This window comes from Passer montanus, unplaced genomic scaffold, assembly GCF_014805655.1.
Source record: "Passer montanus isolate IOZ18808 unplaced genomic scaffold, ASM1480565v1 scaffold20, whole genome shotgun sequence".
Lineage (NCBI taxonomy): Eukaryota > Metazoa > Chordata > Aves > Passeriformes > Passeridae > Passer > Passer montanus.
In genome coordinates this window covers 12,332,582-12,476,760 of record NW_024366592.1, presented here as the reverse complement: position 1 = coordinate 12,476,760, position 144,179 = coordinate 12,332,582, and the positions used below count along the sequence as shown (strand labels likewise).

At 42.0% G+C, this 144,179-nt stretch overlaps 1 protein-coding gene across 1 annotated transcript; it reads right to left on the bottom strand.

Moving 5' to 3' along the window:
• Window positions 1–78,263: 78,263 nt before the first annotated feature.
• TRIM24 (tripartite motif containing 24) lies at window positions 78,264–134,785 on the bottom strand. Its single transcript, XM_039708164.1, has 19 exons — window positions 134,289–134,785; window positions 113,551–113,669; window positions 104,678–104,825; window positions 102,536–102,668; window positions 101,135–101,251; window positions 100,007–100,121; window positions 99,226–99,372; window positions 95,016–95,133; window positions 93,493–93,758; window positions 92,697–92,861; window positions 91,035–91,214; window positions 89,198–89,333; window positions 88,062–88,134; window positions 86,579–86,744; window positions 85,748–86,046; window positions 82,623–82,755; window positions 81,175–81,249; window positions 80,081–80,230; window positions 78,264–79,007 (listed from the first exon to the last, which is right to left on the bottom strand). Exons 1-19 carry the CDS (start codon window positions 134,680–134,682, stop codon window positions 78,798–78,800), a joined length of 3,144 nt encoding a protein of 1,047 aa, XP_039564098.1. The 5' UTR covers window positions 134,683–134,785; the 3' UTR covers window positions 78,264–78,797.
• Between the last annotated feature and the right edge of the window lie 9,394 nt (window positions 134,786–144,179).

Genomic DNA, 144,179 nt, shown 5'->3' with positions numbered 1-144,179 from the left:
ATTCTTAAACTAATTGCTTGTCATTTATTCCAGGGGAAATACTTTTATAAGGATAAGGGGCTAAAGGCCAACTTTTCAAAGGCAGGTAGGTACCTTAAGATGAAGACAGGCACTAGGAAAGCACTGAGGCAGCTGAGGTGCTCCTGAGAAATTCTGTGGGTGTTTGGCTGTGCCTCTAGGTGCCCACATATCTTTAATCTGTTCCTAAGACTTTTTTCCTTTCCTTGGCCAGAAGAGAGGTTTCCAGAGCAGCTGTGAGCTGGAACACAGAGGATCCCTCAGAGAGGCACAGAGAGCACAGAAGATGCTTACCTTTCTCTTATCCCAGGATGTGATTAAACTGTGTTGGGTGGGAAATGTGAGGGAGCCTCAGAAATGTCATTTGTAGGAAATACAGCTTGAGTCCTGGGCTTTAAATGATGTCACAGCACAGCCACAGTGCTAGGAATTACTCTCTGAGGGGCTGGATGGTATCACATCCACCTGGAACACACAGCACTGCAATAAGAGGTGCAGTGAACATCCAAGGCTTGCAGGCTGACCCTGCCCCATCTGGGCACACTTTTTCTTGGGGGTTCCATGATGGTGCCAGAGGGTTCCTTACTGCCCCTGAGCTGGTGAATAGCTGTTTCTACCCCCACCAGTGGGATGCGACAGTCGTGGCTCCCCACCAAGCCATGCAATAAGAGGTGCAGTGAACATCCAAGGCTTGCAGGCTGACCCTGCCCCATCTGGGCACACTTTTTCTTGGGGGTTCCATGATGGTGCCAGAGGGTTTCCTTACTGCCCCTGAGCTGGTGAATGGCTGTTTCTACCCCCACCAGTGGGATGTGACAGTCGTGGCTCCCCACCAAGTGCAAAGCCATTGCTTACAGTGAAATTCAAATGCTTGCTGGAGGGAACAATAGGAAAATGTGTCCCACATCCTGTACACACATCCTGTCTCACTTGTTCCCTGCCTTCCTGCTCAGTCACACAGCACTGCTCTAAGAAGGGTTTCTCATCCTGGTCACATTCCTCTTTGCTTTCTCTCTTGTTTCTGTGTGGATTCCCATCTTTTCTTGTAAGGACTTCTTTTGTTGTACCATCATACGTCCTCTTCTGGTCCTCCTTTCCTTCTTCTCCCTCAGTAATTAGCTTCAATCTGTGTGCTGCTGCTGCACAATGCCTTAACTTTCCTCACTTCATCCTTCATCCCATTTCTCATTTCTATAGTTCTCTTGTGCTCCTTCCCCTCTCCCCTCCCCAACTTTCCTCAGGTTCCTCCAGATTTTTAGCTCCTTTTCTTTTTTCTTCCTACCCTCTGTCTCTCTTTAAAAATTTAATTGGCATGCTTTCTTCAAGCTGTCTTAGAAAACCTTATTTTCTTTCTTCTCTCTTTTCAGCTTCTTTCCTGAATTGCAGTCACACCAGCTCTGCTTTCCTGACTGCAGAGTCACAGCAGCTGTGGTGCAGCAGAGCATCTGAAAAGAAAATGCTAATGGGGGTTTTTATACAGTACAGTAAAGGGCTCTGATTTATCTAAAAAAAATAATAATAATGCTACTCCTCAATGCTACCTCTCTCCCAGACTATTGCTTCTTGAGAGTTTCCTTCTAGAGTCTGCAGTAGCAAAGCAGAATCCATAACTTCATGTGCCATCTCCCTGCCTGTCATAACCACAGGCAAAGGTGGGTTAGTAATTTTCTTTTGAGGGAAGGAAAGAAAGATGTACCCATGTAATGGCATCTCCCCTGTGCCTGATAACAAGATCATAAAGAGTGTGCAAGGCAGTTTTATGGATGTCCTGACAATATGTCAAGTACTGATTGTACGTGGAAGTATCTCATCAGACACTTTCAGATCAAAATGGTTCTGCAAACCTTTCTCCATGAGAGTTCATTAAAATCCACACAGGAATTTGCTCCAGCTGTACTAATGCATGACCCTCAGGTCAGCTTTCTGTGAGCATTCACAGTTTATTTATCACCAACAACTGGTCTATACACATTTCAGCCTTGGATGGGTCAGTATTTCCACATACAGATACTGGAGTTCATGGTCATCCAGCTCAGGACAATGAATACGTCATAGACTCAGCTACAACAAAGCAAATTATTTCCTCTAGAAAAGAAAGAAATCTGTTTAAAATAATGCAATATTATGTAAACTATGAAAAAATCTCCTCAGTGCTGGATACTTTTGTAGAGTAGCGAGAATCTGATCATTTCCTGGCAGAAACTCTGTAAGAAGTAAAATGCATTAAAGTAAATGGTTTCTCTCAAATTACTTATTCATAGAGCTACTTAAAAAGAAATCTTTGTAACCTAAGACAACCCTCAAGGCTTAGCCCATAATTTCCTCTGGTTTGATCCCTGTTAAAGAAGAGTCCTAGTGGGGTCTTCTAGGAGACCACTGAGCTTCCATCTGCTGCCAGCCCTATCCCACTGCAATGTGTCTCGTCCACAGAGATTTTAACCTGCTCTTCTCTCGTGCCCGGAGCTTCCTGAGTTGAGGAGGATTTGCTGGGCTGTGACAATTGGAAAACGGGAGCCAAGCCACAGAAATATAGGCTCAGTGACTGCACTGGCAGGACACAAGGATGGGAAGGGATCTGTGCTGGCCTGCTCCATCCCATGGACTGAATGCAGGAACACCACCTCCCTTTGTGCAGGGCTCTGGGAGGCCAAGGTGGAAAAGGCTCTAATGGAATTCCTGCAGGGACAGTTTTCCCTGGCTCAGTGGGAGCTGTTTGCACACAGACGCCACGGAGCAAGCTGCTAGGTGTTTATTAACTAAGCTTGCAAGCGGAGGGGAAGGGCAGAGGAAAACTGCTGAGGGGAAAATGCCGGTTAAAAAGACAGACGACCACCCCCTGCTGTCCACCGGAGCTGAGGGAGCCTCAGCTGAGCGAGGTCCTTGTAACCTGTCTGGTAAGTTTTAAAGGATGTTTTCCCTCTCTCTAACTGGCTGGTGCGTATGTGTGTTACGAAACAGCAATTAAAACATTCAGCCAAGGGCTTAACCCTCGACTGTTTCTGTGTTTCACCCCTCATTTAGTGACAGGCCCTGCGCCGGGGGCTCAGGGGGCACCGTGGGGGGCAGCGTGGAGCCTGCCGGACACCTTGCCCGCCCTGAGGTGCGGCCTTCCCTCTGTGGGATTCGGTGGCACGAAAGGCGAGAGATCCTTTGGGATGAATAGAGCCCTTGGCCTGTCGTTTAGGCCATCCAGCCGCTCTGTCTTCTTTGTCAGGGCCAAACAAGCTCCATATCATTACGCTGGCATTCACTTGCCTGGTCTCATTATTAGGTGCATTAGCTGTGGGAACTAAATCCATTATTTAAAAAAAAAAAAAAAAAAAAAAAAAAAAAAAAAAAAAAAAAAAAGAGGGGGGTGGAATTGGCTCACACACACAAAAAAAGGCTTTCCCAGCTCAGGCTAACAACTTGTGCCTATTAACTAAAAACGATCATTAGAAAATTCCCTGCAGACTTAAAGCTTCAGGAGAAGCTCGTTTCACGTATGCACTTGCCTTGTTACATGAACACATAACCAGCCTTAAAGAAACATACCCTCCCACACTTGGATCAGGATTGGGAAAGGGGCTTCCAGGCAGGCACTGCACAGCCTCTAAAATAAACCTTCTTTCTCTCTGCTTCTTCCAGTAATACTGCTTAAAAATACTGTGCCAGTAGGAGGTAATAAATCTATAGACTTAAAAGGGGAAGGATATTAGGGGACAAGCATGTCATGTTGGGATGGTCACTGAAAAAAGAAAACAAGTGGTTGCATGTGAAAGGAGAGGTGTGCTAACGTCTTTACAAACAATTCCATGGGTGAAGGAATGAGTGTTAACGTCTTTGAAGGGAGTCTTAATGCCTCTACCAACTTCAAGCCCAGGTTTGTTACAGAACCTGGACAGTTTTACTCCTGAAGTAGACAAATGGGGCCACATAAGCCTGAGTTCCTGAACTTTGGGGTAAAATGACAGGTTCAAGGGGGCACATGTTGCAGGAGGTTTGGGAAGACTGGACCTTCCTAGTACCTCAGCCAGTGGGGAAAGGAAAATGGCAACATGTGGCTGGGAGTTCAAGACAAAAGGAGGCTGCGCCCTCCAAAACCGCGAGAGAGAAAACCCGCAGGTGTGCCCTGGTGGACTCTCTCCCTTTATTCCAATAAAGTTGCAGGACTCTTCTGTCTTCTTTATGGATATGGGCTTTTCATAACGTGATTTTCCATACACTTAGAACTTTATTTTTTATATTATAATGACCTTTTGTACACGTCAAACCACAGAAAAAAATCATTGGAGATTGGGTCTTGGTGAATTACACAAAGATAGTTCTCTATAAACAGCAAACTGTCTTTGTAGACATCATGGAATCTTCCCTGGCAGCTTGACTGTAATTGCAACAAACCATGAGGCAACAGGTAGATCCATGGGGATCCCCAGAATGCTCAGGAGCCATGGGGAGTTTTCCATTGGATGAGAATGTACAGACATGTCATCTCAGATGTCCTGGTTACTCTGGCTTTTAGTGGTCTTTGTGCTTTTGACACTGGGGAATCTGGTCCCTGGAACGTTGGTTCGTTGGTTGGTTTCTCTGGGGTTTTTGTGGGTCCCACTTGCAGTGGTCCATGGCTTTCAAAGGCAAAAAATATTTCCCAGCTAAGCATAGAATCTGTTACTTGGTCATCAGCTCAATTCACAGGCTTCTGATTAAAAGTTTTTCCTCCCAGAAAATATTTTCTTTCTTAGATATTTTCTTTCCTAATGCTAAGAATTTTTTAGGTTGTATGATAGTCTTTCTAGGAAATTGTGAATTTTCTGGTTTCTAAGTCATGTGAAGATAAGCAGGACACATCTCTGGAGATTACAGGGAGCAGCATTTTCCTGAGAGCAAAAACAAATGCACAAGCTCTTCCCACCCGTAATGAATGCACAGTGGTTCTCTTCTGGTTACCAAGCATCAGAAACAGGTCCCTAAATTCAGTTGATTTAAGGCAGTGATAAATAACCATGGATTAGCTATTCCCTCTCCTGAGTGCCCACCATTGATTGGTGTGATGGAGCAGGAAGCTGCGGCTGGGAATTGAATGATGCTCCCTGTGGGGCGGTAATCTGGGAACCAACGTGGTGGGCAGGGTTGTGTCTCACCAACCAGGGTGCAGCCCTGCAGCACCTGAATGCAAAAGTGTCACAGGACCTGAGTGCCAGTGAGCAGGAGCAGCCATCTGGTCAGTGATGGCCAGGAACGTTTGGAGGAATGAGGCAGGACCCTGATGTGCATCAGTGAGGTGCATGGCCAGGCAGAGGCACAGCTCAGCTGCTTTGTAGCTCAGGCAAACACCAAAGGTGAGGGTCTTAAGAGTAGCTCCGAAAGGAGAAGGAGAGTCTCCCAGTGAGGCTTTTTCCAGCTCTTTCCCAGCAGCCAGATCCAAGGTTCCATAGCTGCAGCACAGCTGGGCTGGGCTGGGCACAGGCAGCTGAACCCCAGGGGTGTGCGTTTGCCTCTGGCGAGCACCTGGATGGGTGCAGAGGTGACGTTCTGCTGCTCCCACAACCCTTCACTGGAAATTGTGGAATGGACACAATGAACACATTCTGTCTCCCAGGCAGCTTCAGCCATGCTTTGCTTGCCCAGTGTTTGTCCTCTTGGGCCAAGGATGAAAGCAGCCACCCCTGAAGACACTGGCTTCCTGCGCTGGCATTCTTTCCTGGTGCTCCATTTGCCCACTCAGGCAAATCTAAGAAAAATCTGCCTCACAAGGTTGCCCCATCCATATGGCAGCCTAAGGTCATGCTCGTGTGCAGCTGTGCAACCAAAATGCAGGGATGCCAAAAGCAGACTCTGTGATCTACTTCCCTTTGGCTCGTCCCTACCCCCTGTGGAGACCAATCATGGCATGCACCTGGAATAGATGCAGATTTAGGGAACTACTTGACCAACAGTTTTGCATAGGTCTCATTCAAACACGTCAGCAGTTTTTCCTCTAATCCCAGTTCTCTTCAGTACTCCTGAATGATGGCCATGATTCCAGCAAGCACAGTCTTAGCAGGTTTATCTCCTACCATTTCCCCCTTGAGGGCACTTTTCTCCCAGATGGGTCTGTCAGGCTGAAAGAACTCCACAGCTCTGAATCCTCACTCAACAGATGGCAGGGAATGAGCAGCTTTGGTGCCCATTCAACACATTAGAGGCTGGGATATTTAAGCAACTCCTCTGCTACTTCTTTATGAGATATCAGATCACAAACTACATATTCTTGTCTCTCCCAGCAAAGCAGCAGGGCCAAACTCCTGCTCAGAGCAGTGCTCAGCTTTGAGAGAAGTTAATGAGCAAGTTTTTGAGCATTTTGGGTTTCTCACTGTCCCTGGACTCCTGCACAGGAGTATTTGGTCGGTTAAGGACCACACAGGTTACTTTCAATCAAACGAATAAACGGAGATGTCTGGCACTGACAAAACAAGGTAACAAAAACTGACCAGAACTTAAAAGACCAAACTGAGCATAACTTAAGAGACCACGTGACATGGACAGAACCCAATCAGACCTGCTCACCTTCCTCCTCCTTCTCACACCAGCAGCTCATGCTTCCTACAAAAGAAATGTAATATTTTGAAAAAAAACTAGCAGGAGCTATGTTATGTGTGCCATAAGGCCTTTCTCAGATGCCAAAGCAAGAAACTTGTGGAAATTTAAAAAAGTAAAAAAGTCTGCTGTAAACCTTCATTGCACTGTTCTTTCATCCTGATTGTTGGAAGCATCTTTTGGGTCTGCTGACATAAAAAATTAAAAAATTACAGTCTCTCAAAACGTGTTGATTTCAGATGCTTACAGCTTTTCAAAGCACCTTTTTTTTTTTTTTTTTTCCCTTAGAAGGATATTTTTCCCACATTAGTCTGGGAAAAAGTGAATTTCTAGAAGTTTCAAATCTCAACATGTAATTTTGTAAAAGCTTTTGCATTAAAAAAAAATTTCCTTCTTTAATGAAAAAGACAGGATGAGCTGTTTCTGCTGTGAGAATAACAAAAACTAGCCAAGATGCAAGGTATTTCATAATACAGACATTTTCAGTGTATTGCCTTCTTTTTACTGACTAGCATAGTGTAATCCACACAGATCTTCCTGCAGGACTTGTTTTGATGGATCACAGGATGATCTGAAATGTCCTGCTGTCTGTTCTTAGTGAAAAGTTTTGCCTTCTCAGCATCAGTGCCTGAGGTAAATTAAAGGTGTTCTTATTTTTGTCAAGTCCCACCAGTTCTAACAGGTCCCAGACAGTAATTTGGGAGTTCCTCAGAATTTTACTGCATCAAGTTCTTTATATGATGACCCAATGTATCAGTGAATGAAATCAGATCCAGAGAGTGAGTTTATATGGGTTTATTGCAGATGTTATAAAAAGCTTTAGGCATTCCTCCCTCTGAGCACTTGCTTATACATCAGGTACTCACAAACCATGGGATGTCCTTGATGCCAAATCCACATGCTTTGATCCCAGGGTACAAAAGGTTTGTGGAGATTCTAGATCTAGCTGTTTTGACCATTTCTTTGGGTTTTTGGTTGTTTGGGGTTTTTCTGTATGAGCGAACTAGAAAATTAAATAACTGTTTGCTTTTTTATTTTCTTTTGAAAGAACAACAATGTTTTCTGTATTATTCTGCATTATTACAGAAAATAGTCTGTGGGAATAATTTCTTGAGCTACCACTCTTCTCTTCATGTTCAGAGCTCAAGAGAGACCCACTGAGAGAGGCAGCTGTTTCAGATGGAGAAAACTTCTTCCAGAATGTGATTAAAAAATGTAATTTGAGTGTTATATCCAGTAAGATTAACTGAGATAAAATAAATAATTTAATTGATGAACCTTCATTCAATTGACTTGCAAATGGTGATCATGGAACTTTGTGAAATTTCAGCTTTTGCTGAGTAATACTTTTCTCAGTGGTGTCAGTTTTTTCTTAGGTGTGGAAGGGAATCCTTGTTTCCTGACTAGCCCTGGAATTTATCTCATTGACCTATTTAAATTTTATTTTTGTCGCTGTTATGATCCATACACATATCTCAGTGGTCAACAGAAATATTTTGCTGCAAATATTTGAACTTCCAGCCAGTTTACTGGAAAAAATGTCATCAGAGCTAATGTCCCTGTTCCCTGAGGAATGTAAATCCTGCAGTTAGGTTTCTAAAGCAAAACACAAATGTTCATTCCAGCCACTTCATGGAACTGTTCTGCAGGATTTGGGTATAATTTACCCTGAAGCAAAAAAGCTTTTCCATAAAAAGTTCACTGAGCTGTTTGCTGTGAAGACCAAGCATGAGCAAGATGGAGAAGTGGGACTGATGTGCTGGAAATAGTGAATGAGAATTTGCTGAAAAATTACCACAATTTTCTTGAAACCACAGATGTCATGGAATCATGGAATGGTTTTGGTTGGAAGGGACCTTAAAGATCATCCAGTTCCAACTCCCTACCATGGGCAGGGACACCTGCCACTATCCCAGGCTGTTCAGAGCCGCATTCAGCCTGGCCTTGGACAATTCCAGGGATAGAGCAGCCACAGCTTCTTGAGAATTGATTCCCAAATGGCAATTGCAGTAGGCATTGATCAATAAATAACAGTGACATTAATTGCTGTTAATATTAGTCTAACTAAGGTAATTACACAGGTTTTGATATTGGGGTTGTTTTTCTATTCAGTTCTTTTTTATTTTTTTATTCATTGTTTTTCATGATGTGAGCCACTGATTTTGTCCCCAGTTCAAAACTTGATCTAATTCCAGGAATGCCTGAAAACATTCACTATATCTTTTCTGCTGGGAAAAAAAAATCTCTCAACGTACTCTTAGCTTTCTGCTCCAAAAATAAAATATACATTATGTAACAAATTTTGTCTGACAGCATTTTCCCAGCTGTAAGAATGAAACTTCTTAATTGGTGTATAAATAAATAGTGGTTTGATCCTGCTCTTAAATATATATTAAAAAAAGAATTTTGGCCTTGCCTCTAGTATGCATAGGAACAGATCATCCTTTCTAACAGAAACAGTAGTAGAAAAGGACTCTTCACTGAGCCCAATTTAAAAGCTAAATCTAAAGTCTAAACACACTGAAATAAATTTAAGTCCTGCTGCTGCTGTTGAGGAAGGCCCATGATGCTCCCTGTGTCTCTTGACATATGGTTTCCATACCACTTTAGTTCATAAATCGTCATTTTTAATTGCTTTAAAGTTTGACATGAGAACCTCAAGTGTTGTTGAATCATCAAATAAATAGCTGCTTAGCAAGAAGATGCTCCTATGAATTGAGGTTTACCTTGTGTTTTCAGAGTAAAGGAAGTGATAATTTAGATGGGGAGTTCACTCAGAAGAATTGTGTGGTTTTCACTTTTGCTACCTGGCAATAAATTGAAATGCGGACACCAATCTGCAAATCCAGAAACTAGAAGAGGGATGAGCACATTGGTCTAAACCCATAAAATGTGTTTATTTGGTCCTCAAGTGCAACACAAAGCACCATGAGGCTCTGAAATACTCATTCCTAGTGCACCTGAACATTTCAGGTGCATTGCTTGATTGAAGTTCCCTTGGCACTGGAGTTTTTAGAGTATGAGACATGCAGCAAACACCCACATCCTGAAGCTTCTCACCCCAACTCGTGTCACTTCTGAGTCCAAACCAGAAGGATCATCAGAAGCCCAAGAGCCTGACCCTTCTGGGATGTGTCTTCTTCTTCCTCATAGCCCAATAATTAATGATTCATCTTGAGAAAGGAGAAGGTCTGTTTGGGGAAAAGTGGGAGAAATCCAAAACACATCTCCTGGGTCCTGAAAAAGGACAGCCCCACCAAAACCAGCCAGTAAACATTTTGTTTCCTGGCCCCATCTGTATGCAGCACACAGACCAGAGGCTTTGAAAAGCTCTTCCTGCCAGAATATGAGATAAACATGTAATTAGGGAACTCCTTTTTCTGTTTCTGGGATGCTGGCACACCTTTGATTAAAATACTTCAGTTTAATGCACAATGCACCAGTCTGGGCGTGTAATATTTGTATGGAGCTTAAGATGGTCCTGCCATAACAATTCTGTCTCCCCCATTGTGCAAAGTTGGACCAGAAATCTCATGAGAATGAGCTTACTCATGAGATATCTGCTAATTCTGGCTTCAAGTTATGCTGTAAATAGTATGAGAACAGTCTTTCTAGCAGTTTTAGGGAATTTGGCTCCCAGCCATTGCTAGAAAAGCCCAAGCTGTGACCTAAGTGAAAAGCAAGGGGGAAAGAAAAATACTCCAGATTTCCAGAAACCTCCTTATTAGTGCCAGAAGCTTGTCTTCTCCTCTGTGTTCTTCTGCTCAGGTGGAATGGCCTCTGTTTTCAAGGACCCGCTTTTGTGAGATCAGGGACCTTGCAGAAGACACAGTGTCCTGTATTCAGGTACTTTGATGGCTGGATACAGCTGTTCTGTGGAGATTTTTAGGAATAGAAAACTATGTCAAAAGCTGCATGGCAAGCTCAGGACTCTGTCTACAGCTCTTCAGCAACTGACAATCCTGATGCCATTGCTGCTTTCTCCCCTGCCTCCTTCAGAGGTGCTGGGATGGTGCCATTTTCCCTACCCTGTGTTTCCCTGTCCTGTCAGCTACTTGCCTGACTCCCAGGTCTCATTTTCACTACTGTGTCCAGGAACCCAAGGCTCTGCCTCGTAGCAAAGCCCTTGGGCAGTTCTGTGTGCAGTGTCTCAAAAAGAAGCTGGGCCTTGGCAGACATGTGGCTTTTTTAGTTTTCCCTCTGTGCAAATAATCCTGGTACCCCAGAAAGCAATCTCTGCTTTCAAAATTAAAGGCAAAAGTCATGTGCTCTACAGGCCTAAACTTGAGTACTGGATTCTATCTCATATGCAAATTATTCTTAGCCAGGGTATCAAAAGTACTACTAAGCATGTGCCTACAAACACTCATTAGCTTTAATTACACTGAGAACACCTGTGAGGGGTCTTGAGTTACCTGACTTAGTGCACTACTCAGTTTCTAAGGCTGACAATGTCACACATTATTACATATATCAGAGATGAAATGTGGCATCATAGAATCATAGAATATTCTGAGTTGGCAAGGACACACCAGAATCATCCAGTCCAGCCCCTGGTCCTGCACAGGACACCCCAACAATCCCACCCTGTGCATCCCTGAGAGTGTTGTCCAAACAATCCTGGAGCTTTGGCAGCCTCGGGTACATGACCATTCCCTGGGGAGCCTGTTCAGTACCCCAGCACCCTCTGGGGGAAGAACCTTTTCCTGATATCCACCCTAACCCTCCCCTGACACAGCTCCAGCCATGCCCTCAGGTCCTGTTCCTGGTCACAGATCAGGGCCTGCCCCTCCTCTTCCTCTTGTGAGCAAGCTGCAGATCTGCTGTGAGCTTGTTGTGGATTGACCTCAGTCTGCTCTTCCTCTGATGAACAGTACATGTAACACAGCCTTGTTTGCAGTATTAGTAGCCAAGTTATTGTGTTTTCTTAATGACACTATGGACACTTCCAAGTATTTTTTAACAGATATTGAAAACACAACAGGTGATTTAAAATTGCCAGGAAGAGATGGGTCCCTTCAGTAATTAATTAAGTAAGCAGTGATTATCACAGAAAACATTTTGTCTAAAGCCTGCATCACATTTAAAAGATGGTTGCTTTTCTGGGCAACCTGTGCCAGGGCCTCACCACCCTTACAGGGAACAATTTCTTCCTCATTTCCAATCTTAACCTACCTTCTGTCACTTTGGAGTCATTCTCCCTTGTCCTGTCACTCCAAGCCCTTGTCAAGCATCTCTCTCCATCTTTCCTGTGGGTTCCCTTCAGGCACTGAAAGGCCACAATGAGGTCACCCCAAAGCCTTCTCTTCTCCAGGCTGATCAGTCCCAATTCCCTCAGCCTTTCCTCCCAGCAGAGCTGCTCCATCCCTCTGATCCCCTTGGTGTCCCTGCTCTGGCCTGGCTCCAGCAGCTCTCTGTCCTTCCTGTGCTGCGCCCAGGGCTGGATGCAGCCCTGCAGGGGGGTCTCAGCAGAATGGGGCAGAGGGGCAGAATCCCTTCCCTCTCCCTTGTTCTATAACTGTATCTGATTAAAACATCATTTATTAGTGTGGGGGTTTTGCCTCTGCTGGTTTGCAAATTAATTTATTCCCAATTCTAGAGTAAAACCATGTCAGCTGTCATTTGTAATTTACTGTTTGTGAATGTGAATATTGTGCCTCCTTCCACCTGATACAATATCCAAATCCTCAACTCTTTAAACGGTTTATGTGTCTATTTGTCAGCATTTTCAATGGGGTTTAGATGTCTGTGCACTTTAGGACTGATTCAGTCATCTTCTAAAATTTGGTACTGAAATAAATATCCTGATTGGCCTCATGCAACTGTGAGGCTCTGAGCACATGGGAATTGAGACTGATTGTACAGGAGCCTTTGTAAAACAAGGACTTTCAATCGAGTTTATAGGGAACACCTGTGGAAACTGCTGTGTACTGACACACAACCTCCAAACAATTTTCCAGTGACTTGTGTTGAGGAATGTTATGTACTGATATTTACTTTTCAAGTTCTTCATGTTGTGGCAAGTAACACACACACATACTCTCCCAAGGTCTTTGCAAACATTTGTGGGGACACCAATTATGCAAATTGTAGCCAGAAAAAAGTTCTTCATAAACAGCCAAGAAGCTGAAACAGGTTTTCATAAAACTTTTGTTAAATGGTGAGAATATCAGCAGTCACTGAAGCCCTTTTAGTCAGAATATATCTCCAGAAGGGCTGCATCATATGGAGAGTTTCAGTGCCTACCAGGATGTCCTCTACAGGACCAGAGGCTCCTCCTCCTTCTTTGTAAGACTCTTGTGAGCAAAAAGTGTGGCAGAATTGAGTAATGTGTAGTTATTTGCATGGGCAGCCATCAGACATTGGGCACATTCAGGAATGTTTATGAATTCCATTGCTGCAGTGTCCAAGCATCTCCCAGCTGTTTATGCATTGCTTCTTCCTTAAGCTCCATGTAAGAGGAATCTGTCCATCCCATTTTCCAGATCCAGCACCTGAATACAGCTGGGACAGTTCATAATGCAAACATTCTGCATGAGCATAAAGGGGCAGAGGGACATCTAGTGGGATCTCTACTGTCTCTGCACTTGCAGGCCACCAGAAATTTCCTCACAGGGTTGATCTCACCTGTGACACATCTTCAAAGCAGCATCCAGATCCTTCACTTCATAAGGATGCTGGGGCTGGACTGTGATTCAGGCTATGGATTTTGTGTTTATACTTTCTGAAGATTCACAGCCTGTTGTGAGTAAAGGTAAGAGCAGTGACTAATATGATTTCTGACACAGAGCTCACCTTGACAGACTTTCAGCAGCAGTGAGTTTGAAGGCATTTTGAAGGTTATCTTCACAAAAAAAGGACTGGCAACTTGCACTGGAAAAAAACAAAAGTGTGATTAGAAACTTCTTTCTTGACACTACTGATGCCTGAGTGATTACAGTGCAATGTATTGCCCTACTCAGCTGGTATAGAACAACAGTTTCATCCACTGAAGGCAAAAGGCTACAAGAATTTACATTAGCCAGGGGTCTGTGACTAAATTACTGCGTCCAGTTTGCAAGCTCTTCATTCCCTGCAACTGTCCTCAAGTTCTTTGTGCCAGAAGAGCAGGATTTCTCACTGGCCAACATATGAACCCTTTCTGGTCATTGAACTTGTCCTTGAGGCATCATGGAAACTGGCTTTTTTAGGGAAGCAATACCTGAACCAGAGGAGAATGCAGCCAGGTTGCAGGTACAGTGCAGCATGGCTCTGAAAGCCCAGGACGTGTTCACCATCCTACAGGGGCCATCATTTGTTTACATGGCAGTAGGACACCAAGGATGGGCAAGGTGTGTGTATGTGTGTTATGGAATTGCAGAATCATGGATTGTGTTGGAAATTATCTTAAAGATCACCCGGTTGCAACCCCCTACCATGAGCAGGGACACCTCCCACTATCCCAGGTTGCTCAGAGTCCTATCCAGCCTGGCCTTGGACACTTCCAGGGATGGGGAAGCTGCAGCTTCTCTGGGCAACCTGTGCCAAGGCCTCAGCACTCTCACAGGGAGCAATTTCCTCCTGATATCCAATCTAAACCCACGCCCTGTCAGTTTAAATCTATTCCACCTTGTTCTGTAACTCCATGTTCATGCAAAAAGTCTCTTCACACCTTTCTTGCAGAATCCCTTCAGGTACAGGAAGGCTTTGAAAGGAGGCAGACCTGCATTCTGCCATGCATTCTGCCATCTCATTAATGCTGCACATTATTGGCAGTGGGTTCAACTGACAGAGGCCTGATTGTCACAGCCATGTGCCAATGAAATGACACAAAGATTTCCAGTGCCCCTGCTCAGTTCTGAATGAACAGCTTTTCCACAGCAGTGGGGCAGTGGAGGTTTCTGGATGCTCCTCACGCAGAGATGCAGAAGGGGACTGGAAGATGCTCTGCCCTGCTTTTGCCCTGACCTGCTGCCCCTTCTTGAGTGTCTGAATAACCTCACAAGACAGAGGGTAACCAAACAAATAAATGTTTGCAGGATTAGTTCTTTACTTTCTCCAGGCATCACAACTGGAACTTACACTTTTTACCTGAATCTATTTCATCAGTATTTGCACATAGGACATTTGGTGTGGTTAAAGATGATGTAGAACCCAGAGATAGGATGGAATATTTCTGCATGTTCCTTATAAAGGGCTTTCCTCATTAAAAGTCTGCAAAAAAAAAAAAAAAAAACCACAAAAAAACTGAGCATCCTTTGCTTTGCACTGTGTTTATCAAAGACCTGACCAAAATACACTAAAATTTAGATGTGTTTTCCTTTCAGTCGGATTAGCCTTTGAAACTGTGAGCAAACCCTGCCTGACAACACAAAGGAATTTTCCCATGGATCAGCTAAAGCTGACTCACATGAAAGACTTGCCCAAAGTGGTCATGCCCTCTGAGCAAATACCACAGGCATGAGGATCTCTGCTCTTGGCCTAACAGCACTGTTAGGATTCCAGGGACCCAGCCTCGGAAGGCAGCTTTTATTGGAGGAGGGGAGGTCTCCTACCTGTGACCCAGCCAATCTATTCTGCTATTTATCTGTGTTGCTAACTTGCAGTGGAGTGAATGTTTTGCTCTGTCACTGCACCATTGTGAGAAATTTCCTGCCTGGCCCTCGAAGTTCACCAAACAGCACTGGCTGTTTGCTTAAGCAGGTACAGCACACAGCAAAAGGCACTGCTGTGACTCAAAGGAAAAAAGAAATAAAATCATCTGATCAAGAAAGCTTTCAGCACCATGTTTTAGTGCTGGAGTGAAAACCTAACGGAAGCTGTGCACCCTTCTAAGATAAATATTTCCTCTGCTGAAGTTGCTGAATCTATCACAGATCAACAACCAGGAAGGCTTTGCTTACTCATCCCTGCCACGTGTTTCTGGAGTGGTTTTCTGCTCTTTTAATATTACCAAGGAGTACATCCTCTGGCTGCCCTGGCTTGTTAGAAAGGCAAGCATGTGCTGAGCAAAGTTCCAAAGCAACCCACAAAGCACTGGTAGAAATAGAGACAGAATTTTGCACCACTCAGAGAGACACAGAGAGAGTTAAAGCTTCAGGCCAATGTGTTGCTGAAATTTTAAAGCTAAAGGGATTTTGAACTAACCTTTGCATTTTCTCCCTGAACTTTTTGTTTACTCTCTGCTATTTTGCTCAGTGAAAGTAAAGCGGGCAAGACAATGTCACTTGCTGTTTCCAACTGGCTTCTGCTTTGTTTCTATACTCCTCTGAAAGAGTTCTATTGTAAGACATTTTATTATTTGGGTATCTGTCCCTCACTTTCCATTTTCTTATCACTGATTGCCCTCAAATAATATATAGGTTTAATTTATTTGTAATTTTCCCTTTGTATTTAATCTGGTCTATTTCTGTGTTTGAATTTGGGATTTCAGTAAGCTCACATGTGATCTATGCCAAAGTCTCTTCTCACATTTCTAAAATATGTGGCACTGGGATTACAATCTCAAAATTATGTGGCAGCTTCTTTTAAACAGGGAAACTTCAGTAGGTTTCACTCAGCTTTATATAAAAGCCAGTAATACACTTGGTGGTAGTCCACCTGTGTTATTTATTTTAATTTTATTTTAAATTATGTTCCATTTCATACTGTCTCCACATTCTCTGTTTCCAATATCCAGCAGATTTTTGTATTGACAAATGTGTGACTTTTACAGGAAGCTGTTGTGGAGAAAAACTGTGGTTCTTCTGTATGGGGTGAACATAGTTGTGGCTTCTGACCCTTGGGAGAGCTCCTTGAGTTTGGGATTATCCTATTAGATGGATGCTTCTAAGAAAATTCCCAGCAGCCAGATAGCTTATTTGTGTTACTACCACCCAGTTCCAGAGCCAACTTTACCCTCAGCATGAAGGGGGTGAATCCTGAGTGTCATTATTTGTTTTGAGTGTGCTGTGGGCTCAGGTGGTAGCTGAGCTTCCACAGTGACTGCAGCTGATCTGAACTAGGGCTGCCCTTCTCACTCTTCCTGTAATCCACAAGGTAAATCCATCCAGCTAAACCTGCAGCAAACCCTTCTAAAAAGCAATCAAAGAATGTTCTGTCATCTTAGCAAGATGTTTTATGTGGCTTCTTATGGTTCCAGGAGAAACTACTGATAAGAGTGGCCAGATAACAGAAACTATTCCAGAGAACTGTGACAGTTTGAATAAGGGAGCACTGTTTCTTGGAAACTGCTGGAAACGCTCATCTCTCCTTCCTTTGGGCTGAAACTGTGAGTGTCCTGCTGCCTTCGCTCTGCATCTCCTCTTTGTAGTCCCGTTGTTGTGATTTATTGGGTTGGGTTCTGTAGCTGCTTCTTGGCTGAGTGCAGCTAAGGTATGTAAATTGCTTTTTAAGAGCTAATATGCACCCACACTCCTGGAAAAAAAAAAAGGCAAAATAATATTGTCAGCAGTGAGTTATAGGAGATCAGGAAAGCATCCAGAGGTGAAAGTCAGTCCTGAATACTGTCACAACTGTGTTCAGAATAATCCAAGTGGAGAGCAGATTTGGTAGCTTCAAATTAGGATTTTAAAGGAAAGGACTGCCTCTGTGGCTGCAATACAAACTGTGTGAACTGGACTTCTCTGAACCAAGCATATTTTATTTTTATAGAAATTTCAAACCCTAAATACAGTGTTTCATCCTCCAGTGACATCTCACTACTTGTCCTGACTTGGTCTACATAAATAAAGGACAATGACCACAGCTCTGCTGAGACTCCCCTGCAGGGCTGCATCCAGCCCTGGGGCCAGCACAGGAAGGACTGGGAGCTGCTGGAGCCAAGCCAGAGCAGGGACACCAAGGGGATCAGAGGGATGGAGCAGCTCTGCTGGGAGGAAAGGCTGAGGGAATTGGGAGTGTTCAGCCTCGAGAAGAGAAGGCTTTGGGGTAACCTCATTGTGGCCTTTCAGTGCCTGAAGGGAACCCACAGAAGATGGAGAGAGACTCTTGACAAGGGCTTGGAGTGACAGGACAAGGGGGAATGGCTTCCCTCTGACAGAGAGGAGGTTTCGGTTGGATATGAGGAAGAAATTGCTCCTGTGAGGGCTGGTGAGAGGCGCTGGCACAGGTTGCCCAGAAGAGCTGTGGCTGCCCCATCCCTGGCAGTGTTCAAGGCCAGGTTGGACAGTATTTGGAGCAACCTGGAGTAGTGGAAGGTGTTCCTACCCATGGCAGGTGGGTTGGAATGAGATGGTGTGTAAGGTCCCTTCCAACCCACACTATTCCATGATTCTGTGGTATCTGCAACCTTCTGGAAAAAAACACAGCTAATGGGGTCATTTTTATTCTTGTTCTCAGAGCTTTTCTTATGGCTTTTCTACACCATGTGGCTCTTGATAGAGAGTGAAAGCTGCCCAGGGCTAGGACTGCATCCTCCAGCATGTCTGTGAAGGCCTCAGGGTGTTTTTACAGTTGCTAAGACATTACAAATACACACAGTGAGTGAGCCCCATCTTGCCATTCAGACTGTGAGCTGCAGAAGGCCACCAACCTCCCCAAAGCTCTTCTGGTAAAGGAATTCAAGTCAAAAGCAAACAAATATGGATAATTGTTCTGCTGGCTAAGATGTGTTACAAGAATACCAACAAATGACAAACCACAAACTGGAGTGATTCATCCAGGCACCCAAAAAACACTTACAAGAAACCACCTGACTAATCATGCTGGAGCTCAGGGACAGTCCTGTCCTCTATCAACACATGTAATTATATATTTCACAAAAACCAGCCCTTGTCCTCTCAAGATAAATAATATCTGCTGTGCTAAAGGTATTATTGAGCTAATGGTATGAATTGCTTGGAATAACATTCTCCTTCTTGGGCTCTTTCAGGAGAAACAATACTCATGTATTCTTTGCCCAACACCTGGCAAGACAGTTACACAAACAACAACAACAAGAGCAACAACAACATCAACAAACCAAACAAAAAAAACCAAACAGCACAAACCAAAATTTAAAGGCCCAAATTGCCACCTGCCCATGGGGATTTTTGTGTTGTGACATTTCATGTGGGGGGCTTCAGCCATGCTACACACACAAAGGCAAAAGCAGGCCCTATCTTTTAAGCTGAAATTTAGTTATACAACCTAGATTAGTGGTTTGGGTATCTGAGTAGAGGAGGCTGATGAGCCTCCATGGAGTGGTAAGGGATGTCCCTGGAAGGGAGGTGAAAGGCTGTGGTGTGACCCCATCCCTCATAGTGAGGAAGTGCTTCTCCTGTCAGCTGAAATATGGCTTTTAGGACACCAAGATGCTTCCACTTTGGCAGGGAGAAAATCATGTCCAAATCTGAATGTGTTTGATGATACTCTAAGACACATAAAGCTACAAGGTACTTATTACAGGAAACTCCTACTTTAGATATTTCAGAAAAATTTCAGCACCTCTGTACATTTGAAGGCCTGGAACAAAGCAACTGGGTTTCGACTTTCACAGTTTACCTAACGTGGCATTCATGGTGAACTCTATGGTGATGTAAAGGACAGAGCTATATTTGTTTAAGGAACCTTCAGGCCTAATTTCCAGCTTTGTGAGTGCTGAGAGAGAGGAAGGAGGGAAGTTCAGAGGAAAACAAATGCTTCCTGAACTTTGAGTTTCTTTGCTTTTATATATCACCAGATTTTTCTGTGATGTGACCAGCCGTCCTTTATAAACTTTGCTTTATCTCTGTGACATTTTGTGTCTAGGAAATGATTAAGCTGTCATATTTGGGGACTGAAAAGAGCAAAGGGCTGCAAGAGTTTGTTCTAGCTGTCAAGTTACCCAGTTACAGCTGAGTCCTTTTGCAGACATGCATTTCCACTAGCCTACACACGCACACCATGAGCTGGCCCTCGCCTGCTCCTCACACTGTGGGAGCTGTAGATGTCCAAAAAATGTATACACATCTATATGGATAAAAAATGTACCACCTGATGAGGAGGCTCATGGGACTCAGCAAAGCTCCCTATTACTTATTAGCTAGCTAGTGGTCTGGCCTGTGTGTCCCTGTCCTTGGCAATAAAATGAAGATGAAAGGTAGCCGCTGACTTGGAGCCTCGCCTGAAAGTACAGTAGCTATCTCAGCCCTCGCCTTATCAAAGGCTGGGACAGCAATAACCGTGCTGAGGGAGCAGCAAGGACATGGTAGGCTGGGCTGACAAACAGTTACACCTCGTGGGCAAACAGCAGTTTCACATCCCCACAGGCACCCAAACAGCACTGGCAGCTGAAGAGAGGCTGCAGCAGATGGTGCCCAACCGTGGTGCCAGCCATTTCTCCAGGACAGGCTGGGCAGGGCAGTGCCTCTCCAGCCAGGGGACCTGCCCAGGAGCTACCTGGTGAAGGCTCCTAGGCAGAATGTGTGCCTCAGGCCACCAGAAGCTCAGCTGTCACCAACCCAGCTCTGCCAGACTGGGAAGATAATTTTGAGACCAAGTCTCACAGATCAACCTCCACTCAGGCCAAAACTAAATGGCAGTAAGGACAGTCCTCTTTATGGGTGTTAAAACAGTCATCAACAGTCACAGAAAAGTGAGACTTGGTGGGACTTGACAAATAGTTACGTTTGTGTTTTAGCAGAGGTGACCTTTTCAAACTTCAAGCTTTTGTTGGCTGCATGAAATGGGTTTTTTTCCAAATCACCAAATTTGTCCATACATGTCTCCAAAGCACTAGGGCTGCACATACCTGACGAATTGTCTTACATAACATAGCAAATGTGGTTTCAGATCAGGTTCTGCCATGGAATTACTCAGTGAAGGCCAGAAAGACAATATTATTTTGGGTAGGTAAGTCAACCAAATCCTTGGAGCTGGGAGTGCAGTTTAGTGCTGGAGTTCCTCTCCACAGATCAGGTTTTCAGATAGAGGAAGGGAGATCCACAAAGAAGATACTGAAGACACAACATACACAACAGAAGATATTGAACTGGCAATAGTGGCATAAAAATATATTTGCCCTGGGTCACAAGGACTTCATCAGGAGAGGATGCAAGATCCCACACGGTCTTAAATACCAAGTTCTGTGGCAAACTTACTTTTCCCCTACAAAGTAATGATGATGTGCTGGATAAATGTACATAGGAAGGACATGGAAATGCTGGTGAAAGTTCAGAGGAGGCCACAAAATTGATAAAGGGACTGGAGCACCCTCCCTGTGGAGAAGGGCTTGAAGACTTGGGGCTGTTCACCTTGGAGAGGAGAAGGTTTTATGGAGACCTCAGAGCACCTTCTCTAGGGTCTATAGGGAAGTTGGAGAGGGACTTTTCATCAGGAAATGTAGTGACAGGACAAGGGGGAATGGATTTTAACTGACAGAGAGGAGGTTTAGATTGGATATCAGGAAGAAATTCTTCCCTGTGAGGGTGGTGAGGCCCTGGAACAGGTTGCCCAGAGAAGCTCTGGCTGCCCCATCCCTGGAAGTGTCCAAGGTCAGGTTGGACAGGGCTCTGAGCAACCTGGGATAGTGGGAGATGTCCCTGCCCATGGCAGGGGGTTGCAACAAGATGATCTTTAAAATCCCTTCCAACACAGACCATTCTGTAATACTATGCAAAAAGTAGCTTGACAATTTTAAGGAACTTTTAATACAGTAACTGAACATAAAATTCCTGGTGAACAATTTTCCAAGCCTGTGAGTGAAGCCTGAGGTAGCAAAAACTGGGGGTAGCAGGTTGCAAGAGGTCTCAGAAAAAAACAAAAACCAAAAAACAAAACCCAACCAAACAAACAACAAAACAAAACAAAAAAAACCCCAACCAATCAAAAACACCCAATGTTTAATTCATTTTCTAAATGTGTTTCAGTCTCACCTAATACAGCCCATCTGTATTACACAGCTGATATTTCTGGCAGCCTTAAGAGTTGCTGGATCCAGGCTCCACAGCATTATGTAATTTGCTTCATTTTAATCCTGATAAGAAATTTCTTGGAAGTCACTTTAAAAACAGTAACTATGGTGCTGATCTGTTTCATTTTGCTGTAATGAAGCAGAATCCGGGAGGCAGCCAATATGATGGTAGAGATGATGCCCAGTGAGACATCCTTCCTGTGTGTTTTTCCATTCCTTAGGGTAAACTAAGTTTGGAAAACTTAAGCTTGGAGCATTCTTTTTATTGATATTTGTCATGCTAGTGGTCAGCATTAATATTAAAGACCAAAGTTTCAAATCACATGTTTAACTTGAAAAAGTCATATACCTGCTGAGATTTTTTTCCCCCTAAGTTTAAAAAAAAAGCTAAATAAGCCACTTTCTGTTGTGCTTTTAGTATGAGATCACTTGTTCCATTTGTCTTAATTTTCTTTGATAGAGTTAATTCATTTCAGCTTTTGAAAATGATCACCTTGTGCTAATTGTACTTTTAAGACCTACTTCTTTTTGACAATTTTGAACATTTTGCTAATTTTTCTCCCATCCTTTGCTGCCACTCCTTGTACACCTTTATTGAAATCCTTTTTGCACCTCCTCTAGTCTGGGTGAGCTATTGGACTTGAGTGACCTGAGCTGCATGCAGCATGCAAGAGTGCCTGCTATGGAAAATATCCCTTATTTACAACGAGTAACCTATCAGTTTAATATAAATAATCTCTAAAGGCATGGCCACAGACTCCACACTGAATTAGTGCATCATTTAGTGCAGCAAATGGAGAAAGGATAGGAGCAATACAAGCTGGGCCTATGTTAGCATAATCTTCTGTGGGTAAAATTAAAACAGAGATGCTTGACTGTGTTTCACATGGATCAATGGCAAGTGTATTTCTATTTCTGAGAACAGTTTTGCCCCTAGTGAACACCCTAAAACAAACAAAATCAAAATCTCCTCCAAGATTTTCTCTCTCTTCAGCAGCAGAAAGAATAAGAGCCCTCTTGCCAGAGTGGCAGGAGCTGCTGGTTAAAATGGAGAGTGGAGCCCAGACACCAGTCCCTCATTGTGACTTAGACGGATAATTAGTCAGGTAACAATTCCACTGTTGAAAAGCCTGTGAGGCTGGGATCAAACCAACTCAGCACTGCAGGCAACTGTCATGAGATAAAAAGATAAGATGAATGAGTTTGTATTGCACTTGGAATGCACAGAGCCCAATATAGATGTAAAATATTATTACTAAATGCGCCGAGGGTTCTATCGTATGGAGACTTCCTGCAAAAGCAATTGAATGGATAAACTCCAGAGACCTGGACGGGTCACAGAGATAAATCATGTCAGTAAAGCAGTACTGGTTCCTGGGCTGCACCCTGCTCTCCTGTAACAATGTCCCCTGGGCAAGGTTTATACCTGTGTGCTGTGGCCATAGCAACACTGGTAATGACAAATACAAGAGCTCCCTTGTGCCAGGTTGGTGAAGCTCAGAGAAGCAGTTTCTGGGTTTCCATCACAGCAAGGTACTGGGTTATGATCTTCTGGCAGTGCCAGAGAGCTTGGGAGCTGCCTGTTGGAGAGGTTCTGGGTAGTCAGTGGGGTCAGAGAGATGTTGGACCCATCATGACTCTGAACACTCAACCACATAGCAGAAGGAAATACATGTGTCCACCAAAACATTACAGAGCCCTTTGGTGGCTCATTTCTTGCATGGTGCCCTCCTGCCTCTCAGAAGGCTGCTCTGCTCTGGTCACCAAGGTGAAGCAGGTGCTGGAGCAGATCCATGGATCCAGGATCCAAACTGCTCCAAGGCTGAACACCCACTCATGGGCAGCATGCTACGCCCAGCACTTTGCTGGCTGAGTTGCTGTGTGTACAAACTTTCCCAGGATCATCTGGACAGCTTTTCTCATCCCCTCAAGTGCAAAGCTTTTAAGTGGGAACAGTGCCACTAGGACAAATTTCTGCTTGGGTGACTTATTCACATTTAGCACTGCAGTTGTCTGTTCTGACAGAGCCACTACAGGTTCTCTCCCAGAGCAAGTTTAGCTCATGATTCAGACATGTAAAGGCAGAAGCAAAAGGATTACTTACAGATGATGCTGGGATCAATCACATATCCAAAGTACAATTCAGAATTCAGCTTTGTTAAGGAATGAGTCCAGAGCAGAGACACCAAGGTGATCAAAGGGATGGAGCAGTTCTGCTGTGAGGAAAGACTGAGGGAATTGGGATTGTTCAGCCTCAGGGTGACCCTGCTGTGGCTTTCCAGTACCTGAAGTGAACCTACTGGAAAGATGGAGAGACATTCTTTATAAGGGCTTGGAGTGACAGAATCAGGAGGAATGGCTTCATACTGACAAAGAGAAGGTTTAGATTGGATATGAGGAAGAAATTGTTCCCTGTCAAGGTGGGGAGGCCCTGCCACAGGTTGCTGAGGAAAGCTGTGGGTGCCCCGTTCCTGGAAGTGTTCAAGGCTGGGCTGGATGGGGTTTGGAGAAGCTTGGGACAGTGGAAGGTGTCCCTGCCCCTGGCAGGGGGCTGGAACTGATTGATCTTTTAAGGTCCCTTCCAACACAACCCACTACATGATGCTATAATTCTTTTACATTGTGCTTTTAGAGTTCACTTTCTTTCACATCATGATCCTCTGCCAGGAGAAGTTCTCACCGGCATATCTGACACCTCATACTGCTCTTCTGAGATGCAGAGACAAAAAGAAAGGCTGGCTGGCAGCTACCATAAAGTCACTGGGGTTGGTTTTTAATGCCAGGCAGGCTCCTTTGTAACCCTTTGACATACCCTGTTGCTTTGGTGCTGCAAATCAGTACCAGACTAATTGAGAACACAGGCCTAAAAATAGATGTGTCTGGGAAGTGATGATTTTCCCACAGAAACATCAGGTTTTCATAAAAAACTCTAAAAACATGGAAGTTTTAAGCATAATGCAGAAAGGTTTTGGGTTACCAAGCTAAGATTTTATGTATTTCTTTCTGATCAACACTGAAGATTTTTGTTGGGATTTCTTTTTAATGAAATATATTGGTTCCCTAAAGAAAACAACAGCTACTGACAAAATAATTTTTAAAAATCATTAAGATGTTAGACTGAGCTTACATTTTTTTTCTCTGTTAATCTGCTTTCCTGCTTCTTTTATTTTTATGTTTTCTGCCCTCTCCTTGTCATGTGCAGCCCACTGGGTGGTACTTACATGGTAACCAGTCCTGCTTAGGGAAACCAGTGCTTTCATCTTCATCAGTTCTTCCCTCATTGTTTTTTTTTTTATTTTGTCCTTGTTTGTTACTTTATTTTTCTGTCCATTTATCTTTATGAGAAGTTATCTTTTCTTTATATTTTCCATATCATCTTCATCCCCTCCCTTTTGTCCAGCTTAGATGTCTCTGATAATCTTTGTTCCTTCCTGCATCCATCTTTAATTCTTTCTGGGACCTTTAATATCTGTGCTTTCATTACTTTGTCTTCTCTCTGGATATTAATGTATGTTGGCAATCTTTCCCACCTGTATCTCTGAATAGCACGCACTCCATAGGGCTTTAAAAGGAATGAGCAATTTTTAATCACAATACTACAAGAGATCAAAAAGTAAATATTATTTTAATAATTTTATATGTGGGAAAAACTAAAGGCAGAAATATTGATTAATTCTTCGATAAATCTGATGTGTCTTTCATCCTATCCTGTGGTCAGGACTTCTGGAGGCTTCAACCCTACTTTATTCTTCATCTTCCATCACTTGAAACTTGTCCAACAAACTTTTTCATGTGGAGATCACCAGGCAGCAGCAGCAGCAGAAGCATTGGGCCTGAGGGAAGTTGGGTAAGAAAGCACCACTTGCTGCATCTGAGGTCACTGCTCTTGGCCATACAGTGAGAAATACAGAAAAAATGGTTGTGAAAATCAAGGAAACTTCATTCCACAGAACCACGGATTTACAGGATGGGTCAGGTTGGAAGGGACCGCAGAGAGTCATCTGGTCCCACCTCCCTTGCTCCATCAGGGCTATCCCAGAGCACAGGGCACAGGATTCTGTCCTGATGGCTCTGGAATATCCTCAGTGAGGAGACTCCACACCCTCTCTGGACAATCTGTTCCAGGCTCGGTCACTGCCCAGGACAGAAGTTCTCCCTCCTGCCCAGGGATCAGTCCCTGCCCATGGCTCTGGTGCCATTGCTGGGCCCCTGGAGCAGAGCCTGGGCCTGCTCAGAGCCCTCCCTGCAGACAGGAACACCCAGGGCTGAGGGCCCCTCTCAGCTGGGGCTCCTCTGGAGGCTGGACAGCCCCAGCTCTCTCAGCCTTTCCCTGCCAGAGATGCTCCAGGCCCTAAATCATCTCTGCAGCCTCCACTGGCCCCAGTCCAGAAGATCCCTGTCCCTCCTGTGCTAGGAGCCCAGGACTGGAAACAGCACTGCAGATGTGCCTTGCAGGGCTGGGCAGAGGGGCAGGATCATTCCCTGACCTGCTGGGAATGCTCTTCCCAGTGCACCCCAGGACACCATTTGCCTTCTTGTCCCCCAGGGCACTGCTGGCTCATGGACAGCCTGTTGTCCACCACGACCCCCAAGTCCTTCTCAGCAGAGCTGCTGGCCAGCAGGTAACCCCCAACCTGTGCAGGTGCATGGGGCTATTTCTCTTCAGGTGCAGAATCCTGCATTTGCTCTTGTTGAACTTCAGATACATGCCTCCTGGGAGACATGGAAAGATACAGGTTATAAAGGTTCAAGTGTGCAGGTCATTGTACCTGCAGAAAACTTCATGAAAGGCAGGATGAGCTGGGCTGCTGGGAGAATAAGCAACCTGCCCTTGAGAGGAGAAAACAAGAATGGGTTAACAGACACATAACATTTTCATTTGGGTTGCTGAATGGCTGGAGGCTGAGTTTCAGATTCACTAACCTGGCTGTTTTTCACATGAGTTTGGGTTTCAGAATGAAAGCTGGCATAATGGCAGCAGGCCTGTGAGAAGAGAGGAGGAATTTGCCCCTGCTTCAGGGTGGGAAGGCTTTCAAGGCTTGAAGACTTGAAATTACTTACATGTGCATGATGTGTGTCAGTGGAGGATTGTTTTAATCATAAAACTAAAGTATGTATTTGGGTCCAGTCTGTTTGGCTTGCAAGTATAACAGATCTAGGAAGTTCTGTTTCTGCAGATGAGAGAAATCTGATAAAACTTGGAATGCACTTCCAAGCAAAATTTAGAGAGGCCTCTGTGGTTCTATTTTGTGTTCGGACTATGTGTTAATTATAGATCTTCTATTTCTAGTGCAAGCTCCCTTCTCACCACCCCAAAATAAGTTCAGTATAGTTTCAAGGGAAAGAGATAGGCTAAGCACAGTCCAGATCAAGCATAGTGTGGGTTTTGTGCTTTTTCTCATCTTTCCTGGGAAGCTTAGACATTTCCAGGGGAGGTGGGTGGGAGACAATAACATTCCTCTGGCTGTTCAGTCCTGCCCTTGCAGGGCACGAGCTTGGGCTCAGCAATCTGTCCAAAGCACCCAGGCCATGTTTATGGAGGCCCCAGACAGCAGAGTGAACATCCACAGTGAGCTCTCCTTGATGTGATCATGGTGCCCATCCCATAAATCCCACAGCAGACCCCCTAAACACGGTTGTCCTGTGGGTCATCTGGATGTGTTGGCAGTGCCAAGGCTTTGTTCTGTGCCACCCACCCTGCTCAGGGCTCAGCCTTGTCAGTTCCCATCTGCTGTGCAAGTTTGGGCTTGAGTGGATCACCATGAGAAGGAGGCAGAGCTGGAGGAGGCTGGTGACTCAATTCTTCCCTCTGAGTCAGGGCTGAGTCAAGGGGTGTTAAGGGGGACTGTGCTGCTCCAGCTGCTGGCTTTGGGACACAACTGAGAAACGAAACTCCCAGCCACTGATCTCTTCATTTCTTCATCCGTGGTCCTTCCTCAGCAGCAGTGGCATTTACCCACTATCTTGGCCACATTCCAGTGTGGAAAATGTATTTCACTCACCTCCAGCTCCCTTAGTTACCCCAGGAAAACACTTCATTCTTTACTACTGCAGCACAATGTATCAGTAAGGATATGCAGTATTTCATGTGACCTTTTGGCTTTAACATTGGCCAAAATGGCTTGCATACACATTGCAAAACTTTTTTTCCATATGTCTCTTCTATGCATATCAAGGAATATCCTGCCACAAATGCACAGTACTTCCACACCTGTTTATTAGGGATCTGCACAGGTAAAGAGAGCATCATGTCTCACAGTCCAGTTTATCTCAGAGCAAATAATACAAGGGGTTAGCTATTGTTTTAATAATGTAAAGTCCTTTTACACTATCAGTTGACAGTGAAGTGCAACTATTAGTGTTACGGAGGCAACAGCCTTCAGGACAGCTGGCTTCTCTTGGTCTCAGAAGGTCTAAACTCTTCACCATGTCCTCTTGCTATTCCATCCACAGCAACAGTGATTTTTGAATGCAACCAACTCTGCAAAGTTTGTGCTTGAGCTCACTTTGGAATCACAGAATACCCATAACTGGAAGAGACTCCCAAAGATCATTCAATCCAACCCCTGGCCCTGCACAGGATACCCCAACAATCTCACCCTGTGCATCCCTGAGAGCACTGTCCAAACACCCCTGGAGCTCTGGCAGCCTTGGGGACATGACCATTCCCTGGGGAGCCTGTTCAGTGCCCCAGCACCCTCTGGGGGAAGAACCTTTTCCTGATATCCACCCTAACCCTCCCCTGACACAGCTCCAGCCATGCCCTCGGGTTCTCCCTGGTCACACAGAGCAGAGATCAAGGCCTGCCCCTCCTCTTCCTCTTGTGAGGAAGCTGCAGAACTACTGTGAGCTGTGACCTCAATCTGCTCTTCTCCAGCTGAACAGACCAAGTGCCCTCAGCATCTTCGTAGCCCTCTCTTAGACACTCTCTAATAACTTTATTTTTTTCTTATATTGAAGTGCCCCAAACTGCCCTAGGACTCACTTTGTCCCTACTTTGCTCACTTGCCATGGCTGACATGCCTCAGTTTGTGCTTCCTAGTGATGGAGGCTGTGTGCCAGCATTGAGACACACATGCTGTCCGATACTTGCTTCGTTTGATATGTGATGACAGCTCTTTATAGGTGTCTGAGAAAAATGAAAGAAGAAGCAGTTCCTGGTGGCCTCTGCCAGCTGTTGACAATACCAAATAATTTGCTTTTCCTGAAACAGACCTGATGCCTCTTGTGGATGATGTGGCATGTAGGTGTTGTGTCAATCAATAAAAATTAAAAGTGCTGAAAGGCAGAAACCACAGCTGTGAGATTTCTTACTGCTTTTCATTCACAGGGAAGTGGTATCAGACTCTCCTTAGTGGATTGTGTGATTTACTGTCACATTTATCTCATAGGCTTCAGCAAGGACTTGCACAAGCAGATTGATTTTAGACCCTTGCTTTTAAAGGTGGAAGACAAATGGTTAGGTCATAGAAACTTATTTTTGGAATCTTGTTTAGCATTTAAGCTTTTTCCAGAGCAGCTGGTATGGACCCCTTTACGTTCAGGAAGCCGTGCACACCAACCATGTGATGTCCCAGTTTTCTCTATAGAAATGGGTCTTGGAAAACACCTCTGGTGCTAACTAAGCAAGGAGAGAGTATAGGGACATTGCCCAACTTAGGTGTTCCTGTGTCAGACACATTAGCAAATGCCCTTGTGCCTGAAAACAACCAAATAGATATAATTAGGTATTACCAGAATAAAAAATTAATAAAATAAAATAAAATAAAATAAAATAAAATAAAATAAAATAAAATAAAATAAAATAAAATAAAATAAAATAAAATAAAATAAAATAAAATAAAATAAAAATATATTTTATTTTTTGTTTGAAATCTCTTTACTGTAAGGTCTGATTAAAATGTTTCTATTGAAACATTTCTATTGTTCTTTGGCAGGAAAAGCTGTTTCAGACAGAGCAGATCTCACAGAAGAGTGGATTCACTGAGGAAGATTTTCCTGCTGCAGAATGTTTAGACATTTCCCTGGAAATTAGAAATGCCTCTGACAAAAGGATAGATGGTATGCCACATGTTAACTCAATGCTACACACAAGGAATTCTGCTGGAGAGCCCTGGAGGTGACACCCCAATGTGTCTGGCATTGCCCTGTTGCTTTGTCTTTACAATAAGTTCTCTTAAGCCGCCTAATGAGAACCCACAACTGGCACCCGGTGGAGGATGGGCACATGAGGCACCCAGAATTACACTCTTATAATGTGGCATATCCATTTTGTTCCATATTTCATTTATTAGGCAATGTAGCTGAGGTTTTGGCTTTCAGTCAAAACCAAGGATTTTCCCAAAAAGAAAAATTGGATAAGGAATTAAAGAAACTCCACTAAGTGATCAAAACACCTCCCAAGCACCATTTTCCACTATTCATATTTGGAAGAACTAAATGCGGTTTTAGTGCAAGGAATAACTGTATGCTAGCCCTAGGGTTATGAACTGGATAAGCTATTAGGAATTTTCCATTTCTGACTGACTGATCTCACATCAGTGTAACTCTGCTCACTTTAGTGGAATTACTTCAGAATTGTTCTGATGGGAAAGAAGAATGAGGTCCTGTGATTCTATAACTATTTCTACTAAGCTGTTTGCATATGCCTGAGAGAAGCAGCTTTTAAGAAAATAGAGTGGAATTTAGAGCCTGTTTTTCATCAGTTCAGTTAATCAGTTTACTTTGGTCTACTGATCACTTCTGCTGCTTTGCATGTGATTGTCCTTACAAGTGAGATCAGTTTTATAGGGAAGAAAACCCTTTATAAATCCAGATGGTATTATTAGAAGAAACAGACAAGTTGGGCACCTCTAAAGGTTTTTAATTTTCATCTTTCTGAAGACAAATTTTAACAGTAATTAAGGATTTATTGTTCTATGTTATAGTTTATAAGAAATTACAGGTTTTTGTTGTAAGACCCTAAGATCTTGATTTCTTTTGCTTCTGTCAATAGGAGATTACTACTGACCTGTCTGGCAGGTCCTTGAAGGTTTGCAGAAACTCTGCAAGATCCTCATTTACAACATGACGTATGGTTCCCATCCAATTAGAATCATAGAAATATAGAATATCCTGAATTGGAAGGGACTCACAAGGATCATTGAGTCCAACTCCAGGAGAGTAAGAATAGCAACATACCAGTGTTTTATGAAGGAGCACCTTGAGCTCCCTGTCCTGGAACAGGATCACAAAATGCAGAGCTGTTCAACAGGGAAGTAGATTTCAGTGCTTACTTGGCTACACTGTGAGTCTGAGGAGACTGAGCAGACAGGCTGGGAAGGGCTTAAAGTCCTTCTCACCACCTCCTTCCTGCATGGAATAGTCAGCATATACATGAATAGCAGGATCTCAGCTATAAATTCAGAAGGTGACAGAATAATTGAGGTCCACAGACACCTGTGAAGTCTAAAGCCCCACTTACAGCCAAGCTAATTTCTGTCTTGAAAAAAAGAATTTCAGGATCTTCTCTAGCTAAGTTCTGAATATCCCAATATTGATATGTATTAATATGTCTATTTCAAACTGATAGAGAGTGGGTTTAAATTAGATATTAGGAAGAAATTCTTCCCTGTGAAGGTGGTGAGGCCCTGGAACAGGTTGCCCAGAGAAGCTGTGGCTGCCCCATCCCTGGAAGTGTCCAAGGTCAGGTTGGACAGGGCTCTGAGCAACTTGGACAGTTGAAGGTGTCCCTGTCCATGGCAGTGGGATGTGAACTGGATGAGCTTTAAGGTCCCTTCCAGCCCAGGCTATTCCGGGATTCTGCAATAGCCTGTAGGCACAGGACCAGTCATCTCTAATGTATCAAAGTAGGGATGGGTTTGAGGGCTGGGATCAGATGTATTTCAGGGTTGGAATAAGACTTCAAGTGGATTTAAGCTTCATGGATTTTGAAGAGGAATAGTTGAACCAACCTAATTCCAGAGGGCTGAATCCAGCAATTATCAATATCCCCAGAGGAAAAGAAGTAGCTACTACAGTCTTTTGATTAACTGAGCATAAAATGAGCCTTCCTTCCCTTACTGTTTTAATTAGATATGAATGAACCAGTTCAAACTACATTAAAATTGACTCCTGACTCCTCTGCATGTAAATTAACCACTAGGTCACAGTTTTATTTTTTTTCCCTGAGAAACAAGTTTTCTCAGAAGGGGGGGATGGCATTTTGAGGTACTCCCACTATATCTTCCTTCATGCCAAAGGTTTCTTACACATGGCTGTTCAAGTGACAGGAGGACTAAAGCCAGGTTAGATGGTGCTCTGAGCAACTTAGTCTAGTGGAAGGTGTCCATGCCCATGGCAGGGGGTTGGAATGAGATGATCTTTAAGGTCCCTTCCAAACCAGGCCATTCCAAGTTGTTGTGATTGAACAACCAGGAGCCATGACCCGAGCTGGTTGGTCAGCAAGCACTGGCAGATGTCGATGCTTGGGTGGTCGAGATTACAGCTGCAAAGGGAAGGAGAGCAGGTTTACACGTGTGGGCTCCTTGCCAGCCTAGAAGCAATGCACGGTGGTTTGGGGGGGGTTAGTGTGGGGGAAAGCCGCGGGTCGGGCGGCTGCGGTAGCGCGGGCACCGCTGCCCTCTGCTGGGTACCGTCCCGCCGGGCACTGCCTCCAGCAGCACCCGCACGAACGGCAGGAACCGGCACCGTCCCTGCCCCTTGAGCTCTGCCACAACCTCAGCCAGCCGAACGCTGCTTTGTGTGCCTCCAGTTCAGGGGCAGAGCAGCGGAGGAACACCTCCTGCTGGGATGGGAGCGCTTTATCGAGAGGGTTGAGCGTGAGCTTCCATCACACCCACCTGCAATCAGCTATGTCCTGCTGTTATCCCAGAGCACCCTCTGGGATGGCAACACAATTTTTACTTCTTCCTCATGGAGAGAAGAAGGCGTGGATGGCTGTATTTGCTGGGGAGGTGCAGTTGCACTGCAAGCTTGTCCATCCCATGGCTATCCATCCTAGAACTCTGTCTCGGATGAAAGTGACCTGGGGGTTCTCAACAACAGTGGCTGAACGTGAGCTAGCTGTGCACAGGTGGCCAAGAGGCCAATGGCACCTGGCCTGGATCAGCAGTGATGTGGCCAGCAGAGCCAGGGCAGTGACCGTCCCCCTGTCATGGGCACTGGTGAGGCCACATTTGAAATCCTATCTCCTGTTCTGGGCCACGCATGACAAGGATATTGAGGGGCTGGAGGGTGTCCAGAGAAGGGAATGGAGCTGGGGAAGGGTCTGGAGAGTCAGTCATATGAGGGGTGGCTGAGGGAGCTGGGGAGGCTCAGCCTGGACAAAAGGAGGGTCAGGGGGAACCTTCTGGCTCTCCACAACCCACTGACAGGAGGGTGCAGCTGGGGGGGACTGGGCTCTGCTCCCAGGGAACAAGGGACAGGAGAAGAGGAAATGGTTTCAAGCTGTGTCAGGGGAGGTTCAGGCTGGATATCAGGAAAAATTTATTCACTGAAAGGTTTGTCAAGCATTGGAACAGGCTGCCCAGGGATATGGTGTAGTCACCATCCCTGGAGGTGTTCAAGACTCAGAGCCCTGATCTGGTTGGCACAGTGGTGATTGGTCACAGGTTGTACTCAATGATCTTGGGAGATCTTTTCCAGCCTAAATGATTCAGTGATTCTGTGAACACTCTCTCTGTCTCACTGCCTCTTGCAGTGAGAATATGTACCCATAAAACCAGCCCCTTTGCATTTTGGCTAGCTGTAGAAAACTGTGTGGGCCTATTTCTCCTTTGACAAATCCCAAAGAAAGCCTCACCCATGAGCTTTAAAATCATGTAAAACTCATAATCAAAGGACAATTTTCAAAGCCTCAGCCTTTTAGATAAATCTGTCCAAGCCTGTTCACCTAATTAATGAACAAAGACACAGGAGATGCAGAGTCTTGAAATTATATGAAAACTAAATTCAGCCTAGCTGGGGAGTCAGATATGTAGAGGGAACCAAAAGTTGCTGTGCAAGGAGTAGTTCTGAGAGTGTACAGTAGTCTGATAAGAGGTCAGAGTTGGACTGCTGTTAAAATCGGTTTTATCAGTATCTGTAAAGAGGGCAGGGATTAAAGAGTACTGCAAGGCTCTTATGGTACAGAATGGAAATAGAGGGACAGATTGAGCTGCTGAAACTCCTGCAAGGAATTGCTAGCTTACATGAGTAAAAAAGATCAAAATGTTGGCATTTTATACAACAGCACAGTGGGGATGGACAGACAGTACAGAGGGAACTGGAAATACTGTTCAGCAAAGAAAAGATTCTCAAACATCTGGGAGAAAATACTCAGAAATTGAACTACTCAGCAGGAGGGTGGAATTTGGAAAGCATTCAATGCTGAGAGACTCCAGGGTGATAAGGGCAAAATAGACACAGAGTCATAGAATGGTTTGAGATGGAAGTAACCTTAAAGATTGCCCAGTTCTATCCCCCTGCCATGGGCAGGGACACCTGTCACTATCCCAGGTTGCTCAGAGCCCCATCCAGCCTGTCCTTGGACATTTCCAGGGATGGTGTAGCCACAACTTCTCTGGGCAACCTGTGCCAGGGTCTCACCACTCTCACAGGGAACAATTTCTTCTTTATATCTAAAGTAAACCTAATTTGAATTAAGCCATTCCCCCTTGTCACTCCAGGCTCTTGTCAATAGTCTCTCTCTATCTTTCCTGTAGGCTCCCTTCTGGTACTGAAGGCCACAATAAAGTCACCCCAAAGCCTTCTCCTATCCAGGCTAAACAATCCCAATCCTGTCAGCCTTTCCTCACAGCACAGCTGCTCCATCCCTCATGTGGGTCTTTCATAGCCCATAGGATGGCAGCCAGATTATGTATGGATCAGTTGCAGCCTTCAGAGGCAGCTGAAGGCCTGCCCTGGTATTACACCACAGCACTTCCCAAAAAAATGTGGGATACTATGTCTCAGTTTCTCCAGAGGGAAAATAAGGCATGGAAAGGTTAAGTGACTTGCTTTGTGTTGCGCAACCAGGAATGGAAATAGCTCTCAGATCTTTTATTCTTAGCAGCCAGCTGAGGGAACCTCTGCTTGGATCTCAAGGGATTCCTTCCTCCTGGAAAGACTTTCATTTCCAGTAAAAGCAGGGAGGTTGGGTGGGAACAACCCGAGGTGCCGTGCATTGTTCACATGTTTGCAGCAGTGTGAAATGTGAAGACTGAGGAGCAGGAGGCAGCAGTGCCTGGCCAGGAGAGCAGGAGCAGTTCAGGTGGCCCTGGCAGGGATCCACACAGAAAGCCAAGGGTGACTCAACAATCACGGGGGGCTCAGCCAGGCTGTGCAGGACCTTGCAGCCAACTGGTAGAGAGCAGTGCCATGTCCTAATGTCACCTCAGTGTGGCTGACTAAAGAGCACACACGGCTTCTTAAATCCTAAACCCCCACCAAATTCATGGCAGAAAACCTGAAATCCAGCTCAGCAAACCAGTGACTTTTGTGCATAGGGCAAGCCCTATATCAGCTGCATATCAACTGTCCTGGTTTAGGGCAAATTTGGGAGAAAACCTCCAAAAGGGGACCCCCAAAAAGCAAACCCACACGGCCCCTGCCCCCAACCGGTTCAGGAAGAATTTCCTTGGAGAGGACTGGAAAAAACCTGTTTATTTACCAGGCAAAGCACCCCCCAGCACAAAAAAATGAACAATACCAGATAGCAGAACTCATTCACCGCTCTGAAGAAATGACAAATTCAGAAAGTCTCTCCGGTGGGTGGTCATTCTGTTATCAGTCCCTCTGGTGGGGAAAAGGCTGATGCCCATAGTAGGCCCTGGTGGGCTACAAAGTGCAAGCTCTCAGTGTTTCCCCACATCCCAGTCCACAGCAGGTTTGAACAGCTCCTAAAAAAAGGGGAAGAAAAACAGTCCAGGGAACTTCCCTGCCTCAGCTAGGTAAACTAACTAAAAAACACCAGTGCCGTGTTCTGCCCTGTCTGTGCCCAGACACCACTGTGGAGGAGTGAGAGCAGGCTGATAACAAACTCCGTGCTTCTTCTCCCCACCTTCGCTTTCAGAAGCATGCTTGAAGGCACAGATATCCAGCATTAACAGAACACCCAGCTGGGGATACAAGCATCATACTGTCACCCTAGGACGTTACTACAGTTTGGGGCTCAGCCACACTAAAGGCATGGGGGCAGAAAGGATAATTAAGATGTTTAATTAAGGTGGTGCTTGGTGAGTTTTGGGAATGAATTTTAGGACATGTTTTCTGGGATTTCAATGAGCAAATTTAAGTGTCCAAGAGATCCCTATATGTATTAAGTACTGTGGGTCTACAGCCATCATTTAACCCTACTCAGTGTCACTTTTCTTAACTACAAAATGTGAAAAATGAACCTTTTAGAAACTATTTTGAGTGGTGAAGGGCAAAACTAGGTGTGGGCCAAGGAATTAAGCAGTGGTACTGTTAAGGAAAGGATCAGGAAATTCTTCCTAGCAGTGAGGTCTGAAAGTGTAGCTGGATCTCAAGTGAGACATGAACCCCATGTCACTTGGGTGAGTGAGGAGTGCATGGTCCTTTCCTGCCCTCTTCCCAAGGGAGTGGGGCTTGTCTCCTCAATCTAAAGAAGCCATTCCATCTCTAATTTCCCTTTCCTTTGTTTGAATAGGTTATCTGATATAATTACACAACATTCAAGTGCAGGAGTGCAGGAAGAAGTGATAAAATCAAGAACAGCTTTAATGAGGCTAGAAAAGGAAGAAAAATGGAGTCAACTCAGGGGAACTTCAAGGTCCTTTTGGTGCTATTCAAGCAAAGAAATGGGAATACTGCTAAAACAGAAGAAGCTGGGTGGAGTCAGAAGGTTGATTTGGAACTAGCAGAGCATTCAGTGGTTTCAGCAGGGAGCCTTAAAATTAGATGTTGTCAGAAACACATGGAGGTAAGCAAAAATCCCGTTGATCAGACATGCATCTCTGCCCGCTGTCAGTGATGTGTCTGTTGCAGGGGGAGGGACTGAGGGGAGTGACACAGATAAGGAAGGATGGATGGCCACAGAGGAGCAGCCACATCCACACAGAGGTCTGGCCAAGACTGATGCTGGCCAGGGAGGGGGGCAGTGCTGAGGAACACAGATCTACACTGAAAGCATCCATTTGCTGCATTCACTTGTATTAACTTATCATTTAAAATTAAAGATACAAAGATGGGAAAGAAAAGGAATTTCATCTCCTATGAAGACTGTATGTTAATATCCAGGTATTCCAGTGAAGGAAGCCATTACCTGCTAGACAGAAATTTTGATTTACACAGTAGTTCAAGGGCACTGGACACAGCAATTCAATTTCCAACACAAGGTAATGCAATCAGGCCCACTCAAGATACCCCCAAGCCTAATGGGAAAACAGCACAACCAAACGTTGTCATCACAGCTCTTAAATTAATGGGGAGATCATTCATGTTCTCAGGTGTTCATGTGGGCTGGGCGGGGGGAAAACAGGGTGTCTAACACCAGTGGATGTTCTTGTGTTCTATTTATGACATCATTTACTACGAGTATCTATGTGGTGCATCACAGCTGTATATTCATAGTTGGGTATTATTCTGACACAAATGTCTCCCTGAAACCTAGATGTATTTCTCAGTCAGCTTTTGGGTGATGATAAAGAAGCCTAGACCTTTCCTGCAGAGATAAGTGCTGCAGTTCTATTTTGGATGTTTCCATTGCTCTATTCCTGCCTCACTTTTACATGCCTTTACCAGGATAAGTAACAAGAGCAGCAGGTTAGGAGTCAGTACCAACACCAGGACCTGAATTCTGGCTCCACAACTCACCTTTTGAAGTGAAATTACTTCCTTTTTCCTTTTTATCTCCCTAGCTAAAACAGGAATAATTTTTGCATCAGGCTGCAGAACTCATGGTCCTTCCTGTATTTTTCTCAGCTATTTCTATTAATTTAAATTATTGTTGCAGCTTAGACCTTGCAGGTAAGTTACTGTTATCTCCAGCCAGAATAAACAAAAATAGGGAAAAAAGAAAATAAAGATATATAACTTTTACCTCTATAGAATATCAGGACAAGCATCTGTTTCCAAAACAGGGAGAGTGTTTAATTTAGCGTAAGCATATGGTCATCAGAGTGCTGCCTAACTACTATCAAAATAGATGTTAAACAAAGATTTCCCTCCCCAATATTTTCTCTGTGACTAGAAAATAAGTAAAGGATAATATCTATGGAATAAACTACAGTTATCACAGTTGTACAGTTTTCCTCTGTTCAGCATCTACGATATTTTTGCTCAGGTTTTTTTTTTGTTTGGGTTTTTTTTGTTTTGTTTTGTTTGTGGTTTTTTGTTTTGTTTTGTTTTGTTTCTTTTCCAATTAAAAATATTTAGAGCTGTTCTTCTATAAACCTAAGAAAGGAATAACTAAGCCACTGCCATTCCCTGCTATCCTACACAACAGGCTAGGTGTAAACTTCTTTATTAGTATTTTGGTTCTGGAACTAACTTTGCAAAAAAGCAGCCAAAGTTCTTAGAAATATTATCAAAGCTTGGGAGAAAAGGAAAGCATTTGGCTCACATCGCTGTTAGTGACAATAATCAATGCCCAGACAAGCACAGCTTCAAAAAATGTGTCAAGAACTCACTTTATATTTTAAACAGACCATGAAGACTTCAAATTCTTCATCTGGAAGAGAAAAAAGAGGAGGGGGAGATGGCGGGAGGGAGAGATTTCCTTCCACCAGGCAGTGAGAGATCACTTCACGCTTCCCTTTGGTAGGTTAGAGGGGAATTGTAAAGCCATCGCATGTGAACAGATGGAGGCAAAGGATCTCAGCTTTCACGGGAGCGGGTTAAAGATCCGACGCCTGGGACGGTGGGCGAGACAGGGCCCAGCAGCAGGGGCTTTCTGCCCCCTGACAGTCAGACGTCTCCAGGCCCGCCGGGGTGGCAGCAATCCTTGGGGAGCACTCAGGCAGGTTCTCAGCAGCCCGGCATCAGCTAAGCCCCAGACTTGTATAGGCACTTCACATTTAGGAGCATGTCTAATCCAATCAGGGGCAGATTGGAAGCTATCCGTGTACCTCCCAGATAGCATATTCTTGTTGGCTTGAAAGCAACCCTCTCCTCCTTAGCCTTCCCCCCTGTCTCCCTATCAGTATGTGCAAGTAGCAGCCTCCCCCCTTGGGCACACAGAGCTAATCCTATTTACTCAGCCCATCAATTTAACAGCTTTAATATTTGCATGGGTTCGATGGATGCAGTTGAAAGGTTTGCGGCTGCCAGGGAGGAGGGAGAGGCTGTGGTGAGCAGTGGGAGGTGGCCTTCCCATGCTGGCCAAAGCAGAAAAAAGTCATTCAAAACCATAAAGGCTGAGGCATGTCTCATGCCCACTCACACAAACACACAAAGCAGACAACACATGTGCAGCCCATTACACACACACCCCAGCAGTGTCACTTTGGTACACCACAGTCCCAGGTACTGCTGCCTGATCATTTCCCTGGTCCCTCTCACGGTGTTGGTGCTGGGGTTGCCAGGAATGCTGTGGCCTGGTGGGATTGAGCCTGTGTCAGTGTGAGGTCTCTCTCTTCCTTAAACTGGAAGGTGTGTATGGAAGAACAGACAAAGCAACAAACACAGAGGGTGACAAGCACCCCCTAATGAGAGTGGTGACCCTGAGAGACTCCTGCTCACAAGAAAGTGTTGTGGAGGAGCTCAGTCTGATTCTGCTTGATGCTTAACTGTTTCTCAGCTCTCTGTTTATAAATTCCTAAATTGAAATTCCTCTCTTTATCTGTCCTGAGCATCCTTTAGCATCCTTTAGCATCCTTTAGCTATACCTCTTGTGCTCTGGCTATAGATTAAAGCAATCCTGAGGCAAGCCTTTTTAGGATGATTCAAGAATGTAATCAGGAAACTGTTCAGTGCTCCCAGTCTCTTGTCACTGGTCTGCTCCAAGTGATCGTGGACTTCAGAAAGAACCAGCACCCACCTCTGAAATCCGTGTGGAGTCTGTGTGCCCCTCCTCCAGCACTTGGGTCTTTACTAATCACTTTATTCCAAATGTGGAACAGCTCTTGGTTTGTCAGTTAACTCACCTGCATGAGTCACACCCGAATTCCTCTCCTCACTATTGAGGTTAAATAGAATTGGAGTGGCTGTTGCCTTTCAGGGTATTGCAGTCTTTGATGTGCAAAGGACATAGATCTGTCTGATATTTCAACCTGGCAATTTTTTTTTTACTTTTAATCTGCTCTTTATTTATCCGTTTAGCTCTTGAACTAAATGTGGTTTTGGTTGTGGGGGTTTTTTTTTCAATTTTCTTTTGCTGTTTGTGCTAGAGATCATGTGTACTAAAAAAAAATCTCAAGTTTTCCAATGCCAGCAGGCAGCCAGTTTGAGGATTTTCTGTGAGTATCCAGACTTGGGGTCCGTGCCTAAGTCAGGCAGACACATTGCCATCATTCTGAATTAAGGCTGAAATGGAATAAAAAGAGGAAGAGCAGTGAATTCCTCCTTCAGTCATTCCATGTTTCTCAAGACCCAAAATTACTCCTCTATAAGAAATCCCAGTGTTTTGATCTAGTGGACAACACCCTTTTTCCCCAGTGCCCTTTGGGCACTGACTTGACAATTCAAGAGGGATATCCAATAGCACTGCAGAGTAAGTCAGATGAAGTGAAGGTCCTTTATTTGTCCTATTAGCAATGGGAGGTTATGGCAAAGAAGAGAACTCAAGAGTGTGCACTTTCCAGCTGCTGGCATGCTGTGAGCCTGACACATCCTAAGAAATTCAGAAAAAATTCTTGAAGCATGAGAATAATTTTTCCCGTAGTTCTGCCTCCCCTTTTCCTCCAGGAGGGAGTTCACAAGTGCTTTTTAGGGCTACATCTTGATTTCCCCATTGTCCTTCTCAGCAATATATGTCATCCCTGTATTTTGATGGAAACACAGACACTGTTTTTGTAACAGGTCTGTGTTCAGCCCAATATCCTGGGGTTTGGGTCAGTTTTTTTACTCTTATCCTCCTGTTTTGTTTCTTGGCATTAATTGCTCATACTGTCCTCCTGCTTGGCGCAGTAGGATCAAGTATTCTCTTATTCTGAAAGCATGGGAATGGTTTTGGTAGAAGATTTGGCAGTGCAACTTCAATTAATTGTGTCAGCTGTGGTGGTAATCAACCATTAGGGAGCAATTCACTGGGGAAAGGCTGAGAACTGCACATCAGAAGGTCTGAGGTGGGGAGGCAGAAGATCCAGACCTGGGGGAGAGTGATGTGTCTAGCACAGCTGGATAGGAGAGGACAGATGGGACTGCATGGAAAGTGGGAGCAAGATTCAGGACTCAGAACATTCAGAATTAAGGCAATAACAAGGATGTGTTTTTCTCAGCTGAGATAAAATTACTTTTATCGTGGAAGCCATTAAAAGTGACAGCACTCCTTTCCTTTACTCTGGCTGCTTGTACCCACTGTGCTGTAGTTCTGTGGGATCTCAGGCTGTGACAAGGTCAGGGGAATGGGAGAGCAAACCTGGCTGAAAACAAATCATTTACTATCCTAGGTTTATCTGTCAGTGGATTGGGTTGCAGATCTGACAACCACACAGCTTTTCAAGCAAGGATGCTGGGCACAGGGGAGGGGATGTTGTCAGCCAGAAAGATGGGGAGATCCACATCATTTCCAAAACTCCCTCCCTGGAAACATCAGGCCAAAACAGCTGATGGATCAGCACTGGAGGCTGGCACCCACCCTGCTGTGTGCTTAAATAGGCTGCAAACAAGCAAGACATACTTTAAAGCCTGAGCAGGCCTGGGCAAAACTGAGAAGTGACTTCTCTCCCTCAAGCTGCTGCTCTTCAGAGACTGTGGGTTGCACAAGTCATGGCAGAGCCCACAAGGAGGTCACACAGGCAGTCTGGGCAGGAGGACCTGCAAAAAGTGGTCCACAGGGTCCAACCTCCTCATTTCTGCTCTGAGTATCAACAGTCTGTACCCACCAGCAGCTTCCCAACAGGGAGCAGCACTAGGACAAGCACACATATTCCTGACTGGAAATAACTAAATTGGGCAGGGAATAAAAGCAAAAAGGAATTTAAAAAAATTAATATTACTAGCTTCCAGCTTTAAACGGAGTGATAGAGAGATACATCCTGGCAGGCAAGATTAGTGAGACAGATAGACAAATTACAGTCAGAGAGATTTAATCAAAAAAGGGGAAACTCCTCAGAGTATTCTTTTCCAAATATTGGCTGGGTGGCTTTACTGAATGAGTACCACAGGAGGTCAGCTAAATCTTCACCTGGAGAAATGGGAAAGGTCTTCCACCAGGGGAGGAGGACTCATCCCAGCTGAGACCTGACCTGGTGTGCTGATGGCAAGAGGAAAACTTTACATGAGTGTTCTGCTGCTGCTGCTTCTGTCTAAGCCCATGATCAATCCCTGCACAGGGAGAGGTCAGGGTGCCATGGATCTCTGAGGCCACACAAAGATTTCATCAGAAGTTCAACACCAGGACATCTTCCCTAAGCTGCATTCAGTCTCCCCTGTCCTGATCAGCTGCCTTTCCTTAAAAGTGACGGCTCTCTCTAGGAGAGGCAGTGTCACACTGGTGAATTGCCCTCCCTTTTTCCAGAATGCTGTTTTTTTTTCTCAGGAGCTTTGATGTGGAGAGGTAAGGACCAAATGTCCCACACCCGCCCTGTCGCCTATCAGCTGCCGCTGTGGGTTTTAGCACCCTGTGGGGTTTCACCTCCTCCAGTGGAGTTAATCCCTCTTCACTCCCATTTCCTTCCATCCCTCCTTTGCTCTCCTCCGTGAGTTTAATTGGAGTCAGATCACACACTCCCCCTCCGGGCTCTTCCCTGGAAGCAGGAACTGGAGTGACCGCGGCAAGCCCCCAGAGAACAGAGACAATCAGCGAGCCCCCGGCGGCCGCCTTGGTTCTGCTGTAGCTGTGCGCCAGCACAAGCAGCAAATTCCAAGAAGATGCGATCATCAGCAGCTCTGTGAAGACAGGAAAGTGGTTACAAATGCTCTCTGCCTCAAAGAGAGAAGAAACCACAATCTGGCTGCAGCTGCACCTCGTGCTTTCTGATTAATCTGCTGTTTGGAAACATTCGCTGTGCTACCCGTGCATAGGTGGAGGTGAAAACAAACACACCATGGATGGAATGGGACTGCTTTATCTCTTGCCAACACAAACAGAGCCTACTTCCAGTGTGGATACAAAGTCCTACAAAAGGGAACAGAGATAGAGGTTTCTTCCTCAGAGCTGTCTACATTGCACATTCAGGGAGAGAAAAATTTGCTAGAGCATATGGCATGACCATCCATGTGAGGGATCTAAGTTTTTAAATGTTAAAGTCCTCAGTGCTTCAAATACAGCATCTCTAAACACTGATGCTACTCAGCAGGCAAATATGTTCTCATCATCATCATCATCACCATGATGATCATATTTTCCTCAGTCTTATGGCCTGAATTGTCTGTGTTTTCATAACGTGCTGCATATGCATCTATTTGCACAAAGAGGAGGGAGCAAGTGTTCACAAACTGCCCTATCATGACAGTAAATGGCAGAATGGTCAAAGTTAAAAGTTCTCTGAAATGTTTAATTACCAGTTCAATGACGAGATTTGCCATACAGCCCATTGCCCAGGTATGGTTCAGTTGGAAATTATTAGGTCGGTTGAGGTGCAAAAAGAAAATTTTACTCATAAATCATAGAATGACTTGGGATGGAAGGATCCTTAAAGATCATCTCATTCCAACTCCCTGCCAGGAGGGACACCTTCCATTATTCCAGGTTGCTCAGAGCCCCATCCAACCTGCTTTTGAACACTTACTGATGCCTCTCTAGCCAATTTGACCCAGCCTTCTGTGCTGTTTTACCAGCTGGAGCTATGTCTTCCCAGCACATCTCCATATCTTCCTGGTGAGTCCCTTGTTCCAGATGCTTTAGGGGAGGGCACATCCCTGAGCTTCTCTCCACACTCCAGTGCTACAAAGCTGAATGGATTCTTTTTCTGCCTCAGTTTGAAAAGGCCACCAAAAATCACAGAATCTGGCTTTTTTATTGATATCTGACATTCCTTATTTTCATTATCAAAAGGTTTTATTGAAGCCTTGAATTTGCCACAGTGGGTATCCTTTCAAAATCTGCCAAGTTTGCTGTAGAAAAAACAGATAACATTACCTTGGTATTTGCGGTATTCCTTGTGCTGCTCTTCCCACTTCAGCGGAAGACTGCTGAGGATGTTTAGGGAAAGGCTAAGATAAATGTTCCTCAATATCAAAATAAACAATAGAGGCTAATGTGCAGCTTGTATTTTTCATGCTCATATTGGATTTCAGTTTGATTTTAAAGGGAGCTGCCCCAGAGCTTTCAGGCTGTGGCTCCCAAGTCCAGAAGGATCAAGGGGCAGAAGTGAGGGAATATTCATGTACACGTGCACATGCATAAAAAAGTTTCCCTGCCTAAAGTCTCCTTTTTGGCATGGAAATATGTTGCCAACACTCAGCAAATAATAAATAATAGCAACAGTACAAGAATTCTTCCACAAGATATTTCACCAGCTACAAAAAAATACCATAACTATCCATCAGTCTCTGGTCTGGCAGAGTAAAAGGCAGAAGCCTAACTGCACAAGAGGAAAAGAGAAATTCTCCAGGGCAGTCCTTTAGTGGTTCAAAGGGATCATGGTTTTCCTGCTTTGAATTGTGTGCAAGGAAAGAGTGAAGTCCAGAGCCAACCCACTGAGTATTCAGGCCTAGAATTTGAAAAGGCCAGATACTGAATCCTTGATGTTTAGTCCCTCATGTCAGGTTCCTGCTCCCATGCAAGTGTCCAAGGCAGTGGATGGATGGGGCTCTGAATAACCTGGTGTAGTAGAAGGTGTCCTGGCCCATGCCAGGAGGTTGGAAAGAGATGATTGTTGAGGTCCCCTCCAACCCAAACCACTCTGTGATTCAATTTGTTGCATCAGGAGATGATGAGTATAATATATCATCCTAGCAAAAATCACTTGGGGTGTGGTAGTCTAGGAGAACAAGATTAAGGCAAATGATAGGTACTTCAAAATTCACTATTTCATAGCTAAGTGAACAGACAAAACATGAAATGCTCTTTGTCCTTTCGAACATATAACATGACCTGCTCTATGGCCTAATCCTGGAACTCCCACAGGATGCAATTTGATGCCTCAATTATCCTGCTCCTATTGAAAGGGCTTCTAAGAAGCACCTGATGCGAGACACTCTTGGTACAATCTGGAGCAAAAACAAAGAAAGAGCTGCACAATTCTGGAGGCAGTGGGGCAAAACACAGCCGTGCAAAACAGATTCTCATTTGATCTCTTTCTCAGAAGGCATTATCTCAGAAACATCTCAGTATGTTAAGGCACTGCCTTGATGGCTTGCTACTCCTGCAGTGCTAGAAAGACTGAGTTGCTGGAGCCTTCTTTCAGACATGTTTCATTCTGCTGTCAAATCTAAGTATTTGGGTTCAGTTTCAGATGTTGTCACTGCAATGTCACCTGTGGTCCTGCAGAAAAAGCAGGAGACAACAGTAGTAATGGTGGTGCCTCAGCTCCACAGGTTAAAGCACTGCCTGGTTTCTCCTCTCACTTACATGGAAATAGCTCCACTGCTTTTAACAGAGTAGCCCTGTCAGCTCCAAGTTGGGTCTGTTGACCTTACTGGGTTACAGGATGGAGCAATAATGACCCCTATCTGTAGTCACAACCCTCTGTTATGGTGGACCTTTGAAATGTACTTAAGGCAAGCTTTGACATGGGAAAACCTGTTGTCTCCCAAGAAACTACAGATACATTTAGCTGCTGAAATTGCTTTAAAAATCCTTTTGCTCTTTTCCTGTCATGGTCAGGAAAATCTCCACAATACCACTGGACATGGACACTTGAGGCCCCCCATGAAATGTAACTTCAGACCAATGTTCCTTTGGGAATATCTGGTGGTATATCAGATGCTTCTTACAGAGGCACCTGGACTTTGTTTTTCATCCCCAGCCCACTGATAGTTCATGAGGAAACCACTCCTGAGCTCCCAGGATTTCTGCTAAGACTAAGCACAGGCCTGAAGACAAAGCCTTAGGGATGCATATTGCAGTCCTAGGTATTCTGGTTGAAAAACTCTTCCCTGGCAAGGTTGATGAGTAGGACGATTCTGACATAACAGTTCTTGTAGGATTTTACCTCTAAATAAATCCAAGGCAAACAGGTGCAAAACCAGTCTACTGAACTGGCACAGTCATGTGTCTAGAAGTGAGGAAATGACACTTCCTCATTGTCCAAGGCATGGAAATGGGGATAAAGGGAGGGCAGGGGATTTAACATTTTCCTAGATGATGCAGAGTCTGTCCCCTTTCTTGCCTGGCACACGAGTTCAACCATTTTATTTTTTACTGCTGGACCACAGTGTTACAGATAATCAGAGTGTAAACAACATTCTTTTAGTGCAGCTTTTGTCTCTTTTCTGTAGGATGGAAAGTCTTGTGAAATCAGCCTCTGTCATGCCAGGCACTGAAGAAAACACTGTGAAAAAAGTGCCTGTTCCCAGGCTTTCACGATGGAAAGTCTTGTGAAATCAGCCTCTGTCATGCCAGGCACTGAAGAAAACACTGTGTTGAAAAAAGTGCCTGTTCCCAGGCTTTCAAACTAAATAACACCAGACCAAAGGTGAGGAGGAAGCAGAAGCCTGGACAAGGGATTTGATGGATTTCCTGCAGCAAGTCCCATGCCCAGGGTGGAAATGAGTCCAAACATCTCACACCTTGCTTGTAACAATCAGGGTGAAGCTGCTCCCCAGCCCACCTTGCACTGATCAGGTCATGATTTTCCTGCCTATCGCTGTAACACACAACCAGGTTTGCAAGACGTGAAAATTATGGCTTCATAAATAATATTATCTAATTTCTATTTGCTGGCCACTCTTTTGTATATTCAGGATTACCAGGATTCAGGATAACCTAAGAAGAACTGCACATGTTCATTTTGCCTCACTTCTGAAATCCTGAGTGTGTTTGTCCTTAACCATAATTCTTTCCACAGCCTTGCTCTTACTGACCTTATCTGAGGCTGTCAGAATAGGAGTTTAAAAACAAAGGTGTAGCCAGTTTTCTTTCCTTTTTATACAGCTTGACAGGGTTAAAATGCAGAACACAGACCTAACTTTCACAAAGTGCTGTGATTGCCTTGTCTGCTTTATACTGTTTTATGCTAAAATCCATAGACCATTCTAATTTCAGAGGAAACAAGGGTGCTGCCCACCATTCCACAGCAGGAGGGGTAAAAGCACAGGTAGGCTGATATTTTTTTACCAGATTTATTTGTGCTAAAGACTCTTTTTGAGGATTTTGTGCCATTGGAGTTGTTTTCACCTACAAAGTTGATGCTGGGGTTGATGTGTTGTTATTCTCAAGCATGTAATGAGGACGAGCAAAAGAAGTTTGAAGGTGACTCAGATGCCATTTTCTGTACTGTATCTAGTGTCAGTCACAGACATCATGCTCTGCTGGCTGCCTGAGGACTAGGAAGAAACAGTCTTCACAGCTCCTATGATTTATCACCCACACGGTAAAGTTTAATTTCAGTTTTGAAGTACTGACACTGCCCTGGCTGAAAAAGAAGGAGGCTGGACAAGCATGCTTATGCTTGTAGTGGTATTGGAAAATTTCTCAAGTACCTGTGGGCAGGTGTGGCTCACATACTTGGGTTAAACCAATCGCCAGATCTAGGGTCAGGAAGGAATTTTGCCCTAGGTCACATTGGCAGGGACTACTGTGTTGTTTTTGTTTCCCTTGCTTCACAGTGTGAGTTGTGGTTGGCTTCCTAGATTATCTACTGACATCTTAAGAAGTGCTAATGACCCAGGTTTTAGGTCCATAGGTGGAATTGTAGATCCAGCCCTGCAGGTCTCAGGCCGCCTCAGAGAGTGACTGCAGCCGCTTTGGGCCCCTGTGCAGAGACTCCAGCACAAGGCATCCTCGGGGCTCTCAGCATCCTTCAGACTGTCCTGTGGTGTGGGCATCTCCACCTAACAGAATCCCTGTAAGTGTGCAATTTGGAAATCTGGGCATGTTAGAACTCTCTCAGGTTGCTTCCCTGTGCTGCAGCAGGTTTTCAGATTGTTTTGGGTGATGGAGCACCTTGTGATGAGTACTGGGATATGGATGGTACCTGGAACTTGTCAGCCTGCAGGATGCTTATGATTGCAATGCCCCGGAGTTGCGGATGTGGGTGACCTTTCCTGGGTGGCACAGCACTGTCATTTGGTTTCCTGTGTTGCTGGGATGGGGCAGTATTGGTACTGTTCACTTTTTTTAGTAGCATTGAAAATACTAGAAGGTTTACATTTAACAATTACTGTTCCCCATACCACTTATGTGGGATGACTGAAATCAGATTAGGGGCATGGTTGCACCATCCAAGAAAGCCAGAATGAGAGAGCATCACTTTGGAGAGATGGCAGTCTCATAAGCAGGCACTCCTCCCTTTTAATGAAAGCACTTTGGCCGTAATTGCACTGTTAATTAATTTCAGATATGTTGCTGCATCTGAATTTCCCAACTAACCAGTGATTAAAACAACAAGTCGCCTGGGGAATGGCTTGTGTGATGTTGGTATTAATAGGATGAAAACAACCAGAAAGTTAGGGGCATTCTCCTGAGGTACTGAAAACCCTTAATGAGACCCTTAATTATGCAATAACTTCTATGCAAGCAAACACATGCCTATTATCGTTATTATTGTGCTGATAGTTGATATCCCACTGACATGAACAATTTAGAGAATTCCAAGTATTATGCAGCACTGCTGCCAGCTCGGAATAGGCTGACACAGCTACAGCTACCTATTTAAGAAGATTAGCCTGATTTTATTTGCATAAGAATTTAAGCGACAAAACCACTTGCCACACCCAGGAAACGATCATTAAAAATTAATTAATGCACATTCTTTTATTAGCTGTGTGGTTAACTTCTGAGTTCTACAGTCAATGCCAAATCCAAAGTGAGATGCCCTGGAATATCTTTCCGTAGGTTTTCCAGGTTCTTAGTATCACAGAATATGCTGAGTCGGAAGGAACTCATCAGGACCATCAGTCCAAGAAATGTTTCATTTTCCAGTCGGGGGGGGGCGGGGCGGGGAGCTTCTCGAGTACAATGTACATAATTATTCTTAAGTGGGCATCCCCTCGGAATGATGACAAGCAAATATTTTCCTGTCTTGTGTTACCTATATACAACTCCAGCAGTTCTGCATGTCTGTGTTGGCCATTAGTCTGACACATCAGGCTAAAAGGCTAAAGAAGCCGTAATACATGGGCTTCACTCTCAGTTGAGGTTCTCCTAGTCCAGAGAGAGCCCTCCAGGAAAGGCAAGGTATTTCATTACGGCATCTTCTGCCGAACAGAGGGTGATTGCGGAGGAGAATCCATCCCAGCAGCTTGAGCTTCAACAGGCCAGTGAAGGAAGAGAAGGAGCCAAGCCCGATGGAAATGAGAACATAGAAAACGTGCCTTTTTAAAAGCCTCAGCCACGGGCTGATGCTTTGGGATGCGGGGAAAGGGATCTGCCCCGGCACCGCGGCCCGCGCGCGGCCCCTGCCGGCACCGCCAGCAGCTGCGCCGGGAGCCTGCCGGGAGAGTTTGGAACGTCTTGGAGTCAAGGAACGGCCTGGCTGGGAAGAGAACTCAGACACCTGCCGTGGGCAGGGACACCCTCCACTAGAAAAGGTTGCTCAGAGCCCCATCCAGCCTGGTCTTGAACACTGCCAGGGATGAGGCCTAGTGGTATTTCAAAATATCCAGGACAGAATCATAGTCTTTATTTTCTTTTCTCCTTTCCCCCAAAACTTAATTGCATGGCCGTTGAAATACTGGAAAGAGTTTTATGTTAAGACTTTAAAAATTTTTAAAGTGGCTTCAGCAATTATTTGGCAGACATTTTCCAAAATATAAAAGGATGCCTGAAGGAGGTTCACCCCTCCCCACAAAAGGGGAGCAGCAGCATTCCAGCCCAGATCCCCCAGAGCGGGGAGAATGAGATGCAAAAGGTACTCCAAGAGAATTATAGAATGGTTTGATCTGGAAGGGACCTTAAAGTTCCCCTTATTCCAATCCCCTCCCTGGGGGATGCCACTTATCCCCTGCCACTATCCCAGAGTCGCATCCAGCCTGGCCTTGGACACTTCCAGAGATGGGGCAGCCACAGCTTCTCTGGGCAACCTGTGCCAGGGCCTCACCACCCTCAGGAGGAATTTCTTCCTAATACCCAACCTAAACCTACTCTGTCAGTTTGAAGCCATTCCCCCTTGTCCCGTCACTCCAGGCCTTTCTGGATAAATAGTAGTGGTGACAACCCTTTTCTAAATTGCCTGTGTGGCACTTCCATAAGTATGTTAGAGGAATCAGACTGAAAAGCACCTATAAATGAAACTGCACCCAAAGCAGCCCCTGATCACAGTGATGGCACTGTCTGGCCCTATGTTTGAAGTGCGTCGTTGAGGTGAATCCGTACCTCAGGAGTTTCCAGCCTTTCCCAGCCAGGAACTGCACACCAAAATATGTTTGTGCCAGAAAACATCACAGCAAACCACACCTTGGAGAGGCAGGGAAGAGGTGCCCTGGGGCACAATCAGACACAGAGGTACCAAAGGGATGACTGAGGGTCCCTATTCCATCATGGACTGAGGCAAGTCTGGCTGGGCCTGTGACTTGTTACCAGGGTGACCTGGGAATGGTTGCTCTCACCTATCCTTCCTTGCCTCTTCCTGGAGCAAGGGCTTCAGATTGTTCAGCTGCCCCCATGCAATCACATCCTTGATGCTGGTCATGCTGTGAAGCCACGTACTTGCAGAGCTTGTGAACCAAAGGTTGCTTTTGGTTTGTGGTCCCAGGCAGTGGCAGGGACTGGCTGTGGGACTTACACAAGATACTACCAGGTACATCACCAACCTGCCCATACATTCAGCAGCTCTTCTTGACACTCACATGGCAGTTGGGGGATCTAAAAGTAATCAAGTATCTGACCTGAGCTGATTTCCAGGAGACCAGAGCACCAGCATTTGTGCAAATTCTTCAAAAACGTGTCTGGATGTTCAGCGAAAGTAGAACTGTTATTGTACAGAGACCTTCCTTCCCAAGCCCAGGAATCGTCACGTTCATGCAAGGAACATTTGCATTTCTGTTTCCATGTCTAAGCCTCTTGTGTGTGGCTGAAGGTTTACTTCCAAAGTTGTCAAGTTTGTGATTTATATGGAATGTAAATTCACTTCCTTGTCAGCCTCAATCTCTCAGGGAATGAGAATGGGAAAATGGGAAAACACTCCACAGTGGTAGGAAGAATGATGAAGAAAGACCACGATGTCCTTTTATCACTGAAGCCCTCAGTGCTCTTCTTGTTAGTGGTGTGGAACAGGATTCAACATTCAGGAATTTAGGGCTCCATACTTGTCTTGCCACAACATTGTGCATTAATTTAAGGAAATCACTTAACATGGAATCTTCTTCTCACAGCAGCTCATAGGAATCTTGCCATGGAACTCAGTCCTTTAATAAAGGAAAATGTAAAATGTCTTCTGTTTGACATCAGAAAGGAAGCACTTTGGAGTGAGATTGCTTTGATTGTTGGTGGACCTTTACTCCACCATGGAACAAGAGTAAGAGCTATATAATTGAATGAGAGAGACAATTTAAGTCTCTGATTATGGGAAAAGAAAAAAAAATGTTTACCTTTGCAAAGACAGCTGGCACACACCTCACAAGCTTTCCACAGACCATGAGCCAGAAGAGAGAAACAGGAGTGCAGAGCCCTGCAACCAAGGAGCCAGATTGGTGGCAGATAGGGCAGACTGATTTAATGTTGCACAGAGGTCAAATCAGAAACTTTAGCATCAAAGAAAGGAGGAGTGCTGCGAAAGCCCAGTGCTCAGAAGTAGCACTTACCAGAGGTATCATATAAACTTAACCCTGCTGTCGTTACTCCTGTTGGAAAGAAGGGAGGTGAAGGCCACGACCTGTGAAGCAGAGGTCAGATGTTACAGACCATCAGACAAAGGAAGTGACAATGGGGAAAGGTTCTTCTCTGAAGCACTACCAGATGGTGGCTAATCTCAGTCAGGGGAGAAGGCATGGCCACCAAATCTACACCGGCTCCCTGAACCTGACACTCAGGCATTGTCAAGGGAAAAGACTGTTCTTCCAACTGTTACAAGACAGACTATGCAATGCAACCCATCCAGTTAATCACAGTGCTGTGCTGATCTGAGACAGAATTTTCCAGGATCAGACATACAACATGTATTTGCTTGTTAATTGCTTCTGTACAAAAGCTGGAATATCAAATACTCTGAAAATTTTTACCTTGGTGGAAATTTTTCCTCCTGACTCTCTGATTATTTGTGAAAATATCTAAATATCTTTGTCTCCTCATGTAGAAGAAAGCATAGTTAGATGGTATGAACTGGCAGAGCTCTGGTATCTGTACTGGAGTTTGTCCTGGAGACTTCTTTCACAATAGTAATGGTGAAAATGTTGTCTTTGCATTCAGCTGCAAATCTGCTTACAGATTTACTAAGGAAGTTCTGCTAGCTGAGCTCAAATAGGACTCCAGCATTTCCATGTCTGTCCTGGCAATGATGAAAACACAAATGGAGATAGAGGTGGAGGTGAGCTCTGGAATCCCAGAGAGGCATCTACTCAAGGCAGTAGGGCACAGACCCGAGACTGGAAACCTAAATGCTTCTCGTGGGATTCATCATTACATGGGCTGCATTTAATCTTGTCTGAGCAGCTTATGTTTTCACCATGCTTCTGTTTCCCTGCCTGGGCCAGAAGGAATAGAGGCCCCATTGTTGTGAGCAGCTGCCCCGAGAGCTGCGTGCAGAATGCAGAGCTGGGATGTTGCTGTGCCCAGAGAGAGCCTCGCATGACAATGACAGCCACTGGGTCTGTGTCCCTTCCAGCCATTTCTCTATACACAGGAATAGTGGGACTGTGCACTTGTTGTCTCTGTTTTGGACACCTCAGTGGTGTGGTTTGAGTCCCTTCATTTGGCAGAGCGATCCAGTGGTCTGGAAAAATAATCCAGCCAGCAGAAAACAAATAAGGACCTTCATGAAATTCAGTGCTTAAGCGCTGAGCTGGGTCTTTCATCGCTGCAATGGTCAGATCTCCTCAGCATTATGTAGGTAATCAGTATCACACCCATATTTTTTTCCACAAGAAAAAGCAGTGAGAGCATCATACTTCACATGCCTGTCACTCCTTACCTTAATATCTGGTGTTAACGTGGTATTACACCAGATATAAGCAAGGTCCTCACTTCTTCTGGACTTGGAAACAGGGTGCATAGGAACACATGTTCTCAAATGATACACTGTGCAATGCCTGTGTGTTGGTGTTTACCAGAAACAGCATCCTGTATGCTGCCACACTGGATATGCATTTCTGAACCATGGAAGTGAGAACTGCAACATAGTTCAGGGACATACAGCCAGGAGGAAACAAAACCCTCCTGAGCCAACCGTGGTACACCCCCAAGTGATCTTGCCATGTCTTGGGAGATGTCTTCCCCATTTTCTGGGCATCTCAGCCACCCTGTCATGAAGCAAGAATAGGAATACAGCAGAAAATACAGGTTTAACCCATGGTAGGAGCTATGAAACCATTCTGAACTCATGTTGCTTTTGCTGTTGGTACCTTTTAGAAGTCCAACTTCATCTTTCAAGTTGACATATCAGTGTTTTCTTGTGCTATCTGTGCAAAGATGGCCATGACAGGAAGCAAAATAAACTCTGCTTGTGAAGAGCCTTTTCTCTCTGTTGACAAATTTGAAATGCCCTTCAAAATTTGGGTCTCTTGAAGGTGGGGTATCTTCCTGATTTCTTTTAGGTGTCTTATTATTGTGTGAGATGGACTCCGCAGGGTAAGCAATCCTTTTAATGAGAATAGGCTGCTTTCCCCCCATACTGGAAGCTGTTTATTAGGACATGGCCACAAAGTGACATTATTGTAGAGCTGCAGCAATAGGACAGAGTTGGCTGGAACTCAGAACTTCAGTGAAAACTTTCAGCACTATTTCACATTCTGTTTGACAAAAGAACAGGAGATTTTGACTGAAATGTTTCTGAAAATAGCAAAACCCTCACCCACTCAGAGAGCTGAATGTGAAACCTCAAATTTTGGTGGGGAGGAAAAAAAAAAGCAATGATATTTTCCTTCCAGATTTGGATCAGTCCCAACAATAAACTTCACTTTTTATAGGAACCAAATAGTCATAATAGGAATTAAACTGCATATAGATCAGAAATAGAAAATACAAGAGACTAATAAAAGTATCAGATATATGCAAGGCAGAAAGTTGAAAAGAGCAGAGAAGAAAATGAGATAAAGGGGGAAGGTACAGTTTAAATGTGGAAAAATGAGACCAGAGTAGAGATGGAGGCACAAATGTGAGTGGTCATGGGGCAGGGCAGAAATGCTTCAACCCCAGCCATGGAGAGTGCAGTCATGAGCAAGGCAAGGAGTACAATGCATGGATTCTGGAGCAAGTCCTGGGGAGGGAGACCAAACTGGTCAGAGGGATGGGGCAGCTCTGCTGTAAGGAGAGCTGAGAGAAATTGTTCAGCCTGAAGAAGAGAAGGCTCCAGGGTGACCTCATTGTGGCCTTCCAGTGCCTGAAGGGAGCCCAAAGGAAAGATGGAGAGAGACTCTTGACAAGGGCCTGGAGTGACAGGACAAGGGGGAATGGCTTCATGCTGACAGAGAGGAGGTTTAGATTGGATATTAGGAAGAAATTTTTCCCTGTGAAGGTGGTGAGGCCCTGGCACAGGTTGCCCAGAGAAACTGTGGCTGCCCCAACCCTGGGAGTGTCCAAGGGCAGGCTGGGCGGCAGTCTGAGCAAGCTGGGATAGTGGCAGGTGTCCCTGCCCCTGGCAGGGGGAGTTGGAATGTGGTGATCTTTAAGATCCCTTCCAACCCAAACCATTCTGAGATTCTGTGATTCCATGATTCCATGGTTCTGCTATTCTATGATTCCATGATTTTGTGACTTTGTACTCTTTACCTACCAGGCCTGAGGCCTTGGGAAGTGCTAAGTGGGAGCAGAAGCCATCGATGGAAGAGGCAGGAGATGTTTTGGGAGAAACCAGCAATACCTTTGATCACAAGAGCTGGCTGGGACCTACAAGCCAGTGGTTTTCAGGCTTCCTTTGGTGTCACTGACCCAGCTCTTTCTTCTCTGACTGCAGAATGGAAACAACAAATATCATCCCCCTCTTGTTCATCTACTGAACCCCTTTGGAAGCGGTTCACGGTTTGCCCTGGGTTTTGCTCCCTGTCTCTCCACGCTCCGTGCCGGGGATTCCAGGGTCACCGCCGCAGGACAAAACAGCGGGAACAACAATAACTGCGCAGTCCTGGCACAGGAGGGGGGACAATTGTTTTCAGCCTTCGCAGCCCACAACTGGTGGTACAAATGACAGATACAATCAGGCCTTGGGGTTTTCCTTACATTTATATGTCTGGGGAAGGGTGTCAGCCACTGTTCTCAGCCACTCTGGCAAACTGAAGCTAAAAATTCAGGCAGGTGGGAGAGAGAGAGAGAGAAATGCATTGAATTGCTATCGAAAGAAACATGCATAATTTCTAGAAATGCTTTGTGTCAGTTTCAAAGATCCTACTGGGAATGCAGCTTATTCTCTGGCCAACATGTTTCCTTTGCAAAAGGCACAACTGGTGTACTTTGGGGGATTTTTTAGTCTCCAGCAGCAGTCAGTACCTATGTTTTCTTTGACTGACATGCCTGTAAGTTCAATCAGCTGAAATGGTTTATGTGAAGCAAGGGATGGGGCAAGTTCACATGGCACGCTAAGAGGAACTTGGGGCAAACTGTGGTCTCACTGATATAACTGGAGGTTCTGTTTCAGATCTCTGCTGATCTGAGTATGGAGCAGAAAAAAATGACATACTTAACCCTTCTGGTAGAAAACACCATGGAAGCAGAGAAAATAATGTAACATTCCTCTAAAGCCTCATTGCAGAGTTGTGGTTAAATGTGATTAAAGTCATTATCCTCCCACTGCCTTTACAAGAGCATAAAAGTGGTACGTCTGAAGTTTTGCTGGAGTTGGACTTGACAAAAAACAAAAACATAAACCCCTGCAATAGTTAAACACTGTTACTTAATAGAGCTTTAAATACTCACCAGCTTCTAGTGTAAAAGTATCAACTTTAAACCCACTCTTTTTTTTTCTCACAGTTAAGTCTAAGTTTAACCTCAACCAATGACATTTTTCTTCTGCCTAAGCCTTGATGTGTTTATGGCACACTGCTTGTGGTGACAATCCTACTTTCAGTAGCAATATCTCTGCTTCAAAGCAAGGTATGTCATCTCCTTTCACTGAACTCAGCAGTTTCCTGAGCATAATTCTGTGGATTAAAAAAAAAAAACAACTGTTTTAAAGACAGCCCAAACCCAAACATCTTTCTGAACTTATTTAAATATTTTAAAAGAATGTATCTTTCTTGTTTTACCCTGCCATTATATCCACCAATGTCATCACTGCGTGGCTTCCGCTGAACCAGACAGACCACAAAGCCTAAAGCCTTTATCCACTTTCTCTTTGATGAACACTCAGTGCCTTGTTTTAGAATTTTGTTTAATTTCTTTCACTGAGCGAAGTGCTGGCACCATCTGCTGGGACTTTTGTCACTACAACCACTAAAGACAGAATCACAGAATCACAGAATGGTTTGGGTTGGAAGGGATCTTAAAGATCACCACATTCCAACCCCCCCGGCCCGGGGCAGGGACACCTGCCACTATCCCAGCTTGCTCAGACTGCCGCCCAGCCTGCCCTTGGACACTCCCAGGGTTGGGGCAGCCACAGTTTCTCTGGGCAACCTGTGCCAGGGCCTCACCACCTTCACAGGGAAAAATTTCTTCCTAATATCCAATCTAAACCTCCTCTCTGTCAGCATGAAGCCATTCCCCCTTGTCCTGTCACTCCAGGCCCTTGTCAAGAGTCTCTCTCCATCTTTCCTTTGGGCTCCCTTCAGGCACTGCAAGACTACAACGAGGTCACCCTGGAGCCTTCTCTTCTTCAGGCTGAACAATCCCAATTCTCTTAGCCTTTCCTCCTGTGCGAGGATCTCAGTCCTTGCATGTATAAACACACCAAATATTCCCAGTTTGACTCATATGGGTACAATTTTTTTATTATTTTTATTTTTTCCATACCTTTCCTAGATTGAGATTGCATTCACCAGACTTCAGCAATTCCCTGCAGTCCTGGGTCCTGCCTGGGTTTGGGAAGGCAACTAAAAAGTCTTCTGTACAGGTTGGTGCTGAGACTAAGCAGATTAAAGAAGGTGGTAGGACAAGGTTTTAAACTGAAAGAAGGTAAACTCAGAAGGTAAACTAGATATAAGCAAGACAGTTTTTTATGGTGAGGGTGGTGAAACACTAGAACAGCTTGTTCAAAGAGGTGACTGATGCCCATCCCTGGAAATACTTAAGTGCAGGTTGGAGGAGGCTCTGGACTACCTGATCTGTTGAAGATGTCTTTGTTCACTGCAGGGGGATTGGACTACATGACCTTTGGAGGACCCCTTTCAACACAAACAATCCTGTGGTTCTATGAATCTATGATTCTATCGACTTCAGTCCTATTGCCCAGATCCCGTAGAAATGGATTTTACTTGTGAAGGAGGGCACTGAGTTTAAATGGACAAGACTGAGATGAAAAACAGCCTCAATGAAAGACTGAAGCAGTTCCTTAATTTGTGTAAGATTCAGGAAACAGGGATCAGTCTGTGACAATATAACCAAACTCTTTTTCTGTAGAGCAAGATTTTAATAAGCTGCAAACCACAGGAACAGAGACTCAAATTGGCAAAGATGTTTTTATAACATTTTCAGTCTTGAATATAACCTTGTAACTGGAAATTATTGTAGTCAATAAATCTAGGAATTACTTCAGAAATTAGATTCACAAGATTGTTGGGAATGTAAAACTAGGAGAATGTCTAAAGTACCATTTATGTTTGTGTCATATCCCTCATAATTTTGAAATAGTTATTAAAAATGCATACAAGAATATGCATATAAAATATGCATAAAATATATAGTATGTATAATACTTTTGTGCATTACATATATTTTGTATACTTATACATACTATCTATATATAATATAATCACATGGAATCGTCAAAGCTTTAACTCCCAAACATCACAACATATACATTTCTTAGTAATTTTAAAATTTTACTAGCTGTCTTTACTCTGTATTTTATGTCTTGTCATAAATTAAGAGATATTTAAATCCTTATGATAGGTGATTCACACAATAAAACTTATATTTTGAAGCCAGCTTCCCGTTTGAATCTCCTGCTTCACCAAGGAGAGGGTGATGTCTTTTTTTCTATGGATCCAAAATGAAATTACCCAACTTCAGGGTTCAAAAAGCAGTTTTTAAGATGGAGCACTGGAAACATCAGACCAAAATTAATCAAATGAGCATCACTCTAGGGTGACAAAGTCACTGACCTCTGATTGCACACCAGATGAGCAGAAACTTTCTATTGGAAGTTACAATGTTGCAAGTCTCTCTGATTCCCTGTACTGAGCTGAACACTGGTGATGCCCAATCCCTGCAGAGAATTGCCATTTTGGAGCATTTTCAGGAGCTCCTAAAGGGAGGTATAATAGTGGTATGCTTGAACACGGTATATGAGGTCTTCTTTTGAAGCTGAATTTCATCTGTGGTATAAGCATGCACTCACATTTGGAAAACTTGAAACTGGGCAATTCCCAGACAAGCTTTGCTATCTTGTTGATGTTGTTAGTTTTTCAAATGTTGGTTTGGCAGATTTTAAAGCACCAAAAAAACTTGATAATAGGTGATGTAATTTGGCACTAGTAATTTGAAGCAGGTGCCAGACCTACCTGCACAATGCACTCTGAATAGGGCTGTTGGGGGCAACAGTGGCAGCACCTGCCAGTTCTTAGGAAAACAGTCTGACATTCCATTTTTAGGCCCATTTCTTCAGTTCACTCTGAGACACTGCTCAGTGCTTCATCCAGCCTCATCCCCAATGGACTGTGGAGCACATTGTCCTGAGGAATCTGAGGGCTCTGGGCAGATGGAGTGGTGATGTCATCCAACTTTTCCATTTCTAGTTCCTATGAACATTTGCCTTATTCTTACATGCCAGCTCTTTCTCAGCATGTTTTAGACTAGAAACTTTTTTTTTTTCTGGGTGTAGAGAAGGAATCACTTCTTTTTGATTTCAGACAAGATCTGGCAAGTGAGCTCTTGTTGCTAGTCAAAGAAAAAGCCTTTAAAAATTAACACAGAATCTGTGTTTAGCAAAGTGATTTGCATAAGCTGTACACTTGGTTCTTAGAGTTGGAACAGTTCTAACCTATGACAAATTCCTCTGTCTGGGCTGTCTTCCAAAATCATTTTCATCTACCCTGGCAAAAGAACTGAAGTCTGCATTCTGCACTAATTAAAGGCCTTCAGGAGAAGGGCCCCAGTTGAAATGCTGACACACTTTGTACACGCTTTATTTGTGAAAGGGGATACTGAGCCCATTTGATGGCTCCTCCTGCTCCGTCAGGCCCTGCAAAATTTTAAGCGGGGAAACAAAATGGGCGCAGTTATGTCTTGTTAAGGTTCTGAGTTACTAAAACACTGCAGTTTTCTTAGTTAAAAAGCATGATATGGAGATTTTTTGATCTTTGAATAAGACTAATAAGCAGTAAAAAGGCTAAAAGGCATGGCAGTTCCTTAGTGAATACGAACTGACAATCCCAATTTTTATTAAGTACGATGGCTTAATGGAGCTGAGTCTCTGTCTCCCTAAATATCTTCATTTTGGAAACAGCAGAATATACACCCAACATCCCTTTTACATAGAACTGGGAACTGCTGAAAAGGGAAGACAGGGAGAACAGCTGTCCCAATAACTCTCTGGAGTTCTTCTAGCAGGAATACCACTCCAGTAGGGATGCTTTCCATTCTAGATCCATGACAGGCTTCTCAGCTTTTTAATATTCCCAATGTATTCAATGGAAATCAGAGTCCTTGACTGAGGAAGGCACCCAGAAATTCTTCTTTTCTGAAGCTGGTGTCCTGTGTATTCACCACCTGCTTTGGAACACACGTACTTGGGCTGAAGAGAGATTTTAACTACTCTGGATGTAAACTACTTTATACAAGTGTCCAGCAGGAGGCAAGGAAAGAAACTCCTCCTCTGTGGGGAGTCTCACCTAGTAGGAAGTGTGCTCTGAAAACATGGATTAGACTAAACTCTGCAGCTGAACTACAGGGAGAGCTCCTGCAGAGACTAACAGAGCTTAACCAGGGTTCAGTGCACTCACCCTGGCCAGGGAGAGGAGGGAAGTACATCTATCCAGCAGCAGATGTTCGGATGCTTAGTGACCTGTGGGAAAACACTTGGGAGAGGCAAGGGCACTTAGGCAGCTGCATGGTGTTTGTGGAATTTAAGGAATCCCAGCCCATGTCCTGGGCTTTTCTCCTTGCTCATTTGCAATGAGTGCAGAAAAGAAAAAAAAAAGGAGGAGCAGGAGGATTTCTCCCTCAGATATTCTTTCAGCATTCCTCAGGCTTCACCCTGCATGTCTGCCGCAGCCCTCACTAAAGGATTTTTTATAAAGCAGCAATGCAGTGATTCCATAGCCTCTGAGACATATTTAGGGTTTTTACTAGCAAATAAACTTACAAACATAATCAACATTCTTTATGAATCCTCATCCTTTCCTTAGGAGGATGAATTTCTAGCCTGTTTTCTATGAATTTTAAATGCAAAGTTTCCACAAGTGCAAATGCTTCAGTTTTTTTCTGCCTTCTTGGGCAAAGGGGACAATCCTGTCTTGTTTTTGTCCCTAAAAGTATTGACTGTATTAGACACTGGGCACGTGCTTTTGAAAGAAAAGCACCATGAATGCTTGCATGTCCCTGTATTATCGGCCACGTGCTCCATCCCTGGGAGACAAATGGGCCACTGAAATGCGGCTAGCCTGGACGTCCCACATACCAAGCAGATGCAAGCAGAATGCCATAGGGAAATAAGAAACACATTGTATGTGATTTAAAAGGCTTACAGCTATGGAATATCCCTCTGAAAGGCTAATGAACATCTCCAGCACATAGACAATTAAAGTGCAAAATGCACCCTGCATCAGGATACAAAACCATGGAACTGGAGATAATCTTGGAAGAGACCCACAAAATAAATCTACTAAAAGTAGCACCTATAAATCATGCAACTCCAGCACTTGGCTTGTCAAAATGTTTCCAGGCTCAGAATTTTCTGTGGAGAGGAGGCTGTCCGCACAAATTCTTTCTTAATTTTATGCCTTCTGTTTGCCTCTGGGGTGAGCTTGTGTCCTGGGTTTGGGGTTTGTCTTTGTTTTGCTTTCTTTCTCTCTTAATATGTCCCAGACTGACTTTGACAAAGCTAGTGATTAGAAATTCAGATTTCTTACCACAAGGCTGGGAAAAAAAATCTACAAACACTTGTTCAAGTGACTGAAAATACAGGCTTTTTTTAACCTGGTGACTATTGGAGTGGTTAAATCAATGTTTGAATATAGTGGGGAGAATATCTAGGAAAAAGGAAGGGGGAAATGGGCAAATCTCTCAGGATTAATCTTCTGGGGGTACTTTTTTTGCATGGACCTCCCTACTTATGACACATATGAGCTCTTGGAAGTAAATTTGCAGATTTTCCACCAAAAGCTGAGCTGGCAAAGGAGAAAGCAGTTAACAAGATAATTTCATCCCCATTCTCAAAGGGAAACAGCTCTGAAACAATTCCTTCTAGAAATGTGTCAATTCCCAAGTGGAGGAATAGCTGGTGTTAAACCTGTATTGTGAGGTGAGAAGCAGCATTAAGCAGGGCAGGCTCAGTGGCTTTCTATCCACAAGACTAATTGTAACAAGAGCTTAGATTGTCTACTCTGAAGTTTGAATCCAATGTATGTAAATAGCCTTGGCTGTGTTATTCCTGCTTATCCCTCTGTCCTATGCCTTGCACAGAGGAGCTCTGACACATCTTTGACACACCCTCTGTCCTATGCCTGCACATCAGAGCAGAAACTATTCCAGCTCTCTTCCTCCATACACTGCTGAATGCTTGTAGGACTTTGGAGCATTCACAGCATAATATTTTTGTATGCAAATACTGGAAGGGGTCTCAACTTTGGGGACAAAACTCTAGGAAAACCACCATAAAAACAGCACAAAACCACCAACATTCCCTACATTGCTCCAGCATGGACAGATGATCAAGACTGCCAGGAACAAATTATGCACTTTCACACACAAAAGAGGAAGAGTGGTGACAGATAGACAGGAACTAGGCTGAGACTCAGGAGACCAGGCTTACAGACTTCAGCACTAACTCCTGCTCCACGACTGAACTGCTGCAGGACCTGGGGAACTCAATTTGCTTCTGTTTTCTTGCCCATTCATAGTATAAATTCAGAGGGTGATGATGGCCTCTTGCTGTACATTTGAACTGCACAATTGGAGCTCATTTCAGGCCTGTTGCTGCTACTGCAGTTGAAATAATAACACGTAAATAACTTACACAAACCAACCAAATAAGCTGGTGGAAGAGTGCAGATGGGCATGAAAAGAGATATGGGCGAAAGAATGCGAAGGAGCAGAAAAGACAGGGGGAAAAGAATGGCCTGAAATGAAAAAAAAAGTGAGAAAAGGGAGTTTAAAAACAGCAGAAGAGCACAGACAGAACATGGTCTTTCCAATATCAGCTGCTGCCTGCTGTTCCACACTGTCCAGAGGGAGATTTGAAATGGTTTAAACACAGAAAGAAGTGAGCAGGGAAACCATTCTGCCCCTCACCAGCCCTCTGCTAACCTCAATTCCCCATTCATGAACTCCTAAAAAACCTTCAGTAATCTGAACCTGTAAAACAATTGGTTTAAGGCAGTGGAATCTCTCTTAAGGATCCAGCACCACCATATCCCCAGCACACCACTCTGCCAGCATTTATTAGCCCTCCAGGGGTCATCTTCAACCTGTGCTAACGTAATCCTGCTAAAACCTTCTGGGTGTCTGGGGCCTGGCTGTCTTCAGCAACACACTAGTGTGAAATAATTATGGATTAGAATAAAATTAAAATGCATTTTTCAGGCATTTTGAGAGGAAGTCTTTAGCTGTACTTTTGGCTAAGTGATAGACTCTAGAAGGTTGCAAGTAACAGCTGAGAGGCTCAAAATACTGTGATAGAAGGTGAAGTCCATGGAGAGGCTCAAGCTAATGCATTTTCAAGTCAATGGAAAGATTTCTCTGTTTCTCTGAGTGTTGAATTGGTCTGTGAGGGACTGGATGAGATCCAGTTGAGGCCCATAATTACCAAAAGTTGCTACGAACCAGTGACTACTCAGAGGGTCACATTAAGCAAAAAGATGGTTGCAGTAACATGTTTAGTGACCAATGGCTGCAGACACAAAATATTTTTCATTCTTCACAGTGGTCTGGGGTCAGAAGACCAGGGAAGAAAAGGCATGAAGGCAATAATGATGAATTTATCAGTCCATACTTGCTCCCACTGAGGGATCTGGAGGAACAATGAGATGTAGACCCCATTCTGTTTCCCAAAAGGTCCAGGGAGCTGCAGGCTGGAGTCGCTGTGCTGATTGGGCTGACTCCCTTTACCAGCACTGAACTGCTGCTTTAAAATAAAAATCCAAGAATGGACCTATAACTACTACACTGCCAAACATAACTGAGATTTCTTAGAATCTGCTCTCACTATGAGTTTTGTGTAAAATGTTTCCCAAGAAGTCTTTGTGTGGCTATTACTTATTGCAGTTGATGTGCTGTGAAAGATTTTAAATGGCAAGTCTCAGTGTTTCCTTGAGGACTTTCTGTTATGGACAGCTCTTAAGTTAAACTGGGGAAACAGAACAACAACAACAAAAAGCAATAATGAGGCTATAAAGGAATGGGAAATATTCCTGGTTTCCACCCTCACTGATAATTAGTCAGAAACACAGACTTTAGGTTCAGCCTGAAGGAAGACACTGGAATAAAAACTGCTTAAGACAAGGAATCAAAGTAATTCTTCAGCCATTTTAAATCTTTCAGGAGAAAGCTGAACTAAACACTGCAACACATTTTCAGAATAAATTGTCTAGAGAAATAATGGAATTTTTAATTTTGGAGAATTCTAAGCAAAGACCAGGCTAATGCTTGCTAGGAACAATGTAGGTGGTGCTGATGCTATGGTGGAGCAGGGGAATAGACCAGGAGACCTCTTCAGGTCTCTTGTAAATTTATCTTCTTGGATTCTGTGCCTACAAACAGGAATGTTTGCCAAGAACATGCTAAACTTGGGAAGGTGTGCAGTAATGTTTTAAATCCATTTATATACAAACTAAAGTTTAAGAAAATATACATATGAGATGAAGAACTGTAAATGAAAGATGACAGAGAAATAACACACATTTGAACACGCATTTGAAATGTGGGCCGAAAATAAAACAGGATTCAGCCTGAAAAATGCATGCTAACATACTTGGGGAAATATAATCCTAAATAATATCCTCAGTGGGAAAGCAAAACCTGGAAATAATTTATTTTACAAAAGAATTTTCGGGCTGATTGAGGACATTGAATCAGATAGATGAGTTTTAAGCACCACCATAACAGCTGGAGCTCAGCTGGGACTTCCAAATTCAGGTTTGATGCTGCTGCAACCTGAGGCACACAAATAAATCCCCCAGCACTCAGAGTAAGAGTCTACCAGCTGATTTATACTTTGATTGAAAATGTGAGTCTCTGAAACTTCAGCTGGAGACCATCAGCTGTGCCTGGAAATAGGACCTGATGGCAATCGGGCTGGATGCTGTTTCCAACAGAGCAAGGAAGTAGGCACCCTTCCACCCCTCCCCAGTTTGCATGTAGTAAGGCAGTTTGAGGAAGGTCTTGACTCCCTGACATTAGTAAATTAAAGTTCCTCTTGCTGGCTTCTAGGGACACAGAACTGTACCAATACTGGATATTCAAAATTTTTGAGAGTAGTTGGAAGAAAACACTAGGCAAGTAAATAGAAAAGAATTCAAGTGATGAGATAAATCACAGAAAGCAGCATGAAGAACTGGTGAAAAAACCCATCACATACACAGATATTGACAATAACTCTTGCAAATTATTAGACATAGTCTCTTTTACTTGCCTTGGCTGCTAATTCTGTTCCCTACCTTTCTGTTCACAAAGAAATCCAAATCCATTGAGGAAAATTCCTTCACCACCTGATAAGAGGAACCAATTCCAAGGCCCTTGCAAGGAACCTAAAATCTGGCTAGACAGAGATTACAGAAATCCTACACCCCACCTGCTATATGGGTGGCAGCACTTTTTTACCCAGTTACAGAGAAAAACATCAGTCTAATTTTAGAGATTTACTTCCACAGAATCCAGGAGCAGTAATTTTGGTGTCGATGTTTTCTTTAACACAGTTTTCCATTCTGTCAGTGGCACTCAGCAGCTCCTGCCATAAGTACAAGTCTAAGCAGCTGATGGCAGCGAAGGGAAAGTCTGTGTTTGCTGCGTGGGAGATCTCTGGACTCCCACAGTGAATGTGCAGGAGTTCAATGTCCATTACCAGATATTAAAAGAAGCTTGGTTCCCTCTGCCTCCAATACTCATTTTGTGGCTGTTGTGTTCTTTCCTAACCATTCCAGCTGGATGTTCCTGTGGATTCCTGACTGCTCTTACCGGTCCACCAGTGGCAGGAAACAGAAGGTGATATTTCCAAAGGAACTGACCTACAACCTGGGAAATCTGTCTCCTGCTTCTGTTGAGATGATAGCCATGGAGTAAAGCAATCCTTCCCCTTTTCCCTGCTGGTACTGTTGGTACTGTTTCTCCATCCAAACAGAGCTTTAATTAGATCTCCCTGTTTTAACACATCATGAACTGAAATGAATTCACTTGCTATACTCTGGCAAATGAGGGTGATCTGTGTGAACCTCCAATGCAGAGTGTTCTTCTCCATGAAACTTTTCCTGTTCTTGAGAGGAATTTCATTATCTGATATTTTTTATTGCTACTCCTGTATCTTACAAACCCTTATTTAAAGGGTTTCATGTTGGGCTTTACTAGATAAAGCACAGAGAAGCTGTGTTGGACAAAATCACTGAATTCATTGTGCATGATCTCTCTGAGGACTGTTGGTGGTGGAAAATACAGCACAACTGCTGGCACAAATCATGCCAGCTTCCTGCTCCTGCTGAGAAATACAGGATTAGCAAAATCTGCCCATGCAGGGAGCTGAGCCATCTAGGAGGATACAGCCCAGGTTTCTCAAGTCTCCTGTGCCCCCTCTATGGTCTCAGGTCTGTCATGGAGCCCTTTAGGGTGCAGAGGGTCAGTTTGTCTACTGAACTCAACAGTCATAGGATCATAGAATGGCCTCGGTTGGAAGGGATCTAAAAAATCATCTTGTGCCAGGGGCAGGGACACCTACTACCATCCAGCTTGTTCAGAGCCCCATCCAGCCTGGCCTTGGACACTTCCAGGGATGGGGCAGCCACAGCTTCTCTGGGCAACCTGTGCCAGGGTCTCATCAATATGGTCAGAAGAATGGAGCTCCTCTGCTACAAGGAATGGTTGGGATAATTGGGATTGTTTAGCCTGGAGAGGAGAAGGCTTTGGGGTGACCTCATTGTGGCCTTCCAGTGCCTGAAGAGAGCCCACAGGAAAGATGGAGAGAGACTCTTGACAAGGGCCTGGAGTGACAGGACAAGGAGCAATGGCTTCACACTGACAGAGAGGAGGTTTGGACTGGATATGAGGAAAAGATTCTTCCCTGTGAAGGTGGGGAGTCATTCCAGATTGAATGTGGAAACATGCTCAAACTGGGGCAAATACAGGTTCAATAGGCTGTTAGGAACAGAAAGGTGAGTTCTCAATTCACTGGCCTTCTTTGTAACTTTAATGTTTGTCTCCTGGCTGTGCAAATGTTCATAAAACAACACAGATGACTGGCCAGGATCAGCTACAGAATACACAGATATAAATCTTAATGAAGGGGAACAATTACTTACTGGTATTTACTTTACCTCTGCTATTTTAGTTATGCTTTCTAGTACATTTCTAAATAAATGCCCTTCTCTGTAACTGCTTTAATATTTAAAGATCTCTTTCACAAGCAGACAGCATTTCATATGTTTATTCACATGAAATCTTATAGCCTGTAGGTATGTTTCTTCATTCAAAAAAAATCACATCCTGTAGACCTCTATCATGTCTTCTAAATTCATTGTTTCAGTATTTCTGGTAAAGTAGTTTCTTGCACTAGATTTACTGTTCAAGGAGCAACCTTTGGGATTCTATGAGTCTATGAGTTGGGTACTTGGAACACATATCAAATCAGCAACAAGAAAGTTTATGAACAACTCCTAATATTTATAGTGTAAATATTTCTTTGTTACATGGCACTGCTGTTAGAATGTTTCAGAAAAATTCCTGAATGTAAACATCTTAATTAATGCAATAAATGTTAATAGCAAATATATTAATTACCTTTAAAATTAGACCCAGTGAATTTTTGGGGATACACCGTATAAAATAATTTCCACCACCTTTATGCTGAGCTAAAGTGATGGATTTTTCTTTATTCCTGTAGGGTGGATATAAGCAAAAGGGCACTGGAACAGGCTTCAGAGTGAAATGGTCACAACCACAAGGCTATGAGAGCTCAAGGAGTGTTTGGACAATGCTCTCAGGAACAGGGTGGGGCTGTTGGACTGTCTGTGCAGGGCCAGGAGTTGGACTTGATGGTCCTGACAGGTCTCTTCCAACTGAGGATATTCTGTGATTCTTCATAGGATTACTCAGATAACCCAGAATGTCCCCTAGTGGGTTTTTGTCAGTATTTTCATTTGTTTCATCAGCAACTGGATTTCCAGACCGTCTACTTTTTATAAACTTCCATATTAGCATTAATGCAGCACTGTACATGTCATTTTTGGGCTTCTGCCTTTCAGGATCTGATTTGCATGAATCTGGTTCTTCAGCTTTCTTTTAGTGGATATTGATATCTTTTGGAAAATGTTTGGAAAGTGCTATCATGGGACCCTTGATAAGACAACCTAAAGGCAGTGGGATCTGCTTTGCCAGCATTGCCACTTTCTGTTACTTCCTTGCTGGTACTCTTCTGCTACATTAGTTGACAATCTAAGAGCAGTAATGCAGTCACAATTAAGCCCACTAATCTGGTAACAATATGGCTACATCCCAAATTTCTGAACTCCAGGGCATGTTCTTTGGTGATCTATTTTCAGTTCCCTTCTTGCTTGTGATTTTGTGCACTGTATGCATTGCTTTTGGTGTTCAAACCCTTGATTAATAACGCAGTTACCACTGCATCTGCACGGCTCATTTTTTTCTTTTGGCAACATTTCAGTCCTTATTGCTGCAGACTCAGTTCTCAGCCTTTGTATCACTTCTTGAGCCTGTTTTCACAGAGATATGTTAGGTGCTTTCTCCTTAAGGTTTTTGCTCTATCAAGGTAGAATGAAAATGATGCATCATTGCCTGACAGTTTCGGCAGCCTAACAGTTGCCTGGGGAGAACGGAATTTGCTTTGCTGAAGAAACAAAATCTGAATTATTCAAGACCTTGTCTGCTATGTCACATAAATTTTTTGTACAGGGGTCTGAAACCACAGCTCTAGTAATGAGTTTTCAGCACAATACAAACTTTAATTGAGTCATTCCTGACCTCATGGTCTTCCATGAGACCACTCTGAGTGAAATGTCATTATTTGCATAAATTAGTATATCTTTGCTTAAATTATTTGCAAAATTAGTCTTGGCCAAAATGTATTTGTGACAGCACTTTTCCTTCTCTTGTTGTCCTACCCTTCTCCTGTAGAAAAGCTCATTTCTGTTGACTGGTTTATTGCTTTATAAAAATGTCTTTTTGGAAGGTGGAGTCTCTTTGTATTTAGTCTCTTTCATATTGACACAAGTAACATTTGCTAATGGACTATTTTTGTCTTTATTTGTACCCATTCCAAGAGATTTATGACCAGGCTTTCCAAGAACAGCAAAACATGGGTCAGGGTCATCTGACTTTTCATTAGTCTCTAAGTGCCACTGCAATGACAAGGTTACAGAGTCTGTTGGGATAAAAGGAAACCTCTTCTAACTCCACTCTCTTGCCTTCAAGTAGTGGCCTCATCCACTGTGCCCTTTGGTTCATTTGGATTTGAAGCAGTTTCTGTGTTCCAGTGAAAATCTGGTGGCATCCACACTTAATATGTTCACCACAGACACTGAATCCTCCTGGTGATCTGCTGCATTGTTGGAAACTCTGCCCCTCAGCAGATGCTTGTCCTGAATTTCCATCACCCATATGCTTTTCAATGATGAATACACACCTTCCAGGGTGTTTTTGAAAGCAGCGCGACAGTTGGAGTGGATCAGATTCCTGAATCAGTCCTAGGAAAAAATAAAATGAAAATGCATAATTATTCCTTATCCACATCTCTATCACTTGGCACAAAGGGTCTTTCCATGTTAAGAACCTCTGTGTGAGTACCAGGTGAAATTCTGATTGGTCTTGGATCAGTGAGATATTCATCTCAGAGATATGCTGTCAACGATAGCAATTAGCCCCACCAGCGGCAGAAATTACTTGAATACAAACATGAATGAAGATTAGGTGTGTTCATCATCATGCCAATAAAGCTCACCTTTATTTCCTGTTTAGGACTGATGTTACTTCATAAGTGATGGTTACTGCTACTTGATAGAGCCTATCAAAGAGCAGTAATCCAGGAATCCAGCAGGGAGCAGGAGAGGACCATTTTGCATCCACCAGCTCTTGGTGAAGTCCTAATAATGAAGGTCAAAGGAAATGATTCATTTGTTGTTAGGTTTGGAATGAAAGATGATATTCCAGAGGGGAATATTCACCTGTTAAAATTCTGTTGGATAAAGAAAAGAGGGAGGAAGCAGCTGGGGAATGAACAGGTGGATTTTTAGTGGATACAGGGGAAGATGTGGGAAGGAGCTCTTAAAATAAATACACCTCACAGGTACTATCAGGAAAAGCACAAACTCCCTATTTTTCCAAGCTATGACATGCCAGAGGGGTAACCAGTGGTTGTAACATCCATTTCTATATTCCTTAGATGCCTAGTGCCTTGTTGGGAAGAGATAATATTTGGAGCTGAATAAATCCAGGGATGTAATTCTTGATAGTAGAGCCCTGGGGGCTCAGGTTTTGATATTCTTCCAGCAACCAAACCCAACAGAGCGAATCCTGGAAGAGGTGGAAAACAGTCAGTCCATTGGTGAAATTCCTGGGAAATAGAAAGCAGCAGAAGCAGGAAGAACAGAGTTGGAACCAGACTCCAGCCAGGTAAGGCAGACACCAAATCCTTTGGAATTAGAACTAGGCAGGAGTGAGAAGAACTAATTGCTAAATTTGTACCACATGGATTTCTGAGCGTGATCCCAGCAGGGAAACGCCATGAGAAGATCCAGACTGAGGACTGTTCCCAGATGGGAAGAGTGAGCCTTGGAATTGTCTGAAGGACAGTAAAAAGATCAGCTGTCAAATGTGGAGATGTTATCAGACAATTACTCAGGAGTGTTTCGTTTCCAAGACAATCAATCTCCTGTCTTTTGAAGCTCAGAAATCTGGGAAGACCCCAAGTAATGCAGAGAATTGACTGGCAGATGAAACTGCTGGGGAATGGTAGGGAAAATCATCCAATTAGGGTGACTAGTTTTGTACAGGAATTGTGCAAAAATTGTCCAAAAGAACAGGAATCAAGTTGGATTGACATATTCCTTGGAGACCACAATCCAGTGGGAAAGCTGAGAGAAGGAAACAAAGCTAAAAAGACAAATGAGCCAAATCTGCCAAAACCCTCAAATGGCCACATTCCCTGGCATTGCTGAGGAATTCAGGCAAGCTCCAAGAAAAAGGTGAGCCCATATGGAATCCTTTATGGGAGACCATATCTCCCTGTGACCCCTCCTGGGGAAAGCCATGGGATAGGTTATCCCAGTTTCAGAGAATATGTCATTTCCTTGGGAAAAACACTTTGCATAACCTAGCCTAACCAGTAACCTGGGATATGCAAGTCCATCCTTCCCAGGGGGGAGACCGGGAGTACGTCCGGACATGGTGAATTTCTGGGAGAGCCCTGAAGAAGAAAGAACATTCCAGCTTTGCAGGTCCATGTCATAACCCATTGTGTCAGCCACTCCTGTTTGATCCCAGTGGGTTTGTCCTCTTGTATTTCACCTCAGCAGCACTAATTGCTGGGAATTAAGCAGCCTTTGGTACTTTTCCATAAAACCTCTCCATCCCACTCTTCAATCCTGTTGTGCACAGAGAAAAACCACAAAACTTCATATTTTCCCCCTCCCCTTCACTTTGCCTCCTCTCTTCCTGTAGGATTCGTGCTATCCAGTCTTGGATGTGGATTAGGCAGAGCACCTTGGAAGCTCAGCTCGAAGTGGGATTGGAGCAGTGTTAGAACCACCATGGGTTGTCCCAAGGTTTGGTGTGAGGAACTGTATCTTGGGAAGGGCTGGGATTTGTACTGTTCTGGGCTTTTTTTCCTTTTTTTGCCTTTTGGGCCACCTCAGAGGAAAAGCTGGAAACCAAACCAACTGAAGGGGATTCCCAAATTCCTTTCCAGACCTTCAGAGAAGGCCCAAATCCACATGCAGCTGAGAAGAGGGATGTGAGGAGAATGGGAATAATTGAGCCTCAGGACTCTGCACTTTATTCTTTTAATGTGTTTGGAGGTGCAGGAAAAATAAAATCGCAAAGAAATTCTGTGTCTGTAACAACAACTGCAACCTCTTTAAAGCCAAGTCCTCGGAGCAGGGTTTTCCCCAGGGTAAATCCAGATGTGACATGGAAAATCCTTAGCAAGGATTTCCAGCCTTGACTACACAGCTTTTGGAAAAGCTTAGCAGCTGAACAATATAAAATATCAGATTTTTATCAAGTGTGGTGTTTATACCTGGGACCACTCAGTTCCCTGTGTGTCAAAGTCCTTCAAGTAGCAAGGCTAAGCCATTTTTGAGAATTCCAAGTGTCCCTAAGATTCTTAATACAATATTTAAATGATTAATACTTGAGACAATATAAAGTGAATTTGTTAGAGCGGCAGAAATGTTTTTTTTCACCTGGAAATGTGTTGGGATAATCAACATTCCTTATGTCAGAATTAACTGGTCCTTCTTTTCTTTCTAGATTGTGGATAATTGGGGAGAATATTTGGGATAAAGAAATGAAATGCACAAGGGAAGCTTCATGTTCCCAAGGTAATGCTTTAGGGATGTACAGCTTCTGAAATGCACAAGTAGAGTCAGGCTCCCACAGAAACCTTCAAAAGCTGGCAGGGCCAGGGAAGAAAATTCCAAGAGTGGTGTGGGAAGTGCTTTCTCCTAGGTCTGGACACTGCTGAGGTTGGAATGACTTAAAAATATTCCTTGTCCCTCTCTTGTTCCCAGCCCAGGACTAAGTTGGTGCTCTCTGAGTGGCTGCAGCTCCCTGGATGTGGAGGGAGGAGGCCTCTGCTGGAGAGTGGGAGAAATGTCCCTGCTTGTTGCTGGGTCCTCGGTGAGCAGAGAACTCTGATGGCAAGATGGGTTTGTGAGTATTGAACCAATCCTACCTCCTTTTTAATGAGTTGAATCAATTAGTCATCAGCAGGAACCACTTTTAGCCAGCTTTAGTTAAGTTTCTTTTTCACAGATTTCTTGCTGTTTTGATCATGACATCACCAAAATCTTAACTTTGATAAATTAACCCTGAAAAGCTTCAATGAACAAATCCCGAGGGAATTGGGGATTGGATATCTGGGATCTTATGGCCCTTCAAGGACATGTTAGATTTACCCACTGTTTTTGGTTTCAAGGGAAATTCCAAGATAAGAATAATCAAAATACGAATCAGTTCTCATGAAATCCAGCTTTCCAAAGCTTTATTTAGGATCAAAAAATATGGGAATCCCTTTGGCAGAAAAGCACCTGTGAAGCAAAGCAGACTTTAAATGCCTGTAACAAGATTACAGAAAATCATCATGTGCATATATATATACACACTCACATATATAGATAGATAGATTGCCTGTAACAAGATTACAGAAAATCATCATGTGCATATATATATATACACACTCACATAGATAGATAGATAGATAGATAGATAGATAGATAGATAGATAGATAGATAGACATAAAGTAGATATTTTATAGCAGTTGAAGGTAAACTGTCAGGGCTGGGTTTTAAAATATTGTTTTAACAATAAAGTATTCTATAATTATGCATGTGATTTTTAATATTTAATATACAAAATTAAATTATTTGCTGGTTTTAGAGTATTGCATTGAAAGTCTATGTGATTTTGCTTCTTTCCCTGTTCCAGGAGAGTGCTTAGTTATCTGTAAGGTTGTAACATTGCAACTGCCAATTTCAGTGCCTATATCTGGACTTGATATATTTATCTGTACTATTGTTTAGATGCATTGTTTTAGACAGAACTAGGGGGCTGGAAGAGAAAATTGAAGGAAAATGTTGTAGAGAAGGGGCAGAGCAAGAATGTAGAGAACCTAATTTAGGATTGAAACCCATCAGTCTGGTGGTTCAGTCTCCTGGCAGGAAGTGGTGAAGGAGATCAGTTGGTGTTGAACGGAGGTGTTCTGTGGGTTTGCTCCAGCCAGACAAGGATTTGGGGGACACTGCACTCACAGCCAGAGCAGGGAGGGCTGAGAGGGACAGGGGAGTCTCCCCAGCCTGCTGGGAGTGGTGTCACATGAGGCAGATGCCTGCAAAGGTGCATTATCCCTATGGAGATGGGCCCATGGTGTCTGTTTGCCATGTACCTGAGAGCTTTGGCATGGGTCTAGGTCTCATTTTGTAAAGGGTGAGTGTTGCACAGAACTATTCTGAATTATAATTTGGGATGTTGTGTGCTGTGGGCTTCGGGGCACACTTTTTTGTTTTGAATGGTTCACACTAGAAAGTTTAATGTATAGGTGGCTCTGATGTGCTGGATTTTGTGCTGCTTGTCCCACTGCAAGCTCTGAGCAAAGGAAGGACGTGGCAGCTCTCTCACTGAGTTGGCATCCTTGGCCTCAGCAGTCATGAAAGCAGCAGGTAGGCTTCTTGCCTGCTGAACCACTTCTTGTGGTGTTAAGGCTGGCATCCAGTGCTAAAGAAAATTCCTCTCTTTTCATATGACAGCAGCACTGAGAGGAGAGGGAAGGACTTGGGCAGAGTACTAAAAACCTCAGAATTTCAGGTGTGACACAAAAGAAAGCTTAGAGTGCAAAAAGGGAAATATGTGCCCAAATTGCAGTTCTGCTGTCTGTCCTCATGCAATTGTGTCTTCTGAAAATGCGACCATTTTATTCATTGTGCTGTACAAAACACTTCTCATAATTACAAGGAAACAGATGATACTAAAACTCAAAGGAATTTGGATGTGTAGAAGCAACCTATTCTTTCTTCTCCAGTGCAAGGTGCTTGATGTTAGGAAATACTGAAAAGCAAGGAAATTGTTATAGTTGAGTTGGTTTCTCTTTATTTATAATCCCCCCAAGCCTTTTTTTTTTTTAACCAGAGCAGTAACTGGGAAGGTTACAGGAACTAAAGCTGGATGTAATAAATCCCTAAATCTTAATAACAAAAGAGGCTTAATGGAGAAGTTAACAGTCCTGTGAGTGGATTATTTTTTAACTCAGAGGAAGTAGACTGCAGAACCATGAAATGCCATCTGAAGGAGCCTAGGTCAAATTGGACTTTTTTGTCGTTTTCTCACGTTATTTTTCATATTTTTAACCTCAACGGCTGACACTGTCTGCCTTCTCCAGCAAGTGGGTGGATCCTTGTCTCTGCTGGAGGCGCAGCTTCACAGCCCAGGGGAGGAGTCACTGCTGGGGCAAGGGAGGCCAAAACTGCCTGAGCTGACAGAGGGACTGGCCCGGTTTAAACAACTGAACACAGTGAGTCACAAAGGGCTGTGCTGCTCCCCAAGCTCCTGCCAGGATTGTGGACACGGGTGGAAATTAAGCTCCTGCACTTATGCTATTAGTTTTTCTTTCAAATACTGGAAATTCAGAGACTATTCAAATGGAATTGTCTCCTCTCCATGGTATTTTCTTGGTTGTTAAAAAAAAAAAACAACAACAACAAAAAAAAACCAACCAAAAAAATAAACAGCACAACAAACTCAGTCAGTAATAGTTAAAACTCTTGAAATGCAATTGTTCATGACCAATGAAAATGGCTGTATGACAGGCAAGGAACACAGCCGGGAGCAGGTGATGCATTAATTCTTGGTACCTGTTGTCCCTAGTGGGGAAACTTCTCTACCCCTTCAGAGCACAGGGACTGAATTTGGTTTGATTTGAACCAAGACAGTCCAGGCTTTCCCTACCCTCTCAGGTGGGGCAGCCACCAGCCTGTGACACTGGAGCTGGGGAGGAACTTCAACTCTTCTGACCTTTATTATTCCAGAGCCCTTTTGGGGGGATGTACACATGTAAATTGTTAAAGCAACGTGCTGCTCTCCAGGGTAGTTTGACTCACCCTTCTTCAGGGGTGAGGGAGGAGGTGGGGGGCTCCAATGTCATTTGGGGCACCCCAATGTCCCTGGGAGAGCCACGATGCTGTGGAGGAGCAGGTGAGTGGGGAATGAGTGGGGTTATGCTTGGGTGCCCTCTCCCAGAGAGGAAAATTCACAGGGAGGGGGTGTTTCTAGAATACTAAAACCTGTCAAGTTTTTAGTTTTTCATATATTGACAAGTAATATTTGTATATAAATTCATTTCAAAATAAAGACCTATCTATTATATACAGGAATGTAAGAAACTCTGAATAGAGATCTGTAGGGTTTGAAAGTAATGACATAACATTTTTATATATGAATGAAACGATCAAGTGCCTGAAAACATAAGAAAATATGATCGGGGTGAAGGAAATAAAAAGGGCTCGATCCCACCTTTCCTCTCCGCTCTCTCGCCACCCACACGGCCGCAGCCCCCGGCTGAGCTGTGCGGCGCTGCTGCTGCCTGGCGGCAGAGACCGGCGCGGCTGCCGAGCACGGGCAGAGCGAGGCCGTGTCTGGAAATCAGAGTGGAGGGGTGAAGGAGAGTCAGGAGTGCAAACAGTCAGGACCATGAGCGGGGCCAGGCGGTAGAAGGAAGGCGACGGAGAAGAATGACAGCCGTGGCGCCGGTTGTGCCGGGCAGAGGCGCGGCCGCACCGGGACACGGGCCGGGGCCACCGGGGCACGGAGCTGCCTGTGTGCCACTCTCAACATGGCGGCGCGAAAAGCAGCTCGCCACGCCCAAGATGGCAGGGCTGGCGAGGAGATCACGTGGCAGGGCACTACAGATGGCCGGTCGGGGTTTAGCCACACTCAAAATGGCAGACAGAGGCGTCCCTGTCCTCGTGCTGCCGTTCGCGCAGCTCCCGCCAGCCGCCGGCGCCGTTGACGCCACCAGCCCTTCCCCACACCGGGAAACACTAGGAGAAATCTCTCTGGAAGCGCCGGGTCGGCGCAGGAGCCAAGTGTGGGGATTTCAGGCAGCCGAAAAGACAGAAGCCCTTGGGAGGAGCGGGGGGCCTTAATTGTACCACCCAGGTGGCGACGAAGGGCGGAAGTCACGTGATGCAGCACAAAAAATGGCGGTTTAACACTGCTGCTTAGAGCACGTCCAAAGATGGCGGCACCGCGCGCATGCGCCTTGAAAGGAAAAACGGCAGAGGGCAGGCGCGCAAACAGCTCCACAACCTCACACCCGCGGTTTAAATCCCCTCGACCTCGCCGGCACCGGCGCTGTGGTGCCCCGCGCACCTGTGCCGGCCCCGCCTCCCTCATCAATTCCTGCGGAGCAGTGTCCGCTCTGCTCGCTGTGGTGGATGCCTGTCCCGGGCTACCGCGGACTGTCACTCGGAGTGCTGCGCAGGGCTTGAGGCCTTGAAGTGGGGCCGGCACCACGACCCGGGCCCGGAGACCTGGGTCCGCGTCCTGCCGATGTCTGCTGGGGGTCTGGGGAGGAGCTGTTTCTCCCTCGGCGGGTTGGGTGCGGGATTTGGACTGGGATCGCCGCGGGCGGGAGGAGCCGCTCCGGGACTGAGCCCGACGCTGCTGCTTTGCTCCTGCTTCGGCCGGCGCGGGACTGGGGTCCCGCTGTTGCTCCGGGCTAGGTCCCAATGTGCCCGCAGGGAGCAGGGTACGTGCCGGTGCCGGGCCCAGGATGGCGGCAATTCAGCGGAGCAGGCGCTGGATCGCTGCTGGAAGCGGGCCGGGCGCGCTTAGGGCGGGCACCCTAACCCTCACCGTGTGGCCCCGGGACCCTCCCGACGCCGCCGCTCCCTCAGCGCCGCCCGCGGCCCCGGCCCGTGGGGCGCCGCCTGGCGGACACGAGACGGCGGCGCGAGTGCAGGGGGCCCCGCCGCGCAGCAGCGCGCTCCGGCACGGTCCCGGCCCCACAGCGCCCCGGGGGTGCGGAGCTTCCCCGCCCCGGAACCCCGAGGTCACTGCACCCTCCTGGGCAGAGCAGCGCCCTCCTCCCCCGTGCCCGAACCCCGGGGGCTCCCGCCCGCCGCGCCCCCGCGGAACGACCGGGGCTGGATCGCCGCAGGCGGGAGGAGCCAATCCGGGGCGGGCGCTGCGCCCGAGTCCGGACTGCGCCTGGTGTGGAACCGGGGCCCTGCCAGGGCTCGGTCCTCCCTCATCCAACAGCCACCGGGTGAGACTTGCTGCTCTCCCTCCTCTCCCCCACTTCCTCTATGGCTCGAACTCTCCAATGGAAAAACCCATGAGTTTAAAAAGCCAGTGAAAACGGTTTGCTCTTTATTTCGGGAGCACAAGAGATTGTGAGTTGGAAAGAGCCACGAGGATCACCAAGTCAAACAGTGATAAATCCATGGGGGGATTAAATTCAGAGTCTTGGCCTTGTCAGCACACTGCTCCATGCACTTGAGCCAGTCTCAGGCTCTGAGGAATGTCGGCACAGTGCGTTTGTGGAGGGGCTCACACAGCAATTCCTGGTGCTGACCTCCCAGAGTTCCCACACACCCCCAGGTGTCCCAGCCCCGCCAAACCCCTTCCCTTCCAGCCTGGGGACATCATCCATCAGCAGTGTTAAAGTCAAGGGACTCTTCCCTCACAGAAATTAAACCCCAAGCAATGCTCTTGGAGATGCCTTAAAATAAAAGGTTAGAGTCGGATGAAGTTTTGTTTGCATTAGGTTTGGAGTTTTTCAGGGAGCCAGCTGGAACCACAGAACTGATGGAAAGCTTTCACAGGTGGGTCCCACTGGAGGTGCACTCCAAGGGCAGAAGCAGGTTGTCAGTGCTCCTGGGAAGTAGATGGAACAAAATAAGGTAATTCATCTTCATTTTCTGGTGCTCAGGGACAGATGGAGGGCTGAAGAGCAGTATCTTCCTCTTCAAACTTGTGTACTCATGAGTGAATACTGGTTGCATTCTGACATATTTAGAAATGTGGGAAAAGAACAAAAGATTGTGCACAGAAAGGATGCTTTTTCTCCCCTCTTTAAAAATTCACAAAAATGACTGCTTTTGCAAACAAACATTTTTCCATTTAAGACTTTCCCACCAAGTTCATTAAACAGAGGTACATCACACTTGAGACACCTGTTAAACAAAATACTACAGAAATACCATTGTTTCCTGCTGGTGGTGAGAAAAATGGTGTAAACCAAAATTTTCTGTCCTTTATTTCCTCATTTAGAAACACTCATACACTCCTCTTCTTTGTTTTTTTTTTTTTTAAGTTATTTTTAATACCCTCTCCCTTACATTTAAAAATTCCCAGTAACTTCTTTGGGGGCAACTACACTTTCATTATATCAACCAGTACTGCAAGACAATAACATTATACCATCTTTTTTCATGGCTTGTGTTAAATACAGTACAGAGAGATCAAATTATGGCCAGCCACATGCCTTTGGTAAAATTAAAAGTCTGGTGAGATCACATTTTCTTTAAACTCAGAAAGCCACATGTTGAAGTCATGTCATGTTTTGAAGTTCAATTCTATACAAACTTCTTCAAAGCAAAATTAAACAGCTGTCACCCCACGCAAATGGCAATTTCTGAGCTGCTCCAGAAAAGAGATGAAAGGTTTGAATTTCAGACAAGCTCTTCACATGCCTTGATCTCCATTAGATTTGTGTTTCAGACAGGGGGTAGAAAGTCTAGTAAATATTCACAAACCTACAAGTCAAAACAGTGATACCAGTGATAAATATTCTCAGTTTTAAAAAAACTGTCTGTAGGAACACATGTGGCTCATTTAAGCAACTGACGGTCTTCTCCTTTGAGGCGTTTTTTCCGGGGCTGTACAAAGTCATCATCTGAGTCATCAGTAACTTCTGCATTATCTTTTTCACTCTGGCTGTTTGGTTGTACAGGAAACTTTCTCTCAGGATAAAGGTTCCTTAGAAGATCTTCAAAGTAGGATTCAAGTTTCATGCCGGCATCAGCCACTTCTGAATCGGGCTGTTGAGTGAATTAACAACATCAGTGCATCGTGAAATAGCTTTGTGCTTAGATCACATTAGGTCTTTTAGGTACAAGCTACAAAAAAAAAAAGGTCACCAGCAGAAATGGCTATGGAGCACAGGTCCCCAAAGAGCACAAAAATACAGAGTGAGGGCAGATCTTCCGGCCAACAACCACCAATGATTTTTCTCCCTCTAACTGGTGACCACAGAAGCCACTCACAAAAACCACACTGCCTGGGTACTCAAAGCTGTATAAAGAGTCTAAAAACTCTTAAATCCTGACTGGGGTGGGAGCAGGGGGACAGAGCTGTGTTGTGTTGCGCTGTAAAGAACACAGATATGTCCTCAGGGTGTTAGAAACTTTTCTAGCTTACAGATCTTTTTCGTAACAGAGAAAATGTTACTTGGTAGACAGTGACTGTAACATGGAAGACTGAGCAGTCCTAAAGTCATCCACAACCACCACAGCTACCAGTTTCGTGAAGCAGATAGCCCCAGTATAGGAGTATGTCCTAGCTCTCAGAGTGACTGGATGAGAATCCCACAGAGGCCACTTGGAAAAATTACTGTGGGAATTATTCCCACTGTAATTATCTCTCATTTTGTGGTCCACTCAGAACCTGCATCCCTATTTCACCACATATTCCCTTATGTGCAGTAGGGGATAATAAAAATTACATGCAACTTGAAATCATAAGAATGATTTCCAGACATTAAAATCCTACTGAATTTAAGATCTGACACAAGCAGGGCAAAACCAGTTTTTAGATCATAATGCCCACCATTAACCTGTATGGTAAAAAATTGTGTTTTTCTTTAGCTGCTGTTGGGCAATTCAGCTATGTTTACCACCCTCCTCCCTTCCATCTTCCCCTTCTATGGAAAGATGTCCACTGCAGAGTTATCTCAGACCACTGCAGTGTCAGATCTGATCTATGTTTTCACTGCAGTCTCATCATCAAAGTATGTTTTATACAATAAATTCTTGTGTTTTCAGTTGTACCCCCATTACAGTTATAATGAAAACAACTAAGCCAACAAAGCTGATAAAATATCTATTTTTCTAACCTCATTAAATTCAGCACAGTTTTGGAAAATTAGTCTGAAATCAGCCACAAAATCTTCTGGCTTATTGTAGAATGAATTGGTCACTTCAAGTCTTTTCTTGATGGTTGACAGGTCCATAGGCTTCTTGATTATTTTGTAGTAATCAGGGACCTAAGTGGGGGAAAAAAGTCCAAAATGAAACCATGTTCATAATTTACTGTCTTACAAACCTTTAGATTTGAGGTAGTAGGCAAGATTTAGTCTCATCTTCAAAGTACAACTCAAAGATACAATTGCACTTTTAACATACATACTGACAGTTTCTGGAATAACAGTGATGTATGACAATTTGTTGGCTAAAGTATACTCTTTCCAATGCTTATTTTAAAATCAAAGAGAAACACATAAAACCTCCACTAAGTACATATAATAGAGCCAGTGACTGGTTTGGATGTTATTTAGTAACACATGAGCATAATACGAATAATCAATTAAACTCTTGTGCTATTTCTTTTTATTAAACTCTGTGGAATGTTCTTCAGAATTCTTACTCAAATGGAATAAAGGCTGCATAGGAACATACTACTTTTTGATGATACTCTTTCCCCATTGACTTGTCTTTCCCCACTGCCTTGTTATGAAGAACATATTTTCATCTGATCACAGTTGTAGCTCTTTGGACTTCTACTGAACTCAGGTACTGTTTACCATTTTAAACTAACAAATTTCAAGTCAATAAGAAATTCAATTTCGTATTAGTACTATGGAGTACCCCAGTTCTCAAAATTATGTAATGTTTAAAACCCCCAAATATATCCCAATTTACCTTTTCAGTGATGTAACTCAGGATATGAAGTTAGCAGTGTTAGAACTCACATTTTTAAACTACTTTTGAAGTATTAAGTAAAATAACTTATTGTGGAATTTTACTAGTAAATCCTCTGCCAACCCAATGCTTCAACTTTTAATTTCCCCTTCAGACAGTTTCAATAAAATTAAACATGTTTAATGCATTGAATGTCTGTGGAATTTGACTTATGATAATGGACTTTAGAATGCCACTAGAAACATGGCAAATATGCTGCTAACATAAAATAGAAAAGTGAGGTACATACTGTGGGAGGAACTGGATCTTGAAAGGCAGGACTCATTTCATGACAGTAGAGGTATAGCAGCAGTCTTTCACACTTCTGTGCCGAGAAAAATAGATACCCAAGTAATTCAGGAATCCTATATGGCTTATTCTAAAATCACAAACTACAGAAAATACAGAACTCAGTATTCCTGCTTTTTCTTTGTGTATACAAATATATTAAACTGGATCTTGAGCCTTGAAAGAGATTCTAAAAAAATACTTCTGTGTGATTTTATGCTTGCTGATCCCTTATCAGAATCTTTACAGTGTAGCCATGATATTTTATGAAAAATCCTTTGCTAGGATTTTTTCTCCTGAGAAGCTGAGGAGCCTCAGGAAAGAAATGTAAACAATAACTATCTGCTGCTGTGGATGCAACAGGTGCATCTGGGATTGGGGAATGTTGGTTGTTTCTAATTAATGGCCAATCACAGTCAGCTGGCTCGGACTCTATGGGAGTCAGGAGCCTTTGTTATTGCATTCTATTCCTGTTCTTTCTAGCCTTCTGATGAATCCTTTTCTCTCTATTCTTTTTAGTATAGCTTTAGTATATAATTTTAATATAATATATATCATAATATAATAAACCAGCCTTCTGAAACATGGAGTCAAGATTCTCATCCTGGGAGCCGCTGTCAGCTTGACCAGATTACAGGGCTTATAACTTACATTTAATGCAAAATATAAATAGAGTGCGTGTAAATAATGGTGTGACAAAGTCTGTCCTCCACACAATTGGTGGGCAATGTGATCTGTCCTAAGAGCAGCAGATGGGAATTGTGGGAATTGCAGGAGGAACTGTCTGGATGCTTGCATAATTAATGCATTCCAGAGGTGGGGGAGTGATGATGGTTGTGATTGACCTTAGTACACATGGGCCTGCAAAAGGGTACAAATTGCTCCTGGAGACTGGGCCAAATGACAAAGTGACCTCTGAGGCTGCAGGGCAGCTTCCAGGTGGATCCCACCCCTGCAGAGACACCTGCAGGGTACATCCAGCCTGAGGATGGGAAGACTCAGGTTTGGACAGGTGAGTAACAGGTGGAGATAAAATCCTAATGTAGCTCCATGGGTGCTTTGCTGCTTTACAATTGTGTTTCTGTAAACCTGCATGTTTCCAGCTGACCCTGTGTTATAGCCCTTCAGACCTGCTTATACACACTGCATTGGCAATATTTAGATACTGTATGAACAATAAATCTCATTATAATCACCCACATATCAGCGTCATACATTGTGAGCCTGGGAGTCTCCTCTCTACTACTCTTCCATAAATGGCTATACATGTAGACTAAGACCCCAAATGAAATACTATTTTCAGCATATTTACACAAGTTGCCTACTGAAAACAGGTAAACACTGACAAAAGTTTCTAACAGTTCAAAATAGCTTCAGCTTTGAAGTTTTAAATAACTATTTTACCCTTACCCTGCGGTCTATGGGTGCCAAACCCATGGTGTCTTCCAATTTTCGTTTTTCAGAGCTGTGAGCAGGTTTATCACAGTCATATTCAACTTCTGGCTTGGACAAATCCCGACAGAATGTACAAATCCACTCTCCACTAAAGAAGACAAACAGACATATTGACTTCAGTGAGAGTCAAGCGAGAAGGCTTTACATATATTTCTGGGTAAATCCCTCATCTTTACTGAAAACCCTGGGTGGGTTTTCTGTGCACCTCTGTTGTTTTCTTGGTGGTGGCACAAAAGGCTGCTGGCAAAAATGCTTTACTACAACTTTGTTTCCTTTTAGTGTCACTGGCATCATTAATGGTGTCCTAGCAGAAAGACAGACAGATGGTCCCTACCTTTGTTAATACTGAATTTTTTCCCTTGAGCTCACAGGATTTAAGGACAGCACTATGAAGGGCCCTGTACAACCATAACTACAGAGAGACTGAAGGAGTCATATGGCTGAACAGGAGGCAAAGTGTTAGTATTATATGGTGAGAACTACATACCCTCTACAAGCTTGATCTACAGCACATTACTAATCTACAGAGATTACCACAGACAGGATTCTTTGTAAAACTGAAACTATTTTACTCCCAAAAACATTCAGATATTCATGATTTTACCAGTTTGCGTAAGACAGTACTGGAGATTTAAAGGTCAGCATGAGATTGTAAGATAATTAATTCTGCAAGCTATGTCTACTGATTGTTGAACACAATTTATGAACTTAAAAGTTTTGAAAAAAACTATGAAGAGTCCATTTTTTTACTATAGTTCTCTACAAAGAGAGAAACTGCACACTTGCAGATAACCACCAGAGGGCTGAATTGTCACACAGTAGACAGAATCCAGCAATAACCAGTTAAGATACCAAATGCATGTATTTACCCAGAGGTATGGTATGATAAACAGAGACTTCATAAATGGGAAATAGTTTCTACAGCACCCTTTATTTCATTTCAATAGTAAGGCAGAAGAATTCACAGATTTAAAAATAAAATCTGTTTTCTATTCAGAGTGATCCAAATATTTTCACCGTGTGCCAGTTTTAGCATGCAGTGGTGAATGATGAGCATTTTGCTTCAGGAAGTTTTACTTTCTACTGTCTTAACTTCACAAAGTGATTTATGACAGTGTCACCTCTGTGCCTGGACTAGCCTCACAGAAATGATGTGGCTGATACACAAAAATTAATACAGGCTATGACCTAAAGATCTTGAGATATAATAAAACAAGAAACAAATTAGAGGAATGATGCATTACAATATCCAAGAATCAGGAAGAATGTGGTAGGTTGGAGTGAAGGAAAAAAGATGCTGTGGCCTTACGAATCTACATAGGAACATTGTTTTAAACTGAAAGAGAGTAGATTCAGCCTGGATACAAGGAAAAGGTTTTTTACAGTGAGGACTGTGAAACACTGGCACAGGTTGCCCAGCGAGGTGGTGGATGCCTTATTCCTGGAAACATTCAGTGCCAGGTTGGATGGGACTCTGAGCAACCTTGTCTAGTTGAAGATGTCCCTGAGCATTGCAGGGGCATTCAAGTTAGAGGGTCTTTAAAGGTCCCTTCCAACCCAAAACACTCTGTGACTCTGAACTTACGAAACTGCTCTACCCACCTGAAACAGGGAAAAAAAACAACCATGAAAGCAGCAGACTGACACCCCTGACACAATAATAACATAATTATTCTGTGTGTTTGAAGGATCTAATGCTAAGAGACTAAAGTTTGTTTGGCAGACTTAAGAGTTGGTAGAAAAAAAAGGAAGCAACCCCACAAAGATGAGAACAAAACCCTGATACATCAGAAGTCAGGAGAAAACTTCACCTAAATGTGCTCTAGAGCCCAGGAACACAATGCACCTGTAGTAATATGCACCTTTACAGATCTGAACACCTGCTACCAAATTGGTTTTTGGCTCTCTTGCCCTCATACTTCATTACCTCAGTTTCCACTGAATGATCCAGAAAAAATAAAGCATTTTAAAGACTTGCTATTGAATATTTAATTTTAATAGAAACAATGTCTTGTAATACATAGTTATCTACTTGCTTCAAGATTACTTTTTGTTTCCTTGCCAGAAAGAATATTTATTAAGTGCTTACTGTAACCTTACTGGCTTTTCCTTATGGCACAAAGCTGTAATGTAGCATTGTTTTAATTTAAAAAACCCTGGAAATTGAAGTTTCAAAAAGTAAGAGGAACATTTTTATGTGCCATTTCAAATGGCATTTAAAAGAAAGATATACTTCCAGAAGTATGCCCGTTCAGAGTAGCACAGAGATGATCAACCTGCTAACCTAAGTTGCTATCCAAATATTTTACACCAGTAAACTATGCTGATATTTAATCAGAAAACCTAATATTTATAAAAGCATTAACCAATGAGTATGTTATAACCAATGTTTTTATCCTTTAATACAAACAAGCTTATTGCATGACATTTCCAAGCTGGGGCATTGACAAATGCCCTTTATTTTAATCAAAGACACTAATTCCAGAAGCAAACGCCAGTAATATATAACAATAATCTACTTAAGACTCGATTTTGAAAGTTAAGAAACTGAGCAATGGTTCCCAACCAAGGAAGCCTAATGCTTGTTTCAACACTGACTGTTATAAAATATGTCAGTCACTACACATCCCATGCTTGGAGTGTAGCCATGTTTAGCACTGAAGTAATACATTTAATACTATATTAATTCAGATTTTTTTCCTGTAGACATGTCTTAATTTTTCTTTTTTGTTAAAAAAAAATCATTCTTTTTAAGAAATTAAACTATTTTCCATCACCCTTAAAACATTTTATGACAGATTGCTAATGCTGTGTCCCAGTTTTAATAATAGATGCCCTAGATGTAATCTTGCTTAATTGTCAAATAATTGAAGAGTTTTACTAGATTTTGTAGGAAAATATACAATTAAGCTGGAGTTTCATGAAAATTCAGATTTTCTCCAACTAACGATAGTCCGGGATACAAGACTTTAAAGAAGGCACTGCTCTTCCTCTGAGACTGAAACTTCTAACCTCGGTTTCACAATACAAGTCTAATGTCTTCTAGTGCAATTTTAGATGGAATTGAAATAGTCAATTACCTTGGAAAGCTCATCAATGTAGGGACATGACAAGAAAGATGGAATACTTTGGGACACTTCTCACAGCAAAGGAGCTTCCCTCCATTTTGACATACAGCACACCAATCTTCATTGGGATCATCCTCTTTTCTGCCCTCGCCAGCGTGGGAGGATCCCATCCAAGCTGTTTTCCCAGGGAACGTGTTCTCCTGCAGTGCCCCTGGCTGGTCATCTGTGCTGTCTGGTGCATCTGTTCTTAGCATAGCTTCCTCGGAAGCGGAGTTGTGACTGGTATCCAGCAGCAAGGAAGTAAGTATGGACTGCAGGAAGAAACAAAGGAAGTCAGATTACAGTATTTATGTGAATTTACATGACCCTAAAAATGTGCTAACTGACCTGAATACCAGATTTATATACCAGCAGCCATACAACTTGCTACATGCACGCAGAAATTACTAACACTCTATAACATAGGCAAAGGAACACAAGAAAGGCTATTTACTGCTCCACCAATAAAAAACTAATCTCTGATGGCAAAAAATCTAGTACCTTGTTTATGGATATTCCTGCATTATGACTAGAAACACTTCCTAGCAGCACCTGAAAATTTCATCTCTTCAAGTTATTCCTGGATTTCCCAGGTTTTCAATAGATGAAAGAAGTCTGATCACACCATTTAATTTAATTGGCAGTAGGACTAGTTTGATTTTGAATTTCACCTCTTCCTTTTACTTAGCTTTTTAGTTTTCCCCTGAAACAGTTCCCAACAGAATACAAGTAAATTATTTTAGTCCCCATAAATACAAAATACCCTCCAAAGAGAAAGGAGCTTTTTCTAGCTGCAAATATTACATTCCGAGGCCGGGATTCCTCCTCCATCTCTTCCTTCACTACAACAATTGGGAAATCAAAGTTCTCTGATGCACTTGACTCCTGTTTAATTCTGATCGGCTCCAACATAACAATAGGGACTTTGTGTGTAGAATCAGCTCCTGGTGGCCTGCTGGAGGAGCCAGAACTGTAAATGACAAGAAGAGGCAGGAAAAAAATTAAATTGGGAGTCAGAACTGGACACATTTTGTACACTGATGCTTTCCAAGACCTCAGGATATTAATCTACTTTGTTTCTTTGAATCCTGAGTAGTATTCTCTTTATGGAATGCAACATCCAAGCTTATTTCTTTGATGTATACTGAAAAAGCATTACCAAATGGGAAAATTTTAATGGCTGCATCATTAAAATTTGAGACTTACTCATGGTTTGACCCAAAACTAGAGAATTACTCATGGTTTGACCCATCAGTCCAAAATTTGCAAATTGTCTCAGTTTCTTTCAAATCATGCACAAAAAAAGCACCTCCACTGAACATTGTAAATCACACAACCGAATAAGGCAGATAAAATACATATTTACATTATCTTGGAAAACTTCCTTAGAGCCTCGCAGCTCCACCAAAACCTGGACCCTACTTTTAGAACTAGATCTGTCTTTTTTCATGTATTTAGTCCTAACAGGATGAGAATGGACAATCAAACTTTAAAATACCTGCTTATCTTTTTAAAGAAAAGTGAAGAATTTAAATCTAACAAAATTAATTCAAGCAGCAGCACATCAAATCACATTTTTAAATGCAAGTAGACTCTTCAAACATCCATTTACTGTTCATAAGAGTCCTTCACAGAATTTACCATGTAAATGGAACAGAGCAAAAGGTATTCCAGATTAAAAAGCACCTGCATTTCCAACTCAAGTAGGATGAATATCATCTGATTTTTCTCTGCGTGAAAAATTAATCCCATGTCAGATGTATTCTTTATTGCAACAAGTTAATGGATCTGCACTCTTTAAACAATGCTGTGTAAACATATTTGTTCATTAATATTCCATCAGTAAGGGATAAAAACATTTATGTAGACTCTCAATAGATAGCTACTGCTCACTTAACTGTATTGCAGCAGAAAATGCTTAATAACCCTCTTTGTAGCATCAGTTCCTTAAATCTGAAGTAATTTATGGTTCCGCAAAGGCTTTCAATATGCAGCTTTTTCCTTTAGCTGATTTTTCTGAACTTAAAACTTAATTTATAAATGGTATTCTTTCAATAATGTCAGCCTAGCCATCATTTACAGAGTCAATATATCTTTAGATGTTTTATTAATACATTACAAATGAAATTACTGCTTTTAGAATGCAAAGAGTGCTGTAACAACCATCAGGCCTGACTTGTTAACAGAGGTGAAACAAATCGACATCTTTATGCATTAAAGAGAGAAGAGACTGAGGCATGTTCTGTGGAGGTGGAAGTTACATTTTCTTCTCTCACACTTTCCTTACCTCTCTCTGCTCCCAACACTGGAGGCACTGGGTGAACGAATTGGAGGGTGTACATTTGTCACACTGATTCCTCCTAGGACAGAAGGATCAGATTAGAACAGAACACAGGCCTGTGCCAAGCCTGAGATACGACTCAGAGAAGTACACGTTTTGAGGAAAATTTCTCCTGCAGTAAGAAATATCTCATTTAATACATTTTCATGAAAGGATGAGAGGCATGAGATAACAGAGGGAAAGAGGACTAAGAAAGGGCCCATTATATGCAAGCAGGCTGATGGGTGAGTACCTTGCCTGGCGGACCTCTCCACCTGATCACTGCAGGCTGTTTTGTCTTATTAAATTCAAGCAGATCTCTCAAGAGAACTGCCAGGAAACTTGGAGCTGGTGAGCAGGAAGAAGTCTGGGGGACAGATATGAGAGAGACCAAAGGCCTTGGGCCCAGAGAGCCAAAAGCCTTGCGAAGCAGATTGCTGAGCAGCAGCCCTGAGAAGCCTGAGTGGGCTGTTAGTGCTGCTTGTGAATGCACTACCTGCTGTCTCTGCTATCCCGCAGGAATGCGGGACCACCACGCAAGCGCACCAACGTTGCGTGAGTGCTCCCTGGGAATTCCCACTCACATAGCCTTCCCACAGCTCAGGTCAGTGAATGGTCAGCTGCCAGCTGTTGGGCCACCAACATGGTGACAGGAATCCTCCAGGTCTATACCACATTCAGCCACCCATCACAGTAACTTCTCTGGTCATCCTGTGTCAGTGCTGCACTACCCACCCAAGGCACCATTTCTAGTCTGCTGTTACATCCTCTCTCACTTTCTCAAATACTTGTCTCTTACTGCAGCTGCTAGGTTTTAATCTGCACACCTGAGTGTGTCACTTTCCTATGGATTTCTATCCAATTTGCTAAAATCTACCCTTTTTTTCCCCCTCCTTGTTTTTGAGATCTGGATGCTTAACTTTTGATCACAATGGTAAAATATTATCTCTACCTCTTACTAGGGTTTCTACAACTTTGTGCTCACTTTTTTATTTCTCATGTTTAATACAAAACAGAATTAATTCTGATATCAGTGTTAACACTGCCACATTTGATTTTTCAATTGCACCACTTAAATATTAAATTGCACCACATTCAATTACCTGAGAGGCCTGGTGATGGTACTGAGGAATTTGGTGACTGCACAGTCCTGTTTGAAGGAGGTTTTGGCTGATTCTGCTCTACAGTGCCATCCTTCCTTACAGCATTATCCAATGTCATGCTTCCTGAACAATCAATCTAAAAGGTGGGGAAGCAAATGGAAGCAGTTAGTGTTGGGAAGGGAAAAAAATCCCTCCAAAACAACAAAAACCAAACAAAACCAAAAAGCCTCTGCTATCCTGTTATTTTGAAATTGAAGACCAAAATGCATTTCACCAAATTTTACCCATCCAAAAGTGAGATGGTTACTTTAAAACATATAACCCTGCTTTCCCTAAAAAGAAAATTAAATAGCCAAATCCAGACTGCGCTTCATTTTAAGAGCAGATAATTCGGTAGGTGCCAATTTTTCTCCACAGGCTACAGAGAAGGCTTAAATCAAACACGGAGCTTTCACACACTGAAGTAAGTTTATCTCCACACCTTCTTTGGACTTGCTCACATTAAATACTCTTGAAAATATAATATGCTATACACAAACTTAATCCATAGGTGTTGAACAGGACTGGAAGAAACTCAAAGGACACTCAATCCCATCTGTCCCACATACCCTCTGGACAGGAGCCATGCATATTGACTCAAAATGGAAACAGCAAACCAACACTTGTTCTTTCCACCATGGCTCAGGCCAGACAACTGAACTTTTTTTCCAGGGGCTCCCAAAGCAGCATTCTAACTTTCTGTAAAAACTACACGTTCTGGTTTGATAAGGAGGAATGACTTTTTGAAATGTTTGGTTTCTTCCAATATGTAAGATAATGTTTGATAAGATGTATCCAAAGTTGATGCAGCGACCTTGGCAAGGTCAGCATATTTACAGTGATTTGGGCCATGTATCTTGAAAGCATGAACTCAAATCACACACAAGTAGAAGAGTTCATAATACTGTGCACAGAAATAAATATGCTAAAATGTCTCACAGACTCAGTTTTATAATCATGTTGTGTAGTTCGCCCTTTAAGTCTGACAGATACTGTGATTCTATAGTCTATGTACTTACTCCATTTTAATAAAGAAAACACACAGTATGTAGGTAAAAACAAAGCACAGATGGGAGATAAAGGAAGTAACAGCAAGCTATGACTAGAAAACAATGACACTTCAGATATCTACAAACCTTAGACCACAAAACACAGGTTAGGCAGTTATGTGGAAAATAAAATCACCTAAGACTCAATAACTCCAACATGGAACTCTGGCAAACATGTACTATTCAGAAGATACTATAAAAGAGGAGCTTAGGAGGTTAAGAAATTATGATCTTACTATGCTCTATCACCAGTTCAGAGGCATGTTAGAGAATATATGAAGAAAAGAAATACCAAAAGGAAGAGACATAAGGAATATATCCAGTATGCTGACCAAAAATACCTACCTAAGATAGCTCTTTTAATAAGTTAAAAATAGATTTTAAAAACGTTAAAAATCTACCAGAAATGATATCAGCAAACCACTGCTATCAACGAAAGCTAAGCTAACACATTTTTACAAGGATTTTGTAAGGATCATTATGAGTACTGCAGAAAAATATGCAGCATACAAATAAACATGCCCAATTACAATTACAAATTGTAATTCTACTTTTCTTAGTTGTCCTAACAGCTGTCTCCCAGAATAGATCTGAGTATTTCCAGCAACGTGCAGGCAACTCTGCATTGTTTACTTCCTAGAACTCTTTCATTTTGACAAACAGAATTTCAGTCTAAAAAGTTTCTATTTCTCATAAACGTTAAGACTTTAAATAGAATCCTTAAAACATTGCCTCTATGTTGCACTCACATCAGGCAGAGATGGCAGATTATAGGAGCTGCCCACTGGGGAACTCAGATCTATCACGGGGGGACCGTAATTCTTCCCATCACATCCAGCAGCACTGGTGACTGTGGGGCTGGATGGAGTCGATGTTGAGCTGCTTGCAGTTGAAGGGGTGGATGAAGCTTGTCCACTACTAATCTGCCACTAAAGAGAAGAGACAAAAATCCACAATTCAGCATTTTTTTTCTTTGCAACAGGTCACATCTAACTGAATATACTGATAAAACCAGCAGCTTAGTTCAGGAAGCTGACTTCAAACATAAAATCCTGATTTACTCTGAAGTTATCTCATTTCAATAACCAATCTCACAAGAAAATGGAAGATGACAAGTAGTTGAAAACTATGACTAGAAGAAATGAATGCAAATCCTTAAATTCAAAGGTATACCACAGTGTTAAGTATCTATTAATATTTCATGCTTCATTGACGCTGTTGTGGAAGAAAAGTAACAGTTTTTGTTAAATAAAAGCATTACAGGTAATAGGGTGAATGCACAACTGCTCCAGTGCTTTGCCAAATAAACCTGCACACCTTGAAGTCTTTGATGTTCCCTTAACAACATAAAGGCATTAAGAATTTGAAATGCTGACTGGATCTCCACCCATATATACATTTAACACCATGATATGAACTGCACAGTCAAGTCAGATTAAATTTCTTTCTCCTCTAGATGTATGCAGTTTTTAATGGAATTTCCTGGCAACTGCAGGCAAAATCAGACTCTGCTCAATTTCTTTTTAGTCAGTCATTCTATTTACTGGCCTCTAGTTTCATAAAGACATTACTGAATTCTGAGGTAGCTTGAAAGAAAGGCTTTTAAACAGGCCAGTCTTCTTTTCAGATACACAGAATAGAAGTGACTGACTTTTTATTCTCACAAATTCTCTTAGATATTGTTCAGCTTTCTTCCATTTAGTTGAATTAATTCTCTGACATTATAAGCATTGCAAACATAACTGGTATTACCCCACGTTTCAGGTCACAGATTTGTTTGATTCTTTCCTGCTTACCTGCACCCAGCAACTCGTGTGGTAATAATATGCTTTTTAATAAAATGAGCCTTCCTAAACACCAATGTGTTTACTTCTGCCCCAGTTCAGCTGCTGATCAGCTGGGCATTGATCAGTCTCACTCAGCAGAGATGTCACAATTGTGGACTCTCTTTTTTCCCTTCACCTGCAAAGGTTCAGATTTGCCATACCCTAGGGAACCATGGCAGCTCTAGCTTTTTAGTCAAAGTTTTATCTGGCTCCTGGTGAAGTCACTATCATTAAAATAAACTACGATTTTCTGATTTGTCTTCTCAATGACTGCAGTGTGCAGACCATGGGCATGCTAAGTTTTGGATAAATGGTCAGAAAGCACAGCAACAGCAAGTAAGAGAATGAAACACCTGCACAGCATACACAGTGGCTCACCTCCCTAATGCTTCAGCTGCTTAGCTGTCAAAATGAAAGCAACTTGACAGTTACCTCATTAAGAAAACTGTGGGTATCTTGTAATAGAAAATAATGTAATCACTGTTTTTATTGAAAAGCACTCTAGAAGTGCAGTGCAAAAGATGATAGAAGGCACATTTGATGTTTAATTTGTAAATGGAGAGTAAAAAGGGAAATACACTCTACCTGTTTTATAGCTTGCTGTGCCAAGAATGCCATTTGCAATGGGTTGGGCTTCACTGCTGGCCTTGGTAGGTTCTGATTTTGGGGAAATCTCATCTGTTGTGCAGAAAGAGCTGAACCATTGGGTTTGGGACTATGATTCTGAAAATGAATCAAGCGTGGAGGTGCCTGCATAAAAACAATAAAAACAGATTTGAAGTTAGCTGAGATCTGTTCTATATTCCACATATTTTTTACTAATCAGTCCTTTTAAACTTCTGAAACTCCTCCTAAATTATATGCAAATAAATAGTACCACACCATTTATCTGAATGATCAAAAGCATTGAATTTCAATGTTAAAACCTAGTAGACAGTTTTGAGTTATTTTATTATATGAAAAGATATAACAAGAGACAGTGAGAGTGTTTCCAACTTTGAAAGACACATGAGAGAATCATTGGGTGTTATGCAAAATAGATGTAGCAAAAAAATTAATGACATTGACTTTTGGATCACTTGACAAAAACACAGAAATGTTGCTAAGCACTGTATGTGGCTGGATACAACAAGATTTTATTTTTTTAAAGAATAAATACAGACTGGGTGCCACCTTGCATTTTGCAAGGCAAGTTTAAAATGCCCACTCATTTCTCAGTAAAGAAAATGTCCTCTAAACCATCTACATAGCTACGTGCTGAAGATGATGATAGTTGAACTTATGTATCTAGGTTTAAGTGCTTTCCTTTTTTTCCTATCTTACTTTATTTTCTCCTTCAGTGCTATGGAACAAAGAGACTCTGAAAACAGTCATAACTTACCTGATGAGAAGCAGGAGGTTGTTGCATGGCTCCTGGCATTCTTGGGTTTGGCAGAACTACTGGTCCTGCTCTGCGCTGAGCTTGCTGTCTCTGAGCCATGAGCTGCTGCTGCATGTGCTGGAGGCGGAGCTGAGCTAAGCTGATCTGTGTCGGGAACTTGGAGAGCTGGTTGGGAGGTAAACTGCCTGGTGGCTGTAAGTTTGCTTCCATCACAGGGCTCTTGGGCACATGTGGTGGAGTTTCCTTATCTTCAATTACTAAAGAACCTATTTTAACCAAAATAAATGAAATCAATACGGAAGTATGGCAGTTAGCAGAAATGCCATCACACTGTCAGCAACATGCAGCCTGACTAGAACTCAAAAACCATTTCTGAAGTAATTTGTTTCCTTACTCAGACTTTATTTTTCTTCACTGGTTCTTATATCTAGGTTATCTACAGAAACTGAACATATCTGATCATAAACAAAATGGCCTTATGGCTGTGATTTCTGAAACTAGATTGATAAACATGATTTGGTTTTATCTATTACTTTAAGTCTTACAAGAATGCCAGCGCTGGTCTATACAGGTGCCATTTCTATTGTAGCACTTTTCAGAATGTAAGGGACCGTATTTCAGAAGTTCATTAAATAAATATACACAAGAAAAAGAGTCCACCAAACACAGGAAAAAGTCAGCTCATGACAAACAGCTGAGCAGCAGTTCAGAGTTATCACCACACAGCTGACAGCTGGTTTCTGGAAACATGTTTCACTTTCAATTCCTGTCTCTAAGAAAATTATTTATAAAGAAGGAACTTGGAGAATTTCCTTGCTACCATCCAATGTCCTCATGTCTGGGAAAAGGAGTTTGTTTGCTTTGAAGAACTGCCATAACACTTTCTGCCTCTAACATTGTAGAGAATCACACATTTGCACCTCTGTACACCGAGAGAACACTTTCTGATGAAAAGCAGAAAATGTCCCACAGACATCTCACAAAGCCTTCTGCACATGACAGAAAAACAAAAATGCCCACCAAGATAACAGTGGAGAGAGAAAGGAGCACCACAACAGTCAAAATCCTGAAAGACCTCTGGACTTAAAGAACCTTTAAGTCCTCCTGCTAAGCTGTTGAGTTCTTAGGGTGCTTATCATCATGGCTGAAAGCTGTCCCATGGGAAAGGAGCTGGGAGTGCTGTTTGACAGCAGGAACCCTTTCTTTGGATGTGAAATAAGGTTAAAAACTGCCTTCCTTGTTTTAGAAGTCAGAAGTTAGAAGTATTTACCAGAAAACTGAAAGCTGCTATTTTCACCATCACATATACCATTCAAACAATATAAGTTTGTAAATACTTTATCACAGTATTCATAAATAATACTTTTCCCCATGCAATGCACTTTAAATGTTTCTCACAGTTAGGGAAATACATTTAACAGAGTAAATGAAGAAATGAATAGCGCAGAGGCTGTCGTCACAAAAAGAAAGCTGCTTTCAAAATAGGATCAAGATACTAAAAGGCTAATAAAAATGTATCACACCTAGATTGAAAATATTCTGAGCCCAGAAGCTAGGATCACAGTGGAACTGGATGGTATTGTTAGTCACTGGGGAAGGATCACACCTTGCTCGGAGGAGATACCGTAGTCGATATGTAATCTAGAACAAGAACAAAAACAAGGCGTTTTTTTTTTCTCCTCTGGAGCCAGAGCCATGTATCTGAACAGCACAAAAACCCCAAAAATACACCTCCCACACCCCCCCACACACCAAACAAAGCAATCAATAAAAAACCCCACTATCAAAAACCCCATGAACAAGGTTCTAGAGAATTGAGGTTAAAGACAGAGAAACTTATCCAAGCTACAAATAAAGAGGTATTTTTAATATCTTTCCCTTATTCCTAAAGTAGTTTTAAAAAGAATTAGCTACAGCCTAAACAAAAATAACAATTCTTCCCTGTAGAAATACATATCCTTCTAAAAACTTGGCCATTATATTCAATGACTTTAACTACTTGCAAGTGAAGCTAAGATTTACACAACCATTGATGTTTTTTCCTCCATGAATCTATTTTAGCTCATTCATTTTTCTTTCAAAGTATGCCATTCGTTTGGCAACAAGCATGATCTGAGGGAATTTTCTTTTGTACTAAATTTAAGTTTTCTTCAGACAGCCAAAGAACAGATTTTAATAAACTGTCTTTGAAAACTCAGACTCACAGATATTTTCAGATTTTTCAAATGCCTTGGTTCCAAAGAACTGGACTGTGATTACACAAGAGAATATTCTACCAAATGCTCACAACTTATCTAGTGCCTAGAAAGAAAATGTTGTCTTGCAGTTGTTTCACTAGAAATGTCAGGAACTGATATACCAAAATATAACAGGCACTAATTTTAGAATCACACACAGCAGATCCTGGGAAAAAAAAAAAAAACACCAAACTTGAGGAGCTCAACTCTTGTTTTTCTTGAGTGACAGATTATTTCCTGGAAAAGAGATATACTTGGCGAAATCATCTTAACTGTTTAAAATGACACAAGTTTTTTTATTTCAATTTTAGGCAGGTCAGTTTAAGACCATACTCAAAAAACATTTAACATGACTAAAGATTTTTAAATGACCATGGAAAAAAATTACTTGCATTATTATTATTATTTTGGATAGAGATTTCCTTAGGATTTTTGTGTATACTGCCAGAATCAAGTAGATGACACTAAAGAAATTTTAGGCTTTTGTCCTGTTACCAGTACTGGTCACACACAGTTCCTGTCATAGTTTGCTCCACGATTTTCCTACTATTGTGCACACACATGTGTTGTAGATAAACTCCTGACTGGTTACCTCGTGTTAGTAGTAGTGAAAAGTACAGCCTGAGAGTACAGCCCCCAAGCTCTAATGCTGCCTTTAAGTCTGATTGGCATTCCTTCCTCTCTCCTGGATATGCTGGAGCAAAAGTCTCACATGCTCGTCTTATGCAAAACTCCTTGGAAACAGATTTTTCCAAATGCCCACAGATGGGTTATCTACTCAGCTCCCAAGCAGCACCAACTTTCTAAAGCTCAATCTGTTCTTTTGAAAGATACTTTTCATTTCCTGAAGCTTTCTGGGCTAGGTGGTCCTTTCTTTCAGCTGCCTAATGTTTATATGATTAAGATGTCTGAAACACAATTTGTTTTCTTACTCGTGTAGCAGAGTCTTGATGGCAACACTAAGCAACTATAAACAACATGACTCAGTTTGATATCCTTTTTCTCTATTCAATTAAAAAAATATGATTGGCTGAGGCAGTATAAGGCAGATCAAATGAATTTAACTACTTGAAGTTGATAAAAACAAGTAATATTCTGCTATAACCTGCACTATCAATAATGGGTATCAAAAAGCCAAAAAAAAAACCAAAAAAACAAACCAAAACAAAACAAACCAAAACAAAAAAACAACACACAAACAAAACAAAAAAAAAACCCACAAACCCAAAACAAAACCCCATCACAAATCCAAACCCAAACAAACAAACCCCAAACAAACCCCACCAAATACCCCGATAGGTTCTCAACTAATCAATGAGAAAATAAAGAAAAAAACTTTGTGAACCAATGTCATGGTTTGAGGCTGGCACAATGCCAGTGCCCCCATGAAAATACACTTTCCCTAGTGGCTCCTGTGAGATGTGATCAGGAACAGAGCAAAGCAGGCTCCAACATAGGAATAAGGGAAACAAACTTTATTAACTAGAACATCTAAAAAGGAACAGACACAAAACTAAGAATGAAAACCCTCCAAATACATTTCTCCTCCTCCCCCTTTTTCCTCCACAGCATGAAATAACACCTTAAGATTTCCACACCGTCACCATCTCTCAGATAATCAATTTTTGAGTCCATCATCACCCCTCAAATAATCAACTCTCAAGTCCATCAGGGAGAGAGGAGTGCCCCCTTGCACCATAGGCTTCCCCTGGAAACACAATTGAAACCTTCTGTGCTTCCGTGGCACTGCTCAGAGAACATCGGCCATCGTGACTTCTTCCCTCCATGTCCAGTGCTCTCACCACTGCACATGGGCCAGGACTGCTTTTAGGGTTCCTTGTTTAAGGATGCTCCACCCAGTTCCAAAAGCAGCAGTCTCTCAACTTTGGGACACCAGTCCCCCCCAGATTTCACCCCCTGGGGCCGAGGGGCCTCATGAACAGAGATCTTCCTCTCCACAGAGACAGAGGGCATCTCACACCCTCCTCAGCTGTCTCTGTTCATGCCACTGCTTCACTCTTGACTCCAAGGCATTGCCTCCCCATAAATACAGTCTCTGGGTCACAGGAAAAACATGGGTCTGTCCATGGCCATACAAGAAAGATTCTAGCTCAAGGCCACTCCATCATCTCCTCTCACCTAGGATTCTTCTCACCTCTTCTAACATCTCTCACTTGTACTCACTTTCATCACACTTGCCCACTGCTTAATCTCTCTCTCCTCATTCAGATTCATGAGGATCAGTATTTTTAAGGTTCTCATTATTCTAGAAAGGGGTTAAAATCTTCGCCTCTGTCTGCCCAGAACTCCCACAGCAGCCGGGCATCTTCTCATGGCATCCCTCACTTCTGACTGGTCATGCTGCCAGATATCAAACCCCAAGGCAGCAGAGGCTCTGGCTCTCTCTATCTTCTCTCCCGGGGGATGGGGGGGTGCCCGATGCCTCTCAGGGCTCCTCCACCCTTCCATTTTCAGAGCCTTCACCCCCCTCCTCTGCCCAAGGCTCCGGCCCAGGGCTTCCCCTCCCCACCCAGCCCCAAATGGGCAGGGGAGCTCTGAGCTCCTTCACTGACCAAGACCAAGAGAGAGAGTTCCTGGGAGTTCTTGCTTTTAACCCCCTGTGTTCTCAGAGGCAGTCCATACCTTCAGTGGCCAAACCAGGTGGCAATATTCAAATCCAAGCACTGATTGGTTTGACCACAACCTCCCAAAAAACTCACTTCCTTCTTAACTTTTGACATAGATAAGAATTGGAAAAAACAAGCATCTAGCATCTTTCCTCAACATTGCCCCAGATTTCTGCTATCAGGCAAGTACAGACTAGTAATCTTTGGAAAAATCAAGGTAAGCTTTTGGGTTGTTTTTTTTCTTTCAAATTTTCTAGGATTTCTGTCCATCATGAACATTCAGCTTAGTCACAAAACATGCACTCAGATCTTAACGGTCATTATAACAATGAAATATTTAGCTTTGTAATTGTTTGTATGGACAAACAAAAACCTTAGTTTAATTTTTATCGATTTTGAAAGTTTTTCAGTGGGAGATGAACCTGACAGAACAAAGACATACAATAATATTTACATTAAAACGCCTGATACCAGACACTGTGATATACAAATACTGTTCTTCATGAACTCAGATGTTGTAGCAAAGATTGTAAAGAAGCACAATGGTGATGTAGGCCACACAACATTTTTTCCAGTGTTTCATGGCTCCATGGTTTTCAACCCACAGAAAAGGAGTTGTTCCTACTTCTGCAGATTTACAGTAGTTCTATGGTATTGTAATAGGAGAGAACCATGACCAGAGAGCTAAATTAATAGAAACATTCTGTATTTATGTTTAAGAGAAGACCACAACAACCATATATAAATATTCCAATTAGCAGAAAATCATGAAAAATTCTAATACCCAGTACTCCAGACAAGCATGTGCATGCATATCTGACTTAACCCTAGTCTCTAGGTGAATGGACAGAGCTGTCTTCCTAACATACCAAACGTTTACTGTACAACAGTGCTGTGCTGCTCCCACTGGAAACTGCCCATTTGGAAAAATTCATGACGTGTTCCAGCTGTTTAGAGAGACCTGCCACTTCCTGTTGTTGCTGCAGAAGTTTCATCCTGTGCTCTTTTGCCAGAGTCTGCAAGTAGAAAAGCAGTTCCAGTCAAAAGGTTCAATTTACAGTTAAAAGGCATTAACTTTCATACTAGTAATTCACAATGATCACAGTGGTTTCACTTAGCTCCTCTAAAAAGGACTCCTTTCCCCTGATGCAGCAAAGTCAGAACAAACAGAAAAGTCAGTACACATTTACTCAAAATATCAGGACTGTCTGTGCTAATGACACATTTTTTACATATATTTATATATATATATATGTATGCGTGTGTCTCTCTACACACACACACACTCTTTTTAAAACACAATTGGAGATATTATTTTTCCAGGTACCCATTCTAGACAGTTCTCTTCTGTGATTTGCTACACCGGATTACTGAACTTACGAAAAAATCTGATAGAACGCTTTTCATGCATGATGTGTGGAATTAGGAATTGCAAAGGCATGGAGAAAGAAACTGGCCACCACTCAAAAACCAAACTTTCCTCCACCAAAAACCCCATTTGCTCAAGTAGTTGTATAGGACATCTCTCCACTTTGGAATCATGACAGGACATGCACAGGGGACTAATGCTAGAAATTTACTGTAATGTGAACACATAGAAGAAAATATTAAGATTGAAATTTTTCTTTCTTATGATAGAAATGAAATTACCTCCAACTGATGTAGCAGAGCTTTTCCCTTTTTATTTATTTCTACCATCAGTGTAAATATGGCAACTTTAATATCCTGTTCCACCTGCTTTTGATTCTGATTCACTTCAAGAATTCTGTAAGTAGACAGTATAGAAAATAATGTTCTTTAGCTCATAAACCCATCCTCTAAACAGTATTAAAAAATAAATCTGTTGCTTAGACTACAATACTTCTTGGTCATATGCACCAATTAATACATGTATCATCAGATACTTATAGCCAGGAAAATTACTGGGATAAATAGAGTAACTAAGAGTGACCTACGATAAAATTAATTAACTGGTAGCAAACTCTAATGCCATAACTCTGACATCTATCAACATTAAATGCTCATTGTAATTGAAATTGTTGATTTTCAGAGTTCTGTAACGTTTCTGGAATGGTCCATGCCAATCAAAACTGCTTAAGTCTAATTTCCATCTAAGGTAGAATGGCACTAATTTAGCTGTTTCTACAGCAGTGCTCAAACTCACAACAGCACAGTTTCGTGTTATACTGGGGAAACCTCTACTGCAAAGATGAAGGAAGAGTTCAAGCCATACTTGGCATCCCAAAGTGCTGAATCTCCCTGGGTAGTGCTGCCCCTGAACTCTGCTGAAAGAGCAGCCACAAAGGCTCACTTCAGATTGCATTGTACAGATTTATTTTTCTCCTGGGTTTGTAGTACCCAGTGAATAGAGCATAAAAGTACTACATAAATCTTCAAATACATGTCACAAACATTATGAAAATTTGAGTCATAACCTTTCATTTTCTAAGAGGGATCTACACTAAGAAAATTAATGTGCTGATGGTGGGGAAGCATTTAAGACTGTATTCTACAGTCTTTATTGCACAAGTTGTTTTGTTGCACCCAAGCAACTGCTGCCCATTAAGTCCACAGGCTGAGCAGAAGAATTACCTAACACAACCAAGCATACTGAATAGGCAACAGTCACTACAGTAAACTTTAGAATCCCTCTTTCTGGAAGAATGAAAGGAGGGAGGTACAAAATACACTAACTTAAACATTTCAAGAAACTACAGTATATGTAAAGTATACGTAAAGTTGCCTTCTGTCAGTTTTAACTCATAATCTAATACAAACCTGTTATGGATCTGTTTTCCTGTATATTTTATGTACTTAGTCTTCTCCATCAATTTGGTGATTAGTGTCTCAATGATAACTTTCTGGTTCTGAAAAGCTTCTTCTATAAACTGGTACCTGTAGTAAAAAGAAGTGAGGATTTACACATGTAAAAGGTGTTACATACTTGCTAAAAAGCAGAGTGACCTACAAAATAAGACTTCTTTAATTGAAGAAAGGAACTGCTCAAATCCGAAACTTAACTGTCATCATGGAAACATGTCAGCAAATGCTTATATATTTAATTGATAGTACATTTAATTTTACTGTCTATTTCCTGTCATACTGGAGTAAGAATTTACTATTTTCATAAATACAAAAGGATATTGTGTGACATAGCCTAATTTTAGCCCAAAAAAAAGTAATATTTTGAGGTAGTTATCACTTTGAATGTGAAAATGCAGGTAAGCTATTACTTCATGCAAGACAAGGATGCAGAAATAGAAGAGATTGCTGAGTTGGTAGAAATTGGCAACATGTTAAATCAAGGAACCAAAATCTTTAGGGTGGCACATTATAAAAGGGATATAAATCCTAAGAAAAGGAGAACAAAAGAGGAAGACTGCAACTCTGCAAGAGCAATGTTTAACCTGTTCCAAGAAGCAACAGTGAACAGTGGCCAACACTTCTCCACCTACTGACGTTCACCTGGTCAGGCAAGCAAGCTCTTTGGGTGGTTGCATCAGGTATAGCAAGTATATTAATATTTAACCAGAGTGCATCTGCCCCAAAACATGACAGTATGTTTTAACCAGCAAGATTTTTGCCTTGCACTCAGAAGTTGTATATAATTCTGCTTTTCAGCTTCAGTGACCAGTAAGAGATGACCAAAAGAAGAGCAACACAAAGATTTGAGTGTTACAGTGTTGTCAAAGTATTAGCCAAACTGTAGGTTAACTCTTCCTCTGAAAGAGATCTTCACAGAAAAAAGAATTCCCATTTTCTCCATTCTGAAACAGTTTGGTAATGTTGTTATATAATCTTGTTGAAGGACAAATGGAGAAATTACACAAGTGTACAGTTGCATAACACAGCCCCTGTGTTTTCTAAGGACTCTCTGAAGAGCTGCATAGCAACAAATTCTGACCAAATAACTTTACTGTAAAAAAGGTCTTGTGCTCAAGTCACCAGATTAACAACAGGAAGAATTAGGTTTTATTCTAAACGTAACAGACACTCATCAATCACATTCCTTGGGATACAATCTCTGGTTTTTGTGAGTTTTGTGTCTGAGCAGAAAATTTTAGTTTACACTTTTTCCACCTGACTGTGCTCTATACAGCTAGAACTAGATTGCCTGAGTCTACTTCAGGCTACCCTCCTGTGAGTGAGATGGATAAAATACACACTTTGCTTTGATACCTGTGCTCTTTGTGCTCTAGTAACTGACAGTCTCGGCAGGTCAGTTTATCACAGGTTTCACAATACAACTTCAGCTGCTCCTTTTTGTGGTAAGGGCAGAACACTGGTCGCTGACTGGTCACACCAACTGCCTCTGTTGAATAAAGGAAGACGTTAGTACTGGTTCAAGATTTGCATTCTCCTGTTTTTCCTTAGATGTACAGGTGTGTATCAGGTCCCCCACTGAGAATGTAACAGCCATAAGCTCAAACTGCAATGTCTCACTCTTCTTGCTCAAGCAAGGAGCTAGCACCCTCTCTAAGGGAAAATGTCTACAACCTATTTTAACATAATCTCTTCTGGCCTCACAAAACTATTTACAAAAGGAGTAGCCAGTACTCCTGCAGCTGCAAAAGACATCGCACAATCAGCAAGTCCTTTCTTAAATGGAGATGAGGAGGTGATTGACTTAATTTGTGCTTTGTCTTCTTTCTCAGCTCACTTGGTGGAAAGGGGTTTGAGGACATCAAGACATGGACATTCAAAGTGTAGAACATACAGAATGTAATAGCCAGGAAATACGAACTTCCCTTCAGAACCCTATTCTAAATGGGTGAGAGGTCTTATTCAGATTCCAGTGAGCAAGTATCAAAGGGTGCAGGAAACACCACCAGATCTGTTTCTTTGAATCTGTTTCTTTAAACAATTTAACTGACTAAGCCTGATTTCCTAGGAGTTAGGTTGGACACTGAGTTCATAAGGATTATACAGCCTGTAATGAAAACTGGCTCCACACTGCAACCCATCCTTCACTGCAGATCAATATGGTTTCTTTTCCATACCCATTCATTTAATAATTTTCAAAAATATGGAAGAAGTTATTTTCAGATCGGTATCTTTCAGTCAAAATTCTTTCCAACTCACCATCAAACTGCCTCCCTAAGAGGCCTGAGTGCACTGAGGCCATTCCTACCACCAAGTCCTGTTCAGCCTAACAGTCCATCAGCCACTTCTACCCACTTTTGTCCTCTCTTGAAAGTACACTCAGTACTCACTTTTGATTAACCACGGGTGAAAGTGGGATACAGAATAAAGCAAATATCTTCAAAGTACCATGGTGGAAGAGACCCTTTGAGCAATAGATTATCTCTTAGTACTAGATAGGGTGGAACGAAAATAAGTATATATTCTAATACATATATTTAAAATAATATATAACAATTTCTAAAAATTATGTATTTACAAGAAAAATCATGTAAGTCCAATGGATGTATTAGAACCAGTAGAATGTTTGTTAGCATTCTGTTACATTTATTAACCTCCTTCAATGATACTAGAAGACAAGACACAGTGGGGGAAAACTGAAACAGAAGAGATTCTCAATGAACAGAAAAATACAACCTTTTCTACCACAGAGTAGTCAAAATTTCTCAGAGAGGCTGTACTGTATACCACATTCACTATTGCTGGTTCCCAGGGCCCAAAATGGACAAAGCCCTGAGCAACTGGAACTCAGAACTGAATGCCTGAAGCAGGAGGTTGGATTAGATGATCTCCTGAGGTCCCTTCTAGCCCAAATCATCATAGATCCTACTGAGAAAAAAATGCCCCAATTCAAAATATACTTCCCTTACATTTCTAAGGCAAAACATTTCAAGCTCAAAAGACACTTAGCTAAAACATGAATTTTGGCTGGCTTTTCATCAGAATGCTGAAAATATATAATCTATTAGTGCTCCTTTTCCTGCTGTATACAACAACAAAGCTCATATTAACCATTTATTAGACCTCTAGTAAAACTAGAGAAGCCAAATGCCTAAAGAAGTATTTTCTGCAGTTGATCTCTAAAGTCTAGACAATAATTTGCAAGCAGAATCCATGTAGAAGATAAAATCTATGTGTATTTATTGGTTTAAAACATGTTAAATTAAAAAAACAAAACAACAACAACGACAAAACAAACAAACAAAAAACCAACAACACAAAACAAAAAGAAACCCCCAAAAACCAAAAAACAACCTGTACCACTATTCAGCTTATCAGAGACAAAAAATGGCAGAACACCAGCTTTCAAGTTACCACTTTTTTTTTAAAAAAGCGTGTTGGTCCAGTGTAACTTTCCAATGCAGACACAAATTCTTTGTGAAATTATAGATAGGTTACCTGGAGATACTTCTTCTTTCTGCCTCACAGTATGATCCTTTGTGAATTTAACCCTCTGGTGAGCTCTAATGCAGGTCTTGCACAACCACTCTACACATTCCACACAAAACCCATGAGCTTCTGCATTGTCTTCACAGCTTGTGCAGACCTGACAAGAGGAAGAAAGGTAGTTGTTAAAATAAGTTTGGAATATACACACAAGTATACATACATCAGTGCAGTTTAACAGTCTTCTGAAAACAGTGAAATGAGAACAGAAAACTGCCTGAGGTACAGGAACATTATAAATAACAGCACAGAAGTCATTGAATGTGACTTTTCAAAGAAACAGGTCATTTTGTCAGTGTAACCCTAAAATCTTTGGCTGACATAACAGAAGTCAGAGCACTACTCTCTGCTATTCCCTGCACACTTAGCAGCCAAACAATGTTACTGTATAACAGATGCTGTTGTGAAATATTTACTAATGACAGAACACAAGCAACACTACTCTGATTTTAGAAGCCTCCCTCAGTTCACAAAGCAGCTTTAATTTTAGCTTCTAGTCACGTGCTTGGTTTCAGGAAGAACACACCATACTGAGCAGCAAGGTTCCTCAGAATCTTAGCATCACCTCTTAAAGACAGTATTCCAGTTAAGTTTGTCAAAAAAGTTACCCCAGAATAATTTACAACCAATGCACAAGAATTCTCAAACTGTGGCCTGTTAACTCTTGGGGCTCTTTGGACTACACCTAAGAGACCTAGGAAAAAAGAAATAATTAAGGAAAACAAACATGTCAGCAGACCAAAACCTCTCTACACAGAGTAAATATTATACACAAGAAAAAACTGCTACAGTACCACAATATGAACAACAAGTTGAAAACTCTGAATGATGGACAACTCCATTTCACACACTCATAATATCATTTCATCTTTACCCCTCCTTTACAATGCCTCTGTGGTGTTTTGATAGTAAAACATAGTGAGCATGCTTATCTAGTACTGGTTTAGGTAACAACCACCCATTTCTGGCAATGTTTAGCACTGCTGCAGACCAAAGCCTCAAGGTGTCTGAAGATTGCTACATCCTACAGATCACAGTGACAGATTTCTGCTCACAGGAGCAACAAAGAGACAATTTTAGGTTTTAGTTTTGTTTTCAGTTTGATTAAAAAAAACTCAACCAAACTAACTTCTGTACCCACACAAAGTAAATACAGATTAAGTTAAAGAGGAAGGAAATATTTATATCTCATGCAGATAAAAAAATATATACATAGAACTATGTTCCAGTTTCCCCTTCAGGAAAGAAAGAAAAATTAGCACAAAATTTGCCTTAGGCCACATAGCAAGTTACTGACAGAACTGGAATTTGAAAATGAGTTCCAGATTCCCAATGCTGTGCTTATGCTTCTGGATCATGTTACCTCTCAAAGCAAGTATCTTCTGAGAAATGAAGTTACAACACAAGGGCTGTTGACCCCTCTTGTTGTCACTTGGAGTTTGAAGCAGTTTCTTTTCATTAAAGATGACCTGCAAAGGAGAAGAAATTGGGCTTGTGCCCCTTTTTCTGTTTCTTTACAAAAATGAGGCCTGAAAGTTTTCTATTTCAAAATAATCTCAAAAATTTAACTTCTCCTTGGTTTTTATTTTTCTTCCCCTTCTTCTCTTAATAACAAAAAAACCCCCATCTTATTCCTATCCAGACCAGTAGATAAGGGAAAAATACCAAAGTCAGGACATCATTTAAAAAGTCTAGAAAATTGAAATAAAGCAATTAAAGGAAGTGAACAGTAATCAGGAAATTGAACATCTTTGCCTTCTGTCTTGATTTCAGCTGGGATAGACTGGGGGTTTTCCTTAGTAGCTGGCACAGTGCCGTGGTTTCAGATTTAGTACAAAACTAACATTGACAGCAACAACCATCACATCAGTTTGTTAGGCAGTGCTTACACAAACTCAAGGAGTTTTCAGCTTCCAGTGCTCTCTGCCAGTGAGCACATGCACAAGGAGGGAGTGTGACCAGGACAGCTGACCTGAACTTCCCACAGGGATATTCCACACCACAGAATATCATGCTCAGCATATGAACCGTGGGGAGGCACCAATCTCTGTACAGGGAATGGCTGGGCACTGGTCAGTGGGGGGTGAGCAAATTTATTTAGCATCACTTGTTTGTCTTGGGCTTTACACCTCCCTCCCTCCCTCCCCCTCTCTCTCTCATTATTATTATTATTATTATTTAATACTACTTTGTTTCATTTATTACACTGTTCTTAGCTCAGCCTACAGTTTTATCTCTCTTTTTCCTCTGATTCTCCTCCCCATTCCACTGGAGGTGGGGAGGGAGAGAGGAAATAAACTGAAAGAGAGAAGTAAAAAAGGCTGCATGGTGCTTGGTTACCAGCTGGGGTTAAAGCGTAGCACTTGTTATTAACCCTTAAATTCAATGACATTTTGAAAAACAATAAAACAAATTTTAAACTATTCTGAATTCTTGGGGGGGAAAAAATCCTCTCCTTCCTTTCTCTTCAGCCAGTTGTCTCCTCCTTTTTCGTGCCAGTGCAACTCTGCAAGACTGAGATGCAAACCAGGACTGATTACACCATGGTAGCCCAAGGCTCAGTTACACCAGCAATGCTGACTGGAGAGTGAACTGAACAGGCAGCACAAGAAAGTTTTCACATCAGTCTTGTGGCCAGAGAGGTGTGATTGTGCTGCACCCCAAATGCCCAGACATATTTTTGAAAGTCAGAGTGGAGAGTTACATCCTGGGTATTTGGTTTTCTAGTGTAAAAAAAAAACAAAACCAAACAACAACCAGCCCTAAAAACAAAATAAGCAGAGAAAAAGAACAAAAAAGTCTTTCAGGCATTCTCTAAGTCAAAGAAGCAAAACAAAAACAAAAACCAAACAAAAAAAAAACCAACCAAACAAACAAATAAGAACCAAACAACCAAACCCAAACAAACAAAAAAACCACCCCAAAACAACAACAAAAAGTTTTAAAAAAAGAAAAAAAGAAAAAAAAAAAAAGAGGCAGAGACCAAATTAAAAGCAAAATCAACCAACCAAACTCCCCACAACAGCCTTTCCAGATCACCTTTAGCAAAAACTGGCAGAAGAACATGCCAGAACATTTAGGTAAGTTCAAAGAATGTGTGAAGTTATTAATTCTCCCTAGATTCCAACAGCATTTTCTTTTTTCAATATGTTTTAGTTGGGTTTTTAACTGTTTTGACCTGCTGTATATAGAATGAGATGAAAATTGTGATTCAATAACCAATAATCAGGTGCTGCCAGAAGAATCAAAACTCCTCCTTTGTAGTATCAAAAATATATATCCCACCTTTATACTCTTCAAATCCATCAAGTGGATATGAGACAGATTTCTAAAGCTTTTCACAGACATCGCAACTCAAGCTGTCAAAACAGCAATGGCTTCTAGGTAGCATCAGATTTGCTCCTATCCACTTCCGATTTGAAATGTGCATTTTCAGATGGAGGCTGGATGGAGGCTGGATTTTGCTAGAATTCCTAGTTATTACATTAAGCCATACAGCTAAAGCACATGGAAGTATAATTACTGCAAATATTTGTTATGCACTTACAAAACCTAAAACTCATTCTTATTTTGGTAACTCACACCAGCAGTGTTTCAGTGATTTCAAAGAAAACTCTCCCTAGTCAGACAGACATTTATTTTTAATTGAGTGTTCCTTGTAATTACATTTAATTCAGTTACAAGTTCTAGCATTTATAACCCCAAGAAGTGTTCATTCAGCCTTCAGTCAAATTTAAAGAAAGGAGAAATTACTCAGCATATTGCAGGTAAGTAGTATTTTAAGAAAAACACAAGCTTTTATGGCAGAGAAAACACATTTACTCGCAAGAGTTGAGGTAATAGACCTGTCTTCTCAGCTCCTGTAATAAGCAACCACTCTTCCAATTAAACACACTTTGAGTATTAAAGAGATTAAATAATCAAGCAAAGGTTTCAAAGGAAGAGAGCAAAGTAGTCCAGATGAATATTCAGTGAACTCCAAACTTTACCAATGTAAATGAGATGCAATGCTTTCCCCTACTGGATCCAAACCTCACTCGTGCTAATACTTACACAACTAAGTCCTGGCACATACAAAATCACAGAAGACAGAGACTCTACGTAATTCCAGATATGAACCATGTACTGACAGCTCAAAATGCATGAAATCCTTCTTATGCCACCATCCCATCAATATCCACATCTCTTCAAAGCATACAAGAGCATATTATGACTCTTCCTGAGTCTATCACTCACCTCCATAAACCACTGGCTTTCAGAGATATTTTGGTCACATGTACAGCTTTTATAAGCTGTTTAAGCATAATAAAACACAAAGTGGTTCCTCTGGCACCATACAAACTTAAACTTATTGCTCTAAATTCTCCTTATTAATCGTCTCATTATGGCAGTCAGACTTGTTTTCCTAATATCTGGATCTAGTATCAGATCTAAGCTGATACCTTGTTTTGTTACTACATTCCTGTTGTGAATAAAGTTCTATATGTCTAATTAATAAACAAAAAAAATTTACTTTATCAGCAGTTTTAATTGAACAGCAATTTAATATAAATGAATACAATCAAGTATATTAAATATAATAAAGCATACACAAAAATTTGGCAGTGATTAATTAAGTATGATTACAGTCCATATAAAGCATCAGCAAAACCGACCGGGGTACGGGAAGGGCTTCTCACCCTGCCTCACGTACAAAACAAAGGAACCCAAACTACACTTATATACTGTATGCTAATACATATTCATCAATAATTTTCCATAAATCTCCTCCCCATTTTTGATTCTTGAACTCTACATCACTATACTGCATAGTGCATGCTCCACTTGTTGCTAGGGGGTCTCCTGGCTTTTTGGTGGTCTTTTCAGAGGAAGGCTCACCTCTTCCTCACTGCCCTCTGAATAACCTGGCAGGTTGCAGATGTGCATTAAGCTTTGTGTTATGTAAGTAAGCATTATATTCCAAATAAGCCTTATTATTTCATAGATAAAACCACAACTTAGATTCCATACCTGGAATTGTCCCAACTTTGTTCATCCCAAGGTCAATTCTGTTTTGGGATCTTGCTTATCTCAACACTACATCCTGTATCCTGTTTTTCACATGTAACATCTGCCAAGGGGCCCATCTGCTTTGTAACACTAATTACATATACTTTTCCTTTATTATTTTATAACAATTATTTTCTAAAATAATATATAGTTACAATTTAGTTAGCACGAATCATATCCATTTATCACAATTCCCAACATCTCACATAAAACTCAGCTGTCCTTCATTCCTAGTACAATATTTTAAACTCTCATGTCAGAAACTGGTAAAGATACAGAAAGTTATTCTTACCACAAAAAATATTTTTACACACATTCTGTTTTGGACACAGGAGCAATGAGAATTAGAACCTATACTAAAATGCACTAGAGGCTCAGTATGCTGCACCAACTCCCATGTTATCACTAAGGTCCTCTCTTGCATCAATCTCACATTTCTCATTTTTATTTTCATGGCTTTCCATATGCCATGTTTTTCTGTTAAAGTCCCTAAATTTCCCTCACTTGTCTACCCTTTAGTCTTATTCTAATCTAATCAGCAACATCTCTTTGGTCTGAAGCCCCTTTCTGCTCACTCTTATGAAGCATAATTAATTTTTATTTTCAAACTTCTCTTTAGAAGCTGATAATTTTGCCAAGTCTTTCAATAAATCACAATGTGAAAAAAATTATAAAGCATCTGCTCTTTCAAAGTATTTATGTCCTAGCGCTGCCCACAACCTACACAATTATTGCATTTCCTGTAAGTTTCTTTTCTTTTGCGAAGTTTCCTATGCTAATAGCCAGCAGAAAACCTTTAATGCTACCCAGGAAAGCTCTTGTAGAACATATGCTAGGGAATTCAAGTTCTATACTTCCTTCGTGCTCACTTCTTGTGCTCCTGAAGTTTTCAGCAGAAATTGCTAGAAAGCATAGCTATGCCAGTAGTGTACTGAACTGCCCAAATCAGGCTTAGGAAAGATCAACATGATTATAGATAGATGGACAGAACTTTAATGGGTTCCAGTTATTTTTCTCTTCCCACAATGCCAGGCTCCATGATATGCCATTCACTCCTGCAGTTTTAATTCAGTATGCTAAAAACTGCTTTAGCATTAATACTATTTTGAATCTGAAACAATCAAACATTTAATTTGCAAGAGGTCTTTTGCAGTCTCTTTTGGATTGAAATAAAACAGTCCTTCCTGCCAACACACATATAAGGCTAATCACAGATACAGACCAGTGGTTCTAAGCCACAACAATATTTGCACAAAACCCATGCCTTGCTTCCAATTCTAATTTCTTAATTGTTCAAATAAAGCTGCAAAACTACTTAAGACAAAGTCACTATCTCAGTAGAAAAAAATCCTATAAAATAGCCAGTTTTGGATAGAATTTGGATGATGTCTGATGCAGTATTTCCTGCAAGTGTCAGTATCTTTTCTACTTTAATTTCTCTGATCTGTTGCCTATGCTAATGGCAAATTTTCTTCCTTTTCTCCTTGCTCCTTCAAAGGCAAAACAAGACAAGCTGATTAGAAGGCTGTATCATCCTTAAACCTCATAATATTCGCCCCTGGACAGTACACTAATCAGTTTAACTATTATTGATTTAACCTTGCTGTTCCACAACAGACATTTACAGAACAGTGTAGTTTTTTTCTTATGTCAAGGTACAAAGGAATGTACAAAAAGTTTCATTATCATACCAAAATAAATCTATCCAAATGAAGAAAACTGCACATCATTAGTTTCCAAGAGGTAAGGTCCAAACTCACTTAGCAGGCATCTAACAAAACATCTAGAGCCATCTTTTTAGAAAAAAGTCAGCAAAACAGCACATGAATGTCCTATTCTGCTGGTTCAGCAAAGTCTGCTGGTCTGCCTTCAACTGCTACAGAAAGTGTGCTGAGTTCAGCCAGGAAAGCAAGTCTGAAGAACAGACTTGCTTTCAAAGTGCAAACCTGCTGGTTTGTGTCAGGGAGAGGGAGAAAAAAATATGGAATGGAAGAGTAAGACTGAAGTCTAGAAGGGATTTGAAGGAAACACAAATGCTTTCAAGAACCTCCCTGACATCTGCTCACACTCCTCAGTGAATGGCATTCTCCACTTAACTTTCACAGGAAGCAAAAAAAATATTGTGAGGGGAAAGAGCGGGTGATCAGACTTCAAAAAATTGGTTACTACTCCAAAGGGAAAAATAAAATCCATTTCTACCACCACTCCCCAAAGTAGTATCTTCAAGGGCTTGTTATATAACTAAGCAAAGGCTATGGGACAGCTCCACCCTCTCAAAAAAAAAAAAAAAAAAAACCCAAACATTTAGGACTGCTTCTGCATAATATTATTTGCTATATTGCTTTTCTTCCTAATTTTAAAGTCACTATAAAAGTTATGCTTAAATTTTCAACAGGGACTACTCATTTTGTTAATCTTACTGGTACAGTATTGAGAGACTGTGTAAATCTCACAACCATCTGCAAAACTCAGATATTATCCTGCAATTCCCAGGGGACAAACAAGAAACAAACATTTCCCCTTGCCAAATCCAAAAAAAGCCAAGTTTAGACAGGGCTACATTGCAAGAACACAGCTTGTACTTCCAGCAACTGTTTCTGGTAAGGTCTACCATTTCTCAGAAATCCAGTTTTAAAATTTGTTAAAATCTGAACAGTTTAATGGCTTGCAAGACACAAGTTCTGTTCCTCAGATATGATGACACCACTTATGCCTTCAATAGCCAGCAAGTTGGTATCACAAACCTGACTGGGTACTGTCATCTCCTCCCAAGAGATGTGGCTGTTCCCACACACAATCACAAATTCCAGCTAGGCCTTGAAAGGAGCAGAATGCACAACACAGGACCTCTAAGACACTGCTCCTGAAGCAAACTGCTCAAGAGCCAATGATACAGTCCTCCCTAAAATGGGAAAGTTAAAAAGAGGAATTTTCAAAATAAAAGGAGACCACCATCTAAACATTAGGGCATGAGTTGGAATGCAAGCCACACTGATATGGCAACCTTCCTGTACTATTCTTATGAAGAACGCAGCAACACACAAAAAGGCTGAATTATTTACAGTAAGTTTCTGGAGTTTTTAATAAAAAGTCCATGAGTTACTCCCTTACTAGCTAAAAATGAAGACATGCAATATTTTGCTAACAGAGATTGTTCAATTGTGATCCTACACAGATGTGGCTATTTGTTTCATATTGCTTCCACACTGGCCTCCTGAAAAGAACATAATGAGAAAAAAACCCCAGTATTACTGTTCTTCCAGATAACTTTTATGAGATGGCTATTACTTGACTGCAAAAGGAAGAAGAGGCAGCCTACATAAGGAAAACAAGCCATCCTCCCCAACTAGCATTTTGAGCCTCTTCCTTGGCAACAGGACTCCAGCTATTTAATGCCATGTTTTGTCAGTAATGTGATAAAGTCCATTTAGATCTCCTGGTGTAGTGTTATTCAAGTCTTTGCTTCAAAAAGTGCTTCGAATACCCTGTCCAAAGAACAGAAATTCCATTCTAATGCCTATTCCTTACATTTATCTTTTGCTATTAAGATGCAAGTTTATATCAACAATTAAAAATAGTGTAGGGTAACATAACCACCTTCTTCACATTCATTTTCATACATTTTAACTGATTTTCTAGAGTAGCTACCCCATGTGATGTCTAAGTAGTTGAAGTTCTGTCTGCATATGAAGAGCAAAAAGGCTACACAGCAAGAAGCCAAGGATATGCACACACATCCAAAAGGTGTTAACTTGATTACATGTTAATGGACTTACCTGATTTGATTTCTCTACTGTGCTACTGGGAACCTCTGTGGTATCCTTCACAAAAAAGTTATCTATGATGTGTCTCTCTGCACATTCCTGACCACAAATTGGACAGCGGATAACACCGACTGGGGGGAAAAAAGAAAATCTGATTATGCTTGCACAAGCTAAGATATATTAAACAACTTCAAAGACAACTTGCAAAGATAAATATTTTTGAAAGGATGTTATACTACTTTCCTGTCAATAAGGTGTGAGCTAGAAAAGAAAATTCTCATTTATCACTGAAGTAATGTTTACTTGTTCTTTGCTGATGACATATTCTATCACCCAAGGTCGAACACTTTCTTGTTCCAATGCCATAAAGAATTTGCCTTAATCTTATAAAGAAATAATTGTTTTACTATGAAGGGAACATATTCCCATTGAAGATTTGTTGCTACAGAATAGATTAAAGTAAACACCTATAAGTGTGGAATATTAATAAGGGACACTGAGTGGTATTACATACATACAGACACAAGCCAGCAGTGTGACGTGATTGACCTTGATCCATGTCACGTGAGAACACAAATGTAGTACATTTAAATTTAATGAGGTGACTTGTAGAGAGGAAAAGTTGACCTGTATCAATATCATGATTACCTTCACATTAAGCAAGGGAAAGCAATAAAAACTTAGGAATAAATAAGCAGGGCTCTCTCCCTCCTCTCCTCTGCAAGACACAATGGGGTACAATTCTAAGACAGAAACATAGAGAGGCTCCAGGTTGAAGAAAGCTTAGAGCCAGTAACACAAAGGGTTAAACAATTAGTCTTTTCAACAGAATGGAAAGGACAAAGTAAAGTTCAAAACTTGGGGTTGAGCTGTGAGTAGAACTTGGTTGAAATGGAAAAGATCTATATAAACATTTTTAAGCAGACACCTTTTGTAGCTGCAGAAAATAAGAATGTCCTAGTAGCACTGAGGCTTGTTTTTAACATCCAAGAAAAATCTCTAAAATGCTAGGCACTGATACCTTGCTTGAAGAAAATTACTGTAGTCATTACAACCAAAAAAGGAAACAATTGAAACAAAGGCTGAAATAATAATCACTTAGGACATGGAAGTCACATGCAAAAAGCTTACAGTAGAACAGTCATGCAAGTCTACACTGATATAGATTCTAGACCTTCAGCTCCCATTTGAGAGGAAACATAGATTTAGGGCCTTAAAAAAGATCTGTTTAACCCAATAAATTCCACACCAATTTCTAACTCACCACTTGTATATTTAACTAAACCAACATGGGCTTAAAGCGGTTCCTGTTTCATTTTTACAATAAAATGTAAAAGTACAGAAACTATTAAATATTTCACTTTCTGCAGAAGAACTTAATTCCTTACTCTAATTGCTTCATACAAGATTTAGGTAAGTTTTTCACTAGATTTTTCCAACAGATGTTCAAGGTTTAACTGACAACTCAGTATAAAGCAGTGCTGTAATAAAACTCCACCCATTTTACTAAAGTAATTCTTATTCTGGAAAATTAGCAAGCAGTTTTTCACTTGTTATCAAGGCTTTCATCTGAACAGCTATTATGTTAAGCCTGATTTTACTCTAAGTGCCATTTTACCAGTCTGCATTTCAAGACACATTTGTGCAGTTTCCTTTGATATACAAATTCTATTTTTTGGCTACAACTTTTGTAACATTTTTTATATCATCATCTGCAAGCATAAATGAGAAATTCAGTTCTGGTAAGTCAAGTAGCCAGCAGAACTGCAAGTACTGAATTTCTCCTGTAATTAAGCAAATCAATTTACCACAGTCAAGAGCGAACACATCTCCCCTAATACTCAAGCTACACACTTTCCAAAAAGAGACTATTTTTTACATTTTTCAACAGCACCAATTATAAGCCACCCTCTCCCTGTTCCCTCACTGCTCATTCTAGACCCTGACAAAACACAGTGCTCTGGGTTGATACCATAATAAGCTAGGGAGGAAACTTTGTAACAGAATTTGAAGTACTAAAAAGCAGGCATTCTTTATCGCAGCACACTGGACAGACAGAGGTTATTTCCTCTACTCTGATGTGCCACGAAACTTTACAAAAAAGATATTTATTCCATCATGATCATAAATATTGATTACAGTGTACTTCCTGCCTAATACATACACGTCACTTTTTCTACCACTAATTTGCATCTACCTCTTAGTAAGAGTATTCCTTTTATGTTCCTACAGGGTCCTCTGAAGGGGTCTCTGGTGACTGTATTCCCCTAGAGTCACCATTGCTACAGGTGACCTTTCCTTGAATTTCTCTTAAGGCATGCATTGTTGCCTCTTGTTACATACCTACCACAAAACCCAATGTACTCCTCATTATCTGTTTATCCACTGGTTCCAGCTACGTGGAGCACCCTGCGTGCCTACTTATTCATTATTTAATCTACTTCTTTAAAACACATTGTTCTCTTACTTGGACAAGTAAGGCAACATTATGTTCTGTTCCTTTTATCAAGGTCAACACAGGTGTCTTGAGTTGGTCTTCGCATGTGTTTGGGAGATGAGTATAGACACAGAATGAGACTGGCAAACATTCAGGCATGGATGTATTTTTCCTGCTCTCCCAAGCTTTACTTTCATCCCCTGCTCTGCTTCACTCACCAAATGCACTACTGACTACGTTGAAGCAACATGTGAAGCAGCACAAGGATGGGAAGAGGACAACACCACCACCACTGAAGATTAAACCTGGAGCTACTGAACAAGATCAGCAGCATTAAGCAGGGTTTGTAAGCCAGCTTGAGTTGAAAATATGGAAGACAAGGAAGGGGAGGCAAGAAATTAAGAAACATACCAAGACAAACCAAATATTTCACATGCTTTTTCATCAACAGAATATTGCCAACTACCCGTTCAAGAAATCACTTAGAATTTCTAGCGTGACATGGGAAAAGGGGAAAAAAAAGGAAAAATTGCCTACAACTCTCAAAATCTTCATGAATTTTCTCTTCTAGAATTTCTTATGCTTTCTAGCCTTATGTCAGGGGTTTCTTCTGCCACTCTGTGAGGGTAAACTTGCTTTTGTTATAATCCTGGATTGATGACTGACAAATCAAATCAGTTTTAACCCAGATTTAGTCAACCTTAGGATGGTGAATTTAAGCAAAAAATCTCAAGTGTCAGGGTTTCTACTAGTCAAAGTAATTCTATAAGATTCTTATTTCTCTTTAATGGAGCAAACACAGGAAGGGGAAAACATATGACAAGTTGGGAGGAGTTTCATAATCATCATCATGACAATTGTGAGGATAGTGAGTGAGCAGATCCCACAATTTTCTCTGCTCTTTTGTTGCAGGTGTAAGGAGTTAACACAGTTGCATGTCTCAAACACTGTCACAGCCACAGGTTGACTTTGCCATGAGATAAGCACAGAATGGAGTGACAGGCCTGGCAGAGGTGAGACCTGGTTAGCTCATTCTGGGTAATGCATTCAGACAAAAAATTCCCACTATGGAAATGTGTGTAAGGAAGCAACTGCTCTTTTACAGATCACTGGTCAAAGAAAGATCACCCCAAGTTCTGAAACAGCTGATATCTGTGACCACCACCAACCACTGAAGCCACCTGAAAATGCCTCCCTGCATACCTGGAACTTGGACTGTAAGATAAGCCACCACAGCAGGAACCTGAGATAAGATAAAAGGGGTGCTGTTGTCTGAGTATTATCTCAGATCTAGGGAGAGGTTAACAAAGCTGGGAGAGAAGAATGTCACACAACTGCAGAATTTATGGGCCACAAGGAAAGCCAGCTCAGCAACTGTGCTGAAATCAGCTTGGGCTTGGTAAAAGTAATTCCGGCAGGGGGAGATCGACCACCAACTCAAACAAAGAGGAAGAGTACAAGGAGTGCAAGGACTAATTAGCATTAGAAGCAAAGGAATCAATTAACCAATAGAATAGTAGCACTGTGTAGCCAATGAGCAGTAATTTGTTTCTTTGCTAATATGCATGAATAGTGAAAAGACCTAGAGAATACCACTAGCAAGAGAAGCCCAGGGTGAAGAAGGATCAAAAAGACACCACTGGATCTGTAGGTGGTGACTATCTTCTACCTGATCTCTCTTTCTGCTCTCTTTTCCTTCTACCTGTCCTTCTATTTCTTTCTACCTTTCTCCCTGACATTCCATGTTGAATAAACTCTGATTTATGGACTTCAGCATATGATCTTTGACCCTTAATTTGGGCAGAGGCACATCTCTTAGCATCAGGAGCATTGTTTTTTCAGCTGTAAAAGGAACTGGATCATGCCCATGTGGCTCTTAAGTAGAAGACCTCCACCTTTCTGAGCAGCATTCTTACAAAAACCAAGCAGTTGTGAAACATCACATTCAGATTTTGCTTGAACCAGTCCAGGACACCACAATGCTAACAAACAAAAGCAACAATGCTGGCTCCCTTGCTCGTTCATTTCTATCCCATGACAACAGAAAGATTTGTGCTGCCATGCACTGAGCTGGATTAGGGACTGCAATATTGATTCAATGGGTCTGTGCCAGGAGAGGAGAGTGTTTCCCCCACTGTCTACAGGCTCATAACACATGCACCTCTTTCAAGGAATGCTAAACCACATTCTAGGTAGGAAGAATCATGTCCCATTTTTAGTCTTCCTTACATGCTGCATCCACAAGGGCACCTCATGCCATTCAGTGGAATGGATTTATGGGTTATACAGTGTTATTTCCAACTCTAAACTCAATTTCCTGGGAGTACATTCGAGACCACTGAAGCATCCCGAGACAATAGGAGGAGACTGCTCTGGTTTGCCCCAATTTGACTCATTTGCGTCTTCTCTGTTGCAAACAGGTTTCAGAACCAATTTAATAAAGCCACTGTATGATCATTTGTAGATCCAAGAGGGTATTTTTGTTAGTAGATGCAAAGTGCTTTACTAAAAAAAGGGGGATTTAATAGTTCCCTTCCTTCAGATTAAACCAGTCAAAAAAACCAACTACTTTTCTGAAAGAGAGCTCTCTTTATTAAATAGAGTGCTCGAAAGCAACTGGCAATTTTACCTGCAATGACATAGTCATTATAGAATAAATAATTAGGGTTTCACACAGCAATCCTTCCCAGTTTTACAGATGTTTTGCTTCAAATTCTAACCATACAGATTTCAGAACAAAAAAAAAATTAACAGCAAGTTACACATACAGTTAAAATGTTTAAAACATGGACATGCTAATTAAAACTTATAAAAGGTATAGAGATTGAAGGCAGCACCAGCTATTAGATTTTTAACATAACTACACAGAAAATTAGGGTGTTTCAACTGTGAGCTACAGATTCTTTTCTCCTTTTGCTCTTTCTATAGATACCACTAATACTTGCAAGCCTTTTCATTAAAATGCATGGGTTTGAGGGTAAGCAGGTTATATTTACACAGGTCATGTTTCCCAGTTAAGAACAAACACTTAGAAAACTTAATTTGAGAGGCAGTATCTTGTGCAATAAGGTCTGAATCAATTTTTAAAATAATTACTGCTTTCCTCTTGCTCCTCATTAAGCCACTACTGGTGCTGCAAAATTGGCAACTTCTTCAAACCAGTTTGTTCCAGAAAAAGCTGCTCCCATTCTAGTTGTGACAGCCTGCTGCTGCTAGTAGAGGGGAGATAGGTTAAACCAATAAGCAGGCACATCTCAAGGGAAAATTGGCACCTACTGCCAAGATATAAACATTCCAACTCACCACCAATCTAGCCAAAAATTTATTATAATTATAATCAATTAATTGTTAATTTAAATTATTTTAAATCCTTTAAAATGCAAATAAATGAAAACCAGACAAAGACTATTAGCTGTAATTCCCCCCTCTGGAAGAGTGTTACAGGCCAGTTTTTATGCTGCAGTACATTGACTTTCTTGGAAAGCACTGCAGAGCTGAATTAAAATATTTCAGCTGCTCTGTGAAATGGTTCATTGTTTTTGCTATACATGCCCAATCTTCAAACATTTTAGATAGCGTGTATTAGACTTCAAAAATTGTAAATTTTGCAAGGATTGACTCTCCAGCCACTTCTGAATACCTTAAGAAATTCTGATGGCAGAGTTTATATTCACATCCAAAGCTGTCCAATGCATTTGCTTGAACAACACAATTATAAGTGTCATAGTGCTAACAAAAGGAAACATTGTTATTGTGGGATGGACAATGTTTAAGTACCAGATGATAAACAAAAAGTCTCACTGTCTTGCAATGAATGTGCTTAAACGATGACGCAGAATCTGCCAACAAGCCAATTGTCACTGCTGACTGGGATGTGCATTTCTTTCATCAAAATTAAAATACATTCTTTCCAGTCCTGAAATCGTCAAGTATTTCCAAATGATATGTAATGAATTCAGACATATAACACGCAGGGATGTTTAAGATTCTGTGATATTCTTGCATCATTTTCCTCGATCAGCCAAGTATTTCATTTTGAAAGTGGGCTTAATGCTGTTTGGATTTGTACATTCTACTAAAATACCATTTTGCAGATACTCTTGGATCTTGCCAAGAGTGCTCAAGTCCATTGTATCTATGTGTTTCTAGAACAAGGAAATTAGTACCTTTCTCCATAAATAGCAGCATGTTAACATGTTATAATTAATTTAAAAAAAAAAAAAAAAGATGACTGGGATAAAAAAAAAATTGCTGTCAGAATCTCTGGTATGAAGACCCTACCTTACAGCACAATGCAGCTAATAATCATTTCTTTGGAGCACTTTCATACTCTGGTCTTCATCTTTTCGAGTCCTCATCTACCACCAGCTGTTAGTTCAGCAGTGGCAGTACAATGCATCTATTCCCAGAAATCATACCTATAAAAATACCAGGTTAGCAGAGTGTAATTTGGACAGTTAGAGCCAGTCACAAACCCAAAGAACCAAGTCATTCTCAGGCACAGGAAGAGTTTGTTCTTTTTAATTCTTTGTTGAAAGGATGAAAACTACACTCCAACATGTGACCCTCTTGAGTGTTTCACCCACTACTTCTGTTTAGCCCCAGCTACCTTAATGTTCACATCAACACTGAACAGATGTAAAGTTAAAAAAAAGCCTCAAAAAATAACTTCTAAGAAGCTGGATCTTATTAAGGGAACCAAATTAGAAGCAGTAGTGGGAACATCAGTAGGTAGCAGGCTTTAGTCAGAGTATTTCACTATAAATGTGATCCAAACGGGAGTGAAAATGCAACTCAAGGCCTTTGACTAGCTCATGCTACTCCCTCTCTTCTTCAGGTGCTCAGATGCATCCTTGCAACCTGTTCTTCACAAGTCTGCTCCCATTCTCCAATATGTTCACCACTCAGTAACTGGAAACTACCTAAGAGACATGGCAAACTACCCTCTTGGCCCTCCTTTTCCCAGCCACTAGCCTCAGGGGAGCAATTCAGGTGACTAAACAGACATACCTAATTCGAAGGTAATATCCTGCCTGGCTTCCAGCTACTAGTCCAGAAGGAAATAGGGCTCCTGTGGATTGTGCAGTACATTTACCAGCCCTTTTTAAATATTACAGGCATCCCAAAAATTCAGCAATGGCAGAAGATATTTTAGTTCAGACAGCTGAATTTCAGCTTGCCTGCCTATTCTATGCCATGTATTTTTGATACTGTGATTTTAAATTCCTGTTGGAGAACACAAATGAGGCACACAGATCTTTGCAGCCTAACAAACTGCAATCTGTAGCTCCAAAGGAAAACTTGGTTTAAAATGCTGAAATGTCAATATTCAGAGTCATCAACTTGCTAACTGCAGTGTTCATGGCATCTGTTCATATTCTGCTACACGGATATTTATTTTGAGGTTCTCCTCCAGGACAGAGTTCAGAAGTCATCAAGACCTCTAGTTTCCTTCAAACTATCTCAAAATACAGATTACAGTGATGCAAAATATAATGGAACATTACATCAACTTTATCTGTAAAGTATTTGTGTACAAAGTGATGTTTAAAAGCATATAGAAATGATGTGTTGGTTTAAATTAATAGGCTCTGCCTTTATTTAACTTATTTTGTTTGAGTTGGTTTAAATTAATAGGCTCTGCCTTTATTTATTTTGTTTGGTGAAAGGGTGGAGAAGAAAAGGGCTGATTGTTGCTAAGAAGAGATTTTTTATTAATTAATGTCTCTTCAATATATTCTTCAATGACAATATGGTAATAGCACATTTACCATCCATATACACTGGCCAACATTTAGATACCCAACAGCAAAAAAGAGGAATTTATGTATTTATCAATAAATTCTGAGCATTTTAAAGGTACATTTTGAATCTGTGCTGCAATTAAATCTGTTCTATAACAAATACTTTGACCTGGCAGTATTTTAAAATTTTCTAGATTTATTTTTTTAAAGCTTGCTGTTGACAGGGATGGAGACAATGAAAAGTACAAAAAATATGTGATGAAAATTCCCATTCTAACAAGAGAAAAAAATAAAGATACCTATTTCCTGCAGTTTATATCAGATAAGTTTGAGTGCTCTGCAAGACATTATTAATAGAATAAAAAAGTAAAGCTCCAAGCCATTTCATGCATTTAAGTAATATAACCCAAGACTCCCAAATCCAGTCTATTCTGACTACATGTTCAACAATATTCAACATAAAACAATATTCAACAATAAAACTTGTCCACAGGCAGGATTTTTGCATCTGTGAAAAAGCACCTCTTAATGGCAGCACAAAAGTAATACTGATTTATTATGCTGACTCCACAGAATAGAATTTTACACCTGAAAAATTGATAAAGTTTATTTGCAGTATTGTCAAGTAACAGTACCTTCAGTGGGATTTATCTAAATGTTATATGAAGTTCCCTTCATAGTCATTGCAGACATAGGTAATAGTTAGGTCATGAGTGGTGTCATTGTTAAAGCAGATGTTTACACTTGGTCAGATGAATGACACCTTAAAAACATCCACTTCTTTCCAGTAGCTATACTAGTACTCTTATCCACTACTGGGCATCCACTTCAATCGCAAGAATTCCTCTGCTGTTCTAAAACCAGCCATTAAAAGAGGAGAATATCCTCCGAGTATACTGCAACTTACAGGGATTGCACTTCTGGGTGTAGATAGTAAGGAATAAAAAGTCAGCTCACTTTATATTCTTCTCTTAAATGTGCCCAGTATGCCACAGCACCGTTTTAAGAGTTCAAAAAGCAAGGTGCCCAGCTTTTTCCAGCTCCCACATAGCTTTAAGAGTACCAAGCTGGAGCGATATGTGCATTGTGAGATTCACACATGGCTATGCAGCCTGCAAGAACCAGCATTTATTAAGAAGCAGTGTTATCATCTCCTCTGACACTGTATTAATACAAAAATTATTGAATGTAACTAATAAAACATATTCCTTTTGGGTTGAAGAGATGAACTAATTGATGAAATAAGAACAACAGGGATTTCTAACAGCTGAACTACAGCTTTCAGAAAACAGCAGGTTACAGAGCCAGCAATGATACTGCTTATGTTCCCATGGTTTATCTCCTTCTGTTGCTGTGATCTGCAGTAGGTAACTGAACCATGAGCCAGAGCCTGTTGGCTGATGTGAATGAACATCCACATCCACTGAAGAAATCTAGTATTCCTATGTTTTCCTCAATTTTCTCAGAACTAAAGGACTCACTCAAAGCAGCTCTCCCAGCATGACATTCTGGGCACAAAGAATGAAGCTTAAGAAAATTCACCTTTTACCAAAACTGGTGTTTATAAGTGCCATTCGTATGCCTTCTGTTCTTCACTCACTCAATCTCTTTCCACCTTCTTGCACCATACTGCCTCAAAGGATTGATAATGAAGTTCTGGAAATACTACACTTGGCATCCAATAACAGCTTGGGAATGAACTAGGACTGTACCTCTACTCCTTCTTTATTTTTAAGGAATAATCACAAGGATTCCACCATGGCACTGTGGTTCCTTATCTATTTGTCTGGCATAATGACAAATGAAAAACAACCAGCAAAAACAACCAGCCACAACTTTAAGCCAGAACAACAGTAATTCTGGCAAAAGTTTGAAGCCAGACATCCTGCAGTTTACAACACCTGCACTATATTCTCAAAAATTTAGATCAGTCAAAAAGGCAGTCAAAGAAACCATTTTAAATCTGACCTCATCTCAATGGAACTCGGAGCAGGGAAAAGGAAAAAAGCCCACACAATACAAACAATCAGATTGGAACACAATACAATAATATTGTTGCTGAATGGACTTTTAAAATATGTGAGATTAGCATTTAGCTTCTTAAAGAATCCAGACTACATTCAGCTCTTGCACAAAGGGTGGAATGCAGCAAAGGGGACTGTCAGCTGAATCCATTGGGGATACCCATAAAAAAAGTCATCCTCTTTTTGCCAAAACAGCTTCTAAAATCATTATTTTGAGGAGTGATCTTTGGCCCTGCTGATTGTTAATGGCTGTGATAATAATCTAGAAGACACATGAGCTACCACAAATCATGGATTGACTTCTAACTTGTATCTAGTCCAGCTACAAGGCCATTTCTGAAAAGCAAAAGGCAACAGAGTACTGTCTCCCTGCACAATCCATCACGATGCACACAATTTTACTGAAGGTGCCAGTGCCAACAGTCTATATATCAAATACTTGTTTACTGAGTGATAAAAGCAATACTTGCAAGTCATTCTTATGGTACAGATAGGAGTTATGACATACTTAAGACTACTTTCTTTCTTTTTTTTTTGTTTAAAATTCACTGCTAGATGTGGGAAGACCGCAGGTCCTGCCAGATGTTCCATTCCAGAAACTTCTGAACACTCTTTCATAAGACTGGACTCTGCCTTTGCTATGAAGCAGAAAATAAACATTCTATTTAACAACTTGGAGTGCAATATTTGAAGAAAGAGCTGCTAGCATCTCTGGACTCCCATACAGATAAATCATCTGAATGCCACCTATGTTTATCCAAGGAAAGAATTTTATGTGTCTGTTTTGAGGTAATACTTACTCAGACAACATTTAACACATGAGCTCTGAAACCATATTTGAGTTTCTTGCATAGAGGAGGGACTGAAGAAAACTCTAGAACTTCTCAAGGAGATAAAGTTCCTTTAACAGTTGATTAAACTAAACAACCTAAATACTCTAAGTTTAGTGATTTCCAATATATGCTAGCCAGGGGGTTATACCCTCACAGTCCCTACTCCCTACTCCCAAAGGGAAGATAAAACTGAACTATTGAAGGCCAAGTAGCAGTAGTTAGTAAGCTCAACAACCAGTCTATAAGCTAAAACAAGTGAGAACAATAGCTGCTAATGTGTGAAAGGCCCCTAAACAAGTCAAAAGCAAATAAGAAACAGAACTATTGAGTGCTGAAAACCAACTGCTTAAGCAAGAAAATGAAGGAATTTGTAAACACACAAAATAGATAAATATAATCCAGACATATGAAATCCCCAGGGTTTCAAAGTTCCCAGACACTTAGCCATTACTGAGGTCCTGCTATGGAACACCACTCATCATTATACAACTCTACATTCATTCAACAAAGCTTATCAGCTAAACGGATTGTCTTTATCTCAGCGTCCAACTGATGAGCTGCCTGCTACCCTAATTTATTGCTTTGGGGCTATGATACTGAAACTAGCCAGATAGAAACTATCTAACAAGTTTTAAGTATTACAAAGCAGGCAGTCTTTATTGCAGTGCACTGGTCCCTTGGAGGACCCTTCCTCTAATCAAGTTCTCTGAGCAAACAGGTTTTCATCATACACACTGATGGCATATTCATTAGCTATCCCCCCCCTTAATTGATGTATATGTATTACTTTATTTGACACAGTCACACCCCTTATTGGGAGTCCTTAGAGTTCTTTGAGGGGGACTTTTTCAGTGGCCCTCAATGTCCAGTGTTCTTTTGAGGTGGCTGTTCCTCAACCCCCACTTTTTAGTAAGCACAATATCATTGTTTTCTGTAACTTCTGCTTTGTCCACCTTGCAGAGCTGAGCTGGCATCCTACTTGCCTTTTGCATGACTTCTATTTGCCTACGTTACATCATTTACCTATTTCTGCAAGGTTGTTCTGTTCTACTATCCTCAGACTAAAATGGTTTTCTGTTCTACTGTCAGCTGGGCAATGCTATGAATTCCAACTTTTACTTGAGAACTGTTAAACAATAGTTACAAATCATCAACATTTTTCCAAAGGCAAAGAAAATTCAAAGCTGCTACCCATTCTTAAGCCAACTGGTGAGAAGGGCATGTAATTGACACTCCTACATTATTTCAGCAACAAGTTTACTCATTTTAAAGAAAAGTCCACGACAGAAAAAAAAAAAAAGTGTTTTAATTCACACTTCTGCTGTTCAGGACAATTTTGCATACTGCTTATTTCTAGTAACAGACTTGTTGGTGCTGGGCTGTTTTGTCAAGGCACTGCACCTTGCATTTAAAATTAGAACCTTGCTCCCACTTTAAAATGTCTCATTCTCCAGTCCCAGCAGTGCTGCAGCTCTCTCCCTCTTTCTTTCCACCTACTCATTCCCTATGCAGCTGCCAGCATTCCCTTCCCTAAGAGCATCAGTGTTACAAGTACCCTGACACAGCAGGTTCACAACATGAACTTGTGTGAGGGCTGGATTAGAGGAACAAACTTCAGCTCCACACATCCTTGACCACGCTCAGACTCCAGAGCACATGCCTAGAAACAAACAAAGCTAATCAAGTAAGTTTTATTAAATGCTTTCTGACCTCATGTAGGCATCCTAGAAAATATGGGGGGGGGTTTCCAAGTCAGCATGTGTGTTGAAATAGCCCTGTTTCTTTTTTACAAGCTACAGTCCAGACAGGTGTGTTAGCTCACTGGAAAAATTATACAATCACTTTTCAAATTAGGCAATCATTTTAGTTCAAAGGGTATTTGCACTACAGTCTTGTTTTATTCAAATTCAAACTATATTCACTTGAGGGACTACAGTTGAAAGGGAAACTCTCCATTTTAATAGAAAGTTGCCTGTGGCAAGTTAGTTATTAATCAGAAGCAGAAATCTTTCTGCGTTCAGAAGGTGAATAGCTTAGTTCCCCTATCCATGTACTCCCATTTACAAAGGATTTAGCAACACAGTTTTTGAAATGAGGATGTCTCCATGACCCAAATCCACGTTACAAACAAGTGCCCTCAAAACCCATGAGTGCAGTTCAAAGAGCTGAGCCTTGCTTACTGTCATCCTTTTCCCATAGCCCACTGATAAACTTCAAAAATAACTAGAAACCTTGTTTAACATCAGTCCTCTATCATGTTAGTAATGTATGTAAGGTAATATGAAATTTTGTCCCACATAAAAGCTTCAAATAAGCATTTACTTGAATCACTGGAGACACAGTATCAAGTAATTAGGGACATTCCTTGGCTCAACAGTTTCATAGCTGATTTTACAAGACTGTTAAGAAATTGTGTCATTTTCTTACTTTACACAGCTAACGGTTTCATGCTTTCTTTGATAGCAAAGAAAGAATTTTACACATACTCTCTGGCCAGCAGGTGAAAAAATAGATAATTTGGTCAGTTCAACTATGGTGGCACTGATGCCTTCAAAGCACATTTGAACTGCAAGTACCTACTTTAAACACACACAACTCCATAGCTACCTAATTGCTGAGGTAAATTTTAAAAGCATCAGTGGATTTTTTTAATGAAAGCATTTTTTCTGTGACCTTTAAATTTGCCAAAGAAAAAGAATGCATCAGAAAACTGTTACAGCACATAAAAGTTAAATCTAAAATAAGAAGTCCAGTAGAAGACTTTGATACTATTAATAGTTCAGTGGGGTCATCTGCATTGGCCCACAACCCACACTTCAGGCCACATGCATCTGAAGAACCCCGTCTGACCAGTGCTGTGGAGACCATGTGAACAGATACCCATCTCCAGCCCATGGAGAACCCTGTGCTGGAGCAGGGCCCTGGCAGGACCTGTGGATTTGTGGAGAGGAGCCCACCCTGGAGCAGGTTTGCTGGCAGGACTTGTGACCCCCTGGGGACCCACACTGGAGCAGTCTGTTCCTGAAGCATTGCACCCCATGGAAATGACCCATGATAGAGCCATGTGTGAACAACTGCAGGCTGTGGGAAGGATTCACTTGGACAAGTTTGTGGAAAGCTGTCTGGCATCAGAGGGACCCCACAGTAGAGCAGCAGAAACACCATGTGATAAACTGGCCACAACCCCCATTCCTGTCTACCTGAGCCACTGAACAGCGAGGAGGTAGTGAATCTAGCATAAAGTTAAGCCTGGGAATGAGGGAGGGGTGGGGTAAAGGTTTTCTTGAAGCTTTTACTTTTCATCATCCTACTCAGATTATGATTGGTCATAAATTCAATAATTCCCCCAAACTGAGTGTGTTCTGCCCATAATGATAATTGGTGAGTGATTCCCCTGTCCTTATCTTGACCCACAAGCCTTTTGCTACATTTTCTCTCACCCTTCCAGGTGTGAAGGGGAATGACTGAGCAGCTTTGGTGGGCATCTGGCATCCATCCACAGTCAAACCACTGCACTACTGTATTAAAGTATTTCATTTTACTGCAAAAACCTTTTAAAAGCCTAAATTTCCAATTTCAGAAATAATGGATTTTTTCATCTAGTCAGATACTCATCCTGAAATACAGTCCTATTTAGAATTCACCTAAAGTTCCTTTTGGTTTTCCCCTGGCTTGTTTTTAGATTAGACACAACAGGCAAAATACCAGCTTTACAAGTCTTCTGTTACTGGGAAATTCCACTAAATAATATGGAAATTCCTCCTCCAGCACTTTAGCGAACACACACAATACTGGCATAAAGATTTACTTGTATAAAAGACAAGTTTCTTTAAAAACACTACATTCTGAATCAAGAGTTTCAACAAAATTTCTTTCTCAGATTTAACAAACTGGGTGAAGTTGAGAGAATGTGGTCACTTTGTAGCACTCACAGAATTCAGCAGACCAAGCTTAAAATGTGCTGCATAACTGAGTAGTTCTTCAGGGCATTTTTCCTAGGAATAAGCTAGCCCATAAAAGCATTCTTCCATTTGCCTCTTCATGAACATATGCACCACTATTTTCTCTTGCTCTTCAGACAAGACATTTTCTTAAGAGATATCTCTACTATAGACATTAAAACAACTCAATACATTTTCAATTAGAATTTTTAATACATTAGTATATATTTGCTTTCCTTATGATCCTTTCAGTCTAGAATCCCTTTCCACTGCCAAGACTAATTGCTTACCAGAGACATAATTAGCTGATTTTGTATTGAAACAGAGCTAGGCTGGCCTCTGAGGATAGAAATCTTTGTCTGAAAAGAAGCTTCACACAATGATACACCTATTTTGATAACTTGTACAGCCTAATTTCTCTAGCTTGGCAACTGCAGTTGTTTTAACACTCTTCTGATGTTCCTGATGGCTTCAGCTTTTCACTCTCCCACTTTCTATGGGTGAAAGAAGCAAGAACATAAAAGCATCCAAACTACCCTGGAAATACTACTCCGCATACATAAAACAATAAACATCTATTACATACTTACATTAATCATATATCAGAGCAAGCATGATTCAAGCTAATTTCCACAACATGCAGTTGCTTGCCTTAATAAAGGCTGTACAGGCATGCCTCCAGAATTTTTCATGGAATTCCTGGTAGAAGAGAAAGCAGTAACTTTTGGCAAATATATCCCTACTTCAAATCATACTTGTACAGTAAGTATCATATCCCATGACATGTATCTTGAGAGTATACTTTTCTCTAAAATAAAGGCATTATAACTAGAAAAATAAGAACTTTATTAATTAATACTTATATTAATATATTTTAAGCTTTTACTAGTTTTTTTTTAACCAAGAGATTCGTCCATTACAGGCTATCAAAACAAAAATACTGCATTTCACCTGTAACAATGCTAAATTCATTTCACGTATACAATATCTGGAGGTCTGTGAATTTTCAATTCAAAGTAAGCACAAATCCAAAACAGAACGAACACTAGACATGTCTTTCCTATACATATTCCTATAACATACACTATTTCCAAATATTAGCACTCCCAATCTCTTTATGTTGGAGGTTAAACTTCTTGATGCACCACAGCAGAAACAAGATGATCCTTGTGAAAAGGATGCAACCATAAGCCTGTGAAAGTGTGAGCGTACAGCCACACAAACAAAATATGGGCTCTTTGTAACAGCAAAGTGGAGAGAATTCACTTTGAGCAAGTGGCAATATCAAGGACTAAATGGAAATAATAATTTGTAGCAGGAGATTTAGAAAAAGGATCTTAGGTCTTCTTAGACTACCAAGACATGGAAGAAAAATTGATCTTCACCATAAGAAACCTCAAATGAAGCTATTATATCCTTCAAACTACCTAATAAGGATCCCAATTATTATCCAGCTAAAGGAGGGAAGTAACAAAAGAAACAAGTAACAAAATTTAAGCTGATGTTAAAAGCTGTATGAAGTGGTGACACCAGAAAGTCCAGATGTAAAGATCAGATGAGAAGTTGAAAGCATTTGAACCTATCTGTAAAAGGACTGCCTGTGGGACATCATAAAAAAAGCAGATGCCATCCACATATCTGAGGGCATCCCCTCAGGGGTAAGGTCGCTGTGGGACATCATAAAAAAGCAGATGCCATCCACATATCTGAGGGGATGTCAGGGGTAAGGTCTTCATTGCATCATTAGAGAACTTCAAACTGTATTGCCAAGTAAATAGTTCTGAGAATAACCTGAAACAAACACCTCTGAATCCTTGTTTAGTAACTCTGAAGTATATATTCCTTAATTAACAACATATATTGAACATATTTGAAATGTTAGTCCAGACACTCCAAGAACTTAGATCATGGGATTGTCCAAACATATGCTTCTAACAGCTTCATATAAATTTGTTTGCTAGTAGGTTTGCTACAGAGTTACAGGGAAAAAAAAAAAGTTTCCCTCTACTATTTTGGCATCACACTAGTAAGAGTTCATGACGATACCAGCATAAAACTTTGCTATACCTCTCCATTCATAAGTATTTCCCTGCACCACTTCCAAGTCTATTTTGTGTACAGATTTATGACAAAGAACAAACAAGGCTACTTGCCACTTTAAAAGTTTTGAGAAGGGATAGAATTTCAATCTCTAACTTCACAGCTTTCACGTACCTATTTCACTTTTGAAAATTCCAGAAGAGTACTATGAGGGTCTGCACATTACAAACACTACCCTTTAAGTACAGGCTACTACTCACTCACTGAAGTGCAGTCCAGACAAAATCTGGGCAAATGGCAGACTTCTAACAGCAGCATTTTTTGTCTATGCTCCACTTGTAACTCACACAACTGGACAGTAAAGAATGGACATTTGACAAGCAAAAAGAAAACCTACATGAACTTAGCCAAATAGTTAGTAGAGGTGGCTGCAGATACTTCTCACCAGCCAGTGTCACATTTACAGAGCTGCTCCTGCAGCACTTCCTGTAGTCCATAATGGTCAGTCTGACAACCCTTTTTTTGGCTGTGCAACACCAAAATTATCACCTATGGCAAATAAACTACCACCAAACATTCAGAAAGCGGTGAACTCTCCACTGCTAAAACCACTGGTGTCTGACACGCTGATGATTCTTCAACACCTCCAACTTCAGGAATGGTAGAGAAATCAGAAACTCCAGGTTTTCTTTTTTATAGAAGTTATTCTACTTCAAAACTGAGTGCACGTGGCAGTACAGAATATATCAATGCCAATTGGCCTCTCCACCAGTTTGCCTTTGCAAGAGGAATAATAATTAACATTTATCACATGAAACTCCTCTGTATGTCTTGCCTGGCATTTGCTGTAATCCATGTTGAATCTTGTATTCAAGTGAGCAACTGCAGAATTCTTAATTCACTTTAAGCTTGAAGTCTTTTCTTTCACAGCTCCTTAATTAGTTGTTAGAATCTTCACAGAAAGAGAGCCAACAAATAAACTCATCTGTATGTTGGAAGTTGAAGGCACATTTTATTCCAGTAAAGTGAACAAATGTTTCTTCTTGGAAACAGTTTGATGAAGACACAGTGTCTCCAGATTATACCTGAAGCTCAACCTCTTCAGCTACCTGTTTATCAGCTAATTTCAGTACTCATACAACACACAAGGCTGGTTTGGTGAAGCACTTTTCAAATCACATTCTCTCTTTTGTTCAAGACAGACTCTATTCTACCAATCTTTCTTCAGGCTTCTTTTTGTGCAACTCAAGCATTCAGTAGAGGCGCATAAGAAGCCTGTCTTCTTACCTCTCAGAACACTTTCATAGTTTGCAATTCTATTGTGTTCCTTACTTAGGACATTCCTTCCAGTGCAAACAGCTTCCTTGATGCTTATTTCTTCAGCTTAGTCACAGTAATTTCAACATTTACATCAGAAGTCATTTGTTATCCAGCTTTCTAAGATTATACACTTTCCTTCATTTCTTCATGTCATTCCTCATAACCATTTTGCACAAAATGTTACCAGAAGAGGTGACAGTTTTGCACCACTTTGGTCCTTTCTACCCTATTCTTGTGAGAATTTAAGAACTCCTCCAAGTGTAACAAATTTCCTCTAAATAATCCGTTTTGGACAATAACAGGTGGCTATTTTCCCAATCCTAACTTCAAATTCACAGGTTTTTCTGTACCAGTTGGAAAACAGAAGGCAGACAATGCACTTAACCAAGTTTGGCCGTAGCTAGCTAATATACAGTCCCTGTCATTTTAACCAGGGCAAACACATGAAAAATAAAGACATAAAAAAATGCCTCAAGGTGAGTGTGAGTTTCTTCTTCCAACTGGACAATGAACTCTAGTATAGAAACATGAAAGTAGCTTGTCACCAAAATACAGTATGTCTGCAAATCTGTAGAATGAGGAAGAGTAGGTACTGTGAAATCATTCATAGAGAACCAACTCACAATCAAAAGGAGGAACAGAGCTACAAGCTTACTGTTGCTCTGATTCATTATCAAGCTGATGTTTGAATAGCACTAATCTTTTAATTCTTATGATGCATCTCATTTCTCATTCAGCTACAGATCCCTGTTACTGCTGTATTTATATAGAACATCTGGGAATGGACCTATGCTGTTCAAGACCTCTAATCTCAGAAGACGATGATATTGCCTCTTACACTACCTTGCAAACTCCTGAGCTTGTATCTATGCCCTCTTTCCTATTTCCAAGTATCTCATCTTGAAATATCTCATCATACTCCAGAGTCTGTGTTTTTCTGTTCGTCCCATGAAGAATTTCTCATTTCTACTCGCAGATGGATAAGCAATAACATGTCCTGAATCAATCAAGCATAAGTATATAGGCTTTGGGCCCTACAGATTTTCCCACTCTGTACCTTTTGATTAAGCAGTCTGACCACGACATACTTTACATGCTAAAATTAAAGACTGAATGAATATACTAACACAGACATTCACATAGATGAAGTGGCTCAGCCTATCCTACTTGGGAGTTTCTCAGATATTCTGAAGCAAAACTCTAGCTGTTCCAAATATTTCTTTCTCTGAAGAGGGGTGTCTCCTTTACAAATTGATGCAAACATTTAATATAATTAAGTGGTAATCTTTGGTCAGATCTCTGGCAGGATGGCAAAGTTTTCCTAACTCCACTTAAAAGACATAAGAATGTAAACCTGAAGCTACTGCTTTTCACTTGAGCCCCCACTACACATTCCAGCGAGTACAACCTCCACTAATACCTATGGATTAGCCCAATTTCCATCACACTTCCTCTTTCCTATATAAGTTTTTCTAAGACCTTGACCAGCTTCCATTACAGGATGTTTGTTTGTGCTCTCTTCTAAGACGAAACCGCGTTTAACAAAACCAAGTGATCCATTAGACCTAGCCTAAGAGAGCTAGGGGAAAAAAAATTAAAAACATTAGGAAAGTAGTTTCAAACGGAAGTTTATTCCACACCACCTACAGTGACATGTACTTTTCAAACACACTGAACACAGGCTGCTGTGTCAGTACGTGAGCTTAACAAAACTTCCTCGCGGCATTCTTCCTTCGGCGCGGTAATTAGCAAGTAAGTGGTGCATGAATGCATCGGCAGAGCCATCCAGGCCGCCCACGGCCCCGACAAGTGTTATTATTATTGCTCGGCCGCCCCGGTCCCCGCCCAGCGCGGGGTCGCTCCCGGCCGAACGCCGCGCACGGCGGATGACACCTGCAGGACTCCCCTGCGGCCGCGCTCCACACTCCAAACACCACTCAGAATCAGTCTGTCCTATCGCTACCTTTTTGCGCTTTGCTATCAGCCCGTGTTCAGGTTTTCCGCCGGTCAGGGGCCAAAGCCTCCCCGCTCCCCCGATAACAGCTGCCCGGCCCCGCAGCTACGGCCCGGAGCGGGAGGCCGGCTCTCACCGCCCTTTCCATCCGCACACAGAGGTCCTGGGAAAGCACAGTAGTTCTGCCTTCCCTCCGAGGTGGGAAATTTAAAAAATAACGATTAAAACAAACCAAGCCGAAGCACAACCCCGCCGCCAGCCTTGGCGCTGGCGAGCAGCTCCCGTCCCGACAGCTCCGTGCCCCGGCAGCTCCGCGGCCGGGCACCCGCACCCCACCCACGGCACCCGGTCCCGACAGCTCCCCGTCCCCCCAAACGCGGCCCACAGGCCTCCGGGTTGGAGGGGGCAGCACCCCCAGGCAGGGGCAAGGTGAGTACGGTCAAGAAGGGACACTTACTGGGCGTGCAGTGCAGGGGTGAGCCTTGCGAAGAGACGGGCGAGGAGGGAGGTGCCGCCGGCGACGGCTCCTTGAGGGCGGCGGCGGCCGCGGGGCTCAGGACGGGGGGCAGCATGAGGTACCGGTCCGGCTGCGGCAGGCAGCGCTGGCACACCGAGTGCAGGCAGGGCAGCAGCTTGGGCCGCCGGCTCTGGATAGGCTGCCCGCACACGCCGCAAGTGTCCAACAGGTTGAGCGGGGCCGCGTCCCCGTCGCGCTCCGCCGGGCCCTGCCGGCTCTCGGCCTCGTTCTCCCCGCTCAGCGCCGCCGCCGCTGCCCCCGGTCGGTCCGCCGGGCACGGCCCCCCCGCCGCAGCCGCCGCTGCGGCTGCTAACGCCGCTGCCGCCTCTTCCATTGTCCTGCACCGGCCGCCGCCGGAGAACCGAAGGGAGGCGGGGCAGCCTCGCCGCTTCCCGCCCGCGCCGCCGCCGCCTACCGGCCCCCGCCCCGCTGCTGCCCGTGCGCCCGCCCCGCCCCGCGGGGACCGCGCCCCCGGCCCCGCTGCGTGCGGCTCGCGAGCCCCGCCCTCTCCCCGGCGCCAGTGAGCGCGCTCCCTCAGCTGGGCGGCTGCCTGCCTCTGTCCGGGTGAGAGGAAGGACGGGAAGTTCCTCTTGAGTATGAGGAAAAACTTTTTTAGTGTGTGGGTGGCGATGCTCTGAAACAGGTTGCCCAGAGAGGGCGTTGAATCTCCCTCACTGGAGATGCTCAAGAACCGTCTGGACACAGTCCTGTGCCATGTGCTCTAGAATGACCATGCTTGAGAAGGGAGGCTGGGCCAGATGACCCACTGTGGTCCCTTCCAACCTGACCCTTTCTGTGATTCTGTGAGAGGTGTTTTTAACAAACAGGTTAAAAGAGGTCACCCTTCTCCCTGCCTTATGTGCGGGTGAGAGTCTGTAAGTTTTGTTGGCTTGGTGGATCACAGCAATACCACCACATGCAGCCACGTTACCTGACTGAAGCTAATTGGTGATTGGTATAATTAGAAACGTACATCATCAACGGAAAAGTACAATTCTTGTTTAGACACAACATTTTATTGAATCAAAGGCCTTAAGTATTGAGCTGGTGAGACATTGGAGCAGGCTGCCCAGAGAACTGTGGGTGCCCCAGCCCTGGAAGTCTTCAAGGCAATGTTGGATGAACACTGAAATCAGACAACAAAACTTTCTAACACAATTTTGAGTACCAGACAGCAGGTATTCTTTATTACAGTGCTGGACACATCGGAAGGATAGCTGTGTTAATCTGATGTGTGTCAGAAGGTACAAGGTATTTACTTCATCATGATCGTACATATTTGTTACAGTGTACGTCTGGCTGATCCATAAACATCACTTTTCAAAGAACTAATTTGCATGCAGCTGCCTCCTACTCAAAGTCTTTTAATGTCCCTAGAGGGTTGTCTGAAAGGGTCTTTGGTGGTTGTACTCACCAAGTGCCCTCAATATTACAGATGACATTTCCTTGAACTTCTCTTAAAGCATGTGTTGTTGCTTCTTTTTACATAACTTGGCCCAAAAAAGCCACTAAATTCCTCATTATCTATTTATCTACTGGTTCCAGCTACATTTATCATCCCGTGTGCACACTTTTACACATCCTGTGTGCATTCTTTTATCATTTTTTCATGGTCTTTAAGCTCTATCCAGCAATTTCAGGAAAACTGAAAATTTCTCTTCTCTGTGTTATCTATCAGGACAGGACTTTGAGCAACCTGGTGTAGTGGAAGGTGACCTGCCCATGGTAGGGTGGGGTGGAAGCAGATAATAGTTAAGGTCTCTTCTAGCCCAAACTGTTCTGTAATTCTGTGAGCGTCTATGAAGCATGGATGCAGACACAAAGCTAGATGTAGCATGTTGGTTACTAAATCAACCATGAACCAGATCCAAGCTCCTCAGAATATTCCAGATGTCTGTGCTTAAATTCCCAGAGCAGCTAGTATACTTCCCACTTCCTTGCAATTTCTTCAAGACTCTAACATTGGTCCTGTAATAAGTAGGACCATAAAAAAACTGTATATGACAAAATATTAATTTCTTCAGCACAAGGAACAACTGTGTACAGGAGCACTGTCATGATGCAGCATGTCTCACATGCATAATTTATACAAGTTGTTTTGGGGAGGAGGAACTGATTTGGCTTTACAATGAGGAATTGTTAAGAGTCATTCTCTGATTAAGAATATCAGTGGAAGGACAAGCCATACATTCTCAACCCCTGACCTGCCAACACATAAGGAGAAAATGCCTCCAGAAGCACTGTCCTGAAGTACCTTCTGCCTCCCAGTCCAGCTGCCTCTGTCCCTTTACTAAGAGTCACCATGTGGTAGGACAGTCTTGTAGTCCTCTTTCCTCCCCAGCCCACGGTTCCGTTATCCAACACCCAGTGATAGTTAAGAGTCATTCTCTGATTAAGAATATCAGTGGAAGGACAAGCCATACATTCTCAACCCCTGACCTGCCAACACATAAGGAGAAAATGCCTCCAGAAGCACTGTCCTGAAGTACCTTCTGCCTCCCAGTCCAGCTGCCTCTGTCCCTTTACTAAGAGTCACCATGTTGTAGGACAGTCCTGTAGTCCTCTTTCCTCCCCAGCCCACGGGTTCCGTTATCCAACACCCAGTGATGATGTGCTAACAATCCATTGTGACAGGAGCTTGAAGACTGAAAGCATGCCAAGTGTGAATTATGAAATGGGTTCTGGAATTAAAGTTAAGGATGATACAGATTCTGCAAGGTGAAAATTACCAAAAAAGCCATTAGAAAGGCTCTGTTGAGGAACAGGCAATAACTGAAGAATGGTTGATTAGTGTTGAAAGCAAACATTATCAAAAACTCAGTAAATAATACATTTGTGAAGAGTAATAGCAAGTAATAATATCATCAAACTAGTTAGTCTCTGTAACTAGTATGAACTATTTCTCTAACAGATGTCAACACAGGAAAATAGCAATACTGTGTAATGGTACAAAGATCACCCTGTGAAGGAACTGAGTAGAGGCTTTGTTGCAAATGATGATTCCTGTGAGGCAGTGTCCCAAAGATTAGTAAAATAATAGGATTATGTTTCCTGCAAAGTTTGTTTGCTTGGGATGTTTGCAAAGCTTGCTCAAACTGTGCTGTAAAATCTGTAGTTGCATGGCATCTGAACAGCATCTGATTTAAAATGAAAGTTTGAACTTGCATAATTTGAATTTGAATGTAGAGCCTTCCTGTTAGTGATGGCATCATATTAGCAGTACTTGGGACAGAAACAAAAAGGGCATGGAGGAACAGAAAAAAACACCCTGAGATAACAAACCATTCACTACATGTAGACAGGGCAGGGAGGAAAAAAGCTTTTAAATGCAACCACATTGTTAAGGCAAAGTGTGACAACGATCAGTGAAAGAAGTGGCATCCCGTTATACTGACCTGGGTGCACAGGTTTTGGCCACCACACCTAGCCATCAGGAAACACTGCAGAGCTGGCTTGGGGCTTCTGGAAAAGGTCATGTAGACAAACCCACCACAGGGCAATATGTGCTGTACTCACTTTTGTCTGAAAACGGCTGATGGTTTTGTCTAGTTTCTGATGGAAGACCACTTGTTGCACTCTCCAGTGTTTCACTGGAATGAGTCAAACCAATGAAGAAAGAATGACGATGCTGATAGCTAGAAATTGAGATGACTAGCTAGGAAACATCCAGAAGCTGAGGCAAGCTTCCCTTGCTGTGCTACTCATTACTTCTGTTTACAATTTGTTTTGCTACCTCCTCTGCTTCTCTGGGCATCCCATTTAAAGCAAATTCCAGAAGCCTTTTGCCTTCTGTTCAGATATACACTTTGTGACTGCAATCTAGAGCTTTGCCATTTGTAATCTACATTCCTGTGATATACTCCACAAAAAGTTATCATTCAGAAACTTCAGCTGCAGAAAGAAATGGCTGCCAGCTGCACTGAAGAACTTCTCAATGGAAATCTCAAACTAGAAGTTCCTTGCGCTTAGAATTTACTTGCTGGCTCTAATTTCCTCCTTTTGTCCCTGGTTCAGTTTGTCTCTTTCTTGTATTCACTTGTAGTCACAAGTAGTCACTTGGCCTTGCAAATGCAACAGATGCAAATCTTCCCAGATTACCGCTAAACATCAGCATGTGCATTTCCTCCTCTTAAAACAGCCATGTAACACTAAACAGTCTCTTTCCAAAGTATTTTTTACAGACTAAAATAAAACCATGGGCCTTTGCAGTGTGCCAGGCCAGTTTAACCTTTATGAGATAACAGTGAAGGAAGTGGGGAGGAGACTCAGTGCTCCATCTGTGTCATTAAAAATGCTTTTGACACAGTAGTTATCCAAGACATAGATTTGGCAGCTTTCTGGCCAGACTCTATTACAGCAACACAAAGCAGTCACTGGGAGGATGCGTCCCAGAATATACAGGCTTTACTGGTCTGTGTCCTTTTGAGAAATGGACATCTTAATATATGGTGGGTTTTCGAAATCTGTAAAATATAAAATATGTTCACTGGAAGCAAGATGCATTAGAAATTCATGGTTAGGCAAATGTAATATATTAACCTTTCCAACAACAGTGAAGTAGGAGAACTTTACATGTTAAAACATCTGTGTTAGGGATATGATAGAAATTTGTGCCAATGGATTATAGATATATGTATCAAACATGCTATTAAAGGGGGGCCAGGGTTTAATCCTAGAGTGACACCTCAGCTGGCTGACAAGGGGGGAACTCAGCATTAACATACGAAGGAAAACTCAGCTGCACAGGAGATGGTCGTTCATGGTGGCATGTACCAGAGGTGATGTACCAGTGATGATGGCCCATGAAGATACACATCTGAGATAACCAGGGCCATCAACATCTTCCACCTGAATACAGGATTCTGGGAATCAGAGGACAGGTTTTGTGCAGCTTTGAGTGAAGAAAGAAACCAACATGAATATGATGGACTTTGAAAGGAGACCAAAGGACTCTGCCGTGGGCAAGGAGAAGAGTATAAGAACTGTCCCTGCGAAGCAGCAGGTGTGGACAGAGTGGGGGTTTGGTGTGATAGAGGCCGGATCTGTGTCCACCCAGCCTGTATCCCGGGATCTGTGCTGTCATTTTTTTTATTAGTGGCTGTCAGGACTGTAATACGGTCGCAAACACATTTGTTTTGTTTTTATTTTTGTTACAATTGGGTCAATTTTTATTCTTACTTATAACAATCTGGAACAAGCAATGAATGAGCATAGTGCCTCCCAAGCTCTGAAGGCTGAATTAGGAATTGGTCTAGAATATAGCTTAGACTTGTAGACTGCCCTTTGGAATTCCACAGTCAAGAACCCATCTAGCTATACTTACTTGTCCTTTCAGTAAGGAGAGAGTGAGAAAAATTACGTGGTTCAGGTAATTTTCTTAGGATTTTCAACTTTCTGTTTTCTATACTTCAGTCACCTAACATATACAGACACACACATAAAACTTTTCTTCCAGATTGGAGGATGTTTTCTTAGGAACCTTTTTTGTGTCCTATTATTTATGCTCTTTACCCAAGTAAAATATTTCTCCAGTACCTGGCAAATAACAACTGAGACTTTCACAACTGAGAAGATATTTGCTCGACCAGTTTCAGCTGGAAACTCACCAGAGATAAGGCTGGGTCCAGCACTCTGGAGTGGGCCAGCTGCCATGTAATGTTTCCAGTTCTCCATGCAATATACCTCCACTGTAAACTATGGAATAATATAACCTCTGCCCACTTTTCTATTGGTTTCATGGTCAGAGAATAGACTCTGATTTTGTAAATTAACCCTGGGTTCATCCCATTGGATTCCCTTTCAGGGAAAAGGAGCTTGCCTAAGGTGAGAGGCAACATGGCCAGTTCTGAACAACCAGTATTAGATAAAAACTGATGGAGATGATTGTGGTATTCACAACCCCTTTTTCTTCCAAAGGTATTTTTTAGTTTTCACTTTCATTGAAAATTCCACAACACATGGAAGCAGTCTAGATATACACGAACATATCACAATGTCTCCTAACAATGCCCTATCCACTTGTTTTGTCAGACACTTACAGGTTCCATCTCTAATTCCCAATACACCTTTGGAACCCTATGTCTCTCCTAGGGATGAGTAGGATTCTAACCCTGCCCATGTAGAGATGCCGTGGTTCAAAACTTAATGTCTTCCCCTTCCAAGTCCCTGTGCTCCCTGGCTGTGCAGTGTCAATGGAAGTGGGGCATCTCAGGGTAAGGAGCACAGATCAGCCCTGATAATTTAAAAAAGCAACTGCAAGCTAATCTCTGATGAGTTAAACCCAGATATTCAACCAAATAATCAGGCCAACAGAGCATGTTCCTAAATTATCACAGGCCAGCTCCAAATCTGTCACATCCAGTTTCTTTTCTGACATGTAAAAGGCCACAAATATCTTTCTGCAGCAGCACAAGTAACCTCCTTGGGTATTAGACTAATTTCAAGGAACCTGGGAATTGCCCAATGGGGGTCACAGCTCCTTATCATGAATCTCAGTAATTATAAAGCAGGGGGTATAGTTGTATCACCTATGGGTTTGAAATTCAGTAATAATTGATTGCTTAGCTCCCTACCTGCCTGAGCACTTCCCTTGCCCTGTCTTGATGATCCTTGTGGGTCCCTCCAAACTCAGCATATTCTGTGATTCCTTATCTCATTAGGGTTTCCTACTCAGGTTCTTGTTAGCATTGTTGATAGAACAAAATGAAGCACTGCCAACTCCTGGCAGTATTTGAACAAAACAGCGTTTCCTCAAGTCACCTTGCTCTACTGGGAGACTGTAATCAGCCATGATGAGATTCTGCCCTGACTTCATTCCTGAAAAGAGACTTCCTAGTCTCCTTTTGGAGGGAGGGTGGAGGAGGAAAATGTTGCTTTAACAGTCAGGTTAATGTAGGTGAATGTACATGGAAAAGAAGCCCTGCATATCTTTTCACTTCCCTAGCGTGAGCTTTCTGGTAGGAGAATCAAAGAATCATTTAACAAAAACAATCCCAGGTTTTAAAATGTGCTTCCATTCAGATTGGGAAAGAGTTTCCCCAAATTTAAAATACATTTTGAAGTATTGCAACATACCCTGGATTTGATTAAAAACTATGCTTTCAATACATATATTTTATGTGGATTTTGATATTTCATTTATTACTATGCTAAATAAATTATATACATGAAGTATTTGGAACATTTTCCTCCATAGCAGCAAAAAGACACTTACAGAAGTACTAAAACTTTTGTTGCAAATTCACAGTTGCTGAAGCAATTTTATTTAAAAAAATAAAAGAAAAAGAAAAAAAAAAAAAAACCCCAAACCTCTCCAGACTGCAAAGGAAGATAGTCAGTACCTCATTACTGGTATTCCTTGCTGACCTCACCTGTTTTTCAATAATGCCTTCACAGGCTGTGCCATCTTTTGCCCAAGGAACTTTAACTAAATACCCATTGTAAGGTATATTTTGTTCTCTTAGTCTTATTGAACATCAGAGGTTTGTTTTTCCTCTTGTTGACAGCAGATCACATTAAATGACTAAAAACAGCTCAGGACCAAAACCACATTAATTTTCACTTCTATTCTGAAAAGTAACCATATAATGGAGTTATGCAATCATGTATTTCTTTTCCTACTGATTTTAAGGTCAGATATTCTCAGTTTAAAGGTAAAGGGTATTTTTAAAAGTATTATTTCATCAGTTAAGCTACTACAATTGGAATTTAAAGGTCACAACATTCCTTCCTGATCAACAGTACTCCTAATGAACCCTTATTTTTGACCAGAAAGTCCCTTTCTTTCAACTTAGGCTTTCAGGGGCACCTATATGAATCATATTAAGGAATCAGTTGGGAGGAATAGGATCTCTCTCTTTCACTTCATTTTAAATATTGTTTATGTTCAGAAATGCCCTACTTTGCACACGGGCATTACATCTGTGTGAGGGATTTGCATCAGTGTGACTAAATTGATTTTGCTGCATCATTGCACATTTGCCTAATGTCAACAAAGCCTTTACTGTTGGCTATGCTGAACTAACAAGAATAGAAAAGTAGCATCAAAAACTTTCTTTAAGGTTGTTTGGAGATAGGATTCTGACTGTACCTACAGGGAAAATAAGAAGGGGTTGGTTTGCTTTCACATATTGCTGTTTATAGACGGTTGGTTTTCAAAGAAGCAAAGCTTATTAGAAAATTCAGAGTCAATCATTTTAAGTCAAAGGAACATGCTACAAATTTCCTAGCAGAAAGATAAAACTAATCTTATCTTGGATACTAAAATTTTTATTTGCAGTGGTAGCTAGCTAGTAAATAAAATATTCAGCTCTTCAAAAGCCTCTGAGTATTTTGAGTTTCTCTCTCATTGTGTTCCAAGTGTTGTCCCCACAACTAAACCAAACCCATGTTGGACAACAGGGACCAGGACCAGCTGGAGCCAAACCAACTCTTCTGTTTCATTACACAATTTCTCTGAACAGCCCTGAATAGAGGGTGGGACAACAAAACAGAGGATAAACAATTCACAATCCTGGTTAAAAGCAACAGTGGATAGACACAGGACTGTGTTACTTGGAATAACACCTTCTGAGCCCTTGAACCATCTGTATCTGGACAGACCTCAAGACTGCTGCACAGAAATGTCAAGGCTGTAACCTGGCCTCTCAGCCATGAAAGTCTTCTTTGCCATAGGAGACATGGCAATATGACTCATTTCAGCCTCAGGACTTAAGGGATGAGATATCCCAAGCTTCTCTCCAATTTGTTCATTCTGCCATCACTATTTTTGGTATTAATTCTCAGGAGATTACATGTTAATGGAACTATTTATGGTCTTAATTCTTCGGGTATTATAATGAAATTAAAAGGAGTAGATTATATGTATAAGAACTTTGGATAGATAATATCTAAACCCCACAGATTTTGCTCTTGGTTACCTCAAGACATTTATGGATTTAGGCAAATGCTGAACATCTAAGAGCATTTCCTTTTTAAAAATCTTTTTGTTTGGGTAATATCTGGGGGCAATAGGTAAGGTTTGCCTTTGCTTTTCCACATGCAATTTCCAGCTGTACAGAAATTCCTTCCTGGGGTTGTGATGTGATACACAACCCTTTTGGCAGCAGTGCCAGGGATGAAGTGGTGCCACGTCAGCGGCTCAAATGTTCAGTCATGCCCTGAACACAGCACTGCTGTGTGTTCCAGTTTTTTTGGTGCAGGAGGGGGTTATCATGCTTTGGTTGGCTTCAGGAAAGAAAATCTTCAAAAATCAATAACTACGCCAGTGGCAGCTCTACAGTGTCCCATCACAAGAGAGTTATAGAGCATTGATGGTACCATGATGCCCACTTTCCAGCTTCTCAGTCATGCTCTCTTCTGGATTTAAAATAAAGGTTGATTCTTAATTGCATTTATGACCAGAAATTGAAGGTGTTAAGACTGATACCAGCTTTTACATCTGTCGACTTGTTTTATTTAAAATTTCTAATATTAATAGAGGAGTCAAAATGAGGCTTCAGCTATGAGCCTTCAGAAGTTCTGGTTAGGAGGGATAAAGAGCCATATATCAGGCATATTTTAGTTAGATTTCCTGTGAAATCATGCTGATAGACCTCTAGAAATAATTCTATCAAACACTGTCATATTCTGCCCCTCTTAGATTACAACCTTAGTACATATTTTTGCTCATGTTTGGAGCAGTCAGCACTGTGTAGCCGTACAATACTCTGACAAAACCTGTTCCTTCACTCATGTATTCCATCCTAAATCAAATGCAAGAAAAGCAAGCAGAGTTTGACCCTAAATTGGAGAGCTTTGCCAAAAGAAGGTATGTATTACAGTCACAGGAAC

What these genes read in the sequence shown, in the direction of transcription:
- TRIM24 (XM_039708164.1), bottom strand. Translation starts at nt 134,682, where the DNA reads ATGGAAGAGGCGGCAGCGGCGTTAGCAGCCGCAGCGGCGGCTGCGGCG. An exon ending in ATCTGCCATCTCTGCCTGAT is followed by an intron (nt 89,334 to 91,034) that starts GTGAGTGCAACA and finishes CCCACCTTTTAG; the next exon opens with ATTGATTGTTCAGGAAGCAT. An exon ending in ACCATCACCAGGCCTCTCAG is followed by an intron (nt 88,135 to 89,197) that starts GTAATTGAATGT and finishes CTTCTGTCCTAG; the next exon opens with GAGGAATCAGTGTGACAAAT.